Raw genomic sequence first — 124,549 nt, 5'->3', positions numbered from 1 at the left:
TTTTGAGAGGTAAGTTTGTGCATATATTTCTCTAAATACTGTTTTCCTAGGAACAATAGTCTACATCCTCATATACATTTCAAAATGGCTGTGTGATCTAACACTTCCCACAAGTCACAAAAGATAGGACATACAGGGACATTCGTACGTTATTCCAGTATTTTTTTCTTTGCCATTTTGGCCAGTGACAACCTTTAACAGACCAAGCCTTACACCACAAAACAGACAAGGTAACATCATGCTGCTGCTACTGCCTCCTCCTAGGGAAGCAAAGATATGCTAATTTTATCTGGAGCTATATATATAACTGTGATCCTTTCCATCCTTTCCTAGAATGCTCATCAAGCACATTACTGAGCTGTAGCACACCATCAAGCTGTGGGCCAAGGCTATATTTAAATTGGTTGGTGTCACCTACTGAGGAAAACAACCAAAGTCAACCAGAACATCCTGAAATCCTATTATAAATTAGGAAAGGATACCTCTCAATATTAAAAAAAAAAAAAAAAAAAAAACAAAAAAAAAAACAAACACAAAAAAAACCCAAAACACCTTAATGTCTAGGAAGCAAAGTGAGGCATTCAAGAATTTCACTCCAAAGTAATCCGATTATGTTAGAGCTGGTAAATACCTAAACACAAACATTTCCACATATAGATCCTACTGGTAGGAAGCTTGTTTCTAGTTTCTTAGTCTTGTCCCTCTCACTCTGAAAAACAAACTCTAGAAATATGATGCAGATGATTCCTCAGGAAGTTTCTTCTTCTATTTTTTTAAAATGATAGATGGCTGTCAATGACTTAATGACACTGCTTTCAAAACTAGGTCCTCTGCAGTAGTAAACATTTTTTTTTCTTAATATTATACTGAAATGCAACAGATAAACAGTAGGATACAATTTTAGAATGGAAGTTTAATAGATTTCCTTTCGGTTTTCGGTTTAGGCTTTCTTCTTGGTTTTAAACAAACACTTCCAAATACTTTACAATGAATACCCTTAAAGGCACTGTAAATTTCAGAGCTTCCCAAGACCTTTTAGTTTTCATAGTTACAAGGACTGCTAATATGAACTTAAGTCATTGTTGCTGCTCCATTTTTAAAGCACTGTTTCATATTTTGCCCAGGTAAACAAATCTAAAAGGTCATAGCATCCATTTCTTCATCAATGCTTAAAAAGCATCAAGTACTGCGCATTAAGCTCAAATCCATATTCTTCAAGCAATTTGGATGTTGCTAATAGCAGATATATTTCCTGCTGCATTTAACATTTTATTTAAAATGCAGCTAATTCAGCCATTTCAATATTTACACTTCACAAATGCAGTGGTTTAAAACCATATCTGCTGTAAGACCTACTATTTCATTACCCTGCCAGAAGTAAAATTAAAACCATAAAGAAAGTATCTATGGAAGGGGACAAAAATTTTGGAAACTCACGAGGAAACATTATTCCTTGTATAGGAAACCCTGGACAGCCAGAAACCGAAATGAGAATATCTGTTTATCTGAGTGATGCAGTGAAATGTAACATGACACAAAACCTTAGGAGTAGTGTTTCATGTGATTTTGAGTCTTACAACTGATTCACAAGGACTATCTTAATTTAATTTGTATATACTGAATGAAACTAAAGAATTCTGATTAAATATAACTGTATGAGCTTCACACTATTTAATTTCTTCACACCTGTATACACTTAGCTTATTTCTTCACATTTCAGACAAATATAGACAGAAATAAAGAAATCTCTTCTATTCGTTCTGTATATTTTTACACTACAGTGGATTTATTTCCACTGTACATTATATTCAAATCCCCAAATTAAACACTTCATACCAAATCTGAGATCAGCAAAACAATAAGCAATATATTAAAGACAATTTTAAAATTGCCTATCAGTTAAACCATCCCAGTTTAGCACATTCCTGGTTGTGGGTTTTTTTCCAACTATCAGAGCTCTTTACATGTAACAAGCTTAATTAATTCACACCTCCCACATAGCATGCCTTAGTTATTATCACTGCCCTAATGTTAGGAAAATATAAGCTAATAAAAGATAGGCTACATCAGATAGAGGATGTGTAACTATCACAGTCAGAGGAAATCACTCTTTCCATATTTTCTACAAGATATTTCTGTTATTTCCCACCATTTACAAATACATGGAATCTAACTAACAAAATCTAACTACAAAATCTAACTAACTTGCTGAGACAAATTAATGTAATATCATCTGGGCTGGATTATTCCAGATGTTAATTTAAACTGAAACATCAAAGCAGAAATGCTATGCTATATTATTAAAATATGTTTGATATTTCATCTTTCCATCAACATAGTTATATGCAACACAAAGGCTTCATATTTTATCTTTTCTTTGTGGTAGTAGGGGATGCATGTTCCTCAGTTTAGTTCTATTAAAATTGATAGAAGTTTAAAGCTACAGTTTACTTTAAAGTATGAGTAACCTTTCCAACGTTAGAAATAATTCACATTTTAAACAGAAAATTTCTAATGTGAACCATTTGTGAACATTTGACTTATATCATGTGCCTGAAAGGCAAAAGAAAAAATTCCCAGAAAAGCAAAGTAATGTGTTTCCCTTGTGCACTTCAGCTAAGAGATGTTCATGACACTCAACAGGTAGCAAACCCCCCCCCCCAAAAAAAAAGCAACAAAGCCCCACCTTATGGAGGAAATTGCAAAGCAATTGTAATAAAGAAAAGAAGCCAGTAAGCTGCCAAATTCTCCCTGGTCTCTGCCAGGGAATTTGCCTGGGGAGCAATAAAGCAGCAATACTCTGGAATATTGTGCAGGAGCATGAATCTGTCTCATCAATGCACACTCTGCTGTCCATACATGTTACTGACTACAGTAAGAGCCCAGAGCATCTCACTGAGAAAGTTAAGGCAGATGTTGAGGAAATGAGTCTTCTGATATGCTGGGGAAGTAGCAACCCAGGAAAGGACTTCTGTCAGCTCAGAAATCTCCTGCAAGACCATCAGGAGCAAAGTGACCAAAGACTTTGCAGTCTTGGTGTGCCCGAGCACAGGCTGACTAATGACACCCCAAAAAATCAGGCAACACACATCAGAGAATCTCAGAGTAAAGAAGAACTTTCTGTCACTTTCTGTTTTTAACTTTCTGTTAACAGTTGACATTGTTAACTGTTTTGAAGGAAATTTGGTATGAATAATTTGATGCAGGCAGTAGAGAGTATGCACTAGAACGAACAGAACAAACCTTGAGTCTGAGAAGAGTTTATAGCATAAATCTACATTAGTGTGCACCTGCAAAACTACATCTCTTTTGTATAATGGTTATTGACTGATATTTTACTGTATTGGGAGAAAGCCTTTATTGTAGTATTCAAGCACTTACATCCCAGAAAAACAGGGGTGGAACTTAATCAGGACAAATCCATAAAGAATTCACGTTATTTTAAAAGCTACCTAAAGTCTACTCAATTTTGTTACTAATGAAGTACCACAGTTAACTACTTCCCACTCATACAACTGCATTAGTCTTACTGACCAACCAGCAGTTTGAATTGAAAACAAGCACTTGCTAGAACTCAAGAGATTTTTTTAGGAAATGTATACATTGAAGACATATATAACATATATACATATAACAATAAGAGTACACTCAAACATCTGTCTTGAAGGAATTTTGGCATGAATAATTTGACGCAGGTAGTATAAAGTATGCACTAGAACGAACAGAACAAACCTTGAGTCTGAGAAGAGTTTATAGCAAACTATATATAAATAGTCTATGATTTAACATAAGCAAAAGTTTATCATTTTTCAAAGACAATGGAAATCTAATTGGAAGAAGGCAGCACAATCTTCAGTGGAGTAAGGTGCCTCATTGATAAATGCATTGTTATTTCCGAGCCTTAGAGATTAAACTATTTATTACTGATTTTGTTTTTCCAATAATCAAGGTTTGCAGGTAAACAAGGGAAAGAGAATGGTTTCTAATACACACAATAAAAGCAAGATAAAATCTCCATTAAAATATATTGTGAAAAACTTACAACTCAAAGTGTTCATTCCACTTTACCATCCAAAATTCTATTAATATTATATTTATTTGCATAACAGTAGGGCCCATAGGACTTAAATACTGATATTGCTATTTAGGTACTTATAAGAAAGGCTCAACTGCATATACCATGAAAGGTAATTATTTCTGCCCTACACTGTTTAACAGACAAATAACACAAGTGACAAGTGGCCCAAGAGGCACACACAAGTGCAGTAACTTGCTCAAGGTTATATAGCAGGTCCATAGTAGAGCTGAGAACAGCTACCGAGTATCTCAGTACCAACTAGACTACTATATTTACTAAAATAAGCTGATCAAGTGTGATAAAAAAGGTGTGTCCTTTTTAGAATGAAATTTTTGGTAAGAGAAGAAATCACCAACATCATGTTTAGGATTAGCACACATCTTATTTCTCTGGTCTTAGAAAGCTGATGGTGCGATGACAGCTCCACTAGATAGGAACTCTTTCATAAAGGATGTAAAAAAATGACAGTCTCCTTGCATGTAAAAGGCCACAGACTTCTAAAATAATTACATTGAGGAAGATTAGTAATTTGTAACCTTGGCCAAAAAAAACATACACCGAAAGGCATTCCTAAATTTTCAGGATTTATATATCCCTAAATACTAAAATTATAGGGGAGACTGCTCAATAAACTAACATTTCTATTATTTTCTTTAGAGGCTATGACCAGATTATAATAGCAATTAAAAACAAAACAAACTCCCACATTTAGAGCGCCTTCATTTTTAATTAGGCACTAGTCTAAAAAAGAAAACAATCCTTCCAAACCAACAACAAAAGAAATCCTTGCAAACCACAGCCATCAGAAAACACTGAGAACCCTCAATAAGAAACTGAATTGTCAAGCAACTGGAATGTTTATAATTCTCAAGTTCCATGTGCAGCTATTCTCTCTACCTCAAATATTATTACTACTGTTTATGAAAATCCTGTATGACAAGGAGGAAGGTTTCCCAAGATGCTGCACTAACACCCAAGACAATTTAGAAAACAGCTACAACACTGAAAACACAAGCAAAACAGGAGAAATTACATCAATGGTGCAGTTGCATCTACCTGAAAGATGATATCCACATAATTAATTATTGAGATTTTATGTGAGATAAAGTTAAGATGAATGAGGGGAATGGAGATAAAGACAACCTGGGCAAGCTTTCTGGAAGCACAGATTACCTGTATTGTAGTAGAAGACATTCAGGTGAAATAAGGCATGGTGTGTGAGCCAGCACAGCTCCTTGCTCAGTAGAGTTTTCTCAGTTTAAGGAACTCAGAGAAATCCTCTACACTAGTAAAAAAACAGAGTTTATATATTACACATCCAACTTCATATTTAAGAGGTCACATTTCTGTACTAGGGTAAATTGTTCCTTTACAAGCCTCAGTATTGTTATAAATGACTATTATAAAGTTGGCTTTTTGCAAGATGTGTGCTATATGATTAATAACTTTCTGGTAAGGATATAAGTTTTTATTTCTACTGTTAGTAAAAAAAATTAGGCATAGTGGTAGTAGTGATATAGGATGCTTAAACTGTCTGTTTGGCTGAGATAACATCCAGTGAACATGTAAAGAAGACTCTGCTATTGATACACCAACTACCAACATCTCCCATCTGAAAAAAAGCATGGACCAAAGCCCAATCTGAAAGCGATAATGAAGACGCAACCAAAAAACACACAGCTCTAATAAGGCAGACCCAAGGAGGGGCCATGCAAAACAATCCCTAGAATACGGAAACTAGTTTATGGAAAAATATGAATATTCAACAAACTAATACAACAAAAAGGGTATTTAAAGAAAGCCTATAAAATAGCAATTTGTGGACTTGGCTAAATGCCAAGTCACCCGACTGACCGTACTTTGCTTTTTCCTTATCTCCTAATTGTCTTATCTTTTATTAAAACCTATTTCTTAAAATCTACCAAAAAGTGAATCTCGTTTTTCACAGTATCAACCCAGAGAGAGATTTTGTGGTCCAGCTTTACTGACACTTAAGTGCCTTCTGCACAGGAGATGGTTTGGGCTTTTATGGGTAGTGACTATATAATCTAGGAGCAGTAGAGGTACTGTAAACTGCTTTAGAGTCTGCTCAAAACAGATTTCAAATTGAGCATTTCTGAGAAAGCTCTTTCTAGGCTTGATTTACAGCCGTACCTACTGCACAGTTCTGTGAATCTAGCCACCTGTAAAGATTAAAATACAAAAAGCAAAATGGATGTGCAAGCATTATGAATAGGTTTTTACATCCCATTCTTTTATCTGTGATTTGCACTTGTAAAGGCATTGCTCTTGTTGTAAAATTTGGCTGACGTAAAACTTTTTTAAGAAAGGATGATTTTGGTATTTGTTCTTTGTATACTTTTCAAGCCTCATCAACAAGAAGGGAGATTTAATACATGGAGCAGAGAGCAGCTAACAAGATCTAAGCGAGGTCCAGGTGTTAGAAAGAAATTACTTGGCAGAATTACTTTGTTACCATTTAGAACTAGACATGCTCCAATGATTTCAGGCTCAGGGAGAGGCCAAGAAAGCCTGGGAAGAAGGACAGAGGTACCCCCTGACAGTGGACACAATGAATGCAGAATTTACAGGCCACAAGGACATTTGGCACAATCCTAAAGATAAGGAAAAAACCAATAAGGACAACTAAGCAATTGTGCTGCAATCAAAAGGTAATTCTGGAAAGGAAAGATCACAACCCCTGACCCAAGAAACCAACCAACTCAAAAGAGAAAGAGCATGCAGACTAATTAAACATGAGAACTGAGAGAAATACTGACCAGTAGAAGAGAGAATATAAATTAATAAAAGAACTAGGTAACTTGTACCCAATGAGCATTAATGCTTTCGTTTATTAAAATGTATAAACAGTGAAAAGTCTTGGTGGTGGTTGTGCTGACTTTGTGGATTTGCCACCCAGCTCCCCCTTTCCCTGCAGCACTGTAAATAAATCACAAACCTTGACCCTGTGTGTGGATTGGCCTATTGCTCACTAGGTGGAAGAACCTATTCTAAAACAGCACTTTCTCTGCCTCACTGAATTCGTATCAGAAATATTAAAAGTCTTATTCTGGTGCTTCTTCCCATGGTACTTGAAGTCTATAACTGCAGGTTCTAAATAAAGAGATGTAGACGTAGATGCAGGTAAGGAAAATTTCACTTGAGATCAGTAAGAGCAAAAATGAGAAAGGACTATTTTTTATTTCCTATTTTATTTTACCATGCAAACCTACTTCTCTTTTATTTAATTGCAGGTTCATGTTTGTTAATCACAACACTCTAACTGATGAAATATCAGATTATCTTTTCCTTGGGGAATTCCTGCCAAGGAATAACAAGCTTTAAAAAACTAAACAGCACTGCAGATTTCTTTAAAGAAAAAAACCTCCACATTAGTATCAACTCACAACTGGTGCTTTTGTTTAAAGTTACATTTTGCTTCTACAGTTCTTGTTTTGTCTGCATCTCTAATTAGCACATCATTCAGGAACCTAGCTGATCATGCCAAATTCTAGCACTATTCATTCTTTCTGACAGAGCAGCATTGAATAGGCAGGCTGTATGGATTCCTCTACAGTTTCCTTGATCATTTCAGGGATATTCACTTTCTTGTGTACTGGAGAGTCATTTGAATGCAGAGCACTGCCACTTTCTCTATGTAGCACTGTTAGCACCAGGATGCAATTTTATTTATCAAAACACAGTGTACAATTCCTGTAACCCCTAGGAGCCTCCATCAAAATAAAGACCAGAAAAAACATTTGGCATGTGCAAAGTGGAAAAGCAGGCTGGGATTTCTTTTTATGTTAGTAATAAGGTATTTCCTTACAGCTGCACAATCTTACTACATCTGTGATAAAAAGTTACAAGATATTTCTACTCCTCCACCTTCCTCCAGAAATAACTGCAAGAGGGCTCCTCGCCTTCAACCATGAGGCAGACCATCAATATCCAGCTCTCTCCTGACAATTTCTGCTCAACTAAATTTAAAAGCCTGCTTACATTGGTAGGCAAAGACAAAACCTGTGCAGCTACTGCACAGACATAAAATAATTCTGCTAAAAAGGTCTGCTGTTCTTGGATATTTTGAGTGCCTGTATTTAGCTCTACAGAATCACACGGTCTGAAGGCCTTGGTCCCCAAAATAGGGACAGAAGAGCTTGCCAGGCAATCATTCGCACATCCTTTACTTTGAAATCTTCACTGTTCACTAACCCACCCTCACACAGGAAGCAAAAACTTGAGCACAAAAAATTCCACATGTAGGGAGGACCTCATGTCATTTTCCCAACATTTTCTTCCATACTTCTCAGTTACAATTTTCTATTGCCAGAAAACTTAACAACACATTGAAGGCTCTCCTTATGGGTCAAGAAATAGAATCACCAGTAAAATGAACCACAGACATAAAGAGCAGGAAAACAGTTCATGTACATGCAATCAAAAAGCCATTTAGCAAATATGATGAATAGTAAATATGAAGAAGTATATGTAATCCTTATGGATCTGCTTGATATGCTACAGTCAGTTACTAAAGTACTGTCTTGAAGTTACTAACGTGTCATGGAATCTGACATGGTTTGGGGTAGAAAAACACTTAGTAAGGTATAAAAAAAGACTCCTTTCCCAAAGATGAGATATTTCAAATCACCAGTCAGACCATCATATTTTTAAGACAGCACTTGAAAAAAAGTTTAGCTCTTATAATTGACAATCAAATTTAGTTAGCATCTCAAAATACTCCAATACAGAAAAATCTAGCTTTTATTAATTCCTCTGCTTGACCTTGACAGGTTTTTTCAGCCTTTGCATTGGCTTTTGTGTGGTTTTGGTTTGGTTGTCGTGGTTTTTTCCTCCCTCCTTAATAGTTTATAAATTACAATTGCTTAAAGTTGGTGTTTTACCTCAGACTAAATGACAAAATCCTGACTATTTTCCAGACTGAATGCTTTTCTGTAGGGTACAGACTCATAACCAAGAGCATGGTGCTCTGTTTGCTCCATCTAACTTAAAATTATAACCTTTTAATTGCTCATTGAGAATAAAAGAGAAAAAGCAAAAAGAAAGCATTTGTACATCAAGTAAGTATATTTTCTGATTTAAGAGAGACAAGAAAACACATTACTCATCCATCCATAAAATGGCCTGGGCTGGAAGGAAAATTAAAGATCATCTAGTTTCAATGTACCTGCCATGGGCAGGGACACATTTCACTGGACCAGGTTGCTCAGAGTTCCATCCAACCTGGCCTTAAACACACCAATACCTTGAATTACAGACATGTTTAGTATCACAATGCTAAAGTAACCACAGGTGAGCATCACTCAGATTTCCACATCTCAGCAAATTCTTTAGAAGGTAACCCATTTACACCTTAAAGCCTAAATGTCAATTTAAAATCACATTGCCAGAATACACAGCATGCTTTCATTTCTTTTCAAGAGCCAAAGTCTACTTCAAGAAGCTCCAGGTACACAGTAGTGACCAGAGCAAATACAGTTCTATATATAGAACTAAATGATTAACAAATCTCTATTCTGCCAACAAAATTGGTTTTTTAGTTCCTTACACATATAATACACAGCGGTTCAAAATGAGCTTTCAAACTTATTTTCTCTCATTCACATCTACTTACAGAGAGTAAAAGGTGAACCTTAACATTCACCTATACTCTAAGTTAATAAAATTTTTAGGCACAAAAATTTCTCTTCCAAGAGCAACACTCAGGTAAAAGAAGGATTATGCCTATCAATATGAATCAGATTTCTAATAAGCTTTTGCATCTGGAGTACCGTGGGCTACTCAAAGCAAGAAAGACAAGGAGCTATTGGAGAGGGTCCAGAAGAGGCCACGAAGATGATGAGGGGTCTGGAACATCTCTTTTGTTTAACACAAATAACAGAAGTGGCCCAGAGAGGCATACACAAGTGCTCAAGGTTATAAAGGACTGTGAGAGTTGGGCCTGTCTAACCTAAAGAAGACTGAGAGGGCACCTCATTAACGATATATAAATGACACATAAATATCACAAAGTCAGTTGTCAAGAGGATAGTGTCAGCCTCTTTTGTAGAGGTGTCCAGTGACAGGATGAGGAACAATGGACACTAAACTAAAGCACACAAGGTCTCACCACAACATCAGGAAGAACTTTACACCAAAGGTAATGCAGCACTGGGACAGCTGCCCAGGGGAGTCGTGGAGTCTGCTCCCTGACAATGTTCAGAACTCACCTGGGTGCATTCCTGTGCCACTTTTACCAGGTGAGCCTGCCTTGGAGGGTGAGCTGGACTGGATGATCTCCATAGGGTCCTTCCAATCCCAAGAATTCTGTGATTAGCTGAGATCTTACAAAGTGACACTTACTGAATGCAACCTGACACTAAGCAGGAATTCAGCAATTAAAACACATTAAACAATCTGAGGTGGGAGCTTTGTTTTCACTTTGCATTAAATCATGTTTCTAAGTACAAACATTCAGCATTTTACGCTGTTCTACAGCACACATTCTCCATATTTTCAGTCTTACTAAGTAATTATGGCTTCATTTGATGATTTCTTTTGTCAAGAATCTCAACTGCACACTGAATTTTAAACACCACTTGTTTCTCCATTTTGAAATCATAATCAAACAAAACACCCAAGGTAAATGTCTCTAATTTAGTATTTCTCTGACCAATACATCTACATTTGTAATGATTTGTAATAATGTCATTTGCTTAATATGCTCATTAATAAATGAAAAAATCCATTGCATTATTGATTTTAGATAGTCGATGACTTTCTTCTCCCCAAAACCGTCAATGTCGTAACTTTTACACTATATTTTTGTACTTCATGAAGAGTCATTGCCAAATATTGCCACATAAATCTTATATTTTCCAACATCCTTGCTTGACACTATATTACAGAATTTACACTGTTCAGGCAGAATATTGAAAGTAGTCTGTTCTCTCAACAGCATCAGCTGTGAAAGAAGTTACTTCTATTTTTACTGTGGTCCCTTGTAAGAAACAGGTTTTGCTATGCTTAGTATTTTTTCAAGCATTGGGAGGAATACATTATTCATACAACACATAAACTACCTAAATTTCCTTCAGCCGGTAGAACTGCAGAAGAAAGCTTGCAATGTGCATATTTCATGGGATGGTTTGGTGATATCCATTGATTTTGACAGCAGGACTGTTCCATATTTTAAATATTTCTAACTGCTTCACAGTGCATTTTCACAAATCAACACCAAAAAACAGAAGTGTTCTGTGCAGAAGCAGAAATTCTCAGAAATTGCTTTTTACTGCTTAAAGGAATGCACACTTCACCTCGTGACTCAGGACCTAGGTTTTTACTCTTCTGCTGCCTGCACTGGGGATCTTCCTAATTATTCATTCTGCCCCTTGACCATGTTCCCTGGTTCAGGATAGTGCCAAGATAAATCCCTGCAAACACACACCAACTATTCTTTTTTTTTGGGGGGGAGCGGGAAACTCAACACACTTCAGTGATTTCCACGATCAAATCAGTTAAATTTTAAACACAGAACATTCAAGAACTGAATGTTGTCATGTAATTTGGGTCTGTCCTGTATTTCTATTAATGTAAATAGCATTGCACCAGCTGTTATGGGTAGGTGTTTCAAAGACTTTGTGCAGAGTTTTTGGAGGTTTTCATAAACACATTTACATAGAATATACATATATAACATAAAACAATTCTTGTATGGATTTTAGTGCTTCCTCAAGAAAAGCATGAAAAATTAATTCCCTACTAACATCAATTATAAAAAAAGGTTCAACTTCACTTTTCATATTTAACCAAGACCACTTTGTGCTCCAAAACTGAATTTCAGAACAATTTCTGGAGTATAAAATAAGGTCTAACTTTTAGGACTCAATATAACAAAATACAGCAATCATTCTTACAACTCAAAATACTATTTTTAAGAAGGCCTTACAAACACATTAGTATGAAAAATATTACTTTTCCCCTTACAGGGGAAGCTAATTAGTACAGTTACCTGCTGTTCAAACAATTCTTCTTTTTAGTTCTCAACAGAAGAGTTTCAAGTATGGTCTCTTTAACAGCAAAAAATTAAATACAGTTTTTTTAATTCCAAAGCTGAATAACCCTTCCTCAGAATTAATCATTACAAGCAACAGGCAAGCCACCGTGAAACACAAAAAAGCAACATTTTCACTTAGAGAAGTGAGGTAGGATGAAAATAGCTAAACAACCAACAGAACAAAGGCAACTTCAAATTTTTATGCAGTCTTTGTATTTTCTCTCTACAATTTTTAAGTACATGCCCTGAATTCTCTACAAGTATTTGCATATATTTAATCCTTTCTCTTCTACATATATATATACATTTAGCAAAACATGGACCCAGAAATTATAAAAATTATTTACGCTGCCTCTGACAGACAGGGTTGAAAGCTAGAAGCCCATGATGAAATGGACTCTCCTATCTGGTGGAGAAGAAAGACAGTATCTTCCCAACTAGCTTGTTTTCATAAATATGGGTCTACCATTCAAAATTAAATTTCAAACTCAGGCCTATTTTCATGGCATCCATCAAAGTCTACAATCTTAATAATTGTGTAAAAATCAGAATTTGTTAAACTAAAATTGTCTGAGATTAAGTCTAGCAACTGGCTTCTGTTTGATGCTGAAGGAAATGTAACTGCTTAGTCAATCACAAACACAGCGTGGCAATTACTTTAAACCTGAGGATTAGTTTATCCTTGCGCACAAAGGTCAAAATCATTTTATTCCATATTAAATGGCACAATTATAAATACAAATTAACGTTCTGAAGATCTGCTCACCCTGGCCCTGGTTAACAGTGTTACTAGAAAATCAGTACTATATGCTGTGATGTTTAGTCATGTTAATTTGCAATCTTTATGTAACATTTATGTGACCTACCTGTACTCACAGTACATAATACTAGTAACTCCACAAACTTGGAAGAATAATGCCTTTTGTTTCCCAGAATAATCAGAGAAATATAAAAGGAAGATAAGTTAGAAAGCTTTGTATACCTGAGAGCTCTTGTGTGTTTAGCAGTGGGATGCCATAAAGTTGGGACAGGTAATTCTTGTACTCCTTACACAAACAAAAAGTTATGAAATTGCTGAAGAACAGTATCCTTCAGCATACCAAATGTTAAAAGTAAAACAGGAAGAGGGCAAAGCCTGAAAGAGTACTTCCACAACAGAAGTGAAAAGATCCTGTATCAAGAGTGCCCCTTTCCTCCTCATTTCCCCAGAGCTAAATAAACAAGATGCATGAATTTTTCCCCGTAGAACTCAAGTAAATACACCAGCTGGTTGTAAAACAAGACACCTGCTGACCAAAAAAAGACAGATCTGTACATTATACATTCCACCGTTACTGTTGTTCCATGGACTTTAAAGTGAGTAGTAAATCAGGTGTGCATTAACAAAGTACAAAGGCTAGAAAGAAAGACTAGAATTCATTCAATGTGTCAGTACTTCAAGGATCTAAATATGAAACAAATTTTAAAAAACCAAAAAATTAGAAAGCTGACTTTCACACCAGAAACCTTAACTCTGAGATTTTCTGTTTTAGAGACATTAGAGCCAATCATCAAAGGCTGAATTTTAAAAAACGTCTAACTCTCTTGTAGATAAATAAGAGAAGAATTCTCTCTTTTAAAAAACCTGAGTGTTGTCTTGCTTCAGGTGTTGCTAAACTGAACACAAATTTCCTATCCTCTTTTCACATGTGCTAGGAAGATGCTAGGATATTATTCTACCATCAATGGGGATTCAGTGAACTGAGTGGGTACTATAATGACTACAAAGGGATCAAGTGTGTGACTTATTTAGTAATTACTGAAGGTACTCAAGTAATTGATTTAAAGCTACAGGCTGTTATTCAAGTTTTACTTCAGTGTAATCCTGCCAAGCCAGTTAATAGTCTCAAGTCTACACGTCATCAGAGCAAGGCAAACTCCCATGACCTTGTGTAGAATCCCAAAAGATGGTGTAATGTGTTTCTCTCAACACACTGGGGGGAAAAACAGGATGCTGCTGGAGAAGGGGGCAGCACTTTTCCAGGACAAACACCCTTATTCTAATTCTTGGAGATAAGCACAATGCAGTGCAGCTCAAGGGCAAGAATGAGGCTGAAAAGTGGACTATAAAGGTGGGGATCAAGACCACCAAAGACACCTGAAGCCCTTTGATCCATTTCCAGAACAATCTGAAAGAATGGACTGTGTATGAGAACTAGAATAGAAAGTAACAAACTCAGGTTTCCCCACCCTAGAGCTACCTACAGAAAGGTACCCCCACCAAGCTCAGGCACATGCCTGCCTGCCTTCCTCTCTTTCATCTTACCACACTGCCAAGTGCTTATGTAGCAGGACAGGCACTAACATACCAACTTCCATGCCAATTGTGGAATTTACTAATTAAAATTTCTGTGAGTTTTTGTGGCCTCTGTTACTTTTGTCATCTCTTTTAACCACAAGCACCTATGAATCTCAGGTGCATCCTCCCTTTTGAGGGTGGGATGTCACATCTCGATCCATAGCGCAAATCAGAGTTTTGGTGGTTTCCTGTTTTTAAGCTAAAATATCTGAAGTCAATGGTCCAACCTCATTTTTAAGATGCATTTAAGTATCTGTTACCAGAGGAACATGGCACAAGAAGTTTATCTTGTTTCTTATAACAGAGGAAGTTTGTACTGTTAATTCACCACTATTCTGAAATCAGGTGTCAAAATCACCCCTACATAAAAGGCACCTCAGCTGCTTAAAATCATTTCTGCATCTAGAAAGAAATTATTAAGTCAGTATCACAAGCAGTAATTCAAATCAGAAGTGGTCAAAGAACTGGGGTGGTCCAAGGGTCTGTAAATGGATTCCCTGAAGACTTAAAGTCTGAAATTGATTTCACTGAAGTATCCTACAGTCACCATGGTCTTGTGACATAAAATTTTAACACACCAAAGCAACTGTTAAGCAAGCAAAGATTACAGGTAAGATAGAATATGTTGCTAACACTGTAATAATAATGTAAGTAGTCTCTCCATTTTCAAAGTATTTGAGAACTGCTGGAGTATTCGGAGGATTTGTCATTTGCACTTTCAGGATTTTTGGCTGAGTTTTTTAAAGATTAATATTTTAAAGATTCAACCTTAATGTTCAGTATGAATATATATGTTTTAATATATTACTGAAAGAGTTATTCTCTTCCATTATTCCTGTTTCAATAACTGGAAGAAAATTGCATCTCCAAAACCAACTTCTATTCCTTATACATATTCTAGGCCATAGCAACAAACAGATTATCCAGGTTTAAACAGAAAGAATATCAGTTTCATTTATCCAGAAATACACAAAAACATTAAGTCTGTTTTCTACCATTCTTTTTTTTTTTATTTTTTATACTCCAAATGAAGCAGTTACAGAAATTCAAGTCTTCTGGATATTTTAAGAAACAGGCATTTACACAAGCCTATTAAGAATGATGACCAGACTAGCTCCAAGATGAAAACCCAAATCAAATGAAGAAGCAGCAAGCTTTACCATGCTCGTAAACAACCCTAGCTGCCTTTTCATGAAGGCAGGATTTCATCAGTTTTTCCACCTAAATCGAGGTCTACATATTCATTTCAACACAGGCTTTTGGGAGGAGAAAATAAAGGAAAAAATAGGAAAATTAATCATCCCACTTTTCTCCTCCACACAAATAAGAATTTGAAGCCCAATGTAAGCCGCTTCATTTGCTGCAGATTATCTTGACTGCAAACTAGGCTGCAAGTCAATGAAATGATGGTGAAAGAATGAACACCCTTCTTTGACATTATCACAGAATGGGTCAGATGGGAAGGGACCACAGTGGGCCAGCCAGTCCAACTCCCCTGCTTCAGTAGGGTCATCTTGGAGCCCATGGCACAGGACCATGCCCAGAGAGTTCCTCAGGATGTCTGGTGCAGGGGACACCACAAACCATCCAGCCACATATTCCAGTGCACAGTCACCTGCACAGCAGAGCAGCTCCTCCTCGTATTCAGGTGAAACATAAAAGCACTGGAGTCTGAAAAGACTCAGATCTTTCTCTAAAGAAGATCTGGAAGGTTACCAGCCACACATACCCTGCAAAAGCTTTGGAGCCTGTTGAGAAGAGAGACTTTGCAACAGCACCCACTGCCTACCATATCCCTGTGGGAGTTATTTGGAACAACTTCAGGATGTCAGATGCCACTGCAACAGGAGGTTATACTGATAACTGGGTGCTCTGATTTAGGGCAAATTTGGGAGAAAACCCCTGAATAGGGTCCGTCTGGGAAGAAAACCCAAACAACCCCTCCCTCCCAGCCAGTCCAGGAAAAGAACTTCCTCAGAGAAAAGTGGAAAAAAACCTATTTAACAAAGTGCCCACAAGCATCAAGAATTAATTATATGAAACAGAACCTCTTGTTCTGGAGTGAGATGGCAAATTCAGAAAGTCCTTGCTGTGGGTGTAGCTCAACTTTCTCAGTCCCTTATTTGTCCCTCCAGAGGTCCCTGCTGGGCCACAGGTGCCAGCTCCCAGTGCTCCTCTGGGTTCCTAGTCCAGAGCAGGTTTAAACAGTCCCACGAAAAATGAGGAAATAAAAAGCAGTTCAAGAAGCTTCTTTGCCTCAGCTAGCTAAACTAACTAAAAGCAAAAAAGACTTCTGTCCCGCTGCTGTCTGTGCCTCAGCCGAACAACACCATCCCAAGACAAAAAAATGCAGAGGAGAGAAGGTTGTTTTCTCAAACTGCATGCTTCTTTCCTTGCTTTGCTCTCCAAACCAGTCCCAAAGGCACAGAGCTCGACATACAGCACAAACAGAACAGACAACTGGGGATACAAGCATCATAAAGTCATCCCAGGACACTGGGACACAAAGAAACACACCCCAAGATTGCCAAGAGCTGAGTGAGCATTCAATTGTACACCAATTGCTAAAGGTTTCTCTCTCAGCAGTGTGACCTATGCCACAACAACAGGAATTAATGGCCATCATCAACATAAATATAAAATTCTGTTGAAATACAAGGAATTTAAAGAAAGAAGACTTTAAAGAACATGTTTTTATACACTGAAATGAAGGACCATCCAACTGAAAGACTGCAAAAGTGGAAGCCGGCAGAATAATTCCAGGTTGATATGTTTGCCAGAAACAGTGCTTGTCCCCACTATAATTTCTTGCATTTGAAGGAAGTTGCAGAATATAAAAAAATAAGGCAAATGTTATCTGTAGAAATAAATTGGTATTTTTATCTGCAAAAGCATAGTCAAATTTCAAGACTTAGCTGTTGAAAAAAAAAAATCAGCTGTTTGGAAGTATTTAATTCTGTAGAAGCAGATGTACATATAAAAAATATACCAATTAAATATATTACAATTTTACAAATTTTAATTTCTTTTTATCAGCAACCACAATGACATTCTGGTATCTACTCCAGATGAGGAGACTTTCTTACTGCCACTCCTTTTCATTAAATTAACAAGAATCGGGTAGGAGTTCTCTCCATCTGCATTAGTAATGAGCACTCAGATTTCCACACACACACAGATAACACTGTTTTTTAGACAGTGTATATCTGTAGAACCCTAAATGTTTTACCCTTCAGTTCACACTGGGTATATATAATTTACGAAGTTTAAAATGTAGGGAACAAAGGTATCTGTAGGACAAGAAGAACCCATTCTATTGCCCAAAACTGGAAGTGTAAGTGCTAGGTTTTTTACTGCTTTCTTATTAGGAGGTTTTTAAGACATATTTTAAAAACAATTTTTAAGCTTTTATTTTAAGGAATTAAAGCTACATCAAAACTATAACTTCTAAGTTCCAAACAATAACAGAAAGAACCTAATAAGTCTCCTCCTTTCCAATATTGTCCCTCTACACAACCAACCTTTTTTTAATCTTGGTTTAGAAAGAGAAGCACCCAGATACAGTTAGTGTCTGGTAAGATAGAGGTAAATAGTGTGTCTCTAGAACAGCATCAATATTTCAACTTATTCATTCACTACATCATGTCCCTTTTTGTCTACCTCCTTCTAACAGGCATCAAAATTAGACTGTTTTCCCATCACTCTCCTTTGATATCTCATCCTATCAGGTCTCAGAATGACTGGCAGCTTCACAAATCTGACTTTGCAAAGTGATTTTTCTCAATGGTTCCCCTGAAAATCAGGTGGTAGAGGGGGCTGCTCAGGTATGTATGTTTGTTTCCAGCCTACTCAGCAGCTGAACTTCTGAAAGCACATCTACTTATTTCTGCAGATGGCTCCTTGCAAATATTCACAAGAACAAAGACTGTTACAGACACTGAATATTCTTCTACAGGAATGGCACAAGCTACCTCAAGGATCCTTTAATTCCCTAGAACACAAAGAATTAAGACAGATAATATTATTCCATACTGCTTCCAAGGTATCACCACGTTTAATCTAGCATGATAAAAACTTCCATGTTCCTTTAATTACTGAATAGGATTGGGAACAGTTTCCCATTGCATTTAAAAGTACCATTTTAACACGTGACATTACCAGCAAGATTAAGCAGCAAAGAAACACACGATGTGAGTGAACACTGAAATATTTAAACCTGACTGCAGTATCAACTTCTGTACATCATCTATTTGATGGGAATGGCTTAAACATTTACAATTACTATTTATAAGCCAGTAAAGCCAGTCACCTCATACAAAGGAAGGATATTCCTTAAACCCTTAGTTCTGTTATAAATGTCCTGTTATTTCTTCCTAGATATTTTCAGAAGCTATTTAAATTTTGTCAGTTTAGGTACATATGAAACTGACAACACTACACACTATGACATTAAAACAGACAGAAATGCAAGGTTTTTTCCTCAGTCAAATGGACTGGCTATTTTTTCTTTAAAACTGATCTTGCCATTTAATTTTTACAGCATTTTAATTCCTTCTGCATCCAAGAACAGAAAACAATCTGCCCTTGTGTCAAAGGAGCTCCAGCTGAGTCAAAATTAGGGAAAGAATTAGGATGTTTGAAAGAGGAACAGAGTTAAAGAAATGCATCAAATTAAATTAAATGTCTGCTTTTAAGAACTTTCCTGAGCCAAATACAGCACATCTGTGTACTGAAGAGCAGATAGTGGTTTTACAAGTAAATAAAAAAGCAGATGAGTCTCTATCCACTATCTGTGCACTTGAGGACAGTGGGCTTTTTTCATATATGAGTACATATATATTCACATAAGAATGCAGTGACCTCACAGCAAGCAGTATTTGAGACTGATTTTTCACCAAATTAAATTGCATAGGCCGCATTAATTGCAACATGAAATATGTTAACATAGGAGGAAGTAAACAAGGAAAGCAGCAATGCTGTAATGGGTTCTGACCCCTCCTCACTTCACTGCCATTGAGGCACCATGGTTACAGATTAATTACCCTCTTCATTAAGCCAAATAATCTTATTCCTCGACTGAGGGTAAAATGAAGCCAGCTGCAAGGCTAAGCTTGCTAAAAGTGGTCAGGATGGATTCCTAAGAATCACAACTATCCGGTATCGCCCATAACACTGAGCACCTAAAGAATAGTCCCAAGTTTCAAAGAATAGGGCTCTTGCTTACATTTAGAGTTGCAAAAGGTTAGTGCAGTCAGCCAGCTGTCCCCTTCTGAAATTCTCAAGTCATCAGACTAGACTCTTTCAGCCCACTTGAAAGAAAATCCATTGCAGATTATAGGTATTAAGTCTCTCAAAGATATCTGGTCCCTTGGCAAACATTTGCTCCCTTCACAGAAGGGGGAAGAAAAACCAAAAACAACAACAAAAAAATCGGCAGTAGCTATTTTCAGGGGAGGAAATACCAGTACTTTCTGTACTCTCCATGGAACAGAGGGGTAGAAGTACAGCAGGACTGATGGACTGTGCCAGCCATTGATAAGTAGTAAGAATACAGTGGCTATTTTGGCACTGAAAATAACAATAATCAACCAATTAGTTTCAGCATAGCATCTCAAAGGTTTAGCTACTAAACCCTTAAACATAGTTCTTTAATTTGCACCCTCGCTGAGTTTCACTCTGTCCTGAAAAATACTCCTTCACAAGAAAACCTAAGTGAAGCAGTATAAAAATTGATTTCATTTCTCCATTTCCAAGAGAGACAGTCTCTCTTTGCACATCAAGCACACATTTCATTACACTGCCTCAGGAGGAAGAAACTTCCCTAACAATCTAATGCTACCCAGAGCACAGCTGCTGCTTTTCACTCTTGTCAGCTCAATTTTTCCACATTTCAGTAAAATCTCAGATTTTCCTCCCATGTTTACTGTCACAGACTAGCCTGAAACAAACACACGGCTGCAAAATCATTCAGACATGATGAGGACGACATATATAAGGTGGGCATAGTGCAATTGCTGGGCTTATTGCTGCTCTGGGTTCACCAAGCAATTCTGGGGTACAAAGAGCTCCTACTTCTGTAGCCATCCATATCAACAAAAACACACAATCACCTCAAGAACTGTATCAACTACAGAGAATTCAACAATATAAAGCATGAGTAAACTATTTTATTTACCACTTACACCAGGTAATTTGTCTCCCCTCCCACTACCAAGACAAGTTACATAAACACCCATAGAAACCACTGATGGTTTGTTTAAGTATGATTTCACTACGGTAAATTTACTGGGCCCCACCACAAATCCCTGTTTCCTTGTTGTTGCATAGAAGGTGTTTTGATGCTGTCAAAGTAAGAGCATATAATTTGGGTCATGGGTAGAAGTGTGGTGGCCTAGAAGACTTTTATATGGAGATATTAGATAAAGATATTCTGCTGCAGTTCCATCTCCAGCTAAAAGGGAAAGGTTTTAGTTCTGCAATTACATGTGACTCAGCAAATACATGCTCCGTTTTCTAAGTGCTTCAATTTGTCCAAAGTAGGCTTACTTTGCTTTTCCACCAGCTTCCACTTTCCTACTTGGCAAATGCAAAGAAAACCTACCTATTTCCTGCAAGGAAACTGATCAGCAATTGACCAAACTCATAAACAAGAAGAATATGTAAAAGGCCAGAAAAATGAACACTTTGGATAATATACACTAGCTGGCAGCAAATGAGTCTTTTCTTCCTAAGACAGCACATGAAGACAAAACACACCAGAATTTTTTGACACTTCTCTACTTTTTTTTCATAGAAACTATTAATCAGTAAACTATTAATCAGCATCAACAAGTAAACTATCAAGAAATTCCATAAACACCTATTTCTTCAGCTTCGAAGATTCATGGACTGATTTCTCTAATGATTGACTGATGTACTGTTTGTATCTACAAATACAGCAGAAACTTAAGAGGGAACATAGCAAAAAAATATTGCTAAGATAAAAACCAGTAAAAGTAAACATTAACAAAAACACTGGAATTATGTAAAGAGTAAGATGAGTAAGGAAAGAGAGTAAAGAAAATATAGTAGCACATAGAAATTGCTAATTGATGAAATGTCATATTTATTCTTCAGTATTTGTGATTGAAATAGCAAATACAACACACATCTCAAACCTTGGCATTGTATGAAGACTGAAGCATGGTGTGAAAAATCTTTTTTTGCTTTCTGACAAACATATTACTTGACTTCCAAGTCGAGAATATTTACAATCTGACCCTTACAAGACAATGGCACATCCACTGTCTAGTTTTGCACAATGGGAAGAAACACTGCTTTGACAAAGTAGCATAAATGACATTTCTTTGTCTGCAGAGTGGTACACCTTACATCCTTACCTACAGTAAGGAATGCTGTCTGAACAGTTTTCTATTAAATATAGAAAATAATACTGAGCTCACAATCTCACTGAAAAAGGGATTACAATTTAGGTTAACATACCCTTATCTTCTGTCCTTACTGTAACTCAGTAAGTGAGACACAGGAAAGTGGCAGCATTCTAATTTTTCTAAGCACAAAGAATACATTAAAATGTGAAAAGTAACTCCATGGCAAGTCTCCTGGGCAGAAATACATTATACATAGCATAAGAAGCAGAACTCCAACACCACAAAAGAAATTTTTTTTATTGTATTTCTGGCCAAACTGAGACTTCCTGGATTTTTTGTCTAGGTTCACGATCTGAGATATATGGAGCACCATTGATATTGCCAATGCATTCTTCTCTGCTCCTTTGGCAGCAAGGTGCAAGGAACTTCTAGTTCACTGTGTTAGGCACGTTCGTCTAAGTCATCAAGATAAAGCCATCAAGTCACACACATCCTATGAAATTTTAGAGTTGCACCACTGCTTTAGGCACCCACTATGCTTACACACAGTCCACAACAACAGCACACAGTTCACAGGTATAATGTGGCCACAAGTCACATCCTAAATACTACATCTGTACCTCAAGTATAAACCCTTACAAAGCCATTAACCAAACGAGCATCATCATCCACACCGGCAGAAATCAAAGCTTTCAGGGCCCAGACAATTCGGACAACAAAATTGTGAACTCTACATGGGAGAAAAATGGCATTTATTACCCTTGCATTTCTGAAAGAATTCAGAAAGCATATTAAGAACCTGCAAGGAAAAAAAATAAAAAAAAAATAAAGTATCCTATTTTCTCTTAAAGAAGTAGCCCACTACCACTCTGCAGAACTCATCTTCAGTTGTGGGGAAGAGAAGGGACACTACAGGACCTCAGTCTGAGAGCTCACAAGTGAGGAGCAGTTCTGGCTAGCTGCCAGCAAATGTTACAATGGCTTAGCTACAGCCAAGAGCATTAACATTCAATGAGCCTCCTACTTCAAAGCCTATAAGGAAGGGTTCCATCTACTCTCACACCAGTCTAAATGAAAAACAGCTACTTTCAACATCTGATTACAGCCCAGTGTTTTTAAGACCTAAAAGATCTTAAAAACTAGAAGCAAGGACTTTCAACTTTCTCCCACTCCATGCCAGTACAGTAACATCGCCTTTATCTTCTCCTTAAGTCACAGGCTGAGTCATTTACACACCTTTATCTGAAAGGAGGGAAATTATTTTCATATCCCTTAAAAAATAATTACCAAACCCAACAAATGTAACGAAAATACCTGACCTTAAAAATAGATCCAAGGAAAGCTCAACCACTGTCAAGCTTAATTAAGAAAACCATCATATTTTTATCACTTCCAACAATAGACACATAACAGATCACCACCTGTACATTCATTAACCAACTTGAAATGAGCACACTACTTTTATCCTGCTATAAACAACAGAAGGCTTGTTATTCTGAAGCCATTGTATTAGATTGCTTTGCAACACCAGTGTAATAAGACTGGCAATGAACTGCACTTTTAGAAAAAAAGTGTCCACCAGCTACTTCGCTACAATTAAAAAATTCTGCCTTTTACAGCCCTGTTATTTTTATATGCATTTAATGAGTTGCTGTAGTAGAAATATTACAACTGTTATTGAAGTGCATGTTGTTGGGTTTATGGTCCTGTTCTCTGCTATTAAGCATTCCACTTCAATCAAATTATTCAGTGTCTTGTATCTTTGTCATATTTCACATGCAGGCAGAAAGGAATGCACTGTCACAAGAAAAAAAAGAAAAGTAAAGCTCTGTTTCACATCAGGCTTCTTTTAAGGAGCTGTACTTTCATTGTTCAGATGAAAAATTTTGGTATACAGCATTTCAATAGTAATGTTCAAATAACAGTCAGAAAACTGTCCTTTTAGCTAAAAGTAGGGAAGTCTCACCAGACAAGATCTGCACCATAAACCTTAGTTACTGACCCCAGTGACTGCCCTCATGTAAGATTCCCTTTCACAAGCAGCATTCCAGTCAGATTAAGGTGTCTGGGGCCACAAAAGCACTCAAGTGGCCACAGAAAAAGATCCTGAGCCTATTATTGTACACTGGGTCTACTCCCTCAACTCTCAGGGCTGTGAGACTCATTTGTGATGTCATATGAAAACCCTGTATTGTCTTCAGCAGCAGTTGGGAAAAAAAAAAAAAAAATCAACATATGAAATCTAACACACTAAATCTGCCAAAATTGAAATGTCAAAGGAAATATAAAAGTGGACAGGAAAACGCAAATTCAATCATTTTTACCAAGCTAAATTCATCTTCAAAAATGTTCCACTTTACATTTTGAGAGACTGACATTAGAGCAGTAATTTTTACTCATGCCATCAAAGCATACATGTTTAACTGGATAGACAAATTCAATTCAATCTTACAACCTCTTTGGCACTATAACCGATCAGAAATATGATTATGACTTATCACTGTGTCTCAAAGCCATACCAAAATCCACTTTAGATGATGCAGAAAAGGCTGTTCATTACAAAACCATGAACTTTCTGTAATTTTATGGGTATTTGATTAATGTGTATGATTTTAGACCAAGTTTAGAAGTTACATACAATTACAACATAATGGTGATAGCTGTGTACTCTCCTCTTCTTAACAATGTTATCAAATAAGAAAAGATTATATACTGCCTTAATGTAGCTCAACTCATCAATTCATATTTGTTTGCAATTAGGCTTGAAGGCATGCTGAGATCTTTCAAAACTATGACCATGACACGATGCAAAAAAGATGGCAACACCACCTGACAAGGAGGGAAAAAATCCATGAGTTGTCCATCACTGCAACAAGTACTGTGTTCACTATTTCAGTACCAATGTATGAAATAGAGTACAAACTTTAAAAAAAAAATAAATCCTCATGATGGAAAACTCTGTCCTGCAAAGTTAATATTTTGCCTTAGCTAAGCAATTTTACATGTACCCTGCATTTCATATTGCACCCTGCTGTTTTGCAAGGAAAACTAGTCCTGCAAACCTACCTTGCTGGGCCCAACCAATGAATTAGCCAGAGGTTTACAACAAGTATTAACTGCCAGAGCCAGAACTGCCCTCTGCTGAAGGAGATTAAAGCATAATCTCTTCCCAGTAAACGGCACGTTGACAGCATTGCATGTTAGAAACTTCCAGTATGTGCTGTTGAAAAACTACTCCGTCTTCTACACGGCCAGTTAAAAACTAAGTTAAAAACTGCTGAAGAGAGCAGACCAGGACTTTTCTAAATCTCCAACTCCACAACAGAGTTTCAGTCGCCTTTTGTAACTGGATGACCAATCTGGTACCAAAACTCACTTTGCAACACATACTCTACTTGGGTGGAATTTTAACTGGAATTTTTGTCCCATCGATCATTTTCATCTCTCAATTACATAAGAACATGAGCCATCACAGGCCACAATACTGTGCCCTTATGAAAATATACACATCCTCAGAATTATAATTTTTATTATCAGCATCCACATGCCAACTTTAACTCCTTGACATTCTTTCCAAGTATTTTTTCAAAGTTGAGGGAGGATTTGAATTTATTACGGTTTTTTTACAATTACCCGGAATTAGCTACACTTCATTTCTCACAGTGGCAACATCTGCTCAAAAAGATAAGGACCCAGTTTTAGGGCTCTACACTAAATACCTTTACTCCCATGAATGTTCTGACAGTTTTTAAGCTTTCCATATCTCTTTTCAGTACAGGTTAATCTGCACAAGCTCATGAAAGATACAAACCTGCTTCTGCAAAAGCTGCTTTAGTGCTTCCTCTCCATTTTAACTCTTCTTCCAAGGAAGCATCACTCTTCAATGAGCAGAAAATTATTAATCCAAGTTAATTCACATGACTGCCAGTGAAAGTTGCCTTAGACATTTTTTTAAATCAGAAGAATTGAACCACAAAATATTCCTCCAAGTGCTGTATTCCAAAGCACATCAGCATGGTTCACAGGGACCAGCACAGTGGAACCTCAAACCAGAAATGTTTCCCAAAAAAATTACTCTTTGTGCCAATAAAAACTCACTCTAAAGTAAGGAAGTTACTAGATAATTGAAGCAATTTCGTGATTTCTCCCTGCATTCAGACACTCTCCCATTCAGAGATTTCCAGTTATTTGCCTGTGTATGTAGCTCCTGCTGTCCCTTACTTTGACTATGTTGCAGGCACACATTTTTTTCTTTTCTTTTTACATCTCAGTGAACATAGAGTGCTTCTACAAAAGGCCACTTTGATACCCATTTTATACAAGCAGACATGGCATAAAGGAAAAAGTCACATTTTCCTGAAAAATGTAGATGCATATATCCTCCAAGAACATGCTTTATAGACTCATTACTATTTATTATGCACTTATTTCTGTGTTATTATTTTAACACAGCAGAGGAACACCATAGTCAAAATTTGGGCTTGATGTACTGATGAGAAACTGGAAATTGAGCATTCTAAACAGGGAGCAATATCATAATAGATCTGCTCTGTACCCAACATTAATTTCTCATCTGTGTACATCAAGACAATGGGATAACGTGTCTCAGCTTTATCTTTTCTTTGCTGAACATATTATAGTGACAACACAGACAATATACTATCTCTGAGCCTGTGAGCAGAACACATTATCTAATCAGAATACTGCATGGTCAGATCAGGTTTATTTATAAGCTACAATAAATTTAGTTCACATTTTCTCACAGAAAGAAATTATTCTAGATTGCAGCAACTTCTTATACCTTTACTGGCATTGAGGTAACACGACGATATCTTACGGTTAGGAAAAAAAAAAAAAAAAGTAAGCCTCGCGTCTACATTGAGATAGAGAATCCTGAGATGAGAATGTTCAAGTGTCTTTGAAATTTTTTGCACTCTGTAAGGGAAAACGCTAGCTATTCTCAGTTGCAGCTGTCTGCCTCTCTTTACAATGAAATAGGCTCTGTCTGGCTTAAATGCCCTATATATATATATATATATATAAAGCTTACATTTGTCACTGCCTTGTTACATCCCGCAAGCTGAGGGTCGAGTTACACAGGAGCATCTTTTTCTCAGCATTAAAAAAATAAATAAAAAAATAAATAAATAAAACCAAACAACAAAAAACCCAGAAAAACACAGAAACAAACAAAAAAATCCAGACAAACAAAAAAGCCCCCAACCAACACAAAACCCCAAACAAACAACACCAGTAGGAGAAGGTTCAGTCTTGAGACCATCACGAGCGGGAGCGAGACAGATAAGACACGATCTTCGCTGTCAACTTAACACCTCAGTAAAACCTGCAATCCGCGTTATTTCTCCTCAAAGCACCGAATGAGAAGAGGGAAAGGAAGCTCTGAGGAAGACAGCGGCGGTACTCACCCAGCGCCACAGCCCAGGGCAGCGAGGAGAGGCAGCAGGCAGCAAGCAGCGATGGAGTTCATGCCGGCCCTGCGCCGCCCGCTCCGCGCCTCACGCCTCGCCGAGGGAGCTGCCCAAAGGGTCCGCCTCCGGCGCGGACACACGGGCAGACGTGCGGAGGGAGCGAGCGGGCTCCGGGCGCCGGCAGCGCTGGTGTCGGCGGCAGCAGAGCCCGCAGCCCGGCCGGCGCCGCTCCCGCACGGCCCGCGGGCTGCGCCAGGACGCGCCCCTTAGGGGCGGCCCGGGAGGCGGCACGGCCTGCCGCTCCGCTGCCCGGGGATCCCAGCTCTGAGGGGACATAGATACATTTATACAGCCAGAAAGCTGCAGTAAAAACACCGCCGGTCTTCCAGCATTCTGCACTTAGTGTCTTTATGCGGCTGGAAAGGAGACAGGTGATGTGAAGGCAGGAGCTGTTCCAAGCAGGTGTCATCTCTGCAAAGCAGGAACGCACAGAGCCGCTATTTCAATCAGCTCACCCCGTGTCAAGCTGAAGGTAGGAGCAGAAACAGCTTCCAGAATAGGATTTAGAACAATGTCATCTCTAAAAGCCCTTCATCACCTGAAACGATGAACAAGACCTTCAAAGAAATGAACACCCTTTCCACGTTTCCTGGGTTTGTGTTCTCCCGATCTTAATCGTAAATTACGTTAAACCAGCATTGGTTAAACATGTTTTCAGTGTGTAGATAATTGCCTGCCTTAACACAAGCTCACCTGATGGCAAATCATAGAAAATATAAGACTTAAACAGAAGTCATGTTTCTCCACAATACCACAAAACCCCAATCCAACTTGTCTGCAAGTGAAGGAAGTGTGGTAACTACAAGAAAGATATCTGGTCACCCATGTGCTTCTCTGCTCTTACAAAAGGCATCCAGAAACTACATTATACATCACAAGTGTAAAAAAAAAAAATTCCTTTGTTGAAACTGGTTATTGCATTAAACTAGTTTTTGGTCATCGTATTCAGCTGTTCATTGCCGAGTAATTGGTATTTCAGAAAACACAAATTCATTGTTTGAAATGGATGGAAGACTTTTTAAAATTGGCATTGTCCTTTAATAAGCTATGGACATGGTGAATACAAATAGAATTAATAAATTACATCCTTCAGTAGAAAACTGAGAATGATGGGAGGTAAAAGGAAAAAAAGGAAAACTTGATACGCACAGCCAAAAAGGAACAAAATTAATTCACTTCTGACATTCTGTGTCCCAACTCTAGTAATCTTTTTCAACACACCTGGCAACACATCCTATTCAATCACATTAATGTAAATCTGTATTTATTGTTATTTTGATGCTATGTACCAGCTTGAATGAACAGTCATGTTACCATGGATACTTATGATAGCATAGTAAAAAGGTCATAAAAAGAACTGTTAGCCTGTCATTTTCTCTTCGAGAGAAAGCCAGCCTTTCCAGTCTACCAGGCGCTTCACAGTCATGTATTAGCAGCTAACACTTCTTTCATCTTCCTTTTACGTGCATTCATACAGGGTGGAACAGAGAGTAAGGTCCTGGTGCATCAAGTCAATACAAAATGCTGAGAGACCTTAACCAACCTTATGAAATTTCATAACTTGAGGAACTAATTTTTAATTCTATTGCTGCTCTGCCTCTTTCTTTAGGAAGCAGGGGGTGGAATAGAGAGGCCTACTGCTGCTTCTTGGTTTCACCAGGCCTGCATGGGAGAATATCTGCACAACTGGGTGAGTGACTTCAGTACAGGTAATTGCAGCTACGGCACACTACATCACCCAGGCACAACTTTGTCATCCTCTGCATAGTTTCTCCATCCTGTTCAGAACTGACTGAACAATCAGGAAGCTTTCATGCTTACCAGCACTAACTGCTTTGGTTCTGCTCTGATGTGAATATCCTATAAAAACCGTCACAGCTCTGAGCCCACAAACACCTCAAGAACTCAGGGTACAGGATGTGTAACAAGCTTTCCCAACTCAGGTCAGCCCCTGGGGAACCCTCAGCACACTTGAGCACAGCATGGCCACAGCCAGGCTCAGCAGAGACTGCAGCAACTGCTTCCCAAAATACTGAGCTGGACACAGGTACAAGGGCATCACTGGGAAGACAGTGCTTAGCAGTAAATGCATGTAGGAGAGAAGGAAAACCTGGCTTTTTAGAGGCAATTTTCTGTAATTAAAGGCTGGGCACTTAATCTTCAACGCTGTTCTTGTCAGACCTGATTGTACTCCAGCTGCTTGCCTAAAGACACAAAAATGCATCCTTTTCCTCCCTCCTATTGGAATGAATGACCTTGATCTTGACAAGTTGGAGGGATTTTTGTGTTTTGGTTGGTTGGTCACTTGCTTATTTTAGCGGAGGAACGTGCATCCTAACAATAATATATCTATACCAAAAATTGAGAGAGAATCACTTGCAGATTTTTCTTAGACATAGACTGTAGCTGATTTATTGCACTGCGTACACTTCGAGATCAAATATCAGTGTGTAACAACTTCAAAGATGTCATAGAAATATCCTATATAAACACTTAAGACATGCAGAACTCCTTAGAAATATTGCATTTTTACTCTTCTAATTAAAGGCTTTCTAATTTTTGGTTCAAATTAATTGACAATCTTACTGAATAAATAATTACTTCTAGCTTAGCAAGCAAAAGATGATTTTATATGCCACTTAAAAAAAAGTACATAGGAAATACAGAAGTATTACTGCAAAATTCCAAGACACTTCAAACACTCATCACATAGGTTCTTGCAAGTTTAGCTAAATACATCAATAGTGTAGCAATATTATTGCCTACCTTGGAATGGAAAATGAACCAACTGTGCCCCTTTGCAAAATACAACACAAGCTTATGCTTGCCAGAGCAGAAATGTCACGGGAACTGCAGGAAACAAAACCCCCAAACTCTCCAAACAACGTCTTTTAGTGTTAGAGAATTAAGGCACTACTTGGTTCCAGCCAGGATGTTGTTTTTGTTCAGAAAAACCACAATATAAAAACACACTGACCATACTTAAACATGTTATTTTCCCCAGAAATTCAGAAAGTCAGGCTTGTTTGGACCCATGTGTTTGTTTAATAGTCAAATAGTCAGGATTCTGTAACAAACCTGCTGCATGAAGTTAGTAGAGATGTAACATCCATACCCTCATGTATGGAATTGTTTATAATGATATTAGAACAAATCTTCCCTATCAAAATGGTGCAACTTCTAAAATTTTTATACCAACTTTAGCTAGAGGTTTTGTTCCTCTTCGCCCAGGGGGAAGGGAATGGAAGTTTCAAGAGACTGGTTCCTGCACCAAGTCTCATGAGCTTAACCTCTCAATGGACTGGGAGCTGCCAGAGAATGCACAAGGAGAAAGCTACCATTAGCAAACATCAACGCCCGAACATCCTCCCTGGTGTATCGGAGACAAGGTCTGGGAAAAGATCAATAGGAGAACTAAGAACAAGAATCTAATTAGCATCGAAGGCAAAATGATCAGTGACCAATAGGAAACCAAATACTAAGAATTGTGTGATCTGGGACGAATGAACATTGAACCAATGAATTTCTCCGGGCTTTGTCTGAATAAGTATGTGAACAATCTAGTAAAGAACCATGATCTTCTCTGCACAACCCGGGCAATATGTGAAGGAAGTTATTGCTGTTGCACATTCAGGCCACAACGATAGGAAAAATATGGGGAAGTTCATGGAGAACTGTCTTCTGTGGGAGGGACCCCACAGCCTCACAGGAAAAGGACTCCTCTCCCTTGGCAGCAGGAGAAAATCTCTGTGATGAACCACCAAAACTCCCACAGCTGCTGGTGGGAAGGAGGGGGGGCTGGTGGTGAAAAGGTGTTTCAAGGGCTTACTTTACTTCTCATTATCCTCTGATTCTGTTAATAACAATTAACTTTGCAACTTTCAGTTGTGCCTGTTTTGCCTTTGAAATATTTTCCCAGTTCTTACCTCAGTCATGAACCCTTCATTATTTTTTTTTCCCCTCTCCACTGCCCAGCTGTAGCAGGGGAGGGTGAGCAAGCAGCTCTGATGGGTGCCTGGTGTTGGGTCAGTGTCAAATCACAACAGCTATATAAGCAAATTATAAAGAACCACTCATCTTTCCTGTTATGTATCTTATACTAGGTCACACTTCCTTCAGAAAGCTGTGCTCTCTTTCGCCATGAAGAGTTCTGTCCGAGCACACTTCAATCTTCCTCTAAATCTTAACAGATTTACAGCAAAATCCATTTTAGTTACCTTCAGGGATTATTATCTGATGGATACAATGGGTGACTGCAAGCAACAGAGATCCCCTTAGTGCTAACCTAAAGCTTGACAAATACTGAACACTAAATCCACAAAACAACAGTACTTTGATACTCAAAAAAAACCCAAAACAACAAAAAACCCCACACCACCACCACATAGACAGACGCACAAAAAATCCAACCAAAAAACCAACAAAAAATGCCTAAAAATACATACTACACCATGCAGCAGGAAAGTTGCAGTAGCTCCACTGCAGCTCTCAGGAACACAACACAGCTCTCCTGTATACAATCTATATACTAGATTCCCTACTAAGGGCAGCAGGGAAGCCTCCTTTTCTCCACCCTCCAATGCACCTCAACAGGCTCTCATTATAGCAGGAAGACTTGAAGGCCAGTTCAGAAAGCCCAGGACCATGCTGAGACTTGTGTTAAGTACGTATGTAGCAGCCCAGCAACCCTCTCTGACAACCTCAACAGGCTTGAGAAGTGGGTCTGTAGGAACCCCATGAAATTCAAGGCCAGGTCCTAGGTGCTGCCCTATATGGGTCAGGGCAATCCCAAGCATAAATACAAGCTGGACAAAGAACAGATTAGGAGGAGTTCTCAGGAGAAGGCCATGGGTGTGAGAAGCTCCACACAACCCAGCAATGTGTACCTGTGGCCAAGAAAGCCAACCACATCATGGGCTGCATGAGGAGCAGAGTGACCAGCAGGTCGAGGGAGGTGACTGTCCCTTTGCTCTGCTCTGCTAATACCCCATCAGGAGCACTGTGTGCACCTCCGGGGCCCCCAACACAGGAAGGACATGGACCTGCTGGAGAGTCCAGAGGGGACCCTGAAGACTGTCAGAAGGCTGGAACACCTCTAATGTTGAGAGTTTGGCTTGTTCAACCTAGAGAAGAGAAGACTCCAAAAAGGCCTTAAAGCCCTTTACAGCACATACCTACAAGAGAGCTGGAGAGGCTTACAAGAAAGTGCAATTCTAAGACTAGCTTCAGAGGGAATATCTTTAAACTGAAATAGGGTAGATTTAATTAGATATTAAAAGGAATTTTTACTGTGACAGTGTTGCAGCAGCCCTCTTGTCAGAGGGTAGAAATGAGCCAAGAGACAGACTTGTTTATCACAGTATGAATAGGGTCCTGGTTTGTTCCTCTTTACAGCTCAGCCATCCTGACTCCAACCATTCCCTGACTCTGGCTGCAGCAAGCTCCTGGTTTCCCCTGTAGCCTCTCACTGCTGGTTATTCCCTGATAAACGCCAACTGCAGGAATTAGTTTGCAGACCGTGAATGCAGACTGTGAGTGCAGGTTCTGACAACAGGCTCTAGCAGCAGACCGAGACTAACCTCACAGCAGTGATTCTCTCTCCCCGGGATCCTTCTTCATAATCCTCTCATTCCCTTTCCATCAAGGTTCCTCCTCCTTCATGATTCCCCCTCACCAGCTCCCCCACCCCCTTTTATCACACTTATCTTTATTGGTTATAGCTGGGACTCATCAGGGGTGAGGCTGTTTTGGGTAATTAACACAGCTGTTATTTATCAGGGGCCAGGTCACCTGTATTCCCTTCTCCTACACGACAGCAGTAAGGCAGTGGCAGAGTTGCCCAGAGAAGCTGTGGATGCCCCATCCCTGAAAACGTCTGAGCCCAGGCTGGATGGGTCTTGGAGCAACCCGGTGTCCCTGACCATGGCGGAGGGTTTGGAACTAGGTGGTCATTAAGATCCCTTCCAACCCAGCCCACTCTATGATTCTACCCAAGGCACATGATTCCATGCCTAATTCCAGATGCAGGGAACAAACACAAAAAGTTAAATTCGTGCTTCACAATAATGTATGCCATCACAGGCTCGTGAAATAAATGCCAGGACAAGAGCACGGGTGCAAAAAAGATACACCTTGTTCAAAATTACAGAGGAAGACAAGAAGCTGGGCAGATGTTGCATGACCGTTTATGAAGAACACATTTTATACTCCTCGCATAATCCTTGGGCGTTGATATATGCACCAACACTCAAATTCAGGAAATGTTGTCGAACACGGTATTGCTGGAGTTTACTATAAATAACTGGAAGACAAGCTTTATTTTATTTTAAGAAAAAGAAAGAAAAAATGAAGGAATAGCAGAAGAGGCAGAAAGGGACAACTTCAATCGCCCGAGCCGAGGCAGCCGCGCGGCGGAGCTCGGGCAGCGCCGGGCGGGGCACGGCATCGGGAACGCTGGAGCCGGCGCCGCCTGGGAAACCAAACCGCCCCGTTCTCCCCGCACCGTCACAGCACACCTCCCATGGCATTCACTACCGGGGGCAGCGGCGCGCCCCCGTGCCAGCCTCCGCCCCGGCCCCGCCCGCGCCCGCCGGCCGCAGGCCGCAGGCCGGGGCGGGCACTGCCGGGCCCGCGGGGCGCTGGGCGGGGACGCCGCCGCTTGCTCGGCGGGGCTGCGGGCTCGCCATGGGGCAGTGCCTGCCCTGCTTCGGCGACGCCGTCAAGGACGTGGTGGAGACGCCCGACCCGGTGAGTGTGGCAGCGCGGCGGGGCCGGGCCCCTCCTTTCCCCTCCTTTCCCGTCCTTTCCCCGTCCTCTGCTCTCCCCGGTGTTTATCGGCGTTGCCGAGCGCGGGGCGGTGCGCTCCCTCAGCGCGGGGGCCGGGCCGCGGGGCTGCTGTCGTGCCCCGGCAGGCGGCGGCCGTGCCGGGGAAGGGATGGCGGGCCTTGGGCCCCCAGGCCGGCCCGGGGAGCACCGTGGGGCCCGGGCAGCCCGCAGGGGGAGGCCTGGCACCCCGAGCCTGCTGCTGCTCTGCCCCCGGGGCGCCTCTGTGCCGGTGTGCACAGCCGTGCACTCGAGACACGCCTCGGTACACAGCCGTGGCCGACATGACCCCCGTCTTTACAACAAATAGGAAAAGCTGGGCTTTTTTTAACTCCAGCCTCCGCTGCATGACGTTTTTCCTAGGTGAGTAAGAGCCCGTCTCTGTGCTTTGTAGCCCTCATCTGAGCACTTCATGGGCGAGAAGGAAAGGAGCCTGCTTTGCCTGGAAGAGCAAGCATTCTCCTTTCCAGACTCTAAAAGGACATTTTACTGCGTGCCATTTCACCTCAGTGTGGATTTTTTTTTTTTTGAGTGAAGGTGCAGAACAGCTGAATAGCGATTTTTGGTGGGGTTTGACTGTGTATATGTCAGCAGCTGCTCTTCTGTCATGTTAGTCACTTCGTTCTTGTAGGCTGGCAGTGCAGGGGAAAGAAGATGCTAATCGCCTTGAAGTTGACGTTTTGTGGGAGTTAGTATCACAGATTTGAGTTGTACCTGAAAATTAAGACTTTGAAAAGAATGCAAAGACTATATTGAAGTAGAATTTTCCTGTCTTTTTATCTAGGAAATAAAAAGAAGGCAACTAGCAGAAGCCGCTGAAAAGAGGCAGATGGAGGTAATGTCTGATAAAATGTCATTTATTGAAATTATTTTTAGATAACTGTTTTTTGGGGAAAATGGCTTGGCTTCTCTGGTAACACTGGATATCGTGTTCGGATTGTGGGAATTGTCATTAAGTACTTTCCTGGTATTATCACTGTTGTACATTCATACCTTTTTTATGTATATTAAGAATTTCATGGCTAGGTAGGTGCTCTAAGACCATTGCAAAGTAACTTGAGCTTGTTTGGATGGGAGATATTTTACAGTAGTTTATAAAACAACCTAAAAACTGTAAGAGCAAGTTCAACAGTATTTTTTCCTTGTTCTAAGACTTGAAAACAAGAGATGGAGAAGTATTCAAACCAGAGTGGTTAAACAGTTGTTGCAGGGGCAATTTCAAGTGGTACTGCACTTTGTGCTTTTCTTAAAAATGCAGATTGTATGCACTTGCAGGTTCTGTTGATCAACAAGGCAACAGTTTGAACATGTTTGTCAGCCCAGATTCCAGCAAAGATGTAGTATTAATTTATCTTTTGTCTTTCTAAGGTTGCCAAGCTTTAACTGCTTTGATACCTTTAAAGTTAGGAGAGGTAGGATACAAATGTTCTAGCAGAACAGCCAGCCTGCTTTTTTTTTTTCCTTACATACCTGCAAAAAAAGGCCTATTGCAAATACTCTTTGCTTATTGTAGATTTTGAATGGTGTGTCATAGAGGCCACAGCTGAGCTGTGAAGAGAAAGGATTGTTATTTGTGTGAATGTTAGTGAAATAACATATTGAATTAGGAATTGACCATTCCTAATTGACCTGGTTTGAAGGGGGTTTGGTAAATAATTGGAGTGACAGCTGAGTGATGCGTTAGACTCTTGGTTTGTGTCATTCTATGGACTGAAAGCAATCCACATGCTGTTTTCAATCACAAATGGGTGTCAGTCCCAAAGAGATTTTTAGCCATAACTGTAGGACATAGCTGGCTCTTAACTGGCTAAAAAGCTTTCCTCAGAGGATGGAGAAATGAAGGAACTAGGGTTCTGCATGTCCTTGAAGCTTTGTGGGACCCGGGATGCTGCCAAAGAAAAATGGAACTATCACTCTCTGTTACTTTTTGTGTTCTTGGAAGACAAAGAGATAAAGCATCTGCCAGGATTTTTCAGGACTATCTTTGAGGTCATTTTAGCCTCTGAATGTTGGGTAATGGAGATGTCTTGCAAGCAACCATATTTAGTTTCACCTTAGTGAGAGGACAAGAGAATAGATCAGATTCTCTCAGTCCTCCTTCCTTCTCTGCTTAATGTTTTCCTGTACACGCTTCTTAGCTGCTCATTATCCCTCCTGACATCATGTGAGCTGTTCTTTCTTTCGGTTGCTGCAGACAGTTTGGGTACCTGGCTCACTTGGAAGGCCAGTTTCCTAAAAGCCAGAGAACATATGGTCTAAGTAGGTTGGTATTTGGTGGTAAGATTTGTCTTAGTACCCCGCTGAGAATTGAGCTTATTGTCAGGATTGAAATTCAGGTGACAACATTGCTGTTTCGCCTTGGTAGATTTTAACATCTTTTGTGTAACTTCTGCTATGTTACAACAACCCTAAACTTAGATAAGAATCAGTTTTTAAAACATTGTCTTTTTTCTTTTTTTTTAATTTCTTTTCCGTGGTGTTAACTGTCTGTAATTCTGATACTCCTGCCATCTAGTGTAGATCATCATTAAACAGTTCCCACGAGGATGTGAGGCAGGCAGTTCATGACAGATTTTTCATTTGGTACTCCTGCTACCCACAGTGCCTGTGACATTTTGAAGGGTAGACTATCATGCAATATAGACTATGTTTCTCACAGATCACAGTTTAAAAGTTAAACTTCCTCACAGGTAGTAGGACTAGCACTACTAAGACAGCTCTTTTTCTCCCCCGTTCATGAGGCCCTGACACTGAAAAAAACCACAGAGTAAACCACTTATTTATGGGACCAAGAGTTCACAGAATGAGGGAATATCCTGAAAGGGCTATCTTGATATAACAGTAGCATTGCTAAGTGCTTCAGTCTTTTCATGCAAACCACAGTTCATAAAACAGTGTTGCCAGCACTTGCAGTTTGTTTTCTCTCTAGGCTAACTTGGTCTTACTCAAATGTGTTTTCTCCCAGGCTTCCTCTCGAGGTATTAAGAATCCTTACTCTGTAGAGCAGAAGAAAAAGAAACAGGAAGAGATAGAAAGAAGAGCTGCAGCTTCACGTCCTGGAGGAGAAGGAGGACTGAGAGTAAGTTTTAAAAAGAAACAATATTATTCAACTGTGCATGTATTCACTGTAAAAATCCTGTTTTGTCATGTAGAAGATTGAATAACTTGAGGAAGAACCAAGAGGAAGGGAAATGGAAGAGAAATGGAAGCATGTGTCATTATTATGCAGTGTTCTTAATAAGACTTCACCACTCAGACAGAAAGACAGCAGGGATGGCAGAGAGCTTTTTTTTTTTCCCCTCCTTCTTCTTCCCAGCTTCTACATCAGTTTTACAGGTCTCATACTGGGGACCTCATCACTGTGTTATCCTGTACTCAGTGCCCCTTTTCAGTGCCAGTTGAGATTGTCTCTTCCTTCATAACTTACAGAAAACATTTGAACTAAGTAGGGTGGTGGTTTTGGAGTTCTGTGTGTGTCTCTCATTACAAAAGAAACGTGCAATGTTGGCATAAATATGGATGAAATTTACTACTATTGCTATTCTAATCTGAATTTGACCACAGAAGGCCAGGCAGAGAATGAATGAAGAATTATAATCTCTCCAAAACTATTGATTTATCTGATCATTGAAACTCAGGCTTCATAAACCTTCATCTTTTGCCCTCATTACCATATGTGACTCAGGAGGCAGGAGTGTGTAAGTCGCCAGTGGTACACTGCATGTCCGTTACTTCCTGGGGTAAGAGGTGAATTGAGAATTTACTGTAGTTGGACAACCTTATGGTGTTTGTTTGGTTTGGGATTTTTTCCTGTCTTTTCCTTATCTTCATACAAACCTGTGGTGTGTTTTGTTTGTTTCTGTAGTGGCAGGTTGGATAACACTCGACTTCTGAACAGAAGATGACTGATGTTTACTGCCAATAAGTCGTTGATTTCTGCAGCCAAGTGGCACTTACTCATCACGTGGCTTTTGCTATTTACATCTGAAAACTCAGCAGTACTTTGCCATTGTGGGACAACGGATGTGCAAACTTTCACAAAAAAAACTTAAGAACTAATTCTGAACACTATGGTTTTGCCAATTTTGTTTTTTTGTTTTCCATGCATGTTTTATTGCTTCCCTGTCAAGACTTCTTGTCAGCTGGAAGTGGCCACCTTACGTGTAATCAGTCAATATGTGCACACTGTCTGGTCAGTGTCTGTCTGTCTGTCTGTTTATGACTGGCCTGAGCAAGCTCAGGTGCCCACATGTTGGTTTTGATGTTTATTTCAAGCTCTACAATTAAACTTTTCTCCAAGTCTTCGTGTAGAAAGTTTTTCATATATGTATGTATTTGAATATGTGGATGACAGCATTTCTTTTCTGTTTCCTAATGACTCTTGGACTGCTTAGGAATTTAGTGCCTTTTTCAAAAGAAGAAAAGTAGAGTCCTTACAAATGGAATAATTTTGTGACTAGTTAAAAGAAAAATAGAAACCTTTATAAATCCTGTGTCCTTCAGATTAAGAATGCTGTTTTATTATGTGTGTAATAATTGTTCTCATTTTCTCATGTGGATTTCTTTTGGGTCTGCAAGTATTTATAATGAATACTAAAAGTTAAACATGGAATTAAAAATCTTGTTATTAGTTGTTTTCATTTATTACCACTAGAGGGCAATGCTGCCCTTCTCAGCAGCATTGAAAACAATCAGGAAAACAGTTACTAAGCCATCTCTTTTTGCCAGTTCATTTCCAAAAGTTTCTGTGTTATTTAGGTGTACTACATACACTGCAAAAACATTTTCTTTTCCCCAGAAAGCGTTAAGCATATTATACATGGGCTCAGTACTGCAATTGCCTCATTTCTAACCTAGTCAAAACTATAGAGGCTTTTTTTTCCCACCCTTTGGGTTATGTATTTTGTCTTTCACATCTCAGTACTGCCCAGTGTTGTCCTGGGAGTGCAGTCTTGACACAGTTTCCTGGCTTAGCCTTCAGAATGGAAGGGAGAAGTTTCAATATTAACATAATGGTGTTTGAGCTGAGAGAAGCTGTGTCCTTGACTGAAGACTGCCTTCAGTTTCCTTTGATTCCTGGCAATTCCTCTCTTCGGTGTGTTAACTGGTCGTAATAATTTTCTTTTAAAGTCTAGTGAAAATGCATTGAGTTATATAAAAGTTTCTCAGACATTAATTTGAAATGAGAATTTCCATCTAACATCAGAGATGTTAGTACAAGACACTTCAGCAGCACTTGCACTTAGTTGGTCACTTAGGGTATTAAGACTTCAAACATTTTTGTCTTCATTCTCTGTCATACTGCTTCCCCAAAGGTGCAAGGGGAACAAATAACCACGTCTCTTGACATCCAAGCCTCTGCTTGCATTATGCCATGAAGACTTTCATTTAAAGCCATTAAAGAACCTAGAGAAGCCAATTACATTCTTCTCTCTCTCCATCATTTATGGAAAAGCCAGAGCTGCCTGTGCTTCTTAAGAGACCTGGTTTGGAATGTTGGATTTTTTCTATGGCTAAGGAACCACATCAGAGGCTGTGGGAGTGTGTAGTTCTAGATTACAAATCACCTATGAAGCTGTTTTAGAAGATATTCCTATACCATACACATCCGACTGTCCACAAGGCCAGGCTCAACTGACTGGGAATTATTTGGGTAAATAAAAACACTTTCCTTGGTTTATGTTTTTGTTTCAGTTGAGAGTGAAAGCAGCAACTACTGCATATCAGTAGTGTACAACTGACATGTACCACTAAACAGTAAGGCTGAGAGCCACGTAGATTAGAGCTTCTCTCTCCTTAGAGATCTGTTCCCTGTCTTTCTTACTGCTTAGTGCAGCACTACGTTAACATGAGCCATAACAGGAATTTTGTCCTTATTTCCCCCAGTTCTAGATGTTTACTGCACCTCAGAGGCTGTTAAAATGCACCTTTTCATGTAGATTATCTAGACAGTTGATATTTTGTTTACATCAGTACAACTTTTTTTTTTTTTTTTTCCCATCTTCTGAAAGCATAGTCTTGCACTTCAAAAACTGGCAGGCCAAAGTCCAGTGCTGGTAAACTGGACTGAAAAGCTGAGATCTCCATGACTCTTACTGCAACAAAGATCGTGCTATCACAAAGTAAAACCATTTGCTACTCCACATGGTTAAAATACACAGATTATGCTGGAGAGAGAGTGTTTGTAGTGTTTCAGATGTCCTGAAACTTGGCAAGACAGAAGCTGTGTCTCCACAAGGATGGGCAGCAGCACAGTGGGCCTGAAGGAACACAGATGACTTCAGCATTTGGCAGAGTGTCGTGACTAAATGCTTGAGACACAGCTCATCAGGCACAAGCAATGCCAGCAGTTTGCTCAGACTCTGGGAAAGCCTGTCCAGCCTCATCAACAATTGTGTGATCCCTCCTGTCTGTTCCACCTTGCCCTAGTCAACATGCCACAGGCTAAGGAAGGAGGAGGCAGAGCAAAGCAGCAGCACTGCAGTTACAGATGCTTCTGTAACTCTGGGGTGTGGCAAACAGCTCGTCTTCCAGATCAAATGTGAACACATGTAATGAATTCAGGATTAAGTCTTCAGCTTTAAGAAACTTGCTGTACCTTCCCACATGTATATTGCCTTCTCATTTCACTCATCTCCACCAACAACCCTTTAACTAGCTGCCATGGAAGATTCTCCATATCTTCTCTAAATTACTGTTGAAGGATGGTGGTACTGCAAAGGAAGGAGCAATTATCCCTATAATAAAGATGTGAAAAAATCCTATCCTCAATCAGTGATGTAAATAACCCTGCCTGGGAAAAAAAATCTCCAGGTAGTGTATGAAGAGCAAGGTGACAGAGTGGACTTCCTATAGTGAGCAATAACAAATATCACAGTTACATTTCCAAGTGAATTTTGAATGGCTTCCAGCATGATGAGTCATATTTGGCATCATACAATAAAAATGTTTTTTGCAAACAATTTCACCTAATTTATCCATTTTTGAGATTAAGCACAGCTTGTTCACAGGCAGCTCCCATGGGGTTTGTCTATGAGGACTTTGAGAAAATGCTTTGTTGTAGCTCCTATCACTTAAACTTTTTAGGATTTCAGCCCCCTCAACATTCACATTCAGCCAATTTGCACAGTAAAAAAGTTAGTTAAAATCACTACATCATAAAAAAATGACCTAAATCTGTTCTGCCCCCATCACTGCAACAAGAGCTGTATGCCTTTGAACAAGATTCTGCTGCTCAGCTTTATTTTTATAAATCGAGCTATAGATTCCTAACAAATGTTTTTTACATCAAGTTGTTGCAGCAGCCCTCTTGTTAGAAGGTAGAAACTAGCAAAACACAGGCTTCTTGTTTATCACAGCACAAAAAGGGTCCTGGTTTATTCCTCTTTACAGCTCAGCCACCTGACTCCAACCATTCCCTGACTGGCTGCAGCAAGCTCCTACTGGAGGTTTCCCTTGCAGCCTCTGACTCATGGTTATTCCCTGATAAACTCTGACTGCAGGAGTTAGTGTGCAGACTGACTGCAGGCTTTTACCCAGCTACACTGTGACTGCAGCCCCAGACTGACCTCACAGCAGTGATTCTCTTTCTCCCCACGATCCCTCTTCTTCATGAGTCTCTCCTTCCCTCTTCCTCAAGGCTCCTCCTCCATGATGATTCCCCCTCACCAGCTCCCCCACTCCCTTTTGTCGCACTTACCTTTATTGGATATAGCTGGGACTCATTAGGGGTGAGGCTCTTTTGGGTACTTATCATCTGTATCCCCTTCTTCTACATCAGGGGGTACTGGCAATACTTGAAAATAAAATCCTATAGTCTCCCATTCTGCAATTGGCAAAGCTGAAGTTTTAAGTCAGGAAGTGTTTTGATGTGATTTTTTAAAAAGATATTTGAGTACCCCGAAACAAAAATTTGATATTTTGATAGGGACAGTCCAAGCACATAGAGAGGTTCATGTTTAGTTTAAGATCTTGATTTGGATTTACTGGGACTGTTGAAGTTTACTATTAAAATAAACTTACTAATACCTTTTTTTACAATTATCTGCTATGATTTATTAATATGTAAACACTTTCAAATATTTAAACAAATAGTATAATAACAACAACACAAACTTAGTCTTGAATAATGGAAATAAAGATCTTGGAAGTCTTTTCAACCTCAATGATTCTGTGAAATCCAACTAATTATATTTTAAAAACTAGCCATTATTTTTAAATAAACATCTCACATTTTCACTAGTGATTTTTTTCCTTCCCTTTTTATTTGGAAACATATCTCTTGGTGGTTATATTAAGATCATGATTTTTTTTTTTTAAGCTATGCTAGGTTTTTTATAAAATGATGTTGCTTATGGTCTGCTTTCTGTTCCCTTATGGTGGACATATGACAACTTCTATGACAACTGAGACTTCCTATGGCTTTTCAAAAGATCTGGTGCTTGAATATGTGTTTAAATCTTCCTAGAAAGTGTTCCAAAATAAGAATAAAAGGCTGCAACTTTGGAATTATGTCCTGCTACTTTGTCTGCTGCACCAAGTCACTGTGAAGTGTTTGTATTCAGCAGGTACTTTCAGATGGTGAGGTAGGTCTTTTCCACAAAAGTAAGATACAACGTGCTGATTTTAATAAGGCATGGAACATGAAAGATGGTCTTGATCCTTTCTAGTCCATAGACATTTTGCTGTTCATTTTAAAGACCACAGGAACAGACATAAGACCATTTTTTTAAAATTTAACATCAGAAAATGTAGAACAATACTAGTCAGTACTAAAAAAAAAAATGTTTCAAGGATGCTTTTGAACTTTTTTCCCTGCAGAGAAAAATTAATTTTCAATAAAATTTGGGTATTTCTGTATTATCTGTTTGCCCCTTTCTTTGTGCATCTCATTATTAGGGCAGCAAACAGTGTTGTGATGTGGGCATCCGGTCGATAGCAGCAAAGTGGAAATGAGAGATTACAAATAATAATAGTTTCAAAATGTATGAGTATTTAAAAAAAAATTTATTTCATTTTTAAATTTATACAGTCAGTGAAACAATCCTATAAAATGATTTTTCTAGGACGTTACAAGGCACATAAATTACCAAATATAAACATAGAAAAGTAGCCAAAATAATGAACTAAGCCCACATACACCTTTAGCTATATTAGAGGTGTGTGAATGATTTTTGAGAATGTCAATCACTCTATTTACAGGATAATGAACATTTCACATTTAACATGACCAACAGCATTAAAAAGAAGGGGAAGGAAAAGCTCCTATCCAAGAACAGTGCCATGTTTTGTGACTCCAGAGGGACTTGCATCTTCTGAAGCTCCTCCTTGGCTCTGAGGGCTGTGCACCTGTTACTGCTTCCCCTATTGGCTGCAGAATGTCACCTCACTGGTGTGACCAGCCAGCTCCACTGTCTGACACAGCAAGGGACAATCTCTCCACTGCCCCATGCTTCTATCTTGGACAACTTGGTGAAAAACAGAAAGGATTTACACATAGATCAAACACTCAGCATTGCCTTCAGCTTTAAATAGTAAAACTGTGTGAAGGGGTTTCTTGGGCTTTTGTTTTTTTCTTTTAAGTAATGGCTTTGAGAAGCTGTTTGGCATGCAACAAGCCATTATATTCTACTAATTAAGAAAAGATTGCAAAACATACAAATAGTCAATTTTTATTTCATTTCAAGAGACATTACCAAATAATTTCCCCAAATATCCATTTTCCGCCTGCATATATATATTTCAACTAGCCTAAAAGTCAGGGGTTCAAAGTAATAGGGTTTTCGTACAAATATATTTCATTGTGTATTTTCTTCCATTAACAGGATCCACTCCTTTATGTAGCTCTAAGTATACATTCACATATTAAAGAGTAATAATTTGGCTAAAAATATATGTCTATTTATTATCTGATTGGAGTAATCAGCCTATCAAGGGTAATTTGCTATAAAAGATACAGTACTAGAAATAAATAGTTCTAAATTCAAAGATCTTCAAAATGGGGTGTCATTTCCAGTCTGTGTTAAGTTTTCCAAAGTCCTTTTAAAGCATTAACTAAATTCACTACACTTGGGAGAATAATTTTGACCTACATACATGAAGTCCCACTCACATGAGAAGCTCATTTCACTTAATCTCCTTCTTGGTTTTGTAATGGGCAGAAACAACCAGATAATTGTCTGGATTCATGTCCCTGAGGTTTGGAGACTTGCTCTGGACTGGAGAAGTTTTCCCATCTACTCGGGAGATCTGAAGCATTCGGCAGGGGTCATGCTTCAGTAAATAACCTGCAAAAGTCTCCCAGCCTCCTCCAACACGAACCATCACGTGTTTGTTGTGCAGCATCTGAAATCACACAGGCACAGGAAAAAAAACCACAAACACTGTTGAGAGGCAACCATTCACAAAGAAATCACAATTTTTTTTTTTGTTGTTGTTGTTGTAAAAACCTGCTTACTTTAATTTAAAGTTTGTTAATTAAGTGTTTAATAAAAACATATTATGGTAGTCCACTTTACAATAAAAGGAAAGGAAAATAAATAGTAGAATGTTTTTTATTTGCATTTAAAAAGTAAATAAAAAAAACCTGTAAGAAAATGAGCTGGTATTTTAAACTAAGGATTTTCATATTTTATGTAAATAAATGATACTCATTTTTCTGCTCCTTTACATGGAGTCTTTCTGTTCTTCATGTGTTTAGTAGAAACATGCTAGGGAACATGAATGCTTTTAAATAATTTTTTTTAAAATATGTTAGTAAAGACACAATTTTATATTTTCTTGAATCTGGCTTTTCTTTATAGGAATAATGAAGAGCAAACAACCAAAAAAAATTCGTCTGAAAAATTACCAAAAAAATTTTTAGAAAATGAAGTTCCATTTATCTTAACAATTAAGTCTTGCTGACAATACCTTCTAATAAAATAGTTTAATGTTGCAATTAAAATAATCCAATGAGGTGCATCAGAAGTAATTTATCTGGAACTATTTGGAAACACCTGAATTTTCTAAGTTCAAACATAATTTTTCTCCAAGTGCCAGTGTACCTTCTCCCTTGCCTGTGCTTGAGTTCAGCTGGGGATTTCACCCATTTCTCCCTTTTGTTTCTCCATGCAGAACAGTCAAATAAATACCAGTGAGGTATCAGAAAGCAGCATATCCTATATTTTATTGGTTTATTTTATAACCAACATTATAAATACCACACTGAAAAATGCTTTGATCAGGATATCTTATGAAATGCTAAACAACTGCTGCTATCTCCTGAAATGCTAAATTTAGCTGTAGTACCAGAAATTAAAAATTGGTCCTGTAAAAGGCATCTAGAAGACATTTAACACAGTCTGGGTTTTTGATGCATACATGGACACGTCCAAAACTCCCTTGAGGGCTGGCAGTTGAGAACTACATGGCACATAAACCTCTCAACTATTTGCAGTTGAGAATTACATGGCACATAAACCTCTTGTAACAGCATAGCCAACAAAACAGGAAATATCTTCAATTAAACAAAATCCCACTCATTAGAAGGCAAAAAATTAACTTAAACCACTGCCCACTTAACCAAAAACCCCCCAGCTCAGCCTATTGTTTGAATTCTGTGACATAAGGAGACAGATTCACTTGGAGTGAAGAAAGCATGGCCAGCTGTACAACTTACTGAAAGTCTGAAAATCAGGTTACATTTATAAGGAATGGAACTCTTCATTAGAATAAGCAGCTGCAGATGAAATCTCCTTCGACAGCTTTCATTTAAAACCTTTTTACACAAGGAAATTCTTGCTTGTGCACTTTGGTTTTCATGCGAAGCACAATGGGAAATCAAGTATGGATACTGAAAAAGGGTTACTTCTGACCCACTGCAAGGAGATGCTCAGGGACTCTTCGTTTAATGAGAGTTTAATGTTGGTTATCTCCCACCTACTGAGGCTGTGCTGTTCCTCTGGGTTTGTGTGAGGGTTAGCTTCTACAATAGCTCTTCACGAATGAGGCTCTTCTCTAGATTTAGGAGAGTGAAAACAGAATCAGACTTTCTCTCTCAAGGCCTGTTTTTTGAGAAATTTATAGGTAACTGTTTGTTGCTACATGGAGTTTTTCTACTTTTCTACTTCCCTGAGAATTCAGCAGCCTGAAAACACCAGAGTGTGTAGTAGGCTCCTGATTATTTGTTTGCAAGCCAAATTTACAGACATTAAAAATACCTTGTTAGCAAAGATTCTGCAACTTCATCTCTAGAATTCCTCATAAAATTTATAGCAAAATCCAGAGGTATGATCTGATTTAATCATCAGCCAGGTTCTATTTAGATACAATCCTGGTTTAAAAAGTTTACACTGTAGCATAAATATTATAAAAGGCAGTCCTGCTCTTACACACAGAGTCACCTACACACAAGGAATCACAGGAGTAATTCCTAACAGAATACAGAAGAAAATCAGCTTCCAGTGGCAAAGCTAGAAAGCTTCCCTCCAACTACACTTTTCCTTGGCTTTCATTCCCCTTTTGTCAGTGAATTTGTCTCTTCTTAGAGAAATGTTTCGGACTAATAAAACAATAAAGCTTATTTTAGACTTTTAAGAAGTCACTTATGTGCCTGAGTGCATGTCCAAGAGATTGAAATTTAACCTCACCTCTACAAATCTGAAAAAGTGCAAATTATGTAGCCAGTTCTAGGTACTAATTATTCATCCACACTGAAGTAATCTATTTTTAGTCTATTAATGTGTATTTTGGCAGATACCAATTTATTAATCCCTTCCAATCTAAATTATCCTAAAAATAAATAAGTAAAAATAAGTCATTCTCCACCTGAAAAACAGGAAATATGCACTCCTCATTTTTTCTTGTCATTCCCTCATTAAGTCACATTTTGCCTAGTTCCCCTCTTTATATAGGATTACACAAAAATGTTTTGGATTATGTCTATGAGTTTTAAAAGTTCCCAATGATGTGACCTCAGCCATTACAGATGGATTTGTGTAAGGACCAGCTCTGACTTTTTGTGTTGTCATTCTAAAACCCCTCCACTTCCCCTCTCTTCAGACACCTTGATAATGACATGGAAAATAGACAACTCTCTGGATTAACATCTCCTTCTCATTTTTTGGGAGTTATAGGTTGTAAATCACATTAAACAAATATTGTTTAGTTGGAAAAAAGGTCACAAAAAAGCTTGGACTGAGAAAAAGATGTCAAGAACATATGTTAATTGCTTGTCACAGTCTTTCTAGCTATGCTACAATTTGGTTTTAAAATTAACATACTTTCTAAGTTATGAAGAATTTTACTTAAATGTTACATGTTGAGCTGTATCAAACACATCAACAGGTATCTACTTAATTTATTAAAACAACCTCTGTTCCAGATCAAAAGAACAAGCAGACTTTGTGTACGCCAATACAAAAGGCATCTCAATAATCATCCAGATATGCAAACACCCAAGGGACTATTTATGCATTAAAAGTACAAAACAGAAAATGGCAGGTGTAATTATCCACTTTTCTTACTTTCAAAATTTGGCTGTCACTTTTACAAAATTCATCAAAGAGGACTGTAGACATCTCTCTGCAGGCAGGACATTGAGGTCAGCCACAGTAAAGACAGTGGTTTTAAGTATACCCTTGTCCTTTCCAAGTTAAAGGTAAGTGAGGTTTTCTGCAAAACCCATGTAATCCTCCTAGGCAAAAACTATTATGGTAGAAAGGTCTGAAAGAAGCCAGGAAACACATATTTGATCATGAAGACACAGGGTGTCCAAAATATGAATAAGATGCTGAATTATTAAAGCCCTGTGTGATCTAAGGAAATAAGTAATTTCACAAGCCTCTGTTTATAGCAGAGAGCAGGTAAATGGCACGTCTGCAGTGCCAAACACAGTGGCATCAGGAATAATGTCCCAGAAAAACCTTCCATTTGATGTATCAGCAGAACATCATACCAGCACAGCACCACAGCCTCCCAAAAGGGGCAGCAGCAACTGCTGAAAACAGTACTCTGATAAATCTAAACAGCACTCTGATAAATCTAACTACATCCAGGGGTATCACTGAAGATCAGCCAGTGGCGGGTTGTGAGAAGCATAGACTGAAAGGACAAACTGGAAGTGGGACTGTCAACACCGTCCCATAAATTATGGGATCCAGCACAGTGTGATTTTTAGCTGATGCACAGTCTGCTGAAGAGAGAGTAGAGATTGTTCCATAGTTTCAATGATAAAGAAAATTGCACATGATACCTTACCTCAGGACCTGAGACATTTGCAAAGACACATATAGAAAGCAGTGCCAGGGAAACTGAGGATTTTATAGGAATGGGATAGGAGCAAAGAAAGATCCACTTGCACGGTGAAGTGAATGGAAAGATCTCGTGAACCCTGAGACATTGAAGAACAATAATTTGATTAATGTAGAAGTCTCAGTATGAGGGTGAGCATTTCTGCAGTCATTCTGTGTATCATTAAAGATACTTAGAAGCTCTGAAATAGCATCTTGCCTTCTGCAAAAGGAATAATCTAGTGAAGAAATGGAAATTTTTCCCTTTTCACATTGCAAAAATGCAACATCCTTTGTCTATTTGTGCATGGCAACAGATGAAGTCAATATGCTTGGTATAATGGCATAAACCACCAAAGCACAGGAGTTCAGCTATTTGTATACCTGAAGCAGTCAGGAAGTGGTTTAGAGGATGAAACCACAGGCAGGTTAATCCTTGTATGGCACAGACAGCTATTGACCCCTGGAGTTAATGGTTGTGTTAAACATTTCTCCAAAGGGAAGGCATTGGATTGACTATAGCAAAAAATATTGCACCTAATGAAACTGTTTATTTCTGTTTTCAGACAATAGCAGCCTCATTGAAATAATTATTCCAAGTATTCCTGCCTAACTAACTGAAATCAAGACACATTTTTGTACTGATAAAAATAACATGACAGTCTGGACATTTGGAATTCTTATTCTTGATTTAATTTTCCCTCAAACCCTACATATAGTTTCTGTCTGATACCATTTTATAGAATTTGGAAATAGAATATGTTTCATGTCTAACAGTAAATCTTGCTTTACTGTTTTAAAAACAGCATCCTGCAGAGGTGAGCGCTTTGTGTGCAAGGAATAATACAGATGCAGAACACAATTCCTATTCATTAAGAACAAGTGAATTTCTGAGAAGTGAATGCATTTATGTCTTGGACAAAGCTTATTAGTGTCAAGGAAAATTATTTAGACACGGGATTCGTGTTCAGAATGGTATTTGTAGGTAAAGGGACTGTGCATTTCCGAACACTTTGGGTGACACCTGGTGCACCTGGCTGAGGTCTGAGAACAATGAAGATGACACTTTCTTGCTCCTCACCCTCTAGACACAGATGTCTGGGCCAGCCACAAGGAGAACCTAGTCCCTACCACCTGAAACGTGGGATACTGAGCAGAAATCTAGTTGCTCTTAGCTGCAACGCTGACTCATAAGAAATACTTTATGCAACACTCAGCAGAAGAGATGATATGGCAAACAGATGAAATACATAAAAAGAAATCAGACAGAGTTTGTGAGAGTAAGTGAAAGCGTCAACTCACAGATGGTATGTCTGGATGGAGTTATGGAAAACTGTGTATATTAAAATCAAATAATGGGGGTAGAGGAAGACTGTATTTAAGAAAAAAAATTCAAAAACTTCTTGCATGAGGCTGTTAAAATAAATTTATGAGAGATTTCTTAAAAAGAAGATAAAGACTTTACTCTTGCCTTTGAATAAAACCCCAAACAAACAACTAATTTTCTTAATTGTAATGATTATTTTTATTAGCATTTGCGGCCCTGAAAAGTTTCTCTTAAAAAAACTCCAAATAGCTAGAGACAACTCTTTCTCACTTTCTAATGTCAACTAAGTTTTTACTCCTGAAGGAATACTTCTAAAATTTTGTATCAGAACAGTGAGGTATTATTCAGACTAAGTTAGAAGCAGAATTTAATAACAAATAAAATATGAGTTCTATTTATAAACTGTGCAGAAATTTAAAACAGAAATCCCACCAAATACAAAAAGGAATTAATTTTACCCAGACTATCAAGATTCTCCTAAGTTACATTCCTTTAAGGATGTTGAGTCACTTACAAAGTGTATTCATGCAGAGTGATCATCTGTTTAGATTTTGCCACTGAATTCAGCTAAACTGGGGATTCATCATGCAAATGTGCGTGGGTTGCATGTGAACATGCTCGTGTTACAGGATTGCAGAAGTACATGAAAATGTTCTTATGAATCCTGAAGTGCCATCTGTTTCCTAGCTATCTTATCAAGACTCATGCTGTCTCTTCTAATTTCCTGCCTCAAAACAGCCAAAAAAGGAGAAAGTACCTCCTGCAACTAAACAAAAAAACTGCACATCTTCTACAGAGTTCTTGGCACTGCCTGTCTCTGGAAGTATGTTGTAAGTGACAGATGTATTAAGTCCAGCACAGACTGATTTCAGTTGTCACAAATATCCACCTGCAGCAACTTGTGTGTTTCCCTCTCGGCATATTTTTGTTTTTTTTTTTTTACCTTCCAAATTGCTTCAAACAGCTACTTTCAGGTGTATGCAAGATTACTGCAAAAGCTGGAGTTAAAATGCTTGCTTGTTTCTTTTATTGTGTGTCCCCATCCTCTGGGACACCAGTAGAGCAAACCCAAAATTCATCAAAGAGGAGTGTAGACATCTCTCTGCAGGCAGGACATTGAGGTCAGCCACAGTAAAGACAGTGGTTTTAGGCATACCTTTATCCTTTCCAAGTTAAAGGTAAGTGAGGTTTTTCTGCAAAAACCATGTAATCCTCCTAGACAAAAACTATTATGATACAAAGGTCTGAAAGAAGTCAGGAAACACATATTTGATCATGAAGACACAGGGTGTCTAAAAATGAATAGGATGCTGAATTATTAAAGCCCTGTGTGATCTACACCTTCCCTGTAGTTGTGATCTTTGTAATTGTCACAAAAGTGACTGTTGGCTCTTTTCCCCAGATCACTGTCCTTTGCCCCCTGTTGAAATAAAGATGCTGCCAGTCTTTTAAGTGGTAAAAATCATGACCCATAAACTTTAAAATTGCGTTTAAAGTACTTTGATTTACACAACATTCAAGGTTAAGTTTAGTTGAGATAGGTATGGTAACAGCCTCAAATTGAACATTAGCATTTCAGTTTAACGTGTGAAGTCCAAAATAAATAAACAAGCAAACAAATAAATATGGTATGTTTAGAGGCATCACAATTCAATTCTGTACCTTGATATGGTCTATTAAAACACCCAAACAAACAACAATAAAAAACCCAACCCCAAACTAAACCAACCACTCAATCAAAAAAACAAACAAGAAACAAGAAAACAACTCCCCAAAGCCAAAACCATCAAACACGTCAGGTCAGGATTGCAGTTCTACGGAAAATCACAAGGAGGCAGGCAAACACTACAATCAATTAAAAGCATGAGAAAGGAATAAAAAAGTATATCCTAGAGAAATCAAGATCTCAAAAAGGATAGGGAGGACTTTTTCATTTCCTCCTGCAATAAAAAGTAATAGAAGTTAAAAATTTCCAGATACCTTAACAAGGACCAGAATGCCATGTATTTCATGTTTGCAGATTTATCTTTATAAACTGAACTAAAAAATATATGATACTGCAGAGGTCTTCTGCACTACTAGTCAGTGTCAGGAATACTTTGACTTTAGATGGTTTTCTGCCTTCTATGAATTTATTCAGGATTAGCAGCTGCCTCGTTTGGTTTGACACTATCAAGTAAGCAAAAGGAAATTCAATAGTTTTAAAGTGAGAGTTGCAACAAAAGAATACCAGAAAGATTTGCATTTTTCTGGACATTCTCAGAATAGCCTTTACACTTTCAGATGCAGAAACTGCTTCCATTTTTTTGGATGAAAAGTTTAATAACACCCTTATTACTCGGGCTTTTTTACTTTGTGGCATTACTTTCAGGAATGACAATTGCGGAGGTGTCTGATCCAATCCATAAGAGAAAACAATATGTAATGATTATAATACTTTTTCACTTCCTAAAATTTATGAGAGATGTAGATTTAATTGTAAGCTCTAAAGACATATTTTTCACATGCCCTTCAGCAAGTAAATATACTGTAATTCTATACTTCAAGTCTCTGGGCTTGACATAGCAAAACTTATTATTCCATTTCCTCTGTGTATAGGCTTGCTGGCTAGTCAAAGGTAGGAACTGTGAATATACGTGGATAAAACATCAATATGAAAACGTACGGTTTAAATAACTGAGATAAAATCAGTCAGAGGGTAGCTGTAGTTGAAATTAGCAGTTTTTAAGACTTAACATATGCATAACATAACTCCTCACCGAATGCTTGGTCTGTGCTCAAAATTACTGAGCTGTCTATATAGTCCTGAAGATGAAGAACCTATAGTGCACCACAATTTCAATGTGCACTAGCCCCTGCCTTATTGTGACTGCAGCTCATTAAAATTAGCACATAAGAATAAAGAAACAAACATGAAAGACCACCACCAACATGATGTACAGCAATGATGGTAATTATGAAGTTTAATTGAAGTGAGACATGTAAAACTGAGGGAGTTTCAGCCATATGACTACACTGGCCAATGGAGATCACGTACCAAAATCCAGAAATTTTCCAAGAGAAGCTTTAATATGCTTACAATCAGCTTATCCCTGTGCCAAAGAACAAATGTTCTTTTAAAAAGCTTTTTAAAGCAATACAATATACTAGCCAGACATAAAGCCATTTGTCCTTGGTTGCTTAGCAATCCTAGAATAGAGATGTAAATAAATTCATCCATCCTTTATTTCTGACTAATTCAAAATACCCTTCTATTGTCTAGTCATTGTAAATATATTTAACAATATAGTTCTTTAGAAGGAAACTATTATCTAAACTATCCTCTACAAAAAGACTCATTAAAATGTGGCTGTATTGAGGATATTGCTTACAAGAATCTCTTCTAATAGCATCGGCCATTAATAAATAAAATTGAGATACATTTATTGTTTTTAGGGATGGGTCATACTTCAGTAATTTAACTCATCTATTTTTCCTCCATCTTTCCTCTACAGGATGTTTATTTCCTGTACTTTCTATAACCTAATCCACAAGCTTCATGGAAGTCTGCTCCCTGAATTACAGGTGAGAGAAAATGAAAACCTCCTAAAGAATAGAAGCACAAAGGAGCAAGCAGTGAAACAGAGAAGAGGGCAAACCTTATCTTTACAAGTGCCCCATGGCAATCCAGTACTCTAGAATGGCAAGGGGAAAACAGGGAGCTGCTCTTGTTCCAATCTCCTAGCTGTCTTGTATTCTGAGGCCAGAATATTCCTCAAAGAGAAGCAGTACTATTTTAGTGTCGGTCCATTTGCATTAAGGTGAAACACTGCACAGGAACATTTGTTGTGGAGTAGTAGTAGCTGCTAACTCACATTCCTAAAAGTAATTTGGTTTATTTGCCCAAAACCCTAAGTTGCACAGTCTAGTTCTACAGAAATGAAAATTAATTCCCAATATACGGAAAGAGATTTTTCTAATCTGACTCTCTTTCAAGAAGTTCTGGACCATGGTGTGAAGGCTTGGCCTTCCATGGCTGCTCCTCATGGTGTAGTGCAGCAGTAGCTGTGATCTCATCTCCTCCCACCAAGACTGTGTTCTGAGTTCCCAGGTTTCCTTCACTCCAGACTCCACCTCCTTCCCCTGATGAGTTGCACCTAGCACCCTCGCTGCTTATCACAAGCAGTAAGGAACTGTGGATGCTGGACCACTGCCACTCCTCCTTTATCCTGCACTATATAATGTATACTTTAAAAGAAGGAAGAGTACGTGGACAGAAGAACAAATAATGAGCAGAAGACTGCAGAAAAGAAAAAGACTTTTTTTTTTTTTTTCCCCCACTCATATTTATGCAGTTCCACTTCTACAGCTTCATTCACCTTTTCTTTTTTGAAAAATGCCCTCTGAGATTCATAACCCTGTAGGTTCATAAGTTTGTAGGTGAAGCATGGTAAGGTTAAAAACATGAGCTGACCAACATTTACGATTAAAGGTAATAATGTTTGAATGTCTGTATCTGCCCCCTTATTTGTTGTGTGTCTCCTGAACAGACAGTAACTGACAATTGATACTTAATCTTACAGTAATTATACTGAATATCAGCACATTATAGACTCATTCTAACAGCTATTTGTTATTAATTCCAGGTTTTCCTTACCCATGGTGGAAGGGTTGGAACTAGATCATCTTTAAGGTTCCTTCCAACCAAAGCAAATCCATGGTTCCATATGGATTTTTTTTAATAGAGCAGTTATCCTTGAAAAATGCATCACTCGTATATTTTATCTCACTTTTTCACACTATCTCCTCATCATAGCCCTGAGTGCCAGCAAGTCTCTGCTATCATTGTCCTCTGGCCTCAATCTAATGTCAATTAAAAAAAAAAAAAAAAAAAAAAAAAAAAAAAAAAAAAAAAAAAAAAAAAAAAAAAAAAAGACCCTTTTATCTCTTAACAACACTATTTTCTCACCGTGGCCAATTTCCACCTCAATTTGCCTTTACATGTAGGGTACATTATAAATGGAAGCAATCTTTATAGCTTCACGTACATTGAAGGAAATATCTAAGAAAGCCAAGGTCCCAAGGAGTGAGCACACTGCCAGCCAACTCTACCCTGCAGTATCACTGCTTGCATTGACTTTTTACTGGAGGAGGAGCAGCTACAGCTTTCCTGGGAAAATTATTTTGGGGAAGAATATTTCGGTTACTAGCACCTCTAAAAGAGATAAAGGGCTTTTAATAAAAATATCAGTGAGCTGGTAATATTCAGATAATATTCCTTCAAGCAATACCAGTTATATTCACGAGACCAGTCAGGACTCTGTAAGGTAGTTCAAAAAACCTATGCAAAGCACAGATAACCCGTGACTCTGGTTGGCTGCCTACAGAGTGCCTCACATTCCTTCTGTTTTATGATTCCTAGTTATGCTGGAAACCTCAGCCCATGTGCTTTTAGATAAAATCTAATAGACAAAGAACAAAAAAGTCTCAAGATATATTTTCCAGTCTTATATATGAACAGTTAAAGGCAACACCAAAATGATGAAAACAGTCACACAGTAAGACAGAAATCTGGAAACTTTCTCCTACCTCCATCCCCTGGTTTTTAAATCAACAAAGCTACATACATAAGCAAGAAAATTACATTTGGAAAGTATCTAGGGGCAGATTGTTTTATTAGATCTTGCTTGAATTTAGACTAGAGGTTATTCTTTTAAATGAACAGGCCTGAAAAAATTTATTTAACTCCATGGGTTTCATTAGAATGCCTTCTAATTTACACAGGGGTAATGAGGGGAGAACAAGGGTGGCATAATTTCAATAATGTTTACCCTTAGGCTTAATTTCCTTTAAATAGTACAAAGCATTCTCTCAAAGTTTTAAAAATGATGTCAGTGTGAGTCTATGGAGCATGATGTTACAAAGTTGGAATGAAATTATGTCACTGCAAATCTATGAAACCAACATTGTCAGTAATGAACCAAAGCTATACTAAGGTGTTAAAAAATTGTGAAAATCATCCAAATGGAATGAAAAACTTTAAATAAAATTAAGATATTGCAGATCACAAACTATTTATCCAAGCCTGCCATCATTGGTTTTCACTGTAGATCCAAATGCACACACATATATATTTGGCTAGAGAGTCAAATCTACTCCAATGCCATTTGTAGTATTTTACACTTTTCAGAACCCAAGTGACTTGACTAGCGTGGAAGTCTTTGTGCCAAATTTGACCAGAGTATAAGTAATACTGGGAATTACACACCAAGTACTGAAGAAGAATACAAATGGCTGGAAAATTTAAAGTAATATGCTAAGTGGACAAAATTTACTCTTGCTGCAATGCGAAAGGAGGAAATCCACGACTGGTCACTCTCCCAACTTCTAAAAATAGCCATCCAAATGCAAGTCAGAGGTGAATTAGTTGCATTTATGGGGATAGAATGAGCAAAAGTTAACATATGACAATACGGCTGCATGATATTTCACTGATACCAACTTTTCTTGCTACACCTTTTTCTTTTCTTTCTGGGTCCAGATCAGCACTTGCCATCGGCTTGAAGCAAAGCTCTAATGTATTTGAACTTAAAATGGGTTTGGTCTATAATTCTACTGCCACAGAGAAATTAAGGATCTGCATTTCAGCTTAAAAGTGTATGAATTTTACATATTGAAGTTAACTATTTCATTTCATGCAAAACACTATTTCGCCACAGTCATTACACCCATTTTTTGAATCTCCTTACCAGCATCATGTGTATATCTTTCCAGTATTACTTCCATTAATACTGAGCATAACTAAACATAAAAATTATAAGTATTTTATTTCTCAGCCACATTCATAAATCTTACTAATGTCCTAAACTGTACACATATAAATCACTTCAGAACTTTTTTTTTAATTTATTCAGGCTTTTCTTCTGCACAGTTTAGCACAAAATAAATTTCAGCTGAAACCAGTCTTCTCTAGTTTGATGTGTTAATGTTGAATTTTTAACTGCTTTGACCCAAGACAAGATGATTTACATGAACGTGAAACTGCCAAAATTTGCCAGTTTGGTAAACTTAGGCAATAAAAAACAAAATACTGATGTTCTTGTTCTCCACAGCCTTACTTTGACAGCACATCTGATGCTAACTTTGTTCATAATCCTCACTTTTCCATGACACAGATCCAGGAAAAATCATGGTAATACTATCACTTTTGTTCTGTGGAATTCCAAGTTTATCTTTGGAATGCTTTCCAGGAGTTTACTGTACTTTCATGACACTTGTGAGTGGCTGACCAGGTGCCAAACCTTGAAATCCCTTTAGAGTGCAGTGAATGCTACCAAAAAAACCAGCACTTCCTTGGCATGAAATTTTAATGATTAAAAAATGGACAAAGTTAAAAAGAGAAGCAATCAAACTTAAAGAATGCACTGATTTTTCTTATTGTGCTATGTTTTCTGTGAGGTATTTAATAATTTTAGGACTCTGGTAACTCTCTTGACACAGGAATGAATTATTAAAAGTTAGTATTAGTAATTCAGTTTAGTTTTGATAGCTGCTAGCTGTAACCTGACAGCACTTCAGTTCAGTCACATGGAAATTCCCTCTTGTATATATTCTAGTATGCTGGATCTCTTTGCACTCATCAGTTTTATATCTTCCTGCAAATACCAGAAGAAAGATCGTTCTAGGTTCTGGCAAAGATCTTGGAAAGGGAAAATGTGTAAGTTGCCAAAAAGACGCTGATTACTCTAACAGAGTAGCCCAGAGTTTCTCTCCTTTCCCCTTTAATATGTAAACTTGTTTCTGATTTAGACCTGATTCCTGGCAAAGGTGTTTTCCTCAGCACTCATTTGTGTATAGCTGGGCTCTGTGTTGACTCTCTTGTCTTAGAGAACACAAACCACTTCTCATTTACCCAGAAGCATGAATAAATTTTATAATATCCAGTCCTGTATTTCAGGACAGGAAGGCAGAGCTGGCACATGTAATAGGAACAGAAGCAGTACTTCCATTGCATGTATGCTTTTAAATCGTGATTGCAATAGCAATTATTATTTGTAATAGCAATTCTTGCAATAGCAAGAATTATGTAAAACTCCTTTAAAAGAGTGTAACTCCTTTAAAAGAGCTTTGTTTAGACACACCCAGTATGTAAGCATCAAGTATGCAAGTACTTCATCCTTACATTTTGCTTCCTTCAGAGATGTGCTTCTCATTTATTGCCAGAATAACAGATTTTCCTTTGATAGAGATGTACTTTTCACTTATTGCCAGAATAACAGATTTTCCTTTGATAATGTTCCAATAGAGTGATAGAGAATTTAATGAATAGTTACAAGATGACATCATGCTATGATGATATTATTCTGAGGTGGTTTGAGGGGTTTAGGGTTTGGAGGTTTTTTTTGGGTTGTGTTTGTTGGGCTTGGGCTTTTGTGGTTTTTGCAGTTTCTTTTTAAGGTGATCAGGTGATGCCTCGGTCAAGCCTGGAAAAGCAATGGAAACGTTCTTGACTGAAATGCCTTCTCAAATATTGTCTCTCATTCATTGCTGCTACATCTGAACTATGGGGTAGACAGTACTTCCTGAATGCTGTTCCCTGGCCATATCTTAATCCATGAGAAGGCAAGATTTTATTTTGTTTTAACCTTACCTCTCCTCCTGTTTTCAGGTTATCACAGAAGAGGCACCACAACAACTCCACCTGCATACTCCATTTGAACTTTTAAGAAACTCTTGTGTGTCCAAAATTATATCTACTTCATATTTTAAACACAGACCTGACTAGGAACCACTGTTGCAGTTTCTAAAAATTTCAGTTGACTGTCTACAGGTCTGTTAAATCTTTAAAGCTTTATTCAATTTTTATTGAGCAACCAATTTCCCAACCAGCACTGAGGAAAGTAATTTCTACAGACTCTTTATGCACTGATCTTTGCCTTCACAGTGTCTCTCCCCATATTCAGTTTAATAGATACTTTTCATTACAGTGCATATGTTCTGCAAAACAGTTTGACTAGATTAAAAATTAGCATGGAGACATAAATATTTCAAACTCAGGGCCAAAACAGAAAAGGTTAAATCAACATTTCCTTCTTGCATTTACATACTTAAAGGGTCCAGTTCTCTCTTTTAATTCACCTGGATGTCTAAAGATTAGCCAGTTAACATATTAACTCTCCTTGATGTATTTTAAGTTGACAGCACCGAAATTTTTAGTCAAAGGACTATGGTTTCACAGATAGTAGCGTGGCATTTGTGTGCACCTCTGTGTAACTGTGTGCATACACACTCTCACACAAAATACATGAAGTACCCTGTGCCCAGGTAAGATGGGCTACAAAGCAGACAAGAGTTCCTAAATGCAAACATATGGGTTAAGTTGGTAGATCATAATATATTTCATACTTTTTTCCACTTCTGTATTATGAATAAAGCAAAATGAATGTGTGTTGTAAAACAAAGCTTCTTCAGACTGGAGAATCTATTAAGTTGGTGTTAGCTTTTGTTCTAAAAAGACTTTGCTTTTTCAACAGTTTTTGTTATTATGCTAATCTTGAAAGCCAAAACTAATAGTTAGGACAAGACTTTTAGTTCTAATTGCATCATGGATAGCCCCGGGCAGTAGCTCTAAACAGAGATAAAGCTACAGAGATCTCTCCCTTACACAAGCCTTGCTAATGCTAGGCACCAGTGCTGAGAAATTCCTTCCATGTCACTTTCTTCTCAAAGTATCTCCTAAGCAGTTATTATGAATTTCTTATGAATTTCGAACAGCTAAAGAAACATGAATGTGAAGATGATAGTGTAAAATGTAATTATGTCTATTTTCACATCAACATCATCTTTCATCATCAGGATAACTCTTAGTTTTTGAATTGGACTCTTGACTTCAGTATTAGCAAAAAGGGGATATTACATAAAAATTCCTGAAGTATTAAATGTCAATACATTCATAGTCACTAAAATCTGCAAAAAATTACTTGATGGCTCAAAGCCAAATGCAGCCAGAGTCTTAAGCTTCAAAAAATACTCATTGACAAATGTTTTGGATATACATATACACACATTGCCAGACCTGAATCAAACACTTGATCTCCACATTTCCTACAGCAAAGATTTCATGCCACAGACACCATGGTATATAGCATAAACCTTTGAGCTCTAAGGCATCTCCTCTGGCCCAGACCTCAGGCCAGGTTTTGGACTAAATGGAAACAAAAGTAGAGAACAGACAGAGTTAGAGAAGCACCATCACAAGCCTTTGTCAGTGTGTTACTGACATACTGTAATTACAGACATATTGCTTTTCACCATTCTGAAAGAAGGGATGTGGATGCTTTGCACAAAAAGCCTTTGCCCTACTATTCCATATACACTGAGATACTCCAAAAGCACTGGTTGCTTACTCAATAGCTTTTTTTGTCCTGATGAGATTTCCTGAAGCACTGAGAACCAGCTTTGCTTCTCTGAGATTTAATTTTTTGGTGATGTTTGCAAGAGACTTAGGGCTAGGTCAAGACTGAATATTAAAACGATAATAGCTAATTAAAAAAAACCCTGAACAAAACCACATCCCCCTTGCTATTACTTTTCCTCAGTTGGAAATGTGTTCTAAAATTAGGAGAGTAAGACTGTAACTCTGAGTAAATTAGCTACATTATACCTGAATCTGTAACAAAATTATACACAATTATCAATGCATACAGACCAGGTTTTCATGGGCTCCTTAAAAATATGGGTTTATGTCCAGAATTGCCTTAAGTAGGACTTGCTGTAGCATCTTTTACAAACAAAATACGTTTTTCCTGTTTAAACAAAAACAAAACAGGGGAAAAAAAATAAACCCACCACTCTAGCAAAGACTAAAGAGAAGGAGGGAGACTTGAGAAGAATACATGCTTTCAGCATGAAATTGCCATTCTTTGACTTATCAACACTTTGAGAAACTAGGGTGGAGAGAAGAAAATGAAATAGAAACAGGGTTCTTTGTACCCTAATGAAATGCCTTATTTTCTTTCTCCCTCTTGCCTGTCAGTAAATCATGCAGAAGTTGTTAAGTAAAAGAAATTTGCATGAGCACCACTGAAATTTCTCAAAACTTGGGTTTTTTGCAGCCTACCATTTTAATTGGTTTATGTGAGTTGAGTTTGAAGGTTCTACACAGAATTCTGAATACTACTGTGGTTCTACACCTTAGGCACAACAGAAATACATTCTAAAGAAAACTTAAAATAAAAATCTAAAAATATCTAAACATACATTTTGACTGGGAAAGGTTTTAGGTTAGGAATTTTTAAAGCTTATCATATAAAGAATTCAATTTGTTGTTCAAAACAATATTCAGGTATTATCTCCAACTACAGTGAAAATAAGTGAGCTATATTATTTTAACTGGGCATATAACAGGCTAACTAATGGCAACATTTTTCTCAGGTCTGATATGGAAAATGAAACCTGAGATGTAAAAGGAAAAACTGCTTCAAAAATTTTTAATGTATTCCCTTGAAGGAAACCAGGAGGTATTTTGGAACCTGAAGCAAAACCAGTTCAGCTTAGCTCAAATATCTTCTAGGGAAAGCAACATGCTAGAGCCAAATGGTATCAAAAGGTTAAACATATGTGTCAGTTAAAAAAAAAATAAAAAGGAAATTATTCTAATAGAAACTCATTTTGTTACTTAGCTGGGTCATCTTTAAGTGATCTCCTGATATGCTTGCTCCCTGCCAAATCACACTAGGAGAACAGGGCCAGGAAGGCATCAGTTGGTTGCCAAGCCAAAAGGCCCTGGGTACACCTGTCTCTGAATCTCCCTGTCAGAACCTGGTTCTCACCAGAACCACCTGCAGCAGCACAAATCCATCGTTACTCTGATGGAAAGATTCAGAATTGTGTCTGGGTTCCAGATTGAAACTCAGAGCGTAGAGAGCAAGTGTTCCTTGAGATCTTTGTTGAAAAGGAAAAATAAAAATTAAAAACTCACGAAAAGGAAGGGTTTAAGATGGGAGGGTTGCAGAGGCAGAACACAGATGAGGCAGAAACCAGTTCCTTTACAGGTAGTCTAACACGTGAAAAACTTTGACACAGAGGCAGAAACCCATTTCGTACATATTTAAAAAACCTTTGAGATTATTAAAACTTACTTCAAATAAGACAGGAAATTATCATTGTTATGCATTTGTCAAATTGTTATAAATATGTCTCCTTATGAATAAATAATTACTCAAATACAATAAAGTTCACATTAGGCTAACGTGGTAATATGTTAAAGCTTATATGAGAAAAGCAAGACTGTCAAAGGCAGTAAATACAGCAGAGGAAGCAGCAATTTTCCTTCTGCTGTGCTGTGAGAAGACAGGGCAAAGGGTAATGGTTTTAAAACTGGTGGGAGAGTTGATTTAGATTAGATATAAGGAATAAGTGTTTTACAATGAGGGTGATGAGGCCATGGAACAGGTTTCCGAGAGAGGCTGTGGATGTCCCATCCTGGAAACATTCAATGTTGCATTTTATCTTCTTTTTGCCAGGATTGGGATTAAATGTGCATGACGGTATTTCTTGTTCAGACTCAGATGTTTATTAATTCTTCTCTACATTTCAGTCTCACAAGCTGTGAGTTCTAAAATGGCCCCTATCTCTCTCTCTACAAGGCCTTTTAAAGATAAACTGTCCAGCTAAGAAATGACACCTCAATTATTTTTACTTTTAAACCAATAACCAACCACCCCTGGCCCATAATGGGGATTTTCTATCCAATTACAAAATACCACCCAGACCCAGGAAGAAGAAGGTGAAAAAGAAGGACTGGCCTCTGCCCTAAAATCTCCATCTTGCTTTATATATATATATGTATATTACTATATTTTAAACCCTTAAACTCTAAGTTTTCCACCCTGTGATATTACACACTTCTATTCACACTACACACCCATAATCCCAGTGCTGTCATTCAATTTTGGAAGCCTTCTCCACGGCCTCAGGTGAAATGCAGTGTTTTCTTGGGGGTCAGTGCCTGTCAGCACAGAAAGTCTGAAATTCTCAGTGCCCAGGGTTCCAACAATTCAAGGCCAGGTTGGACAGGTGAGCAACTTGGTCTAGTTGAAGATACAAGAAGCTTGGACTAGATTACCTCTAAAGGTCCCTTCCAAATGAAATCATTCTATGATTTTATGTATGATAAAACCTTAATGCAAATTTAAAAATTACTTAATGTCATGTCAGTATTATTTACAAAAGTAATCACAACCTAATAATTAACACAAAAGGCATGTTTTGGGCAACAGTTCTGGCTCTCTTCTGAATTTTAAAAGCTTCAGACAGAGTTGCATCTAGTTGGTTAGAGAAGAGGTGTATTCTTAGGACTGCAAAACCTAAAATATCTTGTAAAATGTCTAATAAATTCCATAGCATAAGTTCATCTAAATATATGTGTTTATAACAACTAAAGCACTTCAGCATCTGTTGCCATGATTGAAATTCTATCTTAATAACATAAGACAACTTTAGTGTCCTGGTATGTGAAATTTGAGTGGGGAGGAGCTTGAGCTATGTTTTAAAGCTTAAGAAAAATCCATTTCTGATGAGCTGAAAAGAAGGCATGATAGCCCACCATAAAACAATCTGTATCAAGGGATGCTGATCTATGACTTGAAGAGCAGTCTACAGCTGGTCTTCAGTTTAGTAGATGCTGGCTTTTGGTAAATACACTTAAGATAACAGTTGACTCTGGGATCTCCCAAGTTTACTAATCTTTGGAAAAGAAAATGTTTTCTGTGTTTAAAACTTCCTTATAGCAACATATTCTTGTTTTGTTCTGAGTTTCAAAAATCAGTGACAACAAGAAGAGTAAAAGGAATGCTCCTAAACTTCCATTAAAGCATGCAAAACACTGTTTAAATGTCAGAGCAGTTTTACATCTGTTAGATCTTAATGAGATTTGTAAAACAAACTGTTAAAAAAAAGTATTTAAAAAGTTCTAGAAATTTGAATATTCACCATTTTCAAAATCAAAGTATAGCGGAAAGTTTATTTTTATTTTTCACAGCTAACCCTCAATGAAAGAGTTCATTACTAGAAGACAATCACCAATAAAGCATTTCTGGAAGTATGCTGAACTATATTGTTTACAGAAAGGAATAAATAATTGCAACTACATATTCAGTTTTAATTCCAAACTCCACATTAGGATGTAAGTTTTATCCCTTGGCTTGTGTGGGCTACCACTGACTTCAGGATATTTCTAACGACTTGAATCCATCTCAAAGTTGGTACTTACTCTGTAGCATTCATGTGATAATTAATAAACTCTTCCTCAAGGCAAAAATGCAGTAATTACACTTAATGTTCTGTTGCTAAAGGACAGAAATTACACAGCAAATTTCAGTGAAAATTAGTTACTTGATGCACAAAGCATGTAAGTGGTCCTGGACTCAAACCTCTAATATCAAGAAGAAAATAACCAAACCCAAAGAAAATAAAGTCAGGATGAAAGGGTGGGGTTTGTAGGACATTTGTGATTTCTGCTGGTGGAGGTGCCATGGAAGCACAATCCTGGTTCCATGTGAACTGGCACAGTCACTTGATCCAGCTGTTTCCATTTGTGATACACAAGGAGATGACCAGCTCAAAAAGCAGAGATAGTAACTAATACACATTAGTCTAGGATCTTACAGGGACCTGTGCAGAGCTTCTAGAACCTCTACTTTAATCTGTTCATGTATTTTGATCATAAACTAAATTTTATACAGTTCAGCACAAATAGTTGAAGGATATGTTGTCATTATATTAGAATAACATATATAATGAAATTTGAGTGCACTTAATCTTAAAGCCTCTTTCCATATTTATACCTTAATGCAGGCAAGAATATTTGCCAGTCATTTTTTCTTTAATTATTTACATTAACAAACAGAATTTAAAATATAAAGTAAAAATAGCTATGAATACTATCCTATATTATTAAAAGCAAATTATATTTAAAGGGAATTTTTTAATGTTGTAGTCAGATAAAAGTCCAATAATATGCACTGAAAAAGCATTATTCAATATATCCTAAGAGTACTATTTCTATGTTATTGCAATATAAGAGAGATACACTGAATTTATTATGACTGTTTCATACTCTTTGGCTCCTAGAAGAATAAATAATTAAAAGGTCATAACTGTTATGGATAAAGGTCTCATTGTTTTATTCCTTTGCTACCACAAGAGTTTCTTGTTAAATAATTCTTTTTACTTTTTGAAAGATAAATCTATTCCTACAGATGCAGATGCAGCTAAAGTTTTGTGGTTTTTTTTTTCTTTTAAAGTTGGAACATAACATCTCAAAATAGAATTTTAATAAGTCAACGTAAAACATAACCACACAATTTATAACACAATATATATTCTTATATATAAGAATATATCAGATTGACAATTTAACTTTTACACTTTTTAATCTGGAAGATAAATAATTGAAAATGCCATGTAACTCTGTAGTTTGATTATCAACCCCATTAATCATCATAGAAAATAGAGAGGAATTTATTGTTCCTCCCCACTGAAAGAACCCTGTAGGAGATGTGAAGGTATCCCTCTGATTCTAAAAAAACCCAAAACAAAAACAACAACAACTAACCAACCAAACAACTTCCACACACAAAAAAACACCCCCACCACCAAAAAAAAAAAACCCCAAACAACAACAAAAAAACAACTTCTTAAGAGAATAAAACCCAAAAATATAAATTCAACTTCCCCCATCTCTCTAGACAGAGTAGGCATCTGACAACTTCTCCTAGAAAAGACAAAATCCTAGTGGAACAGATCATTTGGTAAATTTTCTGCCATGCAAATTATGACTATTCTCATTAAAATACATATTCTGTATTTCAACATGAGAAAGGATTTGGAAGTATTGACTACTTTTCCTCTAGTCAGAACAAGAAGGTGTCACAGAGGACAAAGTCATCAATAAACACATGGGATGAAATCCTGGTGTGTTGATACAGTGCAAAACAGTACTTTATACCTTTACATGCATGTTGCCAGAGGTGCAGTGGAGACTGAGAACAAAATGTAGCACATACATTTTTGGTGAACAACATGAATGCTTACAAAGTGTAACTGGACATGGCAAGAGGAAAAAACTTGCTTTCACACTGACAAGAGAACTAGAAACAAATAAAATATATTTTTATGTGCACTCTGTTATTTTAGGAATCGAAAGGTAAAAACACATTGTATTAAATATTTTAAAAGCCCACATACCACTTCTGCTAAAACTTGGCCAGCCCTGTTCTGTGCAGAACCATCATTCCTGAGTCAAGAGTTAAAGCCCACCTGGAAATTCCCAGGTAGGCTAAGATTTCTCTATCAGTATTACACTAAAGCTAGGGAATATGGCAATAGATGATCCATGCCTGAATCCTAAATGTCCAGTGACAATCCCTTATGAACAGTTCAGAGGCTTTGGTTAACCAATGCCACCACATAAACCACATTTATTCTTTTCTCCAGATGGCAGCATGAGTTATGTTTACAGTATAAAAGTATACTATACACAGTGTATATCATAAAGAATCAGGTGAGTTTTGTCCTTTCAAATTAGCATTGTATAGTAATTATCTAAACCTACAGTGAAGAATATTAACCTAAATTCACCCTAAGAAATATTTCAGCATTCTTCTATAAAAGACAGACATACTTACCTTGACTCTGCTAAATATAATTCCCCTCAGTGTCATACCTAGTCAACTCACCAAAGGAGAAATTCAAAGAAGAAATACAAAGTTCAGTGCTATCCTTTAAGAGCAACACTACAAATAGCAGCATCTCCATTTCTAAAGCATCAGGTCTAATAAACTGTTTTCTAAACTGTGAGTACATGCTCTGTCTCATCATTAATGCAGAATATATTATTGTCTAGTAAATGTCAAATGGATTCTTACAAAGTGATTAATCTATTTAACAGAAGCACAAGAAAATAACTGAAAGGAAGGAAATTCTTTCCCTCATTAGCATTTTCAGTATAACCTTATGGGACTCAAAGCTTAGTTCTCATCAATACACTATAAATAAATGGCTTTTTGTTTGGAAAATTCTTGTTTGTAGATTAATGGTGGACTTGATTAGCAGTCTATATGTGCTCTTAGCTGGAAGGAGTGGAGGGGAGTTATATAATTTGGTCTATTTTTGTATTCTCGGTATTGAGGGAAAAAAGAAGTCTAAAATAATGAGATCAACAATACATATTTTCTAGCTCTGTTACTCATCTTTACTTACCTTTAAAGTATTGACAAGTTTTTGCATAATTAATTGTCACACAGAAGATACTTCTTATGCTGGTGTGCAGGGTAATTTTACCTTGGTTTATTCCTGCCAGAGATTAAACTCAGGCACCTGGGGAATGTTTTTCTTTGCCATCTTTAGCTCTTTCTAAGGAAATCAGCTGAGTTTTAGGGTGATGCTTTTAGACACAAAGCTTCAGAGTACTCTACCCTACTCTCCCTCCTAAGGAGAATTCTTTTTCTACTCATTTCAGGTAATGTAAATATTGTTATAACTTCAGTTCTAGAAGCCTAAATTATAAATACTCTGACAGAAATTACCACAGGTGCATTAGTCATTTCAAGAACTAGAATGCTGCGCTTCTTAAAGATGGACTGTGCCCTAAAAAAGCACAATATGATTTGCTAAAAATTTTTCTTATCTCCAAGTGGAGTTCTCATTGTGCAGTAATGCATAGAGGGAGACACTGGGAATTAAAGAATATTAGATTTGTATTGTCCACAGAAGGAGGTCACTGAGGCAAACAAGTCTAAGCTGGTGAGAAAAACTGCAGAGCTACTGCACAGCCTGCCAGTTCCACTGAACATTGCATCAAAGATATAGTCTGTAAAAAAAATTCCACCAAGTCTAACAAGAACTTCATTGGATGAAAGTAAAAAGGAGTAATTTCAACAGTTTTCCATTTAAGCTAATAAGGTGTCTTACAAGGGCTGGGGTTTTTTGTAAAGTTTCTGATGAATCCTTTCAAAGTTCCAGGCACTAAATTAACATGAAAGGCTGTGCAAATGCAGTGAGAAAAGATAGAAAATCAAATCAAGAGGGGCAAAAATTATTTATTTAATTTCTCATACTTTATGGGTTTGGATAGTGCTCAGTGAAACAGTCAACTATTTACTAGAAATATCAGTTTTTCAAAGGACCAGATAGTGGAGCTGTAGCTGCTTTTCTATTGAGTGCAAAACCAGCACCATCAGGTACAGTGAGGAAAGAGATTTCCATGGGCTTCTGGCTCCATGGAGGCATCTAAGCCTACATAAGAAAAGCTGAAGGCAGGAAAAAAAAAATAAAAGGAGAGGCAGAGAGAAAGGTTAACTAAAAGAACAAGAAAGCTGCAACTTAAGCTGGGCAGGGCAGGGTTCTGCCTAATGTCGACAGATTAGTGACTGAGTATAGAACAAAACAGATTTCCTGACAGTTCTATGGGCAGCACTCAACTCCAGCCTCCCACCGACATGTTCAGGATCATTGTTTGCCCAAGAGTTTCTGAATCTTGTGGAGTGACTTTTACTGGCCCTTTAAGGATATATTTTTTATTAAACAATAAATGAGGCTTGAGACGGTTGAGAAGAATTCCACCTTCAGTAGCGCAATCAAGACTGAAATGACATCTATTCTGGGATTGTAAAGCTGTTGGAGAGGAATTGGCACAGAGTAAAGAAGTGTCCAGCTGAAAGGTCTACAAAAGCACCTTGTGTCTGGACATAAACTAGGGCTGGACTGCAGACATGCCTTTCCCTAGGTCTTTTGCAGTCTGGAGTTGAGAATTACTGTAGTTTTCTACAGACACAAGAAGACTGAGATCAGAAGCCCAGAGAGACCAATGACTATTGCTGCCCTGAGGCCCAAGATGCATCTTCAGAATTCACTCACAAGATCCCAGGCATCCCACTGTATCTCCTTTAGAGTTAGGTTAATTAAAACTCCTGATCTGCCCATGATTTGACATTTTAAACACCCTGGAAAGTTATTTCTTATGGATAAAGCTTAGGAAAGGATTTTCACAACTAAAAACATAAACTGTTTTGCAGATTGGAAGTGAATAGGCCTGGGAAAGGCAGAACTATGAAAATCTCTGGAATAAGGAAGACAAAAAAGTCTAGGAAAATGATGCTGAAGGAAAAACAAAAGACAGAAACATACCATGCAAAACCTATGAGTACAACTTATGGACAACTTTGAATTGGAAAGGCAGAACAAAGCATTTGCGTCTTGAGATCTGTATACTCAATCTGCTTTCTATTTCTCCTTATTTCCAGTTCTTCTATGGTATATGGTACATCACCTCTACCTGGAAGGTTTGGAGTAAAATGTACTTCTATATTTAAACACAAGTACATTTTTTTCACCAGGAAGAGGCAATAGGGCATACTAGATTGTCTACAGAGTGATCATTTTATATATATAAAACCACACATATTACATATACATTGTGTTAGTAAATCTGAAAATAAGGTTTCTACACAGGTGCTGTAGCAGGTAAATAACACCTTTCCTTTCCTGTGATTTAGAAGAAGAAATTATTAAACAAACAATTTTTTACTACTATTGCACAATAATGTTGCATGATATTAATTATTAAGAATACAAGGTCAATCATTTAAAAGCAATCACATACTTATCAACTGGTCTGTAAGACAGAGAACATCTCTATGCCACAGGAAAAATCAGAAGCTTTAAAACCAGGACCCATATATCACCTGATGTGGCTTCAGTTGCACTAAAGATAATTCCCTAACAATTTGAGTATCATCATGGGTATGGACCAAAAATGACAGATCTTGGAGAGAGAAGCTGGTTAGTTTGTGGGAAATGTTCATACTGATGCATTATATAACGCAACATGAGGTAACTTGGAAACAGAATTCCTGTCACTGAAACTGTTAAAAAAGTACTTTTTGTAAAGGTGTGACTGACTTCTCTTACTATAAAAATCTTTCTTAATAACGACTTTGCTGCCTTCTGCAAGAAGCAAGCATTCTGAACTCTGTGACTCTCTTTCCCAATTTATAAAAAAAAAAACATTTGTACAAGTTTTCATGACTTGCTATTCTTTATTTTTAAAAACAGGCTTATTCATTCAGTTCCATTCTGAAAGATTAAGGCAGGATGGTAGGAGAGTAAAAAGGCAAATGATTAATTGTATGTTGCACACATACAGGGATCCCACTAATTGTAAACCAATGTTTCAGTTTAAAATAAGCTGGTCATTTATTTCAACTTATTAATACAATCCATTTCTGTAAAACATGTCTTCCATATTTTCTGTGTAAGTGGAATTTAGACTCATTCCTATTTGGAAGGAAGGAAAAGGAATCTACAAGCAGATACATTTTTACTGAAAATAAATTTTTAGCATCTAAGCCACCACAGCATTATGTTAATCATTTTCAGTTTATGCATTATGGGATCACTTCATCCGTAAAAAAATGCTTTTGGGGTATGCAATTTTATCAGGAAATTTAAGTATCTTAATGGTTTCCTGAAGTTTCATAAATTCTCTTAATTCACAGATTTAAAACTTCTATGAGGAATTTAAATGTTTCACATGTTAAAAAAATAAAAATTACTTTAATTTAAGTGGACCCTTACTCCTGTGCTTTTTGCTGTATATTCCAAAGGGTTTCCTTTCCTTAGAATTACTTTAAATTGACACATATAATTTGTTTCTGTGAATTTTTGCATGAAATCAAAAAATTCACTCTTCCCTGTTTCATTTTTGCTTTGCTGTTCCTTCTTCAGTTATTTTATATACAGATATAAATTAATAAAAAGAAGAATTTGGGGCACATTCTCTTCTGGTTTGTATGCTGGTTTTGGGGTTTTTAACTAACAGAACTTGCAGAATTAGAAAAAAAATTTTACAGATATTATATTATTAAATAATTTCTGAAAAAATAATCTTAACCATCAATTACTAGGAGTTAACTCCTACCACAAGGCATACTTGTAGCATCACTGAAATGATGGAAGTATTAAATTCTATGGAGGTTACTGGGAGAAGCTAATAGGCTAATACAGTAAACCACCTTAAAACAATGAAACTTTGGGTTGTAAACCAATGGCATGTGTTTGGCTGTGTCATGCTGTGCAAAGAACATGCAGCGTAGGAGGAGCTACCTCAGTGGCATCAAACAGGGTGCCAAATACCAAAAAAATTAAAAACCAGCTCCATATCCTAAATGTGCTTTTTCACAAGTGTCCAAAGGATTCCAAAGAAAGGCTAATGAATCTAGTTATGTACACAAGAACATGTACAGTGAAGCAGAAAAACTTACTGTGATCCAGTGAAGTGTTCCAAAATGAAGTTCAAACCAACCAAAACCAAAAGACAACTGACTTTTAAAACCTAGGAACATGAACTTGTTCCCACTGAAATGCATGGCAAGTTTCCATTGATAGAAGTTTTGTGGGAATGATCTTTAATACTGCTGTTTAATACCTAATCTATATTACTGTTATTTTTTTGCACAATTCAACTTGGAATGCAGTCGTGTGATTTAAAAAGGGTGTTTTGTTTGCAAACTTGGAATGAAATCTGGCTTGGACTACATTGCATAATAAAGAAGTAAGCAAAAGGGAATTTGATACTCACCATTCTGGCAGAACTCAAGTTTCTCAAAACTAAAAGATTAAAAATACTTTGATACTGTTTTTAAAACGAAAACCAAAAGGAAGAAAATGTAAATGTTAAACTGTGCCAGATTACTGAGGTCTTCGGTTATTAAGCATTACCTTCTTCAAAGTGGTTTGAAACCAATAATAGAGCTATTACCTAAATATACTGCAGAATTAAAAACATCTCACTGGCTACAAACCAGAAAAGCTAGTAATCCTTTATATAGCATGTTAAATCTCAAACTATCTGTGAGATTTAATAAATGTCTTATTTCTTCTTCTTTATGACCTATTACTGAATTAATTAGGAGTTCTCAATACTTATTCAGCACAGTGCTCATACATGTTCCCAACTTCACACTCCTGAGAAAACCCAAATCCTTATCTGGCTTCATTGTAAGTTATGTTAAGCAGAAGTTTATGACTGAATAAGCACTCTGGTATTTTGCTGAACCAGGAACTTGACTTCTACAGATAAGAAGGAGTCCCTCTGACTTCTTCTGTTTACAAGTGCTCAGTTTTATCAGGTCACAGTTACGTGCCTTTAGTAAAATAGGGATAACAGTTACTGGAGAGCAAGACCTTTCATTTTGTCAAGTCATGCCTCAGGAATAGTGCATGTGGAAGGGAAGATGGAAAGACGCAATAGTATGAATCAGATTCTTAACATACAACTACAAGAATAACAAGATTAGCATGTTTTCAATTATTGTTACCATAGACACATATAGGGAAAATTAGGTGGATAAGAATAATTAAGCTTTGAAAGTATAGATGTGCTAAATTCAGCCATATAATAACGCTAGCAAATATTGACACTGATTAGCTTTGTGCTATGGGAGTTAATAAAGTCTGAAAGACAACTCTGGGTTTGGAAATATCTGTTAATCAAATTAAATACTGTGGATTTTAACGGTTTGCTCATGCTGCTTTACTGATATATCTCAGTCATGACTTGGCAATTCAATGATCATGAAGCCTTTGATCTGTTTCCTGACCTGTTCAATAGCATCAGTCAAAACAGAGTGGGAGAAAAGCTGTTTTAATGCAGCTTTTGGATATTCTTTCCAGCCAAACTCAGAAGTCACCAGGTCCATTTCTGAAGTCTTTTCTATTGGTTGCAATTGATTAAAGAGAGAGCGAATTCAATGACCTGAAGTCAGAAGGATATTTATCACATACTGATAATTCCTTGGGTCAGTTAGCACACCGTAGGTTATTTATTCTCCAACCGTGTCACAAAAATGAGTCAGTGCTGATTAACCAGAAAATATTTTTTTCCTCTTAATCAGTGATGTAATTTTCAAAGTGAAAGGTAGCAGTAAAGTAAAACAAAAGTAAAAATAAAAAAGTGGAAGATCTTTACCCTAATAAAAAGGATCTTCTCTCCAACTCTGTATCTTCCCTGTGAAAGACGCTCCACGCAGAACTTAGTAGGGCATTTACAAGGTGGATCTTCAGAAATGTGTTTAACCTATAAAACAAGAAGTTATTAATGGAAACTGTTTAAAATAGCATGAATAGTAAAACATTCCGTAAGAAACTTGTCATAATGTATCATTTGCTATAAATGTTAATTGATGATATTTTTCTTGGTTTTTCTTAACATTTCTGTAACCCCAGAAAGCACCTTATGGTGCTTCCAACAGCAACGATTTAGTAGCTGAGTTTAAAATGTCACACAGTTCAGCATCGAATTTGCACTCTTTATCTGAAGTCACGCAGTTTGTTACATGGAGTTTAGCACCAAACTTTTGTAAATGTATTCTCAGTATTTTATGATGAATCAGCTCAAAGTACTAATACAGCTCGCAGGCAAAATGAAGATGTCATAAGGTGCATCCTGCCTTCTAAATATTTATTAATATAGAGGAATCTTCCTTGCAAGTAAGAGGCTCTGCCTCTTTAAAATTGTGCACTAACACCTTAGGAAAAAAGCATACAGAAAATAGTGTGACATGGTTTAAAATTCATGCCAAGACACTCCCCAGTAGTTTCAGCTGCCCTTTGATGATTTCCTTGTTAGGGCTAGTTCAATCAAAGTTAATTTAAAGGGACCTCAAGTACACTATCATTGCCAAACCTAACTACATAGCCCCAAAAACAAGGGCTGAGAAAAAACAGATGAAAGCCACTTTCCTGCTTGTTATTTGATGCATCAGCTTGGCTTTGACCTCCTTGGTCTGGCATGTGCTACCAAAGGCAGTTACGTTTAGTAAAAGTATATTTTGCACTCTTCAATGATGGGAAAGTAGGAAAGAATATCAAATATCAATATCAAATCTATATCAAAAGAGCAGATCTTGCTGTGAAACTCTTACTTGACATTCAAATTGCACTTCTGCATAAGAACAGCAAGAATAAGTGCAGCATTTCCACGCCCTGTGGTTTTCTTGGACAAAGTATGTACCAATATGTCAGAATCAAACCATGCAAAATGCCAGAGGAACTTGTAGATGTTTGAATGAATCATGTTTTGAATTTCAGATCAGTTACTCAAGTGATTTTTATCAACATGGATGAGGCCTAGTCTCCATTTCTGGTGAATAAACTATTTAGATAGTCAATGTACAATAGGAATAACTTACATGAAATCAGTGGTTGATGACTTAAATCCAAGTGTGGGTTGTTGAGGGTGAAAAAGATGTACTCCTGTATTCCTTGGGATGTGGCACCAAGACTGGTACCAGTGCTTAGGGAGCTTTTTGGCAATGGCCCTCTGAATACTGTTCAATCATCAGGGATTCCTGACATAATATCCTACGGCATTTATCACCCTGAGAGCTGAAAATGGGTAGTAGGAACTTAATGCTTCATCCACCAGAGTTCATACAAGGAACCAAAACCCCAGAGCAGCTGGGCCTAAACGAGTTCAAGGTTGCTTTGAACTGTGTAAGCAAAATAGACCCATCTTCAGCCTGTGGAGAATTAAAGTCAACAGATCTATCCTGGTGTACAAGAGAGGATAATAAGATATTCACTGCTGATCCTGCTCTTAAGGGTTCCATTGCCTTACTGTCCCAAAGGACACAGAAGTACTGAGTGGAATTTGGAAATCAAATCAGGAAGCAGAGGGAGGAATTATATTCTATTTTATTTTGTGTCTGGACTACATGAGCAACTGCTGCTATTTTATAGTGTGAGTGTCTGGGGCAGTGCGGGTCAGGAATCTAGCTGGATGAATTCCATTCTGTTTCTCTCCTTGCTGCTTTCTAAATTAAAGGAGGTGGTTAGAGAAAGCCTGCACACTCTGTTCAATTTCTGCATGATATGCAGTTGCCAGCCTCCTTCTACACATAACTGTTCTTTCTCAGCTCTGTCGAAACACGAGTGCTTTTGCAAAGTTAAGGAAGAAATACAAACTAGAAATTTTTAAATGTAATTATATGCATCAAATAACAAAAAAAAAAAAAAAGTGTTTCAATAAAACGAACGAACATTATATTCCATCTGCTCTTTGTAACAGGAAAGTGGCACATGGATTTTTCAAGAAGTGCTTTGTAACTCCCAGGTGGCACATCTACCTTGCAATGAAGTAGTTACTATGGTAACTGCTTCTTTTTACAGGCTAGATTTGTACTTTTCCAGTTTAACCTCTTCATGGTCTCAAAATGTGTCCTTTTCATCTGATTCCAGCTATTGCAAATGAACCCCTATGGGTTTGCACCAGAAACATGAACACTCAATATGCTGCAACAAGTTTAATGAAATTCAAAGCAAGATTCTAACAATGAGGAAAACAATGCTTGTTTTTCTTTTTACTATGTGAGAATCATGCAGAACAGCAAAAAATTAGGCTGAAATATCTTAGAAGTGTTTGTTAGCATTCAGTACAAGTCAGTAGGAGCCAAATCTTGTCCTGACTCAGTCCTTCCTCAGACAATGCACCAAGTGGGAGCTGGTGAATAAGGAGTAAGAGAGTAATAACAAGGGAATGTGGCCCTAAGCACAAAGCTAGGCTAAACTGCAGAGCTCCTACACAGTGTGACTTTTTTTTTTTTTCCCCCCCAAGCTTCAGATGTAAATAATTGTGGTCAAAAAAACAAATAACCCTAAGTATACAAATGTTTAAAATAAAGTGAGAAGTTAAACCTCAGGCATGTGTGTGTTTTGCAAGTAAGTGCATATCAGAATTGATAAGATAGGAAGAAGTTCCACAACTTACAGCATCATCCAACAGTTTCCCTGTGCTCTTTTTCCCAGGAGACTTTGTGGGTGATGGTGAAGGAGATGGAAGGGGAGCTGAAAGTGTTTCCTCTTGTTCAATCTCTTTTTCCAATTTTATTAATCCAGGAGGCTCCACCCCAAACCTTTTGGAAACATGCAAATAATAAATTACTAGTCCATATAAAGTATTATGTATTTTAAAGCAAAAGAGTGGAAAGAATTTCTACTTTGTGTGCAATAACAGAATGATACACACATTAATAAACATATAAAATACACCAACCATTACTGCCATCATTTCAAATTAATAGAAAAAATAATTTAGATGCCATCTCTCAGTTCATCAAATTTACAGGAAATACAGGTACTTCTTCAGCTTCTCTGTCTGATATCATATATGCTGGTGAATAATTTATGAACAACACTAGACCTCAAAAATTGCAATACCATGCAGTCAAGTTCAGTGCATTTGCGCTTTTCTTAATTTTATTTTTTTCTTTTCAGATTACTTGACAACTCATATTTTGTGTTAGTATTTTTCAAAGAAATTCAAATGAAAAGGGATTAAGAGTTTTCCTGGTCTCAGCTATTGTATTGAATTTATAGATAAGTAAACTGAGACATGGCCACTACTCTTCAGAAGTGGTTGGTGTTTTAACTAATTGATTTTTGACAGCCAGTCTTCAGATCTCTGCTCACAGTGGCAACACTCTTGTAGCCCCAGCCAGAACAAAGTACATGCAATTTCAGCATGGATAAACTCAAAATGGAGCACTTGAAGAGCAAGGTTCTTTTTTGAAAGATCTTTTGAAAGCTTTCTGGCAAGTGACTGAGTCAGTATCTCACAGCAAGCAGCAGAGCCTGGACAGAAGTCAGAAGTCTAAAAGCACATCCCATTTTCCTAATTACTGATAATCCCCTTCTGGTTTTTGGTTTGTTTTTCTTTTTTTAAATCTGCCAACACCGAACAAATCCCAGAAAAACACCCAGAGTTCCTTTTTCAGAGAATGACTTCAGCTTGGAATAGTTGTCATGCCAGGTAGACTTCTCATAGCAAACCACTTGCACAAATGAAATCACATTTTCTTCTGTAGCAGAAAAGTCCATAGTCCAGATGCAGAACTATATTGACTTATCTAGATAAAGATCTGGACACTAAAATATTGGGCACAAACATATATAATGAAAATTTAAGATAAATACCATAATGATCTTGGAAGTGCAGAGAGAAAAGACAAAAGAGGATATACCAGCCTCTGTGTTTTTCTGATAACCTTTAATTTAGTCACACTGCTGCCTAGTAAATTAATAGAAAGCAAACCAAGAACCAAATCTGTGCTTGTATTGGCTTCTAACTGGTGCAGTCTGACTAATGAAAAGTCAGCCAACACTGAAGCAAGCACTTATATACAATCTATTTACTTCCTGTCTGTCTACAGATGCTGACAGGCTGTAAATCATTTCATTCCCACTGGGCTCTAAGCCTACTCCTGCATACAGCCTTACTCATCAAATAAAACTCTTCCACTGTAAAAAATGTTGTTACTTTGCTTCTACTACTTTCCACAGTTTCTACATTCTGTCTTTGTGACAGATTTTTTAAGTTTCCTTTTTCAGTATTCTGAATTCCTCTGACGAACAGTTGAAAAATTAAATCAACGAACAAACACACACAGACGCTTTTTTGCACATGCTGTATGAACCTGAAACTAAGTCGCTGGAAAGCTGAAATTGTAAAAAACACATATTTTCTGAGAGAGGTAGAGGTGCAAATTCTGGGAAGGTATGCTAAGCATTTCCTTTTCTGCTCCTTTCTAGCCTGGCTTCTCACAACTACACGTGAAGCAGCACTGGACTGTAACATGATCTCTGTTAGACTTCTTATAGCACCACTTTCCATTCTGTATCAAGGTAAAATTAAATAGAATAGCAGAAAGATCTTGAAATTGCTCAACAGCAATTCCAAAAGACCTGTGAGGGTCGTTTAACCTCACAGAGTTTAACAGTAACCCAAGAACTCCATTCTTTGTGCAGAAAAAAATTATTTAGCTGTTTTCCATTGTACAATCTCTGACTTTCAAACACTTAGGGAGAATGCTGGACCTGTGCAACCCACTGCAATAATGTTGTGCATTATCAGTGGTCAGTTCCACCCTGCAGGACACTTCCCTCTCTCATAAATCTCACTGTGCTGACAGAACATCTGCCAGTGACACAAAGGGTTCATTTTAACAATTGAAGTTTTGCAGATGATCTCAGAACTTTGTTTTCATAAAAACAAATGAAATTCAGGATAATTTATCAGGCAATTGTATTTTTAATTAGTATCGTTGAACTGCCACTCTTTGAGCCAAGTGGTCACACCAGTTTCCCACTCACTGTGCAGTGCATCCATCAAGACCATTTGTCCCTAATTTGTTTAAGAGGACACTATGAGTTAACATGCTAAAAGCATTACTAAAGCAAAGGTAAATTATCACCTGTCTCCCCTCCTCTGAAGAGTATCTGTTGAATACAAGCTCAGGTTCAGCAGAACAGAGCTCAGTTGAACTCCTCCTCAAGCAACCCTCATCCTTCCTCACTTGAGCCTCAATCACAAGTCTGTTTGCATTAAATAAAAGAACCTTACAGGTGTTACAGACCATGAAGACTAACAGTAATCTAGATGGGCAAAGTGTGCCAAAAGCTGAGTCCTTGTGATAAGTAAGCCACCTTGGACATATCTTTCTGCTTCTAAAATTACTCAGTGTCTCTTACTCTTTTTGTTCTTTAAATACAGACTGAGGCACTTTTTCCAAGGCCTCTGCAGCTCCTGTTCTGGAAAGGAGATCCCTAGGACTGCCAGCAGACCCGGGTTGCTTTACAAAGCACGCATCTGACTTCTGTCTTGTTTAAAGCAGCACAGCAACCTTGCTTGAATGTGCTCTTTCCCACACTTAATGAAGGCAACTATCAATCCTCCTTTCCCATACAGTTCTAGTTTACCACAGCTCAGGCAAAACAGGCATCATATATTTGTTTTTCAATTGTATTAACCTGACATTCCACTTCTGTTTCTGTGTACCTTGGAAGTGTACAAGATTATAAATGGGGATTTGTTTGTTTTTGAAGAGATAGTAGAGCAGGGAAAAGTAGACAGACATGTTATTTGACCCCTAAGCTATAAATGAAATTCAAATAAAGAAACATTAATACAGAAACACAATATATAAGATAATAATTAATGATATATTATAGTATTTGTGCATTATAAATAAAAAATAACATTAAAATATTACAAGGGTAAAGGGATAGATATGCAATATAAATAAAAACATGGCTTATTTACTTGTTCAGTACTTCTTTTCATGTCTGGAACAGAAAACATCTGAGACATGGAAGCTTAAGACAAACGCAAAGGATAAGATTCTATTTTCATTCCCTTGTAGATTGATTGAGACATCAAATCTCACGGCAAAATGAGATTAATCTAACTCAACCAACTCCAGCAGAATCCAACACTGCCTAACCACAAGCATGCATTACCTGAGGAATTTGGATACCATGAAGTAACCACCTGGGGCAGATACTCCTGACAGTTCTGCCCCAGGCACAGGGTCTTTGGGTGCTGGTAGGCCTATCTCCAAGCTGCTCTTGAAAGCACAGTTTGTTTGCTCAGGTAAATTAAGATTCATTAAAATTAACTTCATTTTGCACCTGCAGATCAAAATACCTTCTTCTTTGTGGGGAGTTAAAGGGATTTGCCATTTGAACTCAAGTTCTAGAGATAACAAAATAATTGAAAACCTGAAATCACTGGTTTTTTGGTCTTTGCTGTTCTTATGCAAGCTTCCAGTGACAGCAAGGGTTTTCCTGAAATTTGACCATGAGACAAATTTCTAGTTTTCCATGTGAGTTCATTCACAAAATATGAATACACATGATGCAATTTTAACACATCCAATACTAGTTTTCAAACTAGGAATAAAACAGAGGTCTTCTTCACCTTGACTGACACCACAAGGAATTCTTCTGAAATTATTGAAATCATATGAACAGCAAAGTACTCCAATTTGACACACATCGATTAATACAACTGCAATTTACATGCAAGACTGGGCAGCAGTGCTGCTGCTCATGTATTTTTCAGTAAATCTTATGCACTATGCTGTTTAAATCTGGATCTGCAAAAAGGGGAAAAAATCACATTCTAGTTACTGTAATTTTGATTGTTTAGTAAAAGTCTTTGGGTTGATGCCAAAGATAACATCACAGTGTACTGAAGGTCCAGCACAGCTAAGGTGATCTTGGTCAGATTTAGGTCATCAACTTATTATCAGTAAACTTAATTAAGTTGCAGTTGTCTGTGGAGAGATCTGGCTTTAGAAGGAGAAACAGCTCAAAGGTTTATAGAAAAAAAAATAATTCTGAAACCTTTCCTCTCCTAATACAAGGATAGCCAACAAATATCTTCACTGAGATACAGAGATTTTGTAATACTTGCTAACAACTGAGACAAGACAAACATTCTATTTGAACCTAATGAGCACAAAGGTTAGCTTGAGATGTGCTGATTTAATATGTCTCAGTAGCCCCCACTGTCAAGAATGCAAATATTTCATCAGTCTTTAAATATTTTCACCTACCTTGCTGCAATTCTTCCAAGTTCCAGCAGACAAAGGCACACTTCTCTTGGCTGCTTGTGGAGTACTAGAAAAGCAAAATGAAGACGGAAAACGTTGATAAATAAAAGCTATTTTAAAGATCTTAGTGATTGAATGGAACCTAATCATCAACATCTGTAACTCTTGACTCTGATAAAAGTTTGTTTTCTTTGGCTTGCAGGAGAGTTTTACTGGAATAAAAAGGGTGGGGTTGATCAGTGGTTCTCGAAGTTCAAACAGGTCAGAAGTCCCATGAATAATTACTTGGGGTAATTGGTAATCTGCAAGCAGTTAATAACTATTTAAAAGTAATCAAGAGATCTGACACAACACTTTAATTAGTAGAAAGTCAAAATTAATAACATTAGAGTGATACTTATCTTTCTACAAATTAAGAGAATTCATATCCTTTTAGATCACTATTTTTCTTACCCAATTTAAATTTAAAAAAATAACAAAGTTGCATTAGCAAAGATATACCTCACTACAAATTTGGTCCTGAATTTTTTTCACCCCTACTTTTAAAGTAGATGTGAAACTAGAATGCTTCAGGAATCAGTTCTTCACAGTATAAAAATCCCAAACAGACAAAAAAGAGTTTCTTCTTCATACATACATACATACAACGCAAGTCTGCATGCCTGGATTCCACACAAAATACTATTTTGTATTTCAGAAGTGGCCATGACACAGCGTGATCTTCTCATCATTGTGAGAGACTGAAATGTTAGGGGTTAATGTTCCAGCAGAAGCATTTGCAAAAGCAGCAGGTGCTTTGCTGAGGCCAGGGTTGCACTCCCTATTGGAAGGAGAGGGGGAGAGTTTTTGGGTGTGTGGTGATGAAACATCTCAGCTGTGTAAGGGCAGTCCAGGCACAGAGGGGATGCTCTGAATGCCAATGCCCTGAAACTTCTGTGACTTCCACCTGCAGCTCCAGACATGAATAAATGTGAGTGGTGTGAGTTGAATGCTCATCCCAATATCTTTTCCAGGTGTCTGTGTAGCCCTTTGGGAACAATTGATTTGTCCTCTAATCTCACCTGAATATATTTTCAGAAGTGAAATTGCAGAACATGAAAACTAAACAGGCACTGTACGGGGAAAAATATATTTATTCTTCAGCCATCTGTTAGTAAGAACATAAATGATGTTCTTGGTCATTGCTGAACATGAAAAACACTTGGACATTCAGCTACTTTCAATATTTTTCCTTCCCACAACACATCCCGCCACTGCAGGATGACCACCACAAGCCACCTTCTGTTTAGCAACAGGCTGGGTTTTGAGCCAGATAAGGGGAAAGGCTCATAAGAAGCAGATTCTGCAAAGTGGGACAGTGCTTTTTATTGTGCCAATGTCCTCCCTTACATAACTCAGGCGTGTAAGTCCCCTCTGTGGAAGGCTGTGGGACACTCACACTTGCACACAGGCCTGGAGGCACGTTTCCCTCCTGATGGGGCACAGCTGGCTCAGCCAGGTCATGCTTTGGGTGTCAAAAATCACACCAAAATCCCCCAAAGTGTGCCCAGACTCATCTCTGAGCCTTCCACCAGAGGACTGCACATGATGCACAGTGTTGCACCACCCTTGCCTCAGGGGTGGTACCCTGGATGTCCTCACCTCAGACTGACTAATTAATAAACATTAACCCATTGAATCTGGTGGCTCATGGGCTTACCCCACCCTCCACAGGTCAGCACTGGGACCAGCACTTAAAACAGGAGACACTGAAATTGCAACAATCAAATCTTGCTTCACTCTCCATTCTTATCCTTTCTTTTCCCTCTGTATTTTCTTAAGTGATATCTTCACACTTTCATATTGTTGCATTTCTGTAGATGATCATAACTAAAATGGCTACATATATCCTTTCCACCTGCCATCTATATAAAAATAAAATTATAATTATAGTAATAATAAATAGCACTAGTCATTCAGTGTGGTTTCACTCTCATCTACCCAAACGAATCTATTAGCAAGAACCTCAGTTACTCTTGCCTTCAGGGGCAAGTTATAACAATTATGAAATACCACCATAAATGAGACATTTTTTCCCTCCACAATTCAGAATAGGTAATGTTTGGTAAAGAGTTCCAGCAAAGCACATAAGCAAAATCAAAAATCAGTAAATGAAGAAAGGCATGTGGCTGTTTGCATAATCAATCCCCCAAAAGCTCCAAGAAGAAAGGAAAAATAGAAGAAAAGAGAAAAAAACTAATTATGACTACATTGTAACCTACACTTCAGAAATACCTACTACAGTACAGCCCTCATGTTGTGGGTAAAAATCATGTTTTAAAATTTTCCACAATAATAAAAAAATTACACTTACACCTTACACTTCAGATTGAATTGAGACCAAAAAGTAATTGTGTGACTATTCGTTTAAATCAAGAAAAAAACTGAACAGCATCAAAATAAATTTGTTCTTTACGAGTTAAGGTCAAGACATCAGCTATATAAACTTTTGGTAATCTAAAGACTCACCTAACTCAAATGCATGAAGGAAAAAATACCCTACCTGAAAAAGATATTTTAATGTCTAGTTAAAGCTCTGAAAGCAATTACTTTGTTCTGTGTATGTATGAGAGCCAAAAGAGGAATCCACAGACCTGAACATCTCTAGGTAAAAATGCCCTGAACCTCCAGCTCCTGTGACTTCCACCTGCAGCTCCAGACATGAATAAATGTGAGTGGTGTGAGTTGAATGCTCATCCCAATATCTTTTCCAAGTGTCTGTGTAGCCCTTTGAGAGCAATGGATTTGTCCTCTAATCTCACCTGAATATATTTTCAGAAGTGAAATTGCAGAGCATGAAAACTAAACAGTCACTGTATGGGGAAAAATATATTTATTCTTCAGCCATCTGTTACTAAGAAAATAAATGATGTTCTTGGTCATTGCTGAACATGAAAAACACTTGGACATTCAGCTACTTTCAATATTTTTCCTTCCCACAACACAGTAATTACATTAAATAATTACCTTTACTAGTAATCAGTATTTTTGAAGTGTTACCTTCATGACCCTAGAAGAGTATTCTGCTCTTTTGCTTTTAAGCTGCTTGTGGCAGCCCCAACATAAAATTTGATTTTAAGAAGTAAGGCATCCCCCAGAATATAAATGGAATAAACTGAGTTTGGAATATCAAAGAGAGTTAATTGCAATTCATACATATGCACATCTGAATGACTTTGGAGTGGAGGAAAAAGAGAGCTTCAACTACTACTATTTACAAAAAGAGCCATAAATATAGCTAGAAGAAAATTTGATTAAAAAAGTAAAAATACGCTCTACCCAAATAAAGTTCATAGACCTTTAGCAAGTCTGACTCAACATAATCTAGACACATTTCATGCATTTCACACTGAACCACGTGGCATAGTGAAATCATTGTTAGAGGATGAAGATGTGTGCAGGCAATAACCAACCACAAAAACAAACATCAGGTCATCTCATAAGACAGTGCTTCCAACAAGAGAAGATCAGCATTCCTGAGGACTATACAGCATATGTATTTGGGGACTTCAGAGACCAAGAAATGTTATTTTATGCAGATCCCCTGCATAAAATGAATGGAAATATCCACCTTTCTAGAGAATCTCACTGGTGGCATTTGCTTGACAGGAACACAATGGGAAGATAGAGAAACAGTGCAAACAATTCTGGCTTATTTTAGGTGTCCTGCCTTTTCCCTTTTCATCTCATCTCTTTAAATGCTTATTTGCTGCTCTCATTGCCTGCATCTCTGCATGCTGCCTCCAGCCATCCTTGTAAACAAGAATTCCTTCTCAGCCCCTGGAAGCTTTTATCCTTGCTTCTCTCTGGCAAAAACATTTCTTCACACTGCTCCCATCTTGTTCCTGTCCCTTTCTCTTTTTACAGGTATTCCTCTTTTGTTCACTCAGCCTCTGTGCTTCTTCCCTGTGCTTGCATTGCATTTCTTCCCTACCTACTGTTCACCACACTGGTGGTGAAAATATATATTCATATATAGATATCTATGTTCATATATAGATATATTAATATATATCTATATATGAATATATGAAAAAAATATAAAATAAGGGATTTCACCAGGCCCCAGTGCTCCTGACCTCAGAGCCAGGAGAAGAAGAGGAGGAGCAGCTGGTGCCTTCAGCACTATTGGAACCTGGGACTGTGAGGACAGGATACACAATGCACACAGAGTCCAGGTGTTTACTGAGCATGTTGAAACTGTGAGTTCACAGTAACATTCAGGGTTTTTGTTTTTTTGTTTTGTTGTTTTTTTTTGTTTTGTTTTGTTTTGTTTTTTAATTAGTAGAATATCCACTCACAATACAGAAATAAAGTTCTCACAATTTCCTGCCAAGTTTCAAATCTTGCCTCCTAATACTTTCATAAACCATTTTAATGGTCAGTCTTCCTTCTGACAAACTTTTTTTTTTTAAAGATTAAGGTATCAGGCATAGCTGAATCATGAAAAGTAACATGATTTCTGTTTCTAAAGCATTCCTTAGCCCACTAGAAGCAGCTTTACCAAGTGCCTTAATGTTTATTATCACAGGCTTCCAATTGCCATCAGAACTCACATGAGTTTAGGAAAGTTTTCCAAAAGGTTGATCCTTTGATTCTTCTTCCTTTTGTCTCTCACTTTTTCCTTTAATTTTTATTGATCCTACAGAAGGCTTTTTGTTCTTAAAAAGAACCCCAACATTGCTTTGTCAACACTCTGTTAACTCACCCCTAACATACCCTTGCTTCTGCATCAGTCATACTCTGACACTTGTGCTTCTCTCACACTCCCTGCCCCATTTCAGCTCAATCTCTTATGAAAATCTCAAAATTATTACAGTGTCACACATACTAGATCTAAGGATGGCAAAGAATTAATCTAGAAGGAATATAGAAATCATCTAAACACTGATAACTTACTGCAATTCATCAGTTTAACATGCAAATCCAGTGGTAACAACACAGAGTCCAGAATGCTTCTATAGTCCTCAAAATGAGATATATTCAGTAACATTATGAGTAGTTTAGTAAAGAGTTGTGAAAGATGGGACAAAACCTTATTCTGATGCAACTTCATGTAAATTTTAGCATGATGTTAAAATATGTAGATGTGTCAGTATAAAGGAACAGAAAAAACTTGCATGTTGAAATCAGATAAACTACAGTAATAATGTAAAAAATTCCCCATGTATAAAATATTTTTAAGGAAGCAACATTTGAGTAATTTTTAAAATAATCTTTAAGCCAACAATGTTAGAAGAGAGATCAGAGGTGTTTCAGTTGACTATTTCCACTAAAGTACTAAATGCTTTTATTTAGGAAGCCTGTCCATGAAACTCTAATCGATCAGTTGCATCAAAAGAAGTCCATGTCACATACTGTGTGTGCACACACATAGACTATACAAGCACAAAACATGAACCATAAGCAGCATCCAACAATTCCCAAAATAAATGACACATCAGCATGCTGGCACACCCAGTGGCAAACCCTTTTCTTGCTGGGTAGACTTTATCATGGAAGAGATGCAGAATATTCATTGGTTCCAAATCCTATAATCATCCAACAACACTCTGTTACCACAAAGAATTCAGAACTTATGCTTTATGTTCACTTAACTAAAGCAATCACAGAAAAATCTTACCATTCTTATTTGTCCAAGAAGAGTTTTCTTTTAGTATTATACTCTTCAGGCATGAGCAAAATTACAAATATCTCCACCTAGAATGCTTCCACAAATAAAATTACCATAACTGTGGGGATCTGCTGCCCTGAAACCTATACAGGGAAATTCACAAAGTACATTTATGGAACAGGGGAACAGAGGAGTTAAAAGCAGTATTAATATCCTTACACTGCAAAGGGTTAGTGCATCATGTTCAGAGTCCTACATAGTCTGATACATCTAAGAAGACCATTCAATGGCACTGTACTTCAAGATTTGCACAGATGATCAAAATTTGGATTCTGGATCATAATTTTTGGTATTAACAATGCTAATTCCTTCTCCTTTAAATACACTAACTTTAAAAATAAAAACATATGACACGCAAGCTAAATTTGGCAATGAGTGCAGGGAGCACACATGGTGTCCCTCTATTTTGCAGCACTCAAGGTTATCCTTACTTACTGTGTTTAATTGTTATAATTTTTACAGATGTTCATGTATGAGCTGCAGATAACCCAGCCACTTTTCTTTGCACAGGCATTAACTTGGAGACTTTTCTGCCAGGTCTCTGCACCTTGAGATAAACTGCTACCAGTCAGCTCTGGCTGTGTTGAAAATCTTACCAGGAAACTGTGCTTCCAGCTTGTTTGCATTTTAACCTATGTTAAAGCATGATAACATTCAGCAAGACAAACTACATCATACTATAGACTACTAACAAATTAGCAGTACAAGTCTTCACACTTCGGAGCTGTCGACTATTCTCCTCCAAGGATATTTAAAGTAACTAGTGATTAGACAGCATAATCATAGCTACTAGTGTATCAAGCACCTCTATTTTTCATTCTATTTACTTTTCATTCTAGTTGTTTTGAAGACTTCAATCTTGTTTCCTTGTTTAGCTCAGCTGAATAGCCCAAATCCAACAAAGCGTTGGAAACTGTACTTAAATTTAAATAATTACATAAATTGCTGTATTAGTCCACAAGTGAAGGACAAGACCAAAAAGACATGAATAGGTCTGCTCACCTGCTTGTCTGGATCAGCCCTGAAATGTTAAGCCTTTGCAGAAGCAAGCCTCTAAGGATACTCAGGATTCCCACAAACATCACTTACCTGGCTGCTCATCAGGCAGGGACTGCCCCTATCTGCTCTAGCCTGTCTGAGACAGCTCTATTCCAGTGAGGAATACCTTTGGATCACCTCAGGCTAAGAGCTAAAAACTTGGGAGTGATGGGTGCATTTGTCTGCAGTTATACTTGCATGATTTCAAAGACTTCTTCAGAGCACACAACCATGAGACAGTGTTTTTAAGTAATGAGAAATAACAGCAACTAACAATTCCTTAGCCAGTACAGATTTAATTTTGCTGATTTCTCATATACTTGGTATTTTTTTCTTTTTAAATCAGTAGTGCCATACATCCATCATTGAAGCATTTCAGTGCACTAAACTCTCAAAGTCACTCTTACAATTCTAGAATACATATTTGCCAGAAAAAGACCTCAGGAATGTTTTTTATGATACAGATATGATACAGTTATTAAATAGCACAGTATCTGCATACCATAAAGCACACAGAATAAGAGTAAAAAAAAAGAGGATAAAAATCCACTCAGTTGAGAACATTGATACAATAAGGTTCTCCAATACAGACAGAAAAAAGTTGCTTTATCATTAACAATTTACACCTCAATTTACTGAGTTTAATAGCCGTGGGGAAAACCAGAATACAGAAAACAGTTACCTCTGTAACCATAATTTCATCACAATAAATCATAAAAAATACAGAATTCAATAAGGCAGTGCAAAGACAGATGTCATTCACACACATTTCTCACTACTTTGAAAAGAACCTTTGATATTACTTACCTTGGCTGAATTTTTGCTTCCTATGCATTGGTGAAGTGATTTTTGGGAGAGAGAGGAACATAAAAGCTTTAGATTGGCAACTATTAAGATTTATCATTATTTCTAATGCATTAGGAAAATCTCAAAAGAAAACAAAACTTTGAGTTGATACTTAAACTGAGGGAGAATAACAGCCACTGGTTTTATCTATCTTTTTTTTTTTTAATGGCATGATTACCACCTCCTTCTCAAGTTCATAAAAATGAATCAAAATATTACCAAGTCCTAATCCTATTTCAAGCACCATAAATCTTTTCTACTAGTACATTATATAATAAGGAAAGAAAAAACAGAACCTAGTTTTTAATCAATAAAGAAAACCAGTCACTAATCAAACAAAATAGAGCACAGGTTTGCACACCCAGTCATATTTCACTTAAGTTTTCTGAGAGAGGAAGTCCCTTGGAACACACCTTTTCAGGTGCATTTGCACCCTGTGTTTTGCTGTGGCAGGCAAGGCACTGTGTATGTGTGAAAATTAACTCCTTAGGAAATGTCAGAATTCCAGCTGTGTCAATTCCATCTTTCAACAAGATCTGGTTTCTTAAAAAGGTACAATAAATTTGTGGAACAGTGGCAAATGGCTGGGCTTACCACAGCAATACAAACTTCAGATACCTTGAGGCATTCCATTAACCAGAGGTTTCTCTGCCTATCTCAGGCCTTGGAGGTCTGCATCTCCTGGTGCCTACAAGATTCTTGGTCCTAGGTTAATGTCCAACTTCCTCACCATTTCAAATCATTGAAACTGTTCATCTTCCACATGATTTACCATACCAAATAAGAATTTCATCTCAAAGATTCAATTAAAAAATAGAGTCAATAAATACATCCAACTTACTATTTGTCACCTTTGAGATACTAATCTGTGTCTGCCAAGCATTTTCTCCCAGACATACAGAATAATGGAATTAAAAAACCTCCCAGCATAAAAGAACAGACAAATGGAAAAGAAAAACTCTCTCAGGAATGTTTCTGTTAGGCTACAGAAGCAGAACAAGACTGTAAAAGGATGGGAATAGATCAGTCACAACACATGTAAGAGCTTCAACAGGGCAAAGGCTTTTTCAGCAATGGAACAAAGCAGCTTCTTCATTCAGCACAGTGTGTTCATTTGTCTTCCAGGGAAACTGATCTGTCACCTCGACCGCTTTACACGTTTATCTGATTTCAGATAGCAAACATTGGACTCTCTTCACTTCATGAGATTTGGCTGAAAAACTCTGAAGTCAAGACTCATAAGTTTTCCTTCAAAGAGAGGAGAGTTAAAACAATGAAGAATATCTAGTATTAGAATAGTGACTTCCTAAGCAGTATAATACTTCACATGAAACACCCTGAAGCAGTAGTATTGGATAATTTTTGTCCAGAACTGCACACGGGACCCACCTGGAAAAAATGTAAAGCATATAAAACAGAAAAGATTTTTATCTTCTTGCCTCCTGTGGAATGCATTAAATCTCCACAAATAGCCAAATGTCTGCAGACAGAATTGTGCATGCACTTGTATCCTATTCTCCCAAAACAGAAAAGCACTGTCTTATAGATTGAAGTAAGGAACAGCATTCCATGCTCAGAAAAGTATGTGTAGGGTGAAAAATCATTTGTGCGCAAGAAAACATAGCGAGATTTTTTCTCTCATTTAAGTTCCTCTTACAATTAACTTAAATGAGTATTATATGACGTGTACTTTATTTGTTCACTCTACAGACAAGTGGCAGAATTGACACAGTCAAACACAGGTCATATTTACAGTCAAGACCTATTAAAATCCTCTCTGTCATTCCAGGCTAAACACAAAGGAAAAGTCATTTTAAATTACCATCTACTACATAACAAATAAAGAAATACATACCCAAACCTTCTGATTCAAACAGGCAGGTGTCATCCACACCTACATCTCTGCACCAGGATAAGAAATTTGCTGTGTTGTCCCGTGCAAAAAAAGACCCTGAAGGAGCATTGGCTTTGCATGGAATTTTCCGAACTGGTAAGGTCTGAAAAACAGGAATTCTTTATTTAGCTAAGTGATACATGCTATCATAATATTTAAGTATTATGAAATCACTATGCAAGTTTTGCATAGATGGGTAACTCCATCAAGTTCTTTCTTCGGCCATTAAAGGATTCCCAGCAGAGAAGCATGAGAATCTAACAGCATGAAGCTCTCAACCAAAAAGCCTTTCCAAAAGTCCACACGATGAAGTTGAGAGCAGAACCAACATTAGCTACTTTTTAGTGATATTAGTAAATACAGGCTTTGGATTTAGTGTTTGGTCCAGTTCACTGAATTTAGATAAATAAATTACAGAGACAGACTTTAAACTAGGAATTGAATTTTCTCACAGTTAAGGGTGAATTACTTTCAGTTCTATGTTTTGAGGCAGTCACGGTGTAGAGGAATGGGTCTTGAGGCCCCAAGACTACAAACACTTCAGACAGGTCACTGTCTCCTGTTTAACAACACACAGAAGTCCCCAGTGCACAACACAGGAGTGTAAATCTAGTAAGATTTACAAAGTCAAGGTCTATAGAGACTCACTGCACCAGAGTAGTTCCATTTACATGATTTCAATAGTAGAGAGGATGCTACTGATACAGCATCACTATCTGTACCAAACAGACTAATTAGCAAGCAGTCCTGCTGCCTGCATTGGAACATTTACTGAGACACATCAAAAAGAAGTCCTTAGCATTTAGTTCTCACTTTAGGCTTCTTTTCCTTAAATAAAAAATAGCTGTAATACATGGCCAAGTGAAGACAGAAAATGAAACATTGGTGCTATGTAGCTTTAGGAATCTCTAAAACATGGAGGAATTCAGATTTTATGTAGATTTGAAAGCACTGTTTTATGAAATTTTTACTTCTGCTCTGGAGTCAGTAGTTACCCTACCAGAAGTGAGCTAAGAGGTAGAAAACTGAAAATATGGTGTCTCCACTCATTCCTAGCTTAAAATCACTGGAAATGGGGAGAGGGGGAAATAAAAAGGCACAAGAGTAGGCTTTCCCTTACAACAGCTTCTAGCAGCATAATATCAGTATTAACCATAGCTTAGAAAGAGTTTAAAAGTTGTATCATACCTATGACAGCAGGAATGAAATGGCAGAGAAAGTCTACAGGCACAGAGCTACTCACTGCTATTTACACAGTAAGCCAAATAAACTGAAAATAGAACAACTGCAGGCATAAGCACCATTGTACTTAATCAACATGTCAATGAGGACTAAGAGATTGTCTTAGATATGTAACTATGTCTTACAGATTTATGCATTTAAATCTATCCCTCAAAATTTATGCATTTAAATCTATCCCTCACCATCTAGCTTTCATTCTCCCACGATTCTTACTCCAATTACACAACTTATGTTTCCTTGTTTTGGACAAAATTAACTTATGGTTCAAACTACTTGCAAGGAGATATTAATACTTTTGTATAATTTATATAAAACACTAACCAGTTTTGCATGGTATTTTAAACCAAAATCCAGGTAAACCTTATGTCACAGATCCCATATCACCTCCTGGACTGTTCTTCTAGAACAAGGAGGGGAAAGCAAGAAGAAAGCATGGAAGTAAAAACATCTATTCTCTAATCTAGAATAAATAAAGAAACTATAAAACATTAATTCTTTCAGGGAGCTCTAGCTATGGAACCATCTTACGGATCAGAGCCCAGTGAAGTTTTAAAACATTATTTCTGCCCCCTTTCCATTCTTCTGGAAGAAAAAAAAAAAAAAAAAAAGTGGAAATAAATGCTCAGTTCCTTACAGATCAGTGATTTTTTTTTCTTTTCTGAAAAAAGTTAATAAAAACTGTTAATAAAAACTATTAATAATCCTGTCAGCACTAAACACATTTTTTAGGCTAGCACTCTTTTCACATCATACTAATTTCTTCAAAGAGGCAATGAGTATCTCTTCTCAAGAAAATACTCTACTGACTGTTTCTCCCACTGAATTTCCTCTTGTTGACTCAGCCTTTAGGAAGAAGTAGTGCAGCATTTGTCCATCTCTGTCTCTCCCTATACCTTTTCCCAGGAGATTTTGACTGGACCAATCTAAAGGCTTAAATGTACACCCATTTCTTTTAAAAGAAATCCTCAAGTGACTGGCTCTGGCAGCCTGTTGGAAGAAGGTCAGCCAGTCCAGGCTGCAGAGGAAAGCTGCCAAAACAGGACTTCTGTTCCATGATTTTCCACTAAAATCTTACACAAAACACTGCAGAGACATTAAAGAAGTTCCTTCTTCAAAATGATTTCCAAGGGAAGGTTTCAACCCGACCTTACCTCTTTCAGTGCCAAAGAGGAACAAGCAATGTGGGCAGAGATATTGGATTGGCACAAAGCAAAATGGGAAATAGGCAGAGAGCAGCAAGAGCTGGGCTGCTCCATGAGGGAAGACAATCCAGGGACAAGGGGTGACCCCAGCACAGGCAGGGTGCAGCTCCAGAGCACCCAAATAAGAACATAAGAGTTTTAGACCACTGCTCTGTTAGAGGAGGAAGAGCCAAGCCAAGTCTAGTGTGTCCAGGGAAGGCAAGGCAGGAACAGCAGAAACCAGGCTGGACTCAGGGCTGCAGCCATGAAACCCAGCAGCAGGCACCAGGCTGGAGATGGACTGTTCACAGCACAGCTCTGGCAAGAACAGGGGCTGAGGTAAAAGGGAGGTTCTGGGCCATGAGCAGGGAGTGCAGCTCAGGGTCCCAGCAGAGGCTGGTCCCCATTATTAAGGTATTCTGATTCCCTTCAAACAGCTATTCTGGGGTTTTCAGTGATTCAGTGGAATCAGAAATACTTGATGGTTTATAATTTACTCAGTCTTGTCAGTAGGTGCAAAGAGCTGCCATTTCACAGCGCTCTGTCAATCTAGTTACATAAAAACATTCACTGTACATACATCACACTTGATCATATTCTCATTGAATCAAATTACCAGCAGATCTAATATGGTTTAACGACATATTGTTGTTAAAATCAAACAAAATGAGATTCTTTTCCCATATCATCTCTGCTTGGAGCAGATTATCTCAAGCGATTCGTGGATGCAGAATCAACTGAGTTAATAGTCAACATAAAGGGACCAAATAAACTATATCTGACACTGCTATACTCTTTGTAATTTTTGATTTATTACGTCTAATTAAAAGCACAAATTCTGGATGATCTATTATGGATGAACAGCCCTGTGCCAGGAACAAGATGCCAAGAGGCCAGCTCCAGTGTTCCTAGCACTTGCAGACTTGTACATGAGAACTTCAGAGAGAATGGAAAGGAGATAAGGGTAGAGTTACTTCATGTGTGAGAGCAGAGCTGCAGTGTCAAATCACGTCACCTCTCAGAGCCCTCTTCAGTTCTCATCTCTGGATTTTTCCACAGTGTCCATGTGTTACTTTGTTCTCAGGCTTGCCTTTGCAGAAAACTAGTGAATCTTCTCCAAGAAAAAAAAAAAATTCCACAACCAAAAAACAACCTGTTTCTAATGCCAGGAACAGCTCAGAAGGGCTGCTGACATCCTACTGGGTTTGTTTGCCTCCACACAGCTCTCCAGCTCCAGACAATTCTGTACCTTTAAACTGCTTTGTGCTGACACAACCAGAATAAATAGCCTATACTCTTTCAAGTCCTGCTAAGGATACTGAACACTGTTCTGGAAGTCTGCAATAAACCACTTAGATTACCTTAGAACTACTGAACAACAAAAAAACCCCAAACAACAAAAAATGCCCACCAAACAAAAACCCCAACCAAACAACACATAAAAAGAAACTCTTGTGTGTATGACTGGTGGCTGCCATCTGGCAATCAGTGGAGTTTTGGGCTCAGGGTGGGCACAGCCCATCTGCTCCCCTTGGCCCTGAGCCCAGCAGCATGAGCAAGCCCCAGCACTGGAGAGCAGGACCTGTTGTGTGGCACAGAGCCTTCAGCAGCACAAAAGCAGCCAGGAGTGAGGAGACAGCCAGCAGAACCTGCCCTGCCTCTCTTTTAAGGAGCCATTGGGAAGGCACAGAAATGCCTGGCACAGGAATGCAGAAAACCCCTAGTGACCCTTGGGGTCACTGCTGCTCCCCAGTACTAACAACACATTGATAAATCTGGTTCTAAATATTTCGTATCTTTTGATTTATGTACATTGCAGTGACTGAACGTAGAATTTCTCTCAAGAAGAGCAATTCAGAACAGATGGTTTATGTGTCAGTAATCACCTGAAGCTTCCTACACATGACTATCCATAAATTGCAATTCTGTGCTTTGACAACTAAGACTTTTAAACACATCGTTTAACCTAGATTCACTATGAAGCTTAAGACATTCATGGAACTTGCAACATTCTTTTACAGTTATAAGGACTACAGTGTCTTTCAAAAGCACATTTTTTGGTAAGAGCTACTTACAGCAAATAGTAAGAGTCTAGATAGAGAACATCATACTTAGCTAAGCAAATTTGTGATATTCTTTAGTTTCATAGTGACAGAAAAAGTGTTTGATTAACAGATGTCCAGAACACCTCAGAAATTACAAATAAAACACGTGTAAAAACAAGACATTGTTGCAAACAACTATTTAATTTAACGACCCAGCAGACCACAAAAGCTTTGAGTAATTTTCTGGATCAAATATTACACAAACAGATATCCCTGACATTGCATCCCACTAAAATATATCCAAGTTTCATCCAACTTCCCACAATATTAGAGTCTTACTGAAGATAGCAGCAAAAAGACCCACCCTCTTTTCTGTTCAATAATAGTCCTACCAGGTTTATCACCCAAATCACAGGGAAATACTCACATTTTCTAATCACCTACTAAATTTTCCTACCACCTCTTAAACAGAAGGCTACTTTTTTAATATTTCCAAAACTGTCACTGTACTGCTCAAACTGTAACACACGAAAGCTTTTATTCAAGAAAGGTTTCATGCACAAATATTTTTTACTGAGTTGTATAAATGGCCTGACTATTTCAAAAGCGCTTTCTAACAGATCATTCTGAAATAATTAGGTTTCCACATGGCAAAACTGACTTTTGTTGACATAGTATAGTATGACCACAGTTGCTTTGAAGCAGCAGTGGCCGCAATTACTCCTATCAAGTATCAGGAAAACAATTCCCCAGTCACACTCCTTTTACAATCTTGTCTTGTTGACGTGCATGCATGTGGTTTAATACAGGATGTGAAAGTGCGAGTGAAACAGATGATGCAATCCTGGAAAAATGCTGTCAGGTTCACTTCTGAATCCAAAAGGGACTCTCTTACATCGATGCTCTGAAATCACATGGAAAGATGTATTTTTTTTTTTTTTTGGTACTGTTTTTTTTAAAATGAGTTCACGGACACATGCTGAAATTCCCACTTATTTATGGCAGATTTAGACTTGAGTCGTGTTTTGAAGATCGTTCATCTTATTTGCCTCTTTGAAAAGACAATTTCAGGACATTTTGAACTGTCACTTGTGCTTGAATGAAAAGAAAAAGATGAGCAGTTTGTCTGGTATGAAAGAGGGTTACAGTTATCTATGTACTCATAGAAAAAATTTGCTTTTATTTCCTGATGTCCTACATTAAGCAAAAAGAGGGGTGCAGGGGGGAAATCATGCTCTGCAGTAACTGCAGTGGGGTCTTGCTAGGCCATTTAGTGTTACATGAGCATAAATTCATCCTGAAATGTGATTATATGAGCTAGATAAAACATATATCTATTTCAAAACTTTCTACCATTTGCCTTTTAACTTATCTCTGTGGCCAGTACCAGTACCAATCCTTTCCCTCCTTCAATTCTTCCCTCATTTTGTTCTAAAACAACTGCATCAATGGTCAAAATAATGTTCTGAATGCACATGTAAAACAGATCATGGAACTATATATGTAGAATTTAAAATTAAGCATTTTCCACTGAAAAACAAAAGAACTAAGGAAAGAAATATAAACCCCTCAGCCCTCCCTAAAGCTGCAAAATAGAAGTTAAACCTCAGGAAAAATTTAAAATATGAAAACTCAACAAGGAATTTTTCTGAAGCCTTAGGAGACAAAAAAAAAAAAAAAGAAAAAAAAAAAGAAAAAAAAAAAAAACAAAAAAAACAAAACCACAACAAAAAACCCCAAACAAACAAACAACCCACCAAAAAAAAAACCCAAAAAACCACCACAACAACAAAACCACCAAAAAACCACCATCAGATTTTTCCAAAGACATAGAACCAAGAACAACCTCTAGATTAATGAAAAATAACATTGAACCTATAAGAAAGCAAGCACCCCTAAGCAATTCACTTAAAAAGTAGCAAAACATTGTCCTTCTGTGAAATGCAGTCTTTACCTTGTCATATCATGCCATTTTAATGGAATAGGAGATTGGATTTCAAATTTACAGATCATGTGTTTCCCAGATTTTTATCCTATATAGTAACTTCAAAGATCATCAAAAGCCAAAAATCACTGGTTATCAACTTCCTAGATTCTAAGAAAGCATTTGTGAATACTTTGGCACCCCTAACAGATTTACAGTATGTCAATAAAAATAATTAACATCATCAAGGCTTTACAGAAATATACAGACTACAGCATTCAAATAACTGCAGGACTAAATGAATGTTTTAACCATGCTATTAAGTGTCAGAGTAGAACTCATTCTCCCATGTGGCATTCTTGACAGTAAGCATATAAGGAAAATAAACTTAATTTAACAATATCATTTTAAAAGTTAAGCATTTTTTTATGTCTTTTTTCTTCCAAGTCCTCTATCCAGGACACAGCTTACCCATCACAGAGCAGAAGATTGGTTATTCAAAAAATACAGTGTTAAAAGCAATGAAAAAAAATTTAAAAAATCAAAAATTTTAAAAAAATAAGAGCAATTAAAAAATACAGTGTTAAGAAAAACTAGTTTCAGAGGAATGAGGCAGCTTTGACTTCTAGCAGTGTGCCAGAAAGCCAAGGACTACAGGAGACTGTTCAACCCACAGACAATGCCCTGTGCAAACAGATACCCTGGAGTAAATAATGTCAGAAAGCAGCCAGGCAGAAGCTTCAGTCAGCAGCTTAAGCACATTTCATTGTTTGACTAATAAGTAATTTAAATGTAGTCCAAGGACGTGTTCATTTCAACATGTGGAGGTAAAATCACAGAGTGTGTCAGAGCTGGGAGGTAGCCAGGTAAAACAGAGATCCACAACCAGGAATCCTGCACTGGAGAGCACAACTCATGCAGGATCACAACAGAGAGCCCACCTAAACAGATGCCAGACACTTCCTTCCACTCAGTTTGTGTAATTGAGGGCAGGATTAGGTCACTATAGTCCAAAGACTTGGGGAGGTCTGTAAATTGTCTTTTAAAACTTCTAGACATCCACGTCTGTAACAGATCCACACCTACTGACAAGCTCACTTTTCTCAACACTCTTTCAAAATCCTGAAGAAGTAACTTGCAAACTCCAGGCATGTATGCAACAAAAATTAAAAGCCCCTACTCCTACTCTCTGAAAATGCTAGCGGGCCAAACGCAAAAACCAATGGTTCTTTTTCTTTTTTTCCAATGCCATAATAGCATTAAATAGAGTGACTACAATTAGATAGCATTCAAGAGAGAGAATTCAATTAAAATTCTCTTTTGAAGTGTATTAAGATTTTATAAACAGAGACTGTAAGAGAGACACTAGGGTAAGCCATGGCAAAGACCTCCCTACAGTATCCATGAAAACAGGGATTCAGTGGTTCATTCACACCCAGTAAATGGTCTGTGTTTTTTTCTTAGCTCTCTGGGCTTCAGAATTAACATTTGATGGGGATTTTAAAAGTTGGCATTTCATAATAGGCTTCTTCGATAATATTTTATTAGAACAGAATGGGGCAATTGTCACAGTTGCTCTTTCAGAGGGCAATTACACCTTATCTTTGGTAGATGATCCTGAGCTTTTCCCCATCAAATCCTCAGAGCTGAATTAGCAAAGAGTTGAAGAAGACAAACGAATCCTAGTTTCTGAATTTCCCTCATTTTTACTACAATTAAATGAGGAATAAATTGGAATTAAGAGGAGAATTGCATTTGTTTGTGGCATTGTCACACAGCATGACTTTTGAGTGAACAGGGCAACAAGCAGCAATTATTCCGTGAGATAAGAAAGTATTTCCATGAGATATAAATGGTGAAATCTGGGTGGATTTTCATGGGACATATTTTGAAAAGCATCTTATTAACCCCAGGATTATGTTTTATCAAACATCACATTCTTAAAGGGGACCTGATTCTCTCAAAGTATAAAAATTACTAAATTTTGGCAAAAGCAACTGATTTTGATAACAATTTCAAAATCACTTTACGCCTTAATTATTCGAGAAGAACCCAAGCTAAGGGAAAGGCTTCCAAAAAATTCAATATAAAGGGTTGAAGTTCATCAAAACACATTACAAGTTCTAAAAATCCTTATTGAAAAAGGTTTCCATCATTTCACTGGCAGTGTGGTCAAATAACATGTTACTTTGGAATATGGAACTATAATGAATAGCCTTTCATTGTCAGTCTGAATAACCAATGTAAGAAGCTATTCAAAATCCTTGATAATGGTGGATAGACACCTGTATTACCATTATGTCTCCTCCTCTTCTTCCACCTGGCTTTCTCCCAGTCATCAATCTCACATTTTGTGACCTTCTGAAGTGCAAGGCAAGGTGAGGGTAAGATTAGTCCCAAATTTCTGTAAAATTAGTACCAAATGCTGCTTTACCTCCCATGAGACAAGGAGTGTCAAGGAAGACTGTGAAATATCTAAACAGTCTAAAGAAGCACAGATTTTTTTGGCATACTTTATCTGTTTGCTTTTTAAATGTCCAGATGTTCAAGAAGATAAAATTTTTATGCAGATGCTGAAAACATTCAGGAAGAATTTAGCATGTATCTCAGTGCAGGTAAATCTGATGCTCCAAAGCCCTGGATGTTAATTTTTAAGAAAAAATTGCATCTTTGTCTTTAGGTTAAAGAATCTGAATTTCTATACATTTTCTGATTAGAAACCACAAGGAAACTGCTACAGCTCAGGGAATTTTAAACACGTATGGAACTTAAAAACTTTCATGATTTGAATGAAAAACATGGTGGAGTGTTTATCCATACAACCAAATTTCTACATCAGTCTTAAATCAGCCTCAAATCAGCCTCAAGTTAAGAGCAAAGTTTTAATGCCTACTTGAAGTGTTTGGGGCTAACTTACGTAAACAAACACAAACTGGAATGTTTACTTAAATAAGCAAATTAAACATAATTGTGGTAGCTATAAATTGATGTCTGTGCCTCATAGGGGACTTTTGGATTTTTCTTCTGCATTGCAGTTGTCCCTTATGCTCACCATTCCCACTGTTTCAGAAATTTAGGCTTATTATTTAAGTTCAAGGCTCACTATTGGTAATTGCATCAAATTCTGTAGTTCTTCCTTATTCATTATTCCCAAAGAACTACTACCAGGAACTTAGACCTAAGAACTGCACAATAAACTGAAGACAGTTGGTCTAAATTATGTTGTTTTCTCAAGTTATAAGGTAATTTCCATGCAAGTCTCTGATACATTTCTGTTCCAGACTATTCCTAGAAGTCTAAATAAAAAGTTAAATAGATCAGTTACAAAGGTGTCTACAGTTTGCTTTAAATACTTAACAAAATAATTAATAGGAACATTACAATGCATTTCATGTAAGTGGCAAAATCCAGCAAATCTAAAAATGACTGTTTATAAATTTCCCTCAGAAAACATGCCACCCCTATCTTTAATACATGGATTGAAGTAATGACAAAATCTTATGAAAACATCCAAGTTTAATATAAATTTTATGAAGTTTAAGTATTAGCATTCCATGCAAAGTCAACATTAATTTAAAAATCTGGGGAAAAAAAACTTGGGTGTTTTCTTGTTAAATTATATTCTTAGAAATCAAAATTTGGTCCTCATAACCTGATTTACAGTCTGAATCATGATATTTTCCAAAGCTGGAGCTACCAAGTAGTTAAGTACTTAAATCTGCCCTGCTTTTTCTCTGACAACTGGCTTGTGATGCAAATTCTGATTATTTCTGCAATGTTGAACAGGAGCAGAGAGGCGTGCAGGAGAACTCCTGCCTCAGGTTCACTGAGAAGAGCCAGGCCAGTTCACATCCATTGTGCCTCAGCCACCCAAGGAACAAACCATGTCTTCCCAAGGACAAGAGGTATCCATGAGAAGAACAATCCAGGGACATGTGATATCTTGGTGCTCCCTCCAGGGTTGTACAGTTCTGCTTCCAACACAGTGCAGGGCCTGAAGTGCATTTAAAACCTTCTAAAGTAATTCTTCAATGTATTCACCTGGAATATGCCAAGCAGGCAAACACACAGTACCCTGGAATTGTTCAGAAATCTGCTTTCAGAGTCTGGTGGGCAGCAGCACAGCACTCTATCCTACCATGCAATCCTCCTGCAAGCATAAAATTCAGTTGTAGGAGTATTTGTTGAGGCATGGAAGGTTTGTGCATGTGACCTACTGCAGACAAATCCTACAGCATCTACAAGAAGCCTGGTAGCAACCCGGGTAAAGGAGCAAGCTATTGACACGTCTGAGAAACATAAAAGGAGTTCTCTAACAAGCAGCTTTACAGTCTTGTGGAAATTACTCCTTCTAGATGGATTAGCTCTTGTGAATAGTTTTGCAAGATCATTTTTCTCTCACATCCACATCAGTCTGCCACTAGAAAGATTAATACACAAAAAAACCAATGCTGTAGTTTTTTAATCCTCCCAAGTAACTGAGAGCCTTCTCCATAATGTGTATGATTAGAAATTGGCTCCATGAGCTTTTATTGCAACACAAAAGTCCAGTTACAAGTGTGCAGAAAAGCAAACTGCTGGTCCAGACCACAAATGATTTGTTCATAGCCTAACACTTCCTGCAGCCCTATCCATGAAATTCTCGACTGGAGAATCAGACTTGTAACTTACAGAGGGGACCTGAACACGGCTCTGGTGCAGCTGACATCTGTTTACACTGGGCAGACAGGTCCAAAGGACAAGTTTACAGAATACCATACATTCCCCCCATCTGTAGGACACAGATAATCCTGACAAACTGAAGCCTACAGTATTAATAAAACCACCAAGTTGTTTAGATCAGACTTTCAGCTTGGCCATCAGGGCAAGATGAGCAAGATCCAGGTTCCAGATCTAATTCAGAATAATTGATACAGATTCTTTTAACTGTAACTCTTAAAGTGCATAACATGAGTCAGAAGCAATTAATCCTCAACCTGTTTCATGAAGACATTGTTTTAAGTGGAGTGTCTGTAAATATATTGGCAACTTCATGGACGGTGGGCAGACTCCTATGCCCTGCTGATAAAAATGGTAACAACAATTAACACAGTTTATTTATGTTCATTTAAAAGTCCTTATTAATGGTCTTACCAAACTAAGCCAAACCAAATCAAATGTGGGCTCTGTGCATACTGCACATGTCTTGATGCTCTGGATTTGTTTGTACAGCTGTGAAATTCTCAAATTAACTATCTGTCAGGAAAAGTAAAATACTGACAGGAGACCTTGGAGAAAAGAATACAAGTCAATGGGAGAAAATTACAAAATGGCATTGTGCAACATTAATTACTTTTATGGAATAACTGCTGCTATAATAATAAGTCTCTAGTTTCAAGGCAGTACTCCATTAGCAGCAGCACAGGTAGTTTCAACCACTTACTACCATACAAATCTTGAGCATTTATTAAGATTGATACCTGTCATCTCCTTGTCATTTTATAAATGTATGTTAGGAGATTTATGACTCTAAAAATCTCAAGAAAGAGGAAAAAATTACTTAGAAAATACATTATATAGTCACACTGCCATCATTGTTTAAAAAAATCAATTTTCATCTAGAACTCAAAACTTGTTTGTTTGTAGCAAAGAACCAGATATAACATCAATGCTTTCAGAATAATCAGGTTTTGAAGCAGGGTTTAGCTGCTTAACAATGAAGAGCATTGCCTTCTGGGACTTGCAAAAGAATCCTAGGGCCTAACATCTTCAGAAATTAACACTTTTTAAATGCTTCCTCTTTAGAAACTGTAATGCTTTTAATATCTTATTACTGAATGGTTAGTCAATCAAACTGCAAAGCAGCTAGAGTCATGGAAGACACAGAGTACCTATTTTGATCTCCAAAGGTGAATATTATGGCATTAAGCTCACAACAGCAACATGCAGAAACTGCACAAATGGCACCAGAGGCTGCCAAAGTCCTGTATTCTAGATTTTCCTGAAAAACAAAAACCAAAGTGGAGTGTGGCCCAGGTGGTATTTTTAGATGCAGGGATTCAGCTCTAAAAGGGCTTTATACAGAAGCAAAAAAAAAACCCAACAAAAACCCCAACAAGTAGAATTTAAAATAATTTATTTGAAGTTTGACTCTTGTGATAGATTTCCCTTCATCCACTGGCACAACCAGTAGGATATTCATCCCCAGGAAACAACACACAGAACACGTGAGTGACTCTTATGTTTCTCAAGTTCTAATAATTTTCAGCTACAGGGACTTCCTCATCTGGGTGGGGTTTCTGTGTATTCAGCCTTCTGAGGGATCTCTCTTTCATTACTTTATTCAGCATTTACTTGAACCCAGGTCAATTGAAACACTCAATTTTCAAAACACAACCATTTTCTAACTTGCATGTAAACAAAGGCCCTCCTTTCACTTGTTTGGCTTCCAGCAGCTTCATTCCATGTCCCATAGTTTTTGTATGGAAACTAACCTTCTACCACACGATTCCTGATTTGCCAAGTTCCATCATACGCCACTCTTTCCACACCCAAGCATCCTAATCTATCCAGTCACTCACAAAAAGCAACTCCATTATCTCCTTCATGCAGGAAATGTTATGCCTATTTGCCTGCCTCTGACTCTTCAGTAAAGACGACTTTTGCATCACACTCCATTTAACCTCCTTTTCAATTTTCCTTCTCAAAGCTCTATCCCCAAGTCACATTACCAGCAGTTTCCTATGTATTTTGAAAACGTCCCCAGTAACCACAAGTGTTTCCACATGACACAAAAAGGGAGTGCTGATATCAACATGACAATCTCCCTTGCAGATTTGGAAAACACAATTTGGGAACCTTTTTGACCTCTCTTTTCCCGATTTATTAAACACTCAAAAAGGCTGATGCTGACCTAGGGGATTCCTGAAATTTGAAGGAAGTTCAATGCTCACTAATAAGAAAGGGAATGGTACAGTTCAGTTGACAAACAAAATGCAAAACCGGCATCAACTTGAAACTTAATGCACAAGCTATTAAACCAGAAGCAATAGGATTTAACCTCTGCTATTTTGAGTATTGCAATATGAATTTAGGGAATTATGGTAAAAAAACCCTGAGGAGTCAGTGCATGCAATATTAGCTTTTAATGTCTTTTAAATATCTTGCTATGTTGCTAAAATGGCCAGTCTCAAAGAGCTGCACAATGAATTCATCATCAGTAGTACTTATCAACCAGGGCAGGATATCAACCAGATCCTTCTTTTAGACAAAATGAAACCCAAGATATTGTATGAAGCTTTTCCATAGGAACAAGTTCACATGGAAGGAAAAACTTGGCTTATGGAAACAGACCAGATCTTCAGGCTTGTGGAAGGCCTTAAGATTCCACACACTCCCTCCATCAACCATATCCTTGTCCTGTCTTCCTCACAGAGATGCAAGCTGGTGCAGCTGATCCTTCTGGCTCATATATCAGCTGCTTCTATCTAAAAAAATCAGAAGTTACATATATGGACAGAGAAGTTTGGTATCTATTTTGACAGAGTCTGAACTCGGTAGAAATCAGTGGCTTCTCCCAGCAGCCAGTGAAGTCATCAGGGCACCTCAGTGAAAGAACATGTTTCTGTTTTCCTGTGCAGAGCAAGGGTCAGATGGTTTCAAAATTCCATGTCTATTATTAATAAAATGTGTAACAATAATTCAGGAGAGGATTGTGGAATTCCTTTTATGCTAAATTTCGTACAGTGTTATCTCCTCCTAAATGTTATTGGCACCACAAAGTCAGACTTTTCACCATGAAGACTGGTCCTGCTGCCCAAGAGTGCTATACAGGGAATTAAAATCTGAAAGGAAGAATAGCATCCTGATAGTATACAATGATACAAATCTATTATTCTGCTATTTCTTTGAATTCTTACTGTGCTAAGTATGAAATAACATACATTAAGAAAATAGCAGTGAGGCAGACTTTCCCCTTTAAATGCATTGTCAGTTGTACCAGCCTGACAAATAAAGACCAACAAATCTAAATAATGACCTCATATGGGACTGCAAATGTCTAATTGGTTTCTAATGTAACTCAGAACACAAAAAGCAGTACAAGTAACCCTTCATTCTGCCTAGCTAGTCCCTAGGCTCAATCAAAAGGACTGCCCTATGCGTTTCCTCACTTGAAAACTACCATGACTTAGGTGAAGACAAGCTAGACCATATTATAAAGAGGAACTCCAAAGTTACCCAATACTTCTACTAATGAGGGCCTCATTATAATTTGAACTAGGAAATATGACAGACAATTTCTTCTACAACAACAATTATGAACTTGGAACCAAGGAAAAGCAACTTACACAGGTACAACTGACACAAGGCTGTCAGTTCTCAGACCAGCTGATAAAATCTATGCCATGCCCTAATTTCTGCTGCAGACAAGCTATGAAACATCAAGAATAGAAGATGCATTATGTGATTTCTGTTCTTGGCCTCTTCTTATCTGCTCTTTATTTGCCTGTTTTAGCTTTCAAGGAAGATCTACCTGAATTCAACCAGAAAAATAAAAACAGTTCCACATTGAATGTGTTAATGCCATTTAATTCTACTTCTTCAAGAAATTAACTCGCTGCACTCTTGAATTGTCCCATGAGAATAGTTTAAATTAAAGCAAGGTTATGTTCAAACAAGTGTTTAAATCGATCCTTCCAAAAGTCCAAAATATCTTCTAAGTTTCACATTTTCCATATCATTCCTTCAACTCTTTACTGAAACCCCTTCCAGTACACAGGATTTTTAAACTCAAGGCACCAAAACTTACTATAGAGTTTTATTACTGGTCTCCCTAGAGCTGTTTCTGGAGGAAAAGGCACCTCCCACAGTTACTTAATATTCCCCTTGAAAATAAATACAAGGATCATATTTTTGCTATTACCTACCACATCCTACTGCTAGATCTGGTTTTTTCTGACTCTCCACACATTACAAGTACTTTTTTGAGTACGTGCTTTGCAAAGATACTTTAACAAATACCAAATAAGCATTATCTCTCCCAGTTTATTGTAATAATATCTATATAATATGTAAATCTTGTAATTTTTTCTACACAGAGCAATTACCTCCCCACCCATTTGCAGAATCTCCACATACAAAATCTCTGAACTGTCCAAACCAAAACGGTTGGATACATCAGACACATCTAGATTAAATGCTGGAGTGTTGACCAACACTTACTTTGCCAGGCTTGTTTGCATCAAAGCTGTTCTCTTTAAATTTCTCCTGCAGGGTCTCAGCTAACCGGCAAAGCAAGGCACCATTATCCAATTTCTCCATAAAGGTTTCTGCTGTTATTTCTCTACCTGAACAGCAAACAGAAAGTTAACATGGCAGAAAGCATGCAATGGTACAGACTGCATTGGTGTAAAAAGAGAAATCAAAAGAAATCTGGACAATATTTTGAAATAAGCTTTAACAGAAAGACTTGCATTACTGATTATTTTGTGAATAACCTTAATATTACTTTACTGGTAAATATACAGCAAGTTATGAAAAAAACCTCCACGCTTTCTTTGGGAAGGCATGTGATATTTGAAAAATAGTTCTAGCATATCCAACTCCACATATTTCACTTTACTTATGAAGATCCAGTGCTTTTAACACAATGTTTTAAAAGAGAGAGTACAGCAGGCAAATGGCTTACACCAGTGTGCATGTGCAGTTATAGCATGAATTGTTAAGAGTTTATTTTGCAACAGAAGTAGAAAAACATGTCAAAAAAGAAAAGATGGTATACTTTTAGGAGACTCTTAAATCTTGATCCTGCAAGAAGTAGACAAGACAGTGACAACATGAAAGTTCTTTTTTCAGAAGTAAAGCCAGGTTTAAAAAAAAAAAAACAAACAGTGAAAATTCATGTTATAGATCTACTTGCCGCACAGATTAAAATTTTCACTAAAATTTTCACTAAAAGAACAAAGCTCAAATACTCTGCTTTCAAATTACATAAATTTTTATGCCATATAACAGAATACTTCAGCTGCCAGGAACTGTCCTCTCTTCTAGAGCAGACCAAACAACCTTACCTAACAATGGAATTACATCCCCCTGGAAGAGGGAATCGCATGCTCCATGATGAGATTGCATGCTGACCCCAGATGAGAAGAGAATTATTTACCATACTAGACAAAACTTCCAGGATCTAAACATAATTTTCAGTTAAAAATATTCCTACTTCTTATGGAAGGTTTTTCATTTTCACATTTCTACTGAAAAATTTGCCTTTACTTTGGACACTGTGTTGATGAGCAGCTGTAGTTTTCACCTTTTAACTTCCACTCATATCAAGAAAACATCAAGGAATAATTCTTGTTCTTCCAATTCAAACAGGATTTTTGTTCCCCACAGTATTTATATATGGCATTTAGGAAATAACAATTAACTCATTTTTCAGGGGTTGTTACACAGCATGCATTAGCAACAATAGTCTAATGTAAAAAAAAAAAAAAAATTATTTAAAAACTGAAGTGAGACTGGCTCCTCATCCCATCCAGGTCTGCTCCTGCTTCCATGAGATGTCTGGAAACTGAAAATATTAGTCTGTTTAGAACAGGTTAACTGCAATTTTTGCAATTTTTTGTCCAACAAAACAGGGTAAGTAAAACTTTCCTATATATTTTTGTTGAGAAACGAAAACTTACATTCAAAAGTAACTAAAATGAAGTACCTAAATTAGCATTGAACTTCTTGCTGATACATTGTAACCTGATACTCCAGGACACAGTACTGACATTGCAGCTTTAAAAAGCAGTATGATTTTAAAAATGCTATAGGAAAGCTGACTTCTCTAGGCCCTTGTCAGAAAACTTTGAGATACTTTAGCATCTTTTGGGCAAAACCCAAAATGTGAGTCTTTTCAGTTTAAGATAAAAAAGATAAAGATTGTTGCAGCAAACCATTTTCACATAGAGCAGACTTCTATTTTTCAACTTGTTTCATCAAATCCATTTTTACTTCAGAAATGCCTTTTGAGCATGAAGATTTCCCCCTTTTTATTCCCACTTAATTCTATTTGCCATGTAGCCCAGTTTATAGCTCCTGTATACATAAATGACTTCTCCAGGCAGAAGAGCAGCAGTAGCACTGCAGACATGCAGAGTTGGCTTATGCCTAACTGATAATATTTTTGCCATATCTCCAGGCCAAATGAAGCCAGGACTGAAACTATAATAGGCCAGACATAAAAAACTGAACAGCTCAGCATCTCAAAAGATTTTGCCACCATTCTAGCCTACATAATTTCCCATTTGCCCCATCAGCATTTTTATAAAATGCTCTAAAGTCACTGGAAAGGTAAATTTTAAAAACAACTATGCCTCAGGAAGAGTTTGAGTATCACTTTTTATAATTGACTTCTTCTCATCTAAAAAAATTATTTCAAGTGTTTTTAACAGACTAAAAATTTTTATTTTAATTTGCAACACATAAGTTTTCACAAAGGAAAAAAAAAAAAAAAAAAGCCCCCACATTCTGCATATCTCTTCTGTCCTATGATTTACCAATGCATTATTTTATAATAATAGAATGTTATAAAACCCTTAAAACTTATTTAAGGATATTTTCTTTTTAAAAAGACATAGAAAAATTCAGTTAGCTTCTCCTGCTATTTAACAATGTATTTATATTATTTTAAGTGCTTAATTGCATTAGCAGTTTGGTCACTGCATATTGCACACTGAACTGGATTATTTGAGTTCTATTAGCCTTTATGAAATCTGAAAGAATGAGTTTTGCATTGAACATCTGTCTCCAATGAAAAGTATATTAGGTGTCAGCTTTCAATTCACTGTATTTTATGGCTTCATAAGGTGGCATTTCTTTGCTAAAACAGACACGCTGACATATTTAACAGTAGAAATGTATTGATTCAAGTAAGAGTAATGGTCATAACCTGAGGAAAAAAATTGCTCCATGTATTTGTATGGAAAAAGCATCAAACTCCATTAAAAATGTACAACTCCCCCTATAATTACAAGAAAGTAGTTGCAATGTTTTTATAGAATGGTAATAACATTAAGTATAATAAAAAAAACCCAACACTGCAAGTATGAGAAGAAAATCCAGGAATACGAAGGCTTTCAGGAACCTCTCAGGCACTGCCTACCCTCTCTTTTATCACAACCACCAGATTCCCCTTGAAAAGTCTGCACCTGGGCACCTACCACTTGAAAACTGTGAGCAAATGTCTGTGAGGTCACCCAGTCCTGGGGGACCCAATAAAACCAGACTGGAGGTCCATGAAAAAATAATGGAAGAGAGTTCATGCCATGGGTGTGTGCCCAAGAGGCTGAAGACAAAGCTTTCCTGACAGGTCCCAGACAACCAGAGCCTCCAGAAGAAGCGAGGGACTGAAAGACCCAAGTACCCAAATCTAGCTGATTCCTCTATTATTCTTGGTGTAAACTACTGTTCAATTCTGAACTACTGTTCAATTCTTCAGCCTCACAACTTGCTGAAAGACTATTTTAATCGTACATTTTGTGTAGCATCACAAAACTAGTAGTGTGCAAACAGAAATATTTCACTCAAGTGAAATCTCTGAAACACCTGCTACACTGAGGCACTACTGAAACAATTGCTCCTGAGCCTCTCAATTCACACAGCATAAAACAAACCCAAGAAAACAGAATGTGATAAAAATAAAGAAAACCAAGGCCAATGACTATGCACATACAAAACTGGTTCTTTTCTGACAAGGCTACTCTGTTCCCTACAATAGTTGACAGTAGGAGAAATAATTTTCAAAGCATTGAGACATTATTACTTACTTGAAATGGGACATATAAAAAATTCCAAAGGCATGCTGATAATAAAGAAAATTATAAAGCAACTCAGCTAAGTAAGAAACTGTACCAGTGCTAGCAGAATCACTGAAGTATCAGTGCTGTGAATATCTTGATATTCAGACATTTAAAACCTATATTCCCTGCTGGCTCAATCTGAACAAACTGATGTTGGAAATACACATTCTGTTACAGAATGCTCTTAGGCAACAAGGTGAGCAAGAACATTAAGCTGACACACATTTAATTCAGAATCAAAGACAGTTTTCTTGCAGATGACTTACCATTCTCCAACCTCAAGCTTTACACTTCCTTCAATAAACTTTTAAATACCTAGCCTTGTCTTCAACTTGATGCCCCTCCCCTCTGTTCCTTTTCTCCAAGCCTCCTTCCCTTTTGCACCCAAACAACTTTTGCATGCATCAAACAATATTTAATGTTTACATGTCCAACTCCTCAGCATCTCACATTTCCTGGCCTCTCAGCTATGAGCTTCTGGAGCCCTTTTCATGTTAAGAAGAGGTCTCAGGACTGAAACCTTGGAGCCCAGCACATGCCTGAGGTGTAGTCAGTCCCTCATGCTAAATGAAGCTAGATGCAATAAAAAGACAATGTCACCCTCTGCAGCTTGTAAATAAACTCTGGGAATAAGGGGAAAAAAAGACTAGATGTCCACAAAACTGCCAAAGAGGAAACAGGGAAACCATCTCTCTGTACCTGTCCTAAACTCCAGGCTGGCGAGGAGACCCTCACCAAATGTCAGCCATTTGGCTTCTGCAGACACACAGAAGAAAACAAGACAATACTAGAGAGTAAAGCAGACAAGCAAACCTTTCAAATTGCCATTTTGCCTCTGCTGAAGGAGTTCTGTGGCCCAAGTGTGCTAACTCCCACACACAGCTTGCTCAGAGTGGAACAGAACTTTTCAGTATCCACAAGAACTTCCTACTAAAGTAAGTGTATACAAAATCTACCACATTTGGACTTTGTCAGCAGTGAAAGCATTCCCAAATGCTTCACTGGCTCTGTACCTAATAGAGACAAAGCAAAGAGATCATAATGACCTGCAAGTCAGCTAGGTTAACAAATCTCATTAGCTTTGTCACTGCCACCCTTGACTGAGACACCAAAGCTCAACAGAGAGAAGCAAGAAGAGGAAACACAATATCTATGGCTACAATCTTCCTTTCCAGCAAACAAACTACAACACGGACACGTCCCACTTTGAAAATGCTCTAATGTACAATATCGTATGAGTTAATCCTATCTGACACATGGATTTCATCTGCAATGTCCTTTTTCCATCCCCCAGAGTATAGACAGCTAAAATCTATTCAGCAATGGAGCTGTAATGACAAACTGTCCTCTCAGAAGCTCTGAGTTTCTCTGACATGGTTCCAAAAATAATTAGCAAAGTGCACACAAAAGTATCAGCAATTACTAAACAAAAACCCCCACAACAATGTCCATTCTAAATTAAATATCCAAAGTCTGAGGATTAAAAATTCTTCCAATGTTATTTTCCAGCTGCACCATGTATCTCACTTTTCTGATTTATCAATTGAGTAAGGTCAAATTCTAGCTGTGCCTACTTTCTATCTGGCATCAAAATACTTCATTCATATTATAAAGTGCGATATCCCGATCATGTTTTCCAGTTTGATTTTGAACCCCCATCAGGCTAAGCTGCTGTAAAACCATCACCATTTCAATCTCCAGTAACACTGTAAAGGCAATAACAGCCTCTCCACAAAAATCTCCCAAAACGCCTTGAGTTGATCACACTACCTCAAAGAGTTTCAACCCTGTACTTGCCTAAAATACTGTTTTCTAAAAACCTCTGTTTCTTTGAAAAAGATTATGTTCCCTCGTTGAGTCCTAGTACAGATAAATGACAAAACTACAGATGAAATAATCATGAACCAAAATGGCAAAAGTTAAATGAAATGAATGGTAATTTCCATTAAAAATTGAGAAATTTATTGCATGAAAACTGCCATAAAGCCACTTACATTGAAGCCACACAAGAAACAGAGAGAGCAAGCTAGGATGTGGATACACACAGTATTATCTGTTCCATGTTACTTGCACATTCATGCATGTAAAGGTCTACAGATCATTAATGCAAAATACATTATTTCTTCCAGGTAGAGGGGGAAAAAACTCACAACAAACAAAATAAAGCCTTCCATATCTTCTATCCTTTTGGATGCTGAAAAAGGCATGCTGTACATTCCTTTCTATTTTACTGTAGAGCAGCATGCTCACACATAGCTTCTCTATTTAAAGTTTATCCAAATTATGCAGTAATTAAACAAAATTTGAATTCTGAGTTAATATACTCTGATGAATAATAATGATTTTAATTCACACTTAATTTATTTTGAATGTGAATTTTAACTTAATTGAATTATTAATTTGAATAACAATGTCTACATAGGAATTCAAAGCAGTCTAACAAATCACTATAATTTCAATTCATCAGCACAAACTCTGAGAAAAGAAGACCTTAGTGCAAGAAGGTGTGGGGGAATGCATTAAACAAATGAACTGTATACGCTGCTTAATTAAAAGAAGGTTGTGCCCATTTAGTTCTGCGGTGCAGAACTTGGTGTCCATATGAAAAATCAGATATTTAATTACAGTTGGCATTTCGGAACCTCCTGCTGGTTGCTACTTTCTTGCTCAAAGAGTGACCTCATTCCTAAACTTATCACTGGGAGAACTCTGTTACAAACTGCAAACAAGCTTCTATTTGTTTTAGAGTGGATCACTAAAACTTCATTGTTTAAAAGATTTAAACAGTATATTGAGTCCTTAATGGAATATGCTGCTTCCAATCCAAAAAACAGTCAATTGGATTACTGTCTTGTAGTAATTGGAATGAAAATTTCTGGATTTTGTTCTGGTTTTGCATAGACAATTTTATATTCAAAGCATATTAATTTAAATGGAAGTACCATACAAATATGTCATTTAAAACACCTGCCACTTCTGCAGTTGTGGATGCATAACTCAGCTCAAAAATGGGTATTGTCTACCTGCAAAATATTGTGTTCTATTAACACAGTGCTTGTTGACCACATCTGTTATAACGTAAGTGATATTTCCTTTTCTTTCTCTTAAAAAAGAGGAAATAGAGCAATATGGAATGTACTGATGAAAGGCACTGGATATACTCTGTTCCTGTATGACATCATTGAGATGATTTAACTACACCACTGGCCATGACAAGACACTGCCCATGTCTCACCAGAACAGATTTTCAGAAATTAAAAAAAAAAAATTAAATAAATCCTTCAAAACCATAGACATCAAATTTAAAAGTGTTCATCCGAATTTTCCTCCAAAACCCCATCAACTAACGTTTCACGTAAACATAGCTTCTGAAATATTTTTCTTCTCTTTATTTAATGAGAGGAATTACTAGCATTCTCCCTGAGGATGAGGTATTGTGTTAAGTTATCTTTCTTTGGGAGTGTCCTCTCTATTTACAGAAATCACACAAAAGCCATTTTTTCCTGCGTATTCTCAGCAAACAACATACTATTTCCTGGCTCATAGTTTCTAAATTCCACCTTCTTGAATAATTAATTTGTACATCTCCAAGTACTGTCTCTCTCCTCCCTGCCAGGGGCAATCTCATTTGCTCTTTTTTATGTGTACCTGATTTTTTCCCTCAGTTTTGGTTTGCATCCCCTTCTGACCACAATGAGCTTTGTGTTCACAGACCAAGATGTAGAGCTGCAACCATTAAATCTCCAGGTCCCAGCTATGTCAGCTCAAACCCCTCTGTGCACAGGCTACAAGTTTTATCATACATTGCCTTGGGCAGCAATTATCATTTACTAGGCTGCTTGGTCAGAGAAGAACTGTTTAATGGTTCTTTCTGATGAAGGCAGTCAGTACACCATTCTCTTTAGGAGGCCAATCAATAAAAATGGAAGACAATAGGTGAAGGCAGTAATTAGCACCATTCAGCTTAATGGTAAAAGTAAAGAAAATACATTCCAAAAAAAATTAAAAGGAAATTTGAAAGAAAACCTAACACAGAATGTACAATGTTCAGTTATGCTACTCACAGAAACACAGAGGAGGCAAATTACTCATTAGCTCTTCTGACCTTGCTAATGTTTGTGCTATAAAGCAGTAGCCACGTAATCATAACTTTATCCTTGAAACACAACGAAATCTGAATTCCCAGCTCCCAGTGCAAGGAGTTCTCATGCTGCCCAGTATCTGCATTCCATCTGATTGTACCTTACCCAGTAGGTTTGTGAGCCACAGGGCCAAATCCTCTTTCATTGGCAGCAGGTTGGCCTCGTGTCTGCTCGCCAGCCACTGGCTGTACTGGTGCATGTCGGAGAGGCCAGGCCCTCGTGCCTTTGGGCTCAGGGCAGTGCACATTGCTCAGCTGCTTGTCACACCTGTTTGATCACAGAAAAAGAGAAAAAAACAAAAAAGTCCTTCATCACACCAAGTGAAGTCTCACGTGCTCCATTTCTAGAATTGTAGGCAATAATCCCATCCAGAATAGAATCCCCATCTCTGGAAGTGCTCCAGTTTTAGAATTGTAGGAGATAATCCCATCCAGAATATAATCCCCATCTCTGGAAGTGTCCAAGGGCAGGTTGGACAGGTCTTTGAGCAACCTGGTCCAGTGGAAGGTGTCTCTGCCATGGCAGGGGAAGGGGGTGGAATGAGGTGTCTTTAAGGTCCCTTCCAACCTGAACCATTCTGTGATTCAATAACGACAACAGTAATTATGAGTCCAAGAAATCAGGTATCAGACAAGCAGATATGGCTCTAACACATGGTTGCAAACACCAATAATTGAAAGTTTGTTTTGTTACTGGATTTTATTTTGCAGGTGATTAAATCATACAGATAAATGTTAACTTCATTTGTACTCACTAAGCTGCATGTTGCCAATGCAACAAAATATTCTGCAAGGGATTATTAAAATCAAATGAAAATAAACATTGTACACAAAGCTACCAATTCACTATGGTGCCTGACCCAATATCCATTTAGATTAATTGGAGAGCTTCAGAGATTTTTGGATCATGCCCAGGAAAAACACGGCAACAACCAAATTACGCTCCTACAGCAAACCTATTAGCAATTAATAAATGCTGTAACCAAATGGAAACAGTCTATTCTACAGCTTCAAAATTATTAAAGAAAAAAATACATCAAATATATTGACTGAACAGCACCATTTCTTCAGAAAGCAGCAGAACAACTACTGTTGGTCACTCACACTTGCCACTTCCCAAATTCTCCCCTGCTTCAGTGATGACTTACTGAAACTTTAGTTTTGAGTGAGACAACTAATCTTTAACACGATGTGTTAAGTGTTGTCACTTCAGTGACAATTTAGGTGAATTAAGTGGAGCCACTGTTGATAGAACCACAGCGCCTACATCTCTGTGTCTGAAGTTCCCCACCTGCGGCAGAAGCGAGCTGAAGAAAGTTTATTTTTTTCCTCTCTGAAAGACACATGTAGCAATGAGCTGAAACACTTCCTTGCCTGGTAGGCTGTAGCCTACAACAAGCAGCAGACACAAGGTCCTGTACAGGTGGCACTGGACAGGCATTAAGTGACTGTGAGAGCCATAAGGAATAATTAACTTAAACTAATTAAATTACATTTATTTAATTTAAAGGAACCATACCCTATGGTTCCTTTGCCTATTGTCAACTGGCTGATCCACAATTATAGTGAGACATGTCAACTGGCTTCCAGCTATGATAATCTGCAAACACTTTCTTTCTGTCTTTTGCATACCTTTCATACCAGCTAAGAGATTCTTGTGACTTTAAAAACAACAGAAGAAAAAAGAACAATTTTTTATACTATCCATTAATGGCCTGACTAACAAAAAATATTGAAAACAATTTCTTTGTCAAAAAAGGAAAATATTTGCTAAATGTAAAAAAAAAAAAAAAAAAAAAAAAAAAAAAATCACCTTTCCATAAAATTGTGCTGTAACCAACTTTCCAAATGTATATTATGGCATGTGGGATATCTTAACACTTGTATTAAAATACTCCAGCATTTTTTACCCTGCTGTCTGTAACTAAACTCCGTATTTGCAAAAAGATCTACGTAAGCTCTCGATGACAGTACCTCAACCCAAGTCCTGAAGTTTAGCTTGCCCTTGAGATAGGCACAGCTTTCACTACAAATATATTTCTTACTGAAATGAGACAATTTTTTTCAGTTGGGGAGAAGCAAAACCATACATAAAAAAGATTTATTCTCTTGTATAAACACATATTTCTGAATTACGAGTAGTTTTTACATTTTTCTAACAAAAAAAAAATCCTTATGTATCAAAATTTCTTTGAAAGCAGAGGAGTTTAAAGCAGACTAAAGTACATAACTTATGCACAGCTCTGTTGTGAAACTGACTTTGTAAAAATGTCAGCTTGGATTTATGGCTTCCTGGTTAATTAAATTCAAATCATACCTGTTCATTTAGGGCAGGCTGCAAGGGAGAGGAGGACTTGGACTGTTAGCTTTGCAGAAATCTATCTAGAAATTCACTCTCAAAATAGATTGATTCAGACTAGAAGCTACCAACAGCTAAGAAACTTCAGTGACAGTATATTTAAAGTTTCTCTAAGTCACTGAGAACCACATAAATTAGTCTTTCATATCACTGCTTCATTTTGGATAGAAACAGAGGCAAAACAGATAACTGACACCAGTTGTCTTCAAAGATTATGTGGGAAAGAACAAGTTTCTATCACATGCTTGCTTTCCAGAAAGAGCCTTCAAATAATTTTGATCACTTTCTGGGGTCTACCACCTCCACTGACACAGTGAGAGCCAGAACTGGAATTAGTTCCCCTCAATTATCTCTGCAATGATAGTGGTAAAATACAATTTAAAAAATAAAAAAAGAGAGAGAGAGAGAAAGAGAGAGAGTTCTTATTCCTGAGTGCATGTATCTAGATATTTAGGAAAATCCTGCAATTCATTTCTCTTTACATACAAATTAAAAATATAGCAGAAAAAGCAGAACTACTTTACTAAAGGAACCAGTTAGACCCTGCACCTCTTCACAGGGAATAATTTCACAGTTCATACATGCTTTGTGGAGGGGGTTAGACTGGATGACACTTGCAGGTCCCCTACCAACCTAAATTTATTGTTATTTTATATTTCATGGATGCACAGGGCAATACTAATCATGAAACCCTGTGCAGGGTGTGCCCTGCTCGAAGGGTAAAAGTTAGCACACAGACTGAGCTGGGATGTGTCAAGAAGAAAACAACAGGCAATACCCTTTTCTTTCACCCCACTTCATCACTTCCAAGCCCATGTATATGAAGTGCCCTATGGGAACCTGGGGCTAATTAGTCACCAACATTATGATATGCCTGACAGTCAGCCAGATAAAATACAGGCTGCTGAAACTGCTGGGGCTGAAGTAATTCTATGGTCTCAAAGCTGCCTTTCTTGAAGACAAGGCAAAACAGAAGGAAGGCTTCTTAAACAGCTACATGGAGGCAGTCTGGGTTTCCACACCAGTCTGTGGAAGAAGCACTGCAGTCTATTTACACTTCAGGCCTGTTTCTGTGGAAATGCAGAGTAGAGAACTGGGGGGATATGGATGTTATTTCAGTTTATCTCTAAAATACAGCATTGTCTTTAAATGTATTTCATACTGACCTAACTCAGCATCCAGGCTGTGTCAAGTCCCAAGAAACTTTTGAGACTCATTCAGGGAAGAAAAGTGGGAGAATAAAGATTTTGGAGGATGCAAGGGTGCTTCAGTTTCTTAGTGACTGTAAGAAGAACAAGAGAGAGAGAAGAAAGGTATTCTGAGTTTAAGGTAGATTTCATCAGACACATTCTCAGAATGAGAAACTGGAAAGATAACAATAGCCAGACAGGTGACAAAAGTCTCTAGAAGGTGAAAATGATTCATACATCTCTATGCTGAGACTAGGTCTGCTTGAAATAGTCACCCTGAATTAAAATAATACATAAAGTGTATTATTTTAAAGTGGGCATGCAAAGTGAGGACTGGGGAATGACCAAGTTAATACTGATAAAGAGCCTGAAGAATTACAGATCAATCACATACAAGCTAACCTTGCTTCTGTGTAAGTTTTCTTTGATTTCGTTCACAAAAACTCCCAAATTTTTCATTCCCCACTACTTTTTCTGAAAAACTGCCCTACACTTCAGTAAAATCCACAAAATTCCTACCTTGGACTTTTAAAAATAATTCTTAAAAAATTAAAACTCAGTTTTCAAGGAGCAGAGTATCTCCTGTCACAGACTCTACTGGTGGTACTGGAAGTCAGTTATCAAACTGCAAGCACCAGAAACTTTCAAGCTCTGAATTATTCTTCATGCAAACACTGATCACTGCTGAACTTGTTAAATTCAACTTAAGCCTTCACAATATTTCAGTACTGAAGTACCCAAGTTTCAATAAAATGTTCATCTACTTAGTCAACTGCACTAGCACATATAAATTAGAACTTCATAGTGGCTGGGATTCATGAAGAAGCCAAAATAAGATAGTTATATGAAAGTGACAGCAATGGAGTCCTGAGCTCTTTCAAGATCTTTTGGAAGATTCTTCCTGTGGTGAAGGCCAGGCCCTTGTTTCATCACTCAGATACCTTCAAATACCTCCCTTAAAATGTCTTAATATATTTCTTTTTTAGTGAACCGAAGAGAAGTTTCATGACTATTTATCAGTGAGGAATTTGGTCAGAGGAATGGACTAACTTGCATCAGAGGTAGACAGCAGCTTTCAAGGATACATCACCACTGCTGAGGCAAGCCTCTGGCTCCAAGAACTATTTCATCCTTTCCTTTTGGCAGACAAAGTATGAATGAAGTAGCCAAAAAATATTGGGTTTCCTAATCTCACGACTTTCTAACAGCAACATCAAATGATCATATATACAGCTGTTTAAAACTAGCCAACACAAACATGTCAAATATTTTATAGAATGTTACACTTCTCTATAAACTGTTGAGGCTGACGTGATATGCAGAAGCATTTTCAAAACTTACCTCCAAATGCTTTAAAGCAACTGCTTCCCCTTACTATTCAGAATGTAGATTCATTCAGAGTCTAGAATAGACCTATTCAGAGGAACAGTCTTTGACTACTTTTCATCCTGTTTGGTTACAGTTCATATTTATGCGGCACAACCCTTTTTTTCGACCTCTCTCAATAAGGGGATGACATCTCAAATTCTTAGCCTTATTGTCTAGATGAAGAATTCAGTGTGGGATGGTTTACAGTACACCCAGAACTGTGTATCAGATTCAACACTCTAAAAGGTCCTATTTCTCTCTGCTTGCTCCTACAGAACAGTGAAGTTCTTATTTTGCTCTACAGTAGTGCATTTAGTTATCTGTGCACTGCAGTTCACTGCTTGTATTTTGCCAGCAGTGTAACCTCACACTATCTGATGATTGTTATCAGTGATCATCAGGTGAAAGCAATGAGAATCAAACAAATGATCTTCTGTGTTTCTACTGGCTTTTGTTGCGGTTAACGGGTAGGAGAAAAGGAATCAAGAATGATACACTACTCAAAACACACAGGAGGCAAAGACCATTTAATCTAGAAAGTAAAACTGGATGCACAATGAAGCACTTACAGCTGCAGATCCTCAGATTCAATTCCCTTTCCTATTCCTACCACCCTCCTTACCTGTAAAATTGTGATAATTTTCTTCAACCAAGTAGAAAAAGGGAGGAAAAAAATATACTGTGTAGGAAAAATGTATTAGGAGACTTGCATGTATGCATAGATGTACATACAAAGAAAATACTTAATGTGCTCCACCCTGCTAGCTAATCATATAAACCTGTAAGTTTTTACTCCAAATTACCCATCCAATTCCAGCATATATACATAACAGCTCATACTGAGTAGCTGCTGACTATAGAGTGCTCTCTGTACCACACGACTTTCATTGTCACTTCAACCTGGTTTCCAATTACCACGTGTGCATTAATTCTCAAACAAAAAGGGGCTTGAACCATTTCTTTCAGCTTGTTCCTACATAGAGTCCTTCCAGGGCAGGAATGAAGAAGTCTTGCTGAGTCACTTGCTCTATATGACTTGACTTAAGAATTAGCATAGAAGTTATACATCCAGTGAAACAAGCATTTTTCTTTCTATTCAATTAGAGAAGAATAAAAAATAAGTTAAAAGTGTCTATGAAGGAGAAAAAAAGCCCATCATAAAGCAAATGCAGAACTCCCACAGTGGTAAATCAAATCACCTCTGATGCAAAGGTCCTATAGGATGTACCCTTTGCACCACAAGAGCCTGACAGGGACACTGTGAAGAGACATGGGGTTTGGCCCACCCAGGCACAGTCAGTGACTGGCTCTGTGCAGCTGGCAGCCAAACCAGAGCTATCCAGGACTGAAGATCTGCACATATGCCCCTTCAGTGGCCTGGCTGCTCTACACAGCTGGAACAACTGAAACAGAAGATGGCATGAGTCTACCTCACGGACCCTGGGCTCAAAGACTCTTTTTTGTAAACCTTCACAGGATTAAATATGCAGGCTTTAAGTTTGTGCAATGAGATCAGTTATAATATGACAGAGGAAGCATATTAGCCGCCAGTAGTAGAAGAAACTAAACATCATACACACAACTGTGCAACTGCTTTACTGTCAGTGATAGAGGAAACAGACAGCAGCTTAGACAAGATCAGCAAGTTTTTCTCTGAAGGAGCTGGAACTTGAGCACTAGACTGTACATTGGCTTTGACAGAGGGGTATCAGCTATAAATGCAGACAATCTCCTGCTGTCTTAGAGAGAAGGTAATGCTACTGGAAAGCAGCCAGCCTGGAAGGAGAGGAGACAGAGGATCAAAAGCCAGAACAGAACTCATGAGTGTATCTGGCAAGGGTCTCTGCTGGATCTCCCTGCTAGTTCTAATCACCTCAAGCAGATGGAAAAGAACAGAACTTTTGAAACTTTACTTGAGTTTAAGTGTACTGTGTGAAGAAGTCACTAACTGAAACAGCAAGCTGAGTGCAAAAAAGGCACAAGATTCAGTGTTCATAAACAGATTAAGTTGCAGAACAAAATGCATAATTGTGCAAGTAGAAATGAAGCTGCCCACAATGTGGGACCCATATTGCAATCATCATCTTCACATCACCAAGTGCCACATTTATAGACACAGCACAACCAAGGATAAATACATTTGCATTTGAAAACTTATTTCAGCTTTCCTGTCTCAGTGCTGACTTATTTTTCAGATTTGAAGAGTATAACATCAGTGCACAGACTAAAGGCTGGTCTTGTTTTTCCACCCCCTTGGCCATATACACACATATGTGTATACATACACATATATGCAGAAGGAGGGGAAAAAAGATATATGAATGCCTTCCTTTGAGAGCCACAAAAATAACCAAAAACTTTTGATTTTTTAATGTTAGGTAACTGTTCCCTGTGGTGAGATCTGCTAGACAGTGGAATGACTTTCCCAAATGAAACTGTGAAAGCTCCCTTTCTTGAAATTCTAAAAATGGACTAAAAGAAGCAGTAAGAAAAAAAACCCAGAAACTTGCCACTCACTGTTAGGTGTTACTTAGTCAATTCCCTTCAATTTCCAGTTTACTACAGAAGAGTAATCACTCTCATTTTGCCTTTTCACACAGGTAAAAACAAACACAATCATTTTCAAAGTCATTCTGCTACTACCTTGCATATCTCCTCTTCAAGAGCTATTTGCAGAGCTTTCCCTCCTGTAAGAAACATTCCCATCTGCATTATCATACACAGACCTTACATGTAATCTTAACTTCACTCACTGTTGTAAACAAGCAGATAAAACATAAGCTGACAAGTCAGCAAACATATCTTTACAGGGAAATTTTAATTTTTTTAGATATTTTATTATCCTTATAGACTATAGCACAACCAATTTAGCCCAAGGTTTCTGGAGTTTTCCCAGATTAACTTGGAGCATACTGTACATTAGGAGCAGGGGGAGGGGCACTGAAGGGGAACCACCATCTGAAACTCATTAATCAATTAGAATTTTTCATGGCTTACATCAAAATGTGATCTACACTGATAGAGTAAGTTTTAATCACAAGAAGCCTTTGTCCTTTACATTATGAATATACATTACAAATGTGTGCAGTACTTGGAGGATGGAGAACCTGGCACAACAGCTTACCAATACTTTATACCTGTAAGGCCCTCGGTCTGAGGCCAGACCAAACCAAAATTAACTGCACTTAAAAATCTGTTCTAATCATTGGAAACCCAGACATTTTCAGGACTATGCCTAGTAGAAACTATTTTATTGCCTTGATAATGTCTCCCTTACCAAGAGGAAGGCAGAAAGTCTTTCTCACACAGATGAAAACAAAACTCTAGGAACATTCAATATCTACTTGCTCATAAAATTGTAACTTCTGGAAACTGAGTCTGATGCCTAACACTGTCCAAAACCCTTGAAGCTGATTCCTCTTTGCCTGGCTATTACTACATGATTTTCTGCTTCTCTAAGCAAAATAGCCATTAAAAATTAGTACAAAAGAAGTTTCAACCTCCACCAGTTAGAAAAAGAAGTACACATTTAAATTGACATATCACATCCCACAAGGAGCAGAACTGTCCCTTGCTGCAAGGACACTCTGCAGACAGTACTACACGCTGATTTCCAATCAACAGCTTTGCTTTAATTATGATGTTCCATTTCAAAATCCTGTCCTGAAATTAGTGTTAAGTTTAACTGAGAGGTGTAAATTGAAGAGGTACTGTGGTTATTAAGTGTGCCAATTTAAATAAGACTGTAGGTAAAAAAAAATTAAAGTGACCAAATAAGTCAGTAGGATAAAGTAAGTGGCAGCTAAAACTTGAGGATAGTGCTGACTCTTCAGCACCTCACCACCTTCAGATAGGTTTGACCATGGTTCCAACAAGGGCAGCATAATCCTGATCAGACAGCCTATGGCACCATACAGTATGAATTTAGGAATGTCCTCTTTAGAATCTTCCTATTAAATCACAATCCACGTCACAACCCCCTCATAAAACTGTTACACTTGGCACAGCAGCTCCTCCGCAACGAAACAAAAAATACATAATTTAACGTACACAGAAAACCAATAACACTTCGTTCATTTTTCATTGCGAAGTAATGCTAGAAGTATGTTGAAATTGCACTGGGGAGTCTGTGACGCATCCATCCTGGTGTCCCAGGAGCTGTGCTCCCCTAGGAGCAGAGACAGCAGGCTCAGATGTCACCACTGCACCAGGCTGCCCACAGCAATCCTAGACAGGGACAGCAACCTTCGTTCCTTACAGGCACGCCGTCAGTGAACAAACAGAGCCTTCTTAAAGGCGAACCTCTGTCCGCGGAGATTTGAATCTAGAGCCCGAAGGGGAACCCCAGAGCCCTGCAAGGGCGGCTTTTGGCACAGGAGGGCTGTGCTCCCGCTGTCTCTGTGGGGGCGGAGGGGCGAGCCGGGAGCGCCGGGCGCAGCCCGCAGCGCAGCGGGGCTCGGCCGCCTCCCGCCCGCGCTGCCGCAGCCTCGCCGCGGACACTCACCCTCCTGCCGCCGCACTACCAGCACCCCAGGGCCGCCTAGAGAGATAAACCGGAGCTTGGGGCCAAGGGTGAGCGCAAAGCGAGTAAGAGCCACCCCCCGTCCCTTCTTGCCCGCCCCGCTCTCACCCGCCGCGGAGTCCGATGCGTTTGTCCTCCTCGGGGCCCCTCCGCAGTCAGGCTGAGCTAATGGCTTTGCCATGAGTGCTGGAAGCGCTGCTCGCAGCTCTGCCCCTCGGGGGCAGGACCAAGCAAAGCCGCCGCGGCCCCCGGCCCTCCGCGGGATGCCCAGGGCAGCCCGCCAAAGGGACCCGCAGCCTCTCCGCGGGGAGAACCACGCGTGGAGCTCCGCCACACGCCCACGCACACGCTCATCCCGCCTCCGCCACGCTTTCAAACTCCCACGGACGGAGAGCTGGAGGAAAAGAAACCCACCCCAAACGCCCCGCGGGCGGCCAGCGGTGCCCGCCGCTCCCTCACGGACCCCGCCGCCTCCCCGGGACGGCGGCACGAAGGAAACAAAAGCACCTACTCCCCACCGAAGAGCCGCCGGGCAAAGATCACCTTCCCGCTTCGCTCCGGCCCCTTTTCTCTTTAAACTCGAGAGCAGCCGGCGAGACACACGAAACGCCCTCAATTTAAAGGAGCCCGCGTGGCCAGCTCCGCCGTGAGGCCGCCAGCGAGCCCGCGGCTGCGGCAGGCACGGCTCCCGGCGCGGCCGGGAAGGCAGGCAGGGCGCCCACCTTGACAGGGAGGGGGAGCGGGCAGGCAGGGCTCCCGCTTCGGCTGGGGCGGGCAGGAAGGCAGGGCTCTCCCACCTCTGCTGGAGGGAACGGGCAGGGCTCCCACCTTGGCCCGGGCGGGCAGGGCTCCCGGGGCCGCCGCCGCCTTCCCCCCGGGTACAGCTGAGCGGGCGCGGACAGCCGCGCTGCCTCTCCTCGTACTTGGGTCTGCTCAGCTCTGTGCTCTCTTTGGGCAGCCCGAGCTTGGGTTTTGTTTGTGTGTTTGTTTCGGGTTTTGTCCGTGTGTTTGTTTTGGGGTTTCCTTTCCTTTCCCTCTCTGACACCGATTTCCTATCTTTCAGCAGTCCGCACTGGCTGAACGGAAGTTTCATACTTTTTTTCAGAGGGACGGCAAACGCAGTTCACACTGATTTACCCTTGAAATGCTGAGATATTGTATTACAGCCGTTGGCAGCGAGTTGATTCTTGGTTCCATTTCTCTTTTATTATTGCTCCCTTTCCAAGACTTGTGGTTGTGGAAGTGGAAAGAAAAGAGGAAAAGAAAATGTCACATCCAAGATAAAATTCTGTTTTTTGGTTTTGTTTTGTTTTTTTTTTTTTTTTTTTTTTTTGGTTTTTTTTTTTTTTTTTTTTTTTTTTTTTAGTTTAACTCTTATCTCTGGGATTTTTAAACACTTATAGACGCATCTCTTAATTGTTACTTTTTTTTTTTTCTGGCTAAAGAAATATTTTGTGTCATTTGATTGTGTATTTCTCCAAAACCATTTCATGCCACCATGTACATCTTGAATAAAAAAGTATGCTGTTCATAAACTGATCATTCATGTTACACATTTCGAAGAGTGATGGGCAAAGGTTTGGCTTGTTCATGTTATCAGTGCTTCATTTGCCAAGCTAACTTTTAGCACACCATTATTTCAGACATTTCATTCTCACCTTACATCATTTTTGTGATACTTCAACATTTCGTTAAATGTCAGAGATAACCTTCTCCAACTGTTGTTTGTTCACTTATTCCCTGCACAGTGAAGCCCCTTTTGTGAATTCAGTAGTGGGAAACAGATGTTCAGACTTCTGCTTCTCTTAATGCATGAATGTAGATTGTCCTGTTGAGTTTCCTAATGGTATCAAGCTATCACTTTCAATAAGAGTGTTCCAGACAAACACTGCACTTCTTTTTATCTTTCAGTGTAGAGTCACTTAATTAAATTGTTCTAGCCAAAACACATTATGCATAATTACACTGAAAGAATTGCTTTGAATTGATTGCTGAAATACTCGTCAAACTGACCCTTATTTTTTATTCACATTAATTTCTTTGTAAACTAACCTGCTGGGAAAACTTGATTCGTGTAATTA

General features: G+C 37.9%; 2 protein-coding genes across 3 annotated transcripts; one reads left to right on the top strand and one right to left on the bottom strand.

Moving 5' to 3' along the window:
• The first annotated feature begins 33,944 nt into the window (after window positions 1-33,944).
• SVIP (small VCP interacting protein) lies at window positions 33,945-38,772 on the top strand. Its single transcript, XM_066320551.1, has 5 exons — window positions 33,945-33,949; window positions 34,007-34,078; window positions 34,938-34,988; window positions 37,119-37,232; window positions 38,019-38,772. Exons 2-5 carry the CDS (start codon window positions 34,016-34,018, stop codon window positions 38,031-38,033), a joined length of 243 nt encoding a protein of 80 aa, XP_066176648.1. The 5' UTR covers window positions 33,945-33,949; window positions 34,007-34,015; the 3' UTR covers window positions 38,034-38,772.
• Window positions 38,773-43,808: 5,036 nt separating this feature from the next.
• GAS2 (growth arrest specific 2) lies at window positions 43,809-122,714 on the bottom strand. 2 transcript variants are annotated; one of them, XM_066320554.1, is made up of 8 exons: window positions 122,577-122,714; window positions 113,136-113,297; window positions 105,266-105,390; window positions 89,634-89,775; window positions 80,185-80,248; window positions 75,558-75,702; window positions 72,759-72,866; window positions 43,809-44,497 (listed from the first exon to the last, which is right to left on the bottom strand). In XM_066320554.1, exons 2-8 carry the CDS (start codon window positions 113,275-113,277, stop codon window positions 44,279-44,281), a joined length of 945 nt encoding a protein of 314 aa, XP_066176651.1. In that variant the 5' UTR covers window positions 113,278-113,297; window positions 122,577-122,714; the 3' UTR covers window positions 43,809-44,278. The 2 variants fall into 2 exon arrangements, with proteins under 2 accessions (XP_066176651.1, XP_066176652.1); XM_066320555.1 differs by lacking the exon at window positions 43,809-44,497 and adding an exon at window positions 72,240-72,545.
• Between the last annotated feature and the right edge of the window lie 1,835 nt (window positions 122,715-124,549).

This window comes from Sylvia atricapilla, chromosome 6 (genome assembly GCF_009819655.1).
Source record: "Sylvia atricapilla isolate bSylAtr1 chromosome 6, bSylAtr1.pri, whole genome shotgun sequence".
Classification (NCBI taxonomy): Eukaryota; Metazoa; Chordata; class Aves; order Passeriformes; family Sylviidae; genus Sylvia; species Sylvia atricapilla.
This window is presented reverse-complemented; position numbering and strand designations above follow the sequence as displayed.

Bases quoted from the DNA above. Each gene is read 5' to 3' on its own strand.
- GAS2 (XM_066320554.1), bottom strand. From the start codon at position 113,277: ATGTGCACTGCCCTGAGCCCAAAGGCACGAGGGCCTGGCCTCTCCGAC. The intron at 89,776-105,265 runs GTAAGTGTTGGT...CCTGTTTTTCAG, and splicing joins ATGCAAACAAGCCTGGCAAA to ACCTTACCAGTTCGGAAAAT. The intron at 75,703-80,184 runs GTAGGTGAAAAT...TGTTTCCAAAAG, and splicing joins CTTGGAAGAATTGCAGCAAG to GTTTGGGGTGGAGCCTCCTG.
- SVIP (XM_066320551.1), top strand. From the start codon at position 34,016: ATGGGGCAGTGCCTGCCCTGCTTCGGCGACGCCGTCAAGGACGTGGTG. The intron at 34,079-34,937 runs GTGAGTGTGGCA...CTTTTTATCTAG, and splicing joins TGGTGGAGACGCCCGACCCG to GAAATAAAAAGAAGGCAACT. The intron at 34,989-37,118 runs GTAATGTCTGAT...GTTTTCTCCCAG, and splicing joins CTGAAAAGAGGCAGATGGAG to GCTTCCTCTCGAGGTATTAA.